This window comes from Anopheles merus, chromosome 2R, assembly GCF_017562075.2.
Source record: "Anopheles merus strain MAF chromosome 2R, AmerM5.1, whole genome shotgun sequence".
Taxonomy (NCBI): domain Eukaryota; kingdom Metazoa; phylum Arthropoda; class Insecta; order Diptera; family Culicidae; genus Anopheles; species Anopheles merus.
The window spans coordinates 49,766,319-49,870,011 of NC_054082.1; the positions used below are offsets into that span (position 1 = coordinate 49,766,319).

General features: G+C 45.3%; 14 protein-coding genes and 1 long non-coding RNA gene across 29 annotated transcripts; 9 read left to right on the forward strand and 6 right to left on the reverse strand.

Moving 5' to 3' along the window:
• The first annotated feature begins 7,493 nt into the window (after nt 1-7,493).
• On the forward strand, nt 7,494-10,209 carry LOC121588896 (synaptic vesicle glycoprotein 2B-like). 2 transcript variants are annotated; one of them, XR_006004242.1, is made up of 6 exons: nt 7,494-7,888; nt 7,955-8,239; nt 8,319-8,733; nt 8,809-9,225; nt 9,304-9,571; nt 9,668-10,209. XR_006004242.1 is itself a non-coding variant. In XM_041907331.1 (5 exons), the coding sequence occupies exons 1-5, from the start codon at nt 7,606-7,608 to the stop codon at nt 9,467-9,469; spliced, it is 1,566 nt and encodes a 521-aa protein (XP_041763265.1). In that variant the 5' UTR covers nt 7,494-7,605; the 3' UTR covers nt 9,470-9,603. The 2 variants fall into 2 exon arrangements, 1 of the variants encoding a protein (XP_041763265.1); XM_041907331.1 differs by lacking the exon at nt 9,668-10,209 and having other exon boundaries at nt 9,304-9,603.
• Nucleotides 10,210-11,081: 872 nt separating this feature from the next.
• LOC121588857 (synaptic vesicle glycoprotein 2B-like) lies at nt 11,082-12,425 on the forward strand. The gene is made up of 3 exons (XM_041907287.1): nt 11,082-11,581; nt 11,652-11,936; nt 12,007-12,425. The coding sequence occupies exons 1-3, from the start codon at nt 11,314-11,316 to the stop codon at nt 12,423-12,425; spliced, it is 972 nt and encodes a 323-aa protein (XP_041763221.1). The 5' UTR covers nt 11,082-11,313.
• A 1,269-nt stretch (nt 12,426-13,694) lies between these two features.
• On the forward strand, nt 13,695-14,690 carry LOC121588376 (uridine diphosphate glucose pyrophosphatase NUDT14-like). Of its 2 annotated transcripts, XM_041906230.1 has the most exons (3): nt 13,695-13,733; nt 13,812-14,079; nt 14,147-14,690. In XM_041906230.1, exons 1-3 carry the CDS (start codon nt 13,725-13,727, stop codon nt 14,587-14,589), a joined length of 720 nt encoding a protein of 239 aa, XP_041762164.1. In that variant the 5' UTR covers nt 13,695-13,724; the 3' UTR covers nt 14,590-14,690. The 2 variants fall into 2 exon arrangements, with proteins under 2 accessions (XP_041762164.1, XP_041762163.1); XM_041906229.1 differs by lacking the exon at nt 13,695-13,733 and having other exon boundaries at nt 13,762-14,079.
• LOC121588375 (NADP-dependent malic enzyme) lies at nt 14,680-19,900 on the reverse strand. Its single transcript, XM_041906228.1, has 4 exons — nt 19,497-19,900; nt 16,022-17,423; nt 15,651-15,945; nt 14,680-15,580 (listed from the first exon to the last, which is right to left on the reverse strand). The coding sequence occupies exons 1-4, from the start codon at nt 19,514-19,516 to the stop codon at nt 15,417-15,419; spliced, it is 1,881 nt and encodes a 626-aa protein (XP_041762162.1). The 5' UTR covers nt 19,517-19,900; the 3' UTR covers nt 14,680-15,416.
• Nucleotides 19,901-22,383: 2,483 nt separating this feature from the next.
• Nucleotides 22,384-43,531, reverse strand: LOC121588587 (suppressor of lurcher protein 1). Of its 7 annotated transcripts, none has more exons than XM_041906683.1 (8): nt 41,717-43,531; nt 27,153-27,301; nt 26,926-26,997; nt 24,820-24,985; nt 24,565-24,682; nt 24,134-24,223; nt 23,720-23,994; nt 22,384-22,908 (listed from the first exon to the last, which is right to left on the reverse strand). In XM_041906683.1, the coding sequence occupies exons 1-8, from the start codon at nt 41,946-41,948 to the stop codon at nt 22,796-22,798; spliced, it is 1,215 nt and encodes a 404-aa protein (XP_041762617.1). In that variant the 5' UTR covers nt 41,949-43,531; the 3' UTR covers nt 22,384-22,795. The 7 variants fall into 7 exon arrangements, with proteins under 7 accessions (XP_041762617.1, XP_041762616.1, XP_041762615.1 ...); XM_041906682.1 differs by lacking the exon at nt 22,384-22,908 and having other exon boundaries at nt 23,291-23,994; nt 41,717-42,351; nt 43,386-43,531; XM_041906681.1 differs by lacking the exon at nt 22,384-22,908 and having other exon boundaries at nt 23,291-23,994; nt 41,717-42,356; nt 43,386-43,531.
• LOC121588589 lies at nt 23,884-26,130 on the forward strand. Of its 3 annotated transcripts, none has more exons than XR_006004195.1 (3): nt 23,884-24,018; nt 25,454-25,545; nt 25,614-26,130. It is a non-coding gene; the product is annotated as an uncharacterized LOC121588589 (long non-coding RNA). The 3 variants fall into 3 exon arrangements; XR_006004194.1 differs by lacking the exon at nt 23,884-24,018 and adding an exon at nt 24,930-25,015; XR_006004193.1 differs by lacking the exon at nt 23,884-24,018 and having other exon boundaries at nt 25,272-25,545.
• Nucleotides 29,070-35,071, forward strand: LOC121588588. The gene is made up of 4 exons (XM_041906685.1): nt 29,070-29,179; nt 32,668-32,790; nt 32,880-33,061; nt 33,853-35,071. Exons 2-4 carry the CDS (start codon nt 32,700-32,702, stop codon nt 33,856-33,858), a joined length of 279 nt encoding a protein of 92 aa, XP_041762619.1. The 5' UTR covers nt 29,070-29,179; nt 32,668-32,699; the 3' UTR covers nt 33,859-35,071.
• Nucleotides 43,532-51,815: 8,284 nt separating the features above from the next.
• On the reverse strand, nt 51,816-53,735 carry LOC121590007 (myosin regulatory light chain 2, atrial isoform). Its single transcript, XM_041909326.1, has 3 exons — nt 53,542-53,735; nt 52,735-52,871; nt 51,816-52,254 (listed from the first exon to the last, which is right to left on the reverse strand). Exons 1-3 carry the CDS (start codon nt 53,710-53,712, stop codon nt 52,071-52,073), a joined length of 492 nt encoding a protein of 163 aa, XP_041765260.1. The 5' UTR covers nt 53,713-53,735; the 3' UTR covers nt 51,816-52,070.
• A 352-nt stretch (nt 53,736-54,087) lies between these two features.
• Nucleotides 54,088-54,836, reverse strand: LOC121590553. The gene has a single exon (XM_041910329.1). The coding sequence runs from the start codon at nt 54,789-54,791 to the stop codon at nt 54,099-54,101; it is 693 nt and encodes a 230-aa protein (XP_041766263.1). The 5' UTR covers nt 54,792-54,836; the 3' UTR covers nt 54,088-54,098.
• A 1,059-nt stretch (nt 54,837-55,895) lies between these two features.
• Nucleotides 55,896-63,068, reverse strand: LOC121588121 (glutathione S-transferase D7). 2 transcript variants are annotated; one of them, XM_041905748.1, is made up of 4 exons: nt 62,980-63,068; nt 58,235-58,444; nt 56,496-56,637; nt 55,896-56,400 (listed from the first exon to the last, which is right to left on the reverse strand). In XM_041905748.1, the coding sequence occupies exons 2-4, from the start codon at nt 58,432-58,434 to the stop codon at nt 56,086-56,088; spliced, it is 657 nt and encodes a 218-aa protein (XP_041761682.1). In that variant the 5' UTR covers nt 58,435-58,444; nt 62,980-63,068; the 3' UTR covers nt 55,896-56,085. The 2 variants fall into 2 exon arrangements, with proteins under 2 accessions (XP_041761682.1, XP_041761681.1); XM_041905747.1 differs by lacking the exon at nt 62,980-63,068 and adding an exon at nt 58,750-59,617.
• A 21-nt stretch (nt 63,069-63,089) lies between these two features.
• Nucleotides 63,090-67,285, forward strand: LOC121588119 (glutathione S-transferase 1). 3 transcript variants are annotated; one of them, XM_041905744.1, is made up of 3 exons: nt 63,090-63,204; nt 63,364-63,522; nt 64,359-65,207. In XM_041905744.1, exons 2-3 carry the CDS (start codon nt 63,388-63,390, stop codon nt 64,878-64,880), a joined length of 657 nt encoding a protein of 218 aa, XP_041761678.1. In that variant the 5' UTR covers nt 63,090-63,204; nt 63,364-63,387; the 3' UTR covers nt 64,881-65,207. The 3 variants fall into 3 exon arrangements, with proteins under 3 accessions (XP_041761678.1, XP_041761680.1, XP_041761679.1); XM_041905746.1 differs by lacking the exon at nt 64,359-65,207 and adding an exon at nt 65,323-65,935 and having other exon boundaries at nt 63,092-63,204; XM_041905745.1 differs by lacking the exon at nt 64,359-65,207 and adding an exon at nt 66,688-67,285 and having other exon boundaries at nt 63,093-63,204.
• LOC121588122 (glutathione S-transferase 1) lies at nt 66,020-66,664 on the forward strand. The gene has a single exon (XM_041905749.1). The coding sequence runs from the start codon at nt 66,113-66,115 to the stop codon at nt 66,557-66,559; it is 447 nt and encodes a 148-aa protein (XP_041761683.1). The 5' UTR covers nt 66,020-66,112; the 3' UTR covers nt 66,560-66,664.
• A 2,279-nt stretch (nt 67,286-69,564) lies between the features above and the next one.
• On the forward strand, nt 69,565-70,285 carry LOC121589195 (glutathione S-transferase 2). The gene has a single exon (XM_041907913.1). It carries the CDS (start codon nt 69,625-69,627, stop codon nt 70,252-70,254), a length of 630 nt encoding a protein of 209 aa, XP_041763847.1. The 5' UTR covers nt 69,565-69,624; the 3' UTR covers nt 70,255-70,285.
• An 8-nt stretch (nt 70,286-70,293) lies between these two features.
• On the reverse strand, nt 70,294-101,811 carry LOC121589193 (cadherin-89D). 2 transcript variants are annotated; one of them, XM_041907911.1, is made up of 11 exons: nt 101,249-101,811; nt 77,596-77,912; nt 76,923-77,369; nt 76,591-76,844; nt 76,264-76,396; nt 72,421-76,197; nt 71,983-72,353; nt 71,835-71,903; nt 71,563-71,769; nt 70,698-71,000; nt 70,294-70,614 (listed from the first exon to the last, which is right to left on the reverse strand). In XM_041907911.1, exons 1-11 carry the CDS (start codon nt 101,316-101,318, stop codon nt 70,560-70,562), a joined length of 6,003 nt encoding a protein of 2,000 aa, XP_041763845.1. In that variant the 5' UTR covers nt 101,319-101,811; the 3' UTR covers nt 70,294-70,559. The 2 variants fall into 2 exon arrangements, with proteins under 2 accessions (XP_041763845.1, XP_041763844.1); XM_041907910.1 differs by having other exon boundaries at nt 76,923-77,372.
• LOC121589194 lies at nt 91,401-96,743 on the forward strand. Its single transcript, XM_041907912.1, has 2 exons — nt 91,401-91,626; nt 91,714-96,743. Exons 1-2 carry the CDS (start codon nt 91,576-91,578, stop codon nt 92,815-92,817), a joined length of 1,155 nt encoding a protein of 384 aa, XP_041763846.1. The 5' UTR covers nt 91,401-91,575; the 3' UTR covers nt 92,818-96,743.
• Nucleotides 101,812-103,693: the final 1,882 nt, after the last annotated feature.

Consider the following 103,693-nt stretch of genomic DNA (forward strand, 5'->3'; position numbering starts at 1 on the left):
AGGTGCGAGGGAGAGAGGGAGCGTAAGCGAACGGGCGGGTGTGTTTGACCAGGCAAGGTAAGAAGGAGCAGAAAAAAGCGTGAATCATTTAATAAGACATTTTACCTTTTATTGACCGATTGCCGTGCTTGGGCATCCCGGGAGCTTTTTCGTTTCGTTTCGATGGGTGCGCGGAGTGGCAGAGAGGTGTGCTGATGGGAGGCCCCGGACGGGCTGGCAAACGCGAAGGTGCGCTCTCGTTTAACACCGAATGATTGTGGTTTTGTGTGACCGCAGGCAACGCAACTCGAGCCTACGACGTACACGGCTTCCGCAGATTCGACCTGTTCCCTGCGTACCGCGTCACTACTTTTGCTTATGCTGTCCCGAACGACAGCATAAAAGGGACGCTGCGGGTTTGGTCCAGCTCGAGCTGCCCCAACCGTGCGTGGCTGGGAAGGGACGGATGTGAGAGTTCGTGCGAGTGCGCAAACAAATTGCCACTCGCGCAAATTCGGCCCTCCGGGGCCAATGATGGCAAGCTCGGGTTTTCGATGCACCCTTGCATCACAGCAGCATCGGCTGCCGGTGCAAGGGCGCGAGCGTATGGACGGAGTAAGCAATTTGCTGACCACAGTTGCGCCTGCACCAAGCCACGTCCTGTGCACGAGCTTAATCGATTATCATCTAAAGTCGATAGTTAACATGTAAATTCTGCTGCCCGGCGCAGGTCTACTAACACTGCACTATGGCTACCTGTCCTTTGATTGCTCCCGATGGCTCTAGCAAAAGGGTCGATCTGTCGATCGGACTGTCGATCGATGCACAGTGTGCCCGGGTGCCTGGGCGCCATGAGTTGGCAACTATTGAGGCAGCCGAAACAGACGCATTGAGCTGCTGGTGGTGGCGGTGCTGCAAATGTGACAGAATGATTCGGCAAATAGTGCACGACCGGTGCCAATTAATTTGAGCGAAGGTATGAACTAAAATGCTGTCACTTTGGCACCGTTTGCGCTTGATGTGGCCCTTCGCTAGTTAATGGCGAGTAGGAAGTAATTAACTTAAGAAGGTAAAGAACGTTTGGAAAGCTATTTGTTAATTTAGTAATTGAATTTGTAGGAAATTATTGTGAACGATGAGCAAAAGAAGATAAACTAATACGAAGCAAAATTAATATTTAGTTCCGAAAGGTTTAATTCCTAAAACGATCTGTAAAATCACAAGAACAAGAGAAAACAAAGTAGATTTTAAAACCGTTAAGAAGAAACAAGTTCTAGGAAGACTTTTGAGGACATGTTATTGAATTTCATCTTTGTTGCGTTCGGTTTCAACACCAGCTACAATGAATCGTTGTGCAAAATATTAGTAACATTGACTTAAAGGTTTATTTTCCTATTTATTCTTCTTTCTGGTGTAAACAACCTACACGCAGGTTCGTGGTGGAATCGTATTAAATACAGTATTTACAAAAACATGAGCCCGCTTATCAACAGGTTGTTGTATTTCAATTTGGAAAATATTACTTTTTATATGCAAATAGCTGACTAAAGAATTTTTCTGGAGATCAATGTGAGAACTAATGAGGCAATCTGCAGTATAACAGTAAGCAACTTATCATCAAAGCCCCAGAAAAAAAACTGTTTATCATTTTGTTCAAAAATGACTGGGAGTAATATAGCATCAATAGTATTCAAACTACATGAAGATAAATATATTGGAATTGTGCAATTGCGATAACAAGATTTTGTCATGTTCTTTTTATTCAAACTATTCAAAACCCTTCTACCAATTCTATTATAACTACAACTCTATCTGTGTCATTTATTAAAAAAACGATTTACTTGATTGGTGACGACCAATAATTTGACTGTAATTAAAATGAAACAAAATATTGTTTTCCATTACTCTTACTGTGTAGTTTATACATAAAGTAGCCTTTCAAAAATGTAACACCCTCGCTCTGATAGGATGAGATATGCATGAACGGAAAAGTGAATGGGCAGAAAATCGTGCACGTAAATCCAATCAGCGAGCAGTAATCGAAACAGTTTAAAATGATATCAACGTTAAAAAACGCATCCGCAAAGGTTAATCACATACAAAACCGGCTTAGAAACCAACCACCGTACGGGTACGGGTTTTCCTTCACCTTTTCCCTGGGAAAGGTAGCGTTATTCCCGCGCATCATGCATTCCCCCCCCCCCCGCCCTCGCGTGCTTTTCGATCGATAACATCTCGCCACCGCAGCGAGTGTAGAGATAGTGCGAGCACTTGCGCACAACTTCCACACCGGATGAGTTTGCAGTTCCAAAAACCGTCAATCGGCCTCGATCCTGTCACATGTACGTCACCATTTTGCCGTTCCGATCGACATCGCGCGGCCAGTTGAACCTGTGCAGTTGCATCCACTTGCAATGGGGGGGCATGGGGCGGAAAACGGTAACGTGGTAGAGGTCCGTTCCCTCCCAGCAAACCTCTTTCCGAAATGACAAGCACACAAGCTGGTAATGATAATAACGTATTGAGTGCGAGCACACATACATGAGTAAAAAGCTAGAATATGTTTAAAAAGCCCTCTTCTCCTGCCCTCCTTATCTCCTGGTCTCTACAAATACGCACACACACAAATGTAGAAATGCATCCCGAGCAAGTGAGTGCAGTTCCCGTTCGGAGGGAAAAGTGCATCATTTCGTGAAATGAATAAATGAATATTTGATTAAATATGCGTCTTCTTCGCTTCCAAGTTCAACGGCAGCGCCCGTTGGGCGAAGGGCACACGCAAAAGCAAAAGGTGGTTCGTTGTGCTGCCATTCGGCGGTGTTGGTGGCTGAGGTGCGTTTGGTCTTTTTGGCAAGGTTGAGGCTAAAGCACGAGGATGAGCAAACACGAAACCATCTTGCCCACCAGTTCATCCGCCGTTGTTTTGCACCCAGAACGTTTCAGAACGCATCAACAACAACAACAACAACGGACCTGCCCGAGTGCCTGAGAAGGGAAGATAATAAATACACACAGGCCGCTCAACCACTTGCAGACGACGCTTGATCCTGGCCATTTGACGAACGAGATCCATCAACCGTCCATTTGGTGTGTGAGTGTGTGAGAGTGTGTCTGTTTCAGTATCGTCAGTTGCCTCGGTGTGGCCCGAACAGGAGTCGATTGCCCAAATGTTTCTTTGCCGTTTGCGTCGGTTTGGCCAGGGCAATGAACTGGCCGCCACCGGGTGGTGCTGCTGCCACCGCTCGACCACCTTTACGCTGATGGGTTGTGCGAAATATACGAGAAGTGAGTTGTATCTTCGGTTTTGGGGTGATCCACATGATCGGACGATGAGAAATTGGCACGTCGTGTGCACCATCGAAAGGGCGGGAGAGTGTGAGGTAATGCCAGAGCATGATTATGCATGATGATTTCGATGGAGGGAAAGGGAACAAAATTAATGAACCTCACGAAAGGATCCATTCTGGCACTAAGCAAAATTGGATGCATTCGTTGCATGTGTGTTGGACTAGCACACTAACCAATACCAGCTCCAGCCCCGTCACAACACCTACCATTTGTGTAGAACGTTTGAGAATTAAAAATTGGTTTGTTAACTTACCGCTACTCTTAACTGTCCAACGCAACATCAACCTATGCTCCGACCCCAACTGTGGGCAAATGACTCGCATCGATTGTGCACACCAATCGCCTCGACGAGGAGAATCCTGGGAATGGATGGGAACGCGTCGGGCAATAGGGCAATAGGCACAGAGCGGTCCTATGTAGTTGTCGATTGCCTGCTGTCGTGTTTCTTATTTGTTACATTTAATTTTCATATCTCTTCCACCGGATGCCAGCAGGATCCGCGTTCGACGGCAGTTCTCAAGCGTTCTCAAGCCGGGGCACTCTCGCGAATGTTGCCCGGCCAGTTTGCAGGATTTAGATAAATTACCCACTATTTATGAAGTTTTCATTATTTTATTATTGCAAACAGCTTTCCCTTCCTGCCGCCCTCAAAGGCCCTCGGCAAGAGAAGAAAATGCGAACCGAGAACGTGCCGGGGACATATTCACAAACGACTCGTCCATGAAGACGAGACGAACGGACAACACGACGATTGCATTACAGCTCGCTTTGATTGGTTGTGAGTAAATATTTGCTTCCCAGCCCGCCCGGCCATCCCTCCCCAACGGCGCAGCTTCGCCATTCTTTTATGTTGTGGCTTTTCTTCTCAGTTCGTTCATTTTGCCCCGTTTCGCTTCACTTTTGTGTTCAATGTTTCGCGCATATGCATGTAATGCTGTGTGTGTTTGTGTGTTTGTGATCGAGTATCTGCAGCGATCTTCTGTTCTGTCTTCGCGCGGTGATGTGACGCAGCCGCCGCGGGGACGAGAGATCATCAGTAACATCGATTCTGTCATCGGCGAGGAACCCACTGGGACGCCCGGATGAGCCCGGATCCCGTGGGCTGTGGACAAAGTTGCATTCTGCAATCATTCGTTTTTCGATTCCTGGCCGCGGCACAATCATGGCCCCTTACGTGCCAGCGTTTCCGGCGTCGGATCGTATGGAATGGAATCGGCTTTAGACAGCTTTGGCTCGTAGACGACGAACTGTTACAAACGATTTGGTTTTCTCCGCGGCTGACCCGTTCTCTTCACGGCACCTCCGCGCGAGGTTATTAAATGCAACACGAGTGATAATCACGATTATGAACTGCTAACCGGCCTCGTTTACTCGATCGCTGCGAGCGGACGGATGGTCGTGGAAGCAATCCTCCGGCAAACCCTTTTTTAATCGCACAGAGCTTTTATGCACGTGCGGCCTATTTCGCTTATCACGCGATCGCTCGCTCTAGGGGCGGACTAGCGCGCCCCGGCTAAACAAATCGCTTTGGAGTGTAATTAAAACTACAAGCACCTCTCGTCTACGATGGGTTGTTGTAAGCGGAGCGGGATGTAGTGGGATGTAATTGCCGCGGCGTCTAATGATGGTCATTATCAAAGTTTTCTTCTACTGTGTGGGTGATTTTTGAGAAAATCCATGCTTCGTAATGGAAGAGATCAAATTGAAATCGAGACATAAATCAACTTCCATCCTTCGCAGTGACACTAAATCGGTCCCTTCAATTCCCCAGCGGCTAGTTAGAATTCTCACGATCCTCTCGGTTTGCCCAAAAGCCACTGTCCCCGACCCATTTGACCCAATTTCATCCTATACCCTATTCGCTCGCATTCATTCTTGCTGTATTCTTTGTCCAACATCTTCCGTCCGTTCATTCTTGACAGTCGTACGGCACGTTATTCGCACAATTCCCGCAGGATCCACTGCCTACTGCTGTCTTGGGTGTCCATTGTTTCCCTGCCATTTTTTGCCAGCATGGGTGCAACACACGACGAGCAAGTAAAAGGGTCCGGCAGGTGCCGTGCGAGATGTCCTTACCATATAAGTCGCGGCCGTAGCAACGTGTCGCCATCCGCGTCGCCAGCATATTAGCGAAACGGAGTTGGCCCGGACGGAGCATAAAACGGTACACCAAGGATGTGGCACAGAAAGACCGGAGAAAGGACATTGAAATGGCGAGGGATGGCTTAAGCAGTGGGACAACACAAGAGAGCCAACAAGGACACGGTGGAAGTGTGAAGCAGACAGAGCGATGGTAACTTCCCAATACCTAACGGGTTCGGATTGTTTGGGGCTCCCGGTTTATGGCCATTTTTGTGAATGAACGCCATAAAAGGACTGTGGGCATTGTTTTGGATTGGAGGCATCGAAAAACATCGCTCACTATTTACACACCGATCACACAGTGACGCTGTATGGTGACATCATAAATCATAACCTGTTCGTGGTGCATGAAATTTACTACGGGACATTCAAAACCTGGAGGACTTTTATGCTCCAGTGTAGAAACATCACTTGGCCTCCGTCGTATAAAACGAGTCGAGTGCGATAAGACAGATAACGAACTGAGTTGTAAAAGGGAACAGGGTAACATAACAGGCCGCGGTGAGTATGATCTGGGTCATCAACACATGGTCAAGTGTTCGCTAGTTAAGCGCCCTCGAGTGCGCGTCTGTCCTTCCGACCCCTTCACGTCAATGCACGCAATATGTTGCACATTAGGGTGCGGCCCTCGGAAACGCACTCGCATACATTTGCTTCCGAGTGTCACAGATTGTGGAACAATAATTCAATTATGATGCATCGCACTCATATCGCCCTCCGCCCTCCGGAAGTACGTTCATCATGGGCCGATTCTTTGGAAAGCTATTCCCCAAGGAAAATAAGCGCGGAAGCAGTTGGCCAGATGTAAAGTGGTGCATCTTTCAAAGGATTTACTCCGTCTGTTTGGTGTAGTCCGCTTTTCTCCGCCCACTTCGTAGGAAGATTTGTAAATTGGTCGCTTCTAACGATGCCGCAGACACCACCGACGACGACCACCACCACCACCAAACATGAGCTCGTTTTACAGGTCGTGGAATGGCATGACATTAATCGACTATCAGTTGAAACACAGACACATACACAGAGGGCGTTATGATCGTGAGCTGCCGGTGTGTGCCTGTTGCGCCCAGCATCCCGCGCAAAAAAGGGCACGTTCACGAGGGAAGCTACAGTTGCCCGCTTGTACTGCTTCTTGCTCATGCAACTCTACCACCGTCTTTGGCTTCTTGGGCCTCTTTGGGGTAGTACCTTCAGCCCCGGAGTATCCCTTCTAAATAGCAACCGATTTCTACCATTTCCCCAAACACGACACCAAAACTGTTTCGCAGTTGGGTGGGATGCATTCGGAATGCAATGCTCCATGGCATTGTGGCCAATAATCGAGCACCGAGCACGAAGTTTGCGCGCTTTTCGCACGGAGCAGCAAATTGTCTGGGAAATCTGAAACACTGGAAGGTGAGCATCTTGAACTGGCTTGCTACTAGGAAAGAGAGACAGAAGGGAAAGAATTGCATTTACAGCGCAATAGAAAAAAGGGAGGGCAGTTATGGAGTGTATGCAGTAGCATAGACAAGGGTGCGCGTACAATAGGAGTAAACGAAAGGGATGTTTGGACGGCAGGGCTTGCAAACGATGCGATTGAAATGCGAGGGTCCACGACACGCCTATTAGAGGGCGACACAAACTGCGTCCAGCAGTGGTTGTGCGCTGTGCAAAAGAACATTTGTTGTGAATTTCCTGATCTATCTCACACAGTGACGCCACACTTTCTGAAATCGCCGGCACCATGGCTTCCTGTAGTAAAAGTTGTACTATTCACCTACATTTGATCCGCTACATTGCGTCCCCGAAGCGCTCCTTCTTATCGCGGCTGCACGTTGATCGTCACCGTGTTTGCCGCGATTTTGTCCCGTCATTCATCTGCTCACGAGCCGGTACGCCTGAGGTGGCAAATCGTACGCGAACACCCTGTGTTGTGTGTTGGCTCGATCGCGCGCTCGCACTGATAAGCCCATCTTGGCAGTGCCAAAGTACTGCATGCGCCCGCTATTTACACTTACGACTTTAAATAATCGCACTCTCATCACGCAGCAGCAGGCCAGCGGGCGGATAGCTCACGCGTTTAGTTTCGCCCCAGAACCGCACCAAGACGGTCACCATCATTGAGCAGAAACCGCAGAACGTACGAAGCAGCAGATGGCCCCATCGGCAGTAAGCATGGTATTTACGGTGGAGAACGCCAAAACGATTGGTGCATTGGAAAAGGGACAGAAACCGCCGGGCGGGCATAGCTTCGACGAGGCGCTGGAGCTGGCCGGATTCGGGCGGGTACAGATCGTCCTCTCGATTCTGGCCGGACTCGGCATGATGGCATCGATCAACGAAGCGATGGGCATGAGCATCATTCTCCCCGCCTCCCAGTGCGATCTCGATCTGGACGCTGGCGAGAAGGGTATAGTTGGAGGTGCTGTGTTTTTGGGTGAGTTTCAGTTCTCGACAGAGTAGTAGAGTGTGTGTGTTTGATGTGACTCTTTGCAAAGTGTAGGTACAATGTGTTCGTCCTACTTCTGGGGCTATCTGGCTGATACGAGGGGCCGACAGCTGATCTTGAAGTACGCACTGTTTGCGACCTCGTTCTTCGGTGCGATCTCCTGTCTGGCGACTGGATTCACGTCGCTGCTGGTGCTCCGGTTTCTAACAGGTGTCTGTGTTGCTGCGCCTGCCTCTACGGTGTACGCTTATCTGGGCGAGTTCACCACTCCGAGCAGACGGAGTCAGATGCTGTCGTTTGCTTCCATTTGGGGAGGCGTCGGAATCGTTTACGTATCATGTAAGTGAATTTTGAAGGCCTGATATGTGTGAGCGTGAAGGTAATGGAGCAGAGATTTTGGTTGTTTATACTACTGCAGTGGTCGGTTGGTGGATACTCTCGTACGATTGGGTGTTGACTATCTCCGACTCGTTTGAGTTTAAGCCATGGCGTTTGCTGTTCATCATCAACACGATGCCCGGCTTCTTGAATGGCATCGCATTCTGCTTCTGTCCCGAAAGTCCCAAATTTCTTGTCTCACAAGGCCGAAATGAGGAAGCACTTGAGATACTGAAGAAGGTCTACAAGCTCAACAAGGGCACTGACAGTACCGATGGCTATGAAGTGACGTCACTGCGACTTGATCCGGAAGATGCCATCGCCCGAGAGCAGAGCGAAAACGGTTCTGGAGGACTGCTGAAATCGATGGTCCAGCAGACTCTGCCGATTGTGAAGCTGCCCTACCTGGTGTACTTCATCATCTGCTGCGTACACAACATTGGAGCGTTTGCAATGTAAGTGCATGAAGCATTTTCACCCTTCCTAGATCGCAACTGAAAAAAACATCAAAACCATCGTCGTCATTTCAGATACGGTGGACTAGGGCTGTGGTTCCCGGAGATTATGAACCAAGTATTCTCACAGGACGCCACACAGGTCGAACGAAAAGTTTGCGCCATACTCCAGCGTAACGAAACCCTACCCGTCACCTCGGACGTCGTGCTCTGCGACGATGAGGTGAAGATCGAAACATTCCTCTACACACTGCTGCTGGGCATTATTGGATGCATATACGCGCTCATCACCTCGGCTGTACTGGGCCGAATCGATCAGAAGGTCATGATGGTCTTCAACTGCATCGTGGCCGGTGTGTCCGGTATTGCGCTACAATTCATCACCAACGCGTATGCCGTGGCAATCCTATTCTGTCTCGAGATAGTGTTCGCCGGGTACTGTGTGCTGCTGGTGAACGCAAACGTGGTGGCCATCTTTCCCACGAACGTAAGGTAAGTCCGACGACAGGTAACCATGAGTTAACGGCAATGTATTTAAAAACCAAAAATACAAAATCTATTCTATTCTAGGGCGATGGCCGTTGCTCTAACGAATATGATTGGGCGATTGAGCTGCTTCGTAGCGAGTGCTGTGATAGGGCTACTGATCCTACAAAACTGTCCAGTCACGTTTTACATGCTGTCCGGGTTGCTGTTTCTATGTGCGGGTCTTACATTCCTGTTGCCAAAAAAGTGACACCGTACGCGCACGCACACATTAAACACGGAAGGGGGAGAATGCTAGCCAAGGCGGACTTGCTAGTTTAAGGTGCCATGTACTTAATCACATTATCATTATGTAAATAAATCTTCCACACATTCCAAAGTTCACCTTAAAGCGTGATGTTGCTTCGCCCACTTGAAAGCTGAATTGTTTTTTTTTTATGATTTCCAGCGTGAAGCCAATTGATGTGAGATAATGAGGTGTTGAATTTTATCTTTGCAAGCAGGTTGAGTTTGGAACAAATACTTTCCATCTCTAACGTCACGTGATGGAGGTTGCATTCAACAACCTGGTTATCTAATAGTTTATCTACAGATCTCCATGTTTTAGTCATTAATATCTACCACTTAAACTACATTTGGCATTGAACCATATCGATATAGTTTACAGTGCCAAGGATTTATTATATAGGTGACATTCCAGCTTTGATTATGTTTTTTTTGCCTCATTGAAAATGTGTATCATTTTAATCTCGTTACGCTTTATTGCACACATATACAATGTATCCTTGGTGAGAATTTTGTCTTCATCCGGGTTGAATGTATCCTGGTGCGTACTTAACTCGAACTGATTTTTTGACAACGATGTGCTAACCAAGAAAGTGTTATCCTTTTATGGCAACAAAAAACTAGTATCAAAGTAAAACATCATCATTATTCATTGTTCTTTAGACACAGCCTAATAAGTACTGCCGAAACGATTAAAAGCCGACATAATCAAAAGCAATCAAATAAATTAGTAAATAAATAAATCATGTGTTTTAAAATCATGTTCGATTGATTTACGAATTGTTTTATGACAAAACTGTAGTTTATTTGTTATATTTATCTTATATTTGGGAAATAATTAGATCAATATCACATACATCGCATCCCCAGACATACACTACAAACATGACATTTGTAATTACGCCATTCTTCATGTTATAGCTCTCATATGTTAAAACGAAATGCAATGAATTTTATATGCTTTGCTTAACAAGCTGCAAAAACAGTAATACATGCATTAAACAAATCAATTATATTGATATAAATCCATTCTAATCATCATCACACAATTATGATGGTAATAACTCCCGTCAATCGAACGACTCAACAACATGTCCGTCATGGGTTCAAGCCTAGAATGGACCGTCCCCCTGTAGCAAGGATTGATTGACTATCCGGCTGCGTGGTGATGAATTAAGTCTTGAAAGCTTGTAAAGGTCGGCATGTTCGCGTAGGACGTTTCGCCAAATAGAAGAAGAAGAAGAACTCCCATCAATCAATTACTTTAGCCGACACACTTCGAAATTATCAAATATGTGTGATTGTTATAACAATATTTTCCTTTTTGCAACCTTCTTTATATTTTGAATATTTCAACTACTCTACCCCAATCCAACCATTTTTATCGTTGAACGAACCCACGTGAACTGGCGCCGGCTCAAAGTTATATCACTCAATACCGCAATAAGAAATGTGCGCGCTTTTATCAAAGAAGTTAGGTTCTCGCTGCTACACTGGTTCAAATTGTTTATTAACACCGATAAGCCCGAACAAGATCGTTGAACATATGGCTAACTACTGGGTAATGGGATAGAATTCGTTTTAGTGTAGTTTAGACGTTTTTAGCTTGATTATGTGAAAAGATTGGCTCTGCGTAATTGAAGACAAACGCGTCCTCTATTACCTACTGATTGTTGAATCATGTATAGCATCATATTAGTGTTTTGTGCACTTCGTTGATAAGCAAACAAAGAACAACCATCCAAGCCCGTACACCTATTTGTAGCCTGTATAAAGTGAACTGACAAGTATACTCTCACAAAGGCAATTATGGAAAATGGTTTACCAACTCCACCTTCAGATTTACCCATTTCGGAAGCAACAGTACGTAAAGCCCAAAATGACCATACCTTGGACGAGGCACTCCAGTTGACGGGCTTTGGAAAGGTGCAGCTCATCCTGTCGGTACTTTCCGGTATCAGCATGATGACGGTAGTGAATGAGGCAGTCGGTATCAGCATCATTCTACCCGTAGCACAGTGCGATTTAGGCTTAAGTCCCTGGGAGAAGGGTGTCCTTGGCGGTTCCATGCTGTTGGGTGAGTGTGAAGCGCATAGAAGATTCGTTACCAGCACGTGGTTATATAGAATTCTATTTCCATTTAAAAGGAATAATGGTTTCGTCCTACTTCTGGGGCTATCTGGCTGATACGAGAGGACGCCAACGGATCTTGAAATACGCACTGTTCGGGACTTCGTTCTTTGGTGCAATGTCCTGTCTGTCGACTGGGTTCGTGTCGCTATTTTTCCTTCGTTTACTTACCGGTGTCTGTGTTGCTGCACCAGCCTCCACGGTGTACGCTTATCTGGGCGAGTTCACCACCCCAAGCAGACGGAGTCAAATGCTGTCGGTCGCTTCCATTTGGGGAGGTGTCGGAATCGTTTACGTATCATGTAAGATAAAAGAGAAGTGTGATGCTGGTGGTCACAAGGTTCGATTATGTTTATTGCTTATTGTCCTTAGCGATCGGTTGGTGGATACTCTCGTACGATTGGGTGTTGACTATCTCCGACTCGTTTGAGTTTAAGCCATGGCGGTTGCTGTTTATCATCAACACGATGCCCGGCTTCTTGAATGGCATCGCATTCTGCTTCTGTCCCGAAAGTCCCAAATTTCTTGTCTCACAAGGCCGAAATGAGGAAGCTCTTGAGATACTGAAGAAGGTCTACAAGCTCAACAAGGGCACTGACAGCACCGATGGCTATGAAGTGACGTCACTGCGACTTGATCCGGAAGATGCGATCGCCCGAGAGCAGAGCGAAAACGGTTCTGGAGGACTGCTGAAATCGATGGTCCAGCAGACTCTGCCGATTGTGAAGCTGCCCTACCTGGTGTACTTCATCATCTGCTGCGTACACAACATTGGAGCGTTTACAATGTAAGAACAAATATCCCATATGAACATGAAAAGGATTATATCCCCCAATCGGTTGCAGATATGGTGGGCTAGGACTGTGGTTTCCGGACATTATAAATCACATGTTTTCGGCCAATGCAACGGTAGAAGGAAATAAGGTCTGTAACATCCTGGAACAGAATGGAACTCAAGCCATTGGCATGGAGCTTTGTAATGATGAAAGTGAAACATTTTCCTACACCTTAATATCGGGCGTAATGAGCGTCATTCAAGGGATTGCCGTATCGCTGGTACTTGGAAAGATTGATGTAAAAATTATGACAATGTTTAATTTTACTGTAGCTGGAATTTGCGGTGTTACTCTACAATTCGTCACCAACCCGTACGCAGTAGCGATCCTGTTCTGTCTGATGATCGTCTTCGCCGGTCACTGTGTAGTGCTGGTGAATGCCAATGTGGTGGCCCTTTTCAACACAAAAGTAAGGTACGGTTTGCAGTTATTTGGTGTAGATGATTATGAAGCTGTATAAAAGAATGACTCAATTTCACATTTCAGAGCGATGACTATAGGATTGACAAATGTATTCGGAAGATTGAGTGGCTTTGTAGCAAGCTCGCTGCTTGGGAATATGATGCTTGTAAACTGTGAATTAACTCTTATTATGTTGTCGTTACTGATGTTCACATGTTCGATTTCGGCTATCCTTCTGCCAAGCAAACGATAGTCTAGAGATTGTGTTGTTTAGATATTTGTTATTTAGATACTGCCAATAAACGTATCAGGTTATGTCATTTATCATATATTACGTTATTTTTAATTTTTTGTCCCTCATACTGTCAACTCACGCGCCTTAACAACACGCCCGTCATGGGTTCAAGACCCGCATGGCCCATACCCCCATACGTAGGACTAACTATCCTGCAATAGATAATTAATAAGTAACAAAAAGCCAAGTCGCTAGCCACTAGTGGTGCAGACAAGCCTTGACTGGCAACGGTTGTGCCAACGGATGTTTCTTTTTAATTTTAGCTGAAAATTTGAACGTTGCCTAATTTTGAATCACCCACTGTGTCATAGATGAGCTACCACTGTGCAACGAAGCGTTTCTAGAGCTGTTTGACGTTTGAAGCGTTTCGAAAAAGGCGGTTGTTACCAAGATAAATATACCGTGAACTTATTTAATATTTATTGAAATGAATAACGGTGAGCTGCTGTTGTTTCATGAAATATTGGAGAAATGCATTTGGATTAATTTAACATAAACCATTCCAGTCCCTTTCGACCAACACTACGGTAATCTGGGAAATCACGAGGTGCAGCTGTATGTACCTTGTGCGTTGCTATTTGTTGTCCCGTTTTTTTGGCTCGGTTGTTATGTCAATAATATTTATTTTTCGTTATTTGTTCAAGGGCAACATAACATGTTACCGCAGTAGTGCTGTGCGACGAGGACTACATCTAAAAGCTTGCCAACCCCGACCAGCAATGAATAATATTACCGACATACACTACGGGCCACTGCCGGCGGATTCGCCCTACGTGAAGCCGTTCCGCTTCCACTACACGCAGAACGGGAAGCAAAAGTCGTGGGACTTGCTGAAGGTGCACGATTCGGTGTCGATCGTGATTTTTAACATTACCCGGAAGAAGCTGGTTTTTGTCAAACAGTTCCGACCTGGTAAGTATAGTCAGACACATTCCACTTTAGGCTGAACCCAACCAGACTCACTTTCACCCGTTTGCAGCCGTTTACCATGGTATCATCAGTGGCGATGGGGTGGAGCCGGGCAGCATCGACATGAAGAAGTACCCGCCGGAGCTTGCCGTCACGATGGAGCTGTGTGCGGGTATTATCGATAAACCGATCTCCACGATCGAAATCGCCCGCGAAGAAGTACTGGAAGAGTGCGGATACGACATCCCGGTGGAGCGCATCGAGGAAATCATTCGCTATCGTTCGGGCGTCGGAACTTCCGGTGCCGAGCAGACGCTGTTCTACGCGGAGGTCACGGACGAGGACAAGATCGCATCGGCCGGGGGCGGCGTGGACGACGAAATTATCGATGTCGTTGAGTACGATCTGGAGGAGGCTCGAAAGCTCACCGACAAGGGGACGGTAATAACCAGCCCGCCTTCCTTCTTGTTCGGATTGCTCTGGTTCCTGACGAACCGTGCTCCAAAGAACTAACCTACTGTGATAGAGAGAGAGAGAAAGCCGGAGCCATCCACAGGAGGCATTTTCCGTTTTTTTGCGAAAGGAAATAAAATAACACTCACGTTCTCCTTCCAGAGCATTTAACGGTGTCTGACAGAATGGTTCATTTTATTTCAAGTATCGAATACCGAATCGATTAGCTCGGTAAGTTTTTCTTGCTTTGCTTTTAGCCGTACTTTAGCCTTGACAACAAACGAGTGTGTGTGTGCGGATGTGTGTATGGGTGGCAGCGCTAGTCGGTTCAACTCCAGCAAAACTAGACGAATTCCATTCAACATAGTTAAACTATTAGCTAGCCGCACGTTCTCCCTGTGTGTAGTAATTTCGTTCCGTTCCTTTTTAAGCAATTTTATCTATAAATCGGACCGATGAACCTTGTTTGCCGAATCCGGGAGCACTGTGGTGAGACAATTTTCCAACCAATCACATAGGTTAACAGCTAATCGTAAACGGGAGTGGATCTTTTGGTTATTAGGTAAAAAAGGAACATAGTTACACATCTCCCACGTTCTCTCTCTCTCACTTTCTCTACGGTTGCAGTCAGCTTCCGGGATTTCCGGTCGTAGTGGCATCACCCGCACGCACACAAACGCCGGCAGGATTGCAGAATGGTAAGGTAATGGTGGTGGGACTGCTGCTGCCCGTCGTGCAACTGCCTTACGAACAGTGCGCAAAATGGTTTAAAATAAATAAATGACCTAATTGACGCGGACAACATAAATACTGGTGGAAACTGATGCAGATGGAAATTAATTAAACTCCCCACCAAAGGGCCATTGTTGTGCTGCCGCCGCAGCCTATTATGCCTGCAGTTTGGTCGGATTGATTTCCCGCGTTTTCGATGATTCGTGCTGCTTCGGCCATGGCCAGGTGACGGGCATGGCGCTCTGGTAGTTGTAGTTGTACAGGTGCGACTCAATGTACGACTTCTTGTCCTCCGGCTCGGGGTAGGTCGAGGCGAGACCTAAAAAACGAGACTCCGTAAGTTAGAATTTCTTCCAAATCTTCCACCATTAATCCACTCATTTACTTACCCTTCTGATATGCGTAGTTCGTCACGCCGACTGCGATATCCATCGAACACTCCTTAATGGCACTTAGCGGAGGGTAGAGCGAACCCTTCTCGAGGTCCGCCTCGGATACGTGGTCCGCGACGACCTGGGCAGCGATAAGGAACATGTCCTCCGGGATGTGGTGCGTGCCGGTAACGATGACACCCAAAGCGACGCCCGGGAAGATGTACGCATTGTTGCCCTGGCCGGTGATGAACGTCTTTCCGCCGTACTGCACCGGCGGGAACGGAGAACCCGACGCAAAAATGCACCGACCCTGCGGAGGAGAGGAATGGTCGGTTGTAAATTTGAAACAGCCATCGAGAATCATCCAAACGCCCACCCCAACGTACCTCGGTATTATCATATGCCGCCTGTGCCGTACACTCCGCCTTGGAGGTCGGGTTAGACAGGGCGAAAATGATCGGCCGCTCGTTGAACTGGCCCATCGCCTGCAGAATCTCCGGCGTAAACGCGCCACCCGCCGCGGACGCACCGATCAGCACCGACGGTTTCACTTCCTTCACCACGTCGGCAAAGTTCTTCATCACGCCGTGATCTTTGGCATAGTACGCTTTGTGCCCGCCGAGCCGACCCTCCGGGCGGCCCTTCGCCAGCAGACCGTCGATGTCGAACATCCAGATCTTGTCGCGCGCCTCCTGCAGGCCCGTGCCCTCCGCCTGCATCGCTTTCACCACCAGATCGGCAATGCCGACGGCCGCCTCGCCCGCACCCAGAAACAGGAACGTGTTGTCCGAGATGCGCTTGTTGGTGATGCGCTTCGCGGCCAGCATGCCCGCGACCGCGACCGAGGCCGTGCCCTGGATGTCGTCGTTGAACGTGCAGTAGGTGTTGCGGTACTTGTCCAGAAAGCGGAACGCGTTGTGGTTACCAAAGTCCTCGAACTGGATGAGCGTGTTCTGGCCGTACCGCTTCACGACCGCCTGCATGAACTCGTCGATGAACTCGTCATACTCCTTGCCCTGCACGCGCTGGTGCCGCAGCCCAATGTACAGCGGATCCTCCAGCAGGTCCTTGTTGTTCGTGCCGACGTCGATCACGATCGGCAGACACTGGTGCGGCGGGATGCCGGCGAGCGCGGTGTACAGCGCCAGCTTGCCGACCGGGATGCCCATGCCGCACGCGCCGAGATCGCCCAGGCCCAGGATGCGCTCGCCGTCCGTCACGACGATCGCGCGCACGTCCGGTTCCGGCCAGTTGCGCAGCACGTCGAACACGTGGCCCCGGTCGTTGATCGTCACGAACAGGCCGCGCGGTCGCCGATAGATCAGGCCGAACTTTTGGCAGGCCAGCCCGACGGTGGGCGTGTAGACGATCGGCATCATCTTTTCCACGTCCTCCGAGATCAGCCGGAAGAACAGCCGCTCGTTGCGGTCCTGCAGATCGACCAGGTACAGGTACTTGTTGAGGTCTTCCTGGTAGCGCGAGATCGAGATGCGGCACAGCTCCAGCTGCTCCTCCTGCGACTTGAAGCGGGCCGGCTGCAGCCCGTGGATGCCGAGGATCTGGCGCTCCTCCAGCGTGAACGCGAGCCCCTTGTTGAGGCGCGGATCGCGCAGATGGTCGATGCCCTGCACCATCGACGGTACGATGATGTCGCCCGTCACCTCATGGTAGTCGCGCGCCTGGAACGCCTGCACCGCCGCCGATGTGGCCGCCTTGGTGAGCGACTTCTTAGGCGAGGCGGTCCCGACCAGCGTCCGCAGCGCGTCTACCGTCTGTTTCGCGTTCAGGCTAAAATGGTAAGACCAAAATGGGGAAGGGTGTTAAATAACGAGCCAAACGTTTCGGAACACTGATGCACCCGCTCAAAGATCGGTTAAAAATAAAAACAAAAAATCCCGCCCCATGGTTGCCCTTGTTGGCGAATGCTCGCGAATAGAAATAGAGAGACAAGCGAAGGGCTCGACCCACACCAGCACTGGGAACCTTGGGGCAGGTTCCACTCGGATACACGGAGCAAATGATTTTCCGCCAGTGTCTCTTTGTTGCAGCCATCTTCATCTCATTCAGCTGATCATCTGAGTGTGAGCTTCTTTGCTAAGGTCGAGGTTTTCGTCTGAAACCACTCGGAGACATACACACCAAATCACGTCCCCCTTTGCTGCTGCTGTTTTGGTTTGTTCCCGCTTGTTCTATTTTTGGTCCAATGTTGTGTTGTGGACGAAAAAAGTACCAAACCGTGCGGCTAATCGAAGTAGGCCCCTGAAAATAGATTCCTTTGCCGATGGGACTAAGCGTCGTCACTGGTGTGCAAATGTTTCCAATGTTGCCGATTCTGCACATTCCGTTGTTTGCATAATTCTAGCGCAGGAGGATTGTGGGTTGAATCTCGCTAAATCCGGTCCACCCGGAGCCAGTCCAGTCGGTCGTGTGCATCGCAGTGCTGTGCTAATATCATCTATCAATCGATCGCACAATCAACTTATATCGCCCACTTGACACTCATCATCCGCGCGCGGGTAAGTGACCTTTCTCGCGCTTTACCCGTGCCAGCAGTATCGATCGATGCCGTGTGCCATTAGTGCCCGAAGGTGGTTTGTTTACCACGATTGGGCGCGCGGGGGCGAGTTTCACCTTTTGCTTGTACGCATGTGCGTGGCAGGAAACTCCGAAGCATCGAAGCAGCTGTGGGACCGGAGGCAGATAAAGTCGAACAGGTCGAACCGCTCGCTGTATGATGCGCCTCTTTCAAGGTCATGTGATGGTGTGACTGTTGTCCAGGGCAGGGGCATATCTCGCGCAAATAGATACCATCGTACCACAACACAAACACACATACACACCTGAACGGTTATCCGCGGAGGAAGATTAGCTGGCTCGTGGCAAAAGAAGGGGGTGGCTGCGATGCAATTGGAGGTGAGCAATTTTCCCATTTGCTGCGCCACTCCTGCGCCTCACTTCAGCATATCTTTATCAGTCCCTCGCCCTGATCCCCGCACCGCCAGCGGGACGGAACGGAAATGGCAAGGTGCTGCTTTGTTTCTGCTCCAATAGCAGCATCGCTCACATGACAAACACGTACTGCGGAGAGCGCGTTACTCATCCGTCATAGCTAGCGCGTGCTTCATTTTAGCGAGAAGTTTTATCTTTTGGTTTGCCATGCTCGTTTTATCGCACTGCCACCCGCTGTCGCTGTCGAAGGTATCACGTTGCAGTGTATCAATTAATTCAATTGTATACAAACATTTACGTCCGCCCACCGCACCACACCCGCTCTTGACAGTTGCTATCCAACACGCGCTCTCTGATAAAAATAAGTTCGACACAATCCACGCTTTCTTCTTGTCCGCTTCTTCCCTCCCCCTGGCAGTCAGGCAACGCATCTGGCCATCGTTTGCCATTTGTGCTGCACTTCCTAAAACGAATGCCAAAACGCGGGGATGGGTCGGAGGTGGAGGTTTTCGTTGCACGTTTAGGTCACTTGCGAAGAAAATTGGATACACTTCAAATCAGTTACGTCATCCTATTTTCTCGCACACCGCATACACATTTACACATACACACACATACACATGCGAGCGCTGCTGGGAAGGCCAATCGAGCAAACCGTTGCTTTGTACAATGTAGGTCTCTCCCCGTCCGTTCTTCTTCACACTTCCATCGATACGCAGTTTCACACGCGTGGTGATATTTCGCCTACCCTTTTGTCTCCTCGTTCTCGGGGACACTGACGTGGGGAAGAACGGATGATTTCCCTTCGAATGGGTAGCATCCTCTCGGTGGTCGTAACAATTGCACCGCTCAACTTTGCTACGATTACAAAACACACCGTCAACGTAATGGGCAAGTTGCTTCTATACTTACATAACGCTTCGAGCCTGCATTTTTCGTCCTTTTGCTGTACGCACGGCAAACGTGTGTGAACCGGTTGGTGAAAGAGCTGTGCGGTGCTGCTGCTGCTGCTGCTGCTGTTCCGTCAATTCCGTGAACACAGACGTGGGGGGAAACTAGAGCGGACGGTGCGAGCTTGGATTGCGTGGCAGCGTACTCCGGGCGAAGATCCTACCGGGCGTTATCCTGCGTGCCAGACCAAACCAGACCAGACGACCTACGACACACACCACAGAATGGCTTGAGACCACACTAGATTCCTTCGTTCAGACGAGACGCGTTTGCTTCTCTTGCGGCTGGCTGTTCGTTCTTTCCTGCTTCTCAGTGCCTGCTAGGGGTGCTCGCGGGACCGCGACAACGCGTTGTGTGCGAACGGCGCTCGCAAATATCGTACGGCGAAAGAGAAAATAGAGCGACGGTTGGGTCCGTCGGGAGCGAATAAATAATTCGCAAAGAGCGTAAATGCTCCATTCGGACGGATACTCTCGCATGCGGCACTGTGGGAAGATATGGAACGATGAGTGGAAAGATAGTGTGAGTATATTTTTATCGACGGAATATCGTTCTGCCCATGATATTTACCAATACCCATGAGTGTACCCATGCATGTGAAACAAAACGATTTGTTTCATGTTTCGTTTTAGTAGAAACATTTTAAGAAGCATTTGCAAACCAAAACGGATGCATGCTCTTCCCATAATTTTTATTTTATTTTTTTAGCCTTTTTGCCCATCACTAGTACCTATACTAAAATATTTTCCCTAAAAGCAGGTATTACCCGATATACGCCATACTCGATATACGTGATTTCGCTGTATGAGATTTTCTTTATTTGCCAGTTCTTTGAGCAAATTGTACTGATTTGACACATACAATTTGAAATGAAAAATAAATTTCCTTTTAGTCGAATTTTAAAAACCATTTAAAAGGTACAAAATTGTAATCTGCGGTTGAAATCAGTTCAATTAACTATTTAAGTGCCTAAAAATTACCACTTCAAGATAAATTATACGAAAACTTGCTATAACTTGACCAAACATCTCGAAATTCGACTTACGATAATATTTGCGATTACATTATTGCCTCCGATCCGCATCAATAGCGTTTATCGGAGAATACCTATATAAACGATAGTTAGTAGTACTAACTAACTTAGTACCAGAGATGGAAAATTATTTAAAAATAATTGAACTAGATTCTTCATTGAAAGGAACTCAACGAATAAACAAATTTTTTATAGAATATGTTTTCTTAGCTAAAGCTTTTTTTGTTTTAAGATGGTGCAACAATAATTAAACAAAAAAGATTACTAAAATTCTGTTTAATATCAAATAGGGGTTTTATTTATCTCGCATAATCACGGTACGTTTGTAATGATTTTTGAATTTGTGTTAATTGATTGATTTTGGCCGGTTTAGGTACACTCGCACGACTCATCATGCCCTTTATGGGTTCAAGCCCCAAATGGACCTTGTCCCCATACATAAGACTGACTATGCTGCTATTGGTAATCAATAAGACACTGAATGCCAAGCCTAGTGGAAAAGACAGGCCTTGACCTTGACCGACAACGGTTGTTGTTGCAAAGTAGAAGAATAATTGATTTTGTTGCGATGAAATTTACATTTTATTCACTAGAAGCACAAACATGGGTTCGAGTAAATATGCCTGTATTGCATGTAGCATGCCATCGGTACAATGTTTGTACAAAACAGTTTAATGTTATTCGAACCTAAGTTCGAGAGGATGGCACTAGCTTCCTAGATTCGGAGTTGTCATCATTAGTTAGTACTTGCGACAAAGGAACGATACAGAAAGGTGACAGATACATCTGAAGACTGTGTCTTGTAAACAACTCATATTACAATTTTTGCTCGTTATCTGGAGAAACAACTTTGTCAAAACGTTATGCTTTGTAGAGCATTGCTGTTTTTGTGTGCAGTAGGGAATACGTAACACTGACCTTCCGAAATACTGCTACGACTTAAATCGATCAGCAAACCTATGCGCAGTTAAAGAGGTGTTGGTGACAGGAAATCGTGGTGTTAGTTGAATTGTTTACCGAACTTCTTCACTTCGCCTCACCGTGAAGGACAAAAACCAGAGCAAAGCACAGTCAAGAGAGCGAAATAAGCTAGTCACGGTAATGCGTGCCGCTATTTTTCTCACCAAAGCCGCTTCTCACTGGTATATTCTTTATTATTATCGTGCGATACAGTCAGCTGGTGGGTCGTTGTGTTGATTCATTGTTGTTTTCCTGAAGTTTTTTTTACCATAGCTGATAAAACCGACGCAGGTACGCACGGCCCTTCTTAGACAAGCAACAGGCTTGTTGTGTATGGTATAACGGGCAGTGATAAAAATAAATTAATCTTCGACGTAATAGCGCACCGCTTCGTGGCGTAAAATATTGATAGTATTGATTGGTTATCTAATATATCAGCGACTGGCGCTTGTAAAGGACAGGTCGATCAGATTGTTTGGCCAGCATATGATTTATTATCACGTTCGTAAAGAGTGGATCTTTTATTGGTCGTTTTGCGTGGGAAATGGCATATTAATTTAAGAATAGCTGTGTTGGCCAGAGAGCCTTTTTCCATGATAACGTGAATACTGTCACGGAAACGGTGTGTTAGGAAGAAAAAAAAAATTGATAGTATCTTTGGATGTATAAAAAGATATTTACCGATTTGGAGCATCTGATTATTGATTGCTTTTGATTGCTGTTTATTAAAAATATGAATATTATCTTTCTTATATTACCTTTGGTCAAAATTATGTGTATTTATTTGTTATGATTTGTTTTGAAAGGGAAATGAACATAAATCATGTACACATTTGCCAGTAATCACATGTTTTATTCGAAATATGTACAATTTTTATGAAAACGGTTTGATTTTAGTAAAAGTTTTTCCTAGGTAACATAAATTATTCTACTAGCTTGTATTAATTTTAAAAAAGGATATGGATTTCTACAGTTAGAACTTTTGAACACAAAAAAAAAACAAAAATCAAGTTCTTGGTTTAAAAAAAAATCCATTGGTTTAAAATTCTTTCATTTGCACACGTGCGAGCCTTGATTTGCGTGGTTTCTAGTACTTTTAGGGATAGCTTTTCTGGGGCAGCTTCCTTTGGACGATGTATTGCATCCCACCGTGAGCCCTTCTTGCGTAAACTGATAACGGAAGCAATTTCAGTGCACGACCATTAAATCCGTCGTTCCGTGTGGGATGTTCTTTTTTCGCGGACGGTGTGCTGTTCCCACGTTGTCATCAGTCTAAACAGAATTTTATGAGCACAATACCAATGATGCTAATGATGCCGATTTCGTTCGTGATGGCGTGTGAGGAAGGGACCGTAATCAGTGCCATCAGTGACAGTGAGCCTAGGCAGTGTAGGTGAAAGAGACAAACGAAAACGAATCAGGTTATGTGGCTCACGTATTTGTTTCCGGCATGGACCGGGGAAGCAATGGGAGAAAGAATAAATATGTTTATTTGCTTGAAATTTGAATGCGTGAGCTCCTACTTGTCATAGTCTGGCAGTGTAATACAATGTACGTGTATAGGTTAACAGTTGAAAAGAAAATTATTTCTTGCAACGAGCAAAATGGTTGTGTTTTAAAAGATAAATTTAGAATACAATATTTATTTGACAGTATTTATATTTGATGATATTTTTTTATTTTTTCCACCAAAGTTTACAACAATTTCTTACATAAATTTTAGTATCAATCAACAGTTTTTATTTGAATAATCAAAAACAATGTTCGAGCTACGAGCAACGATAAATTTAAATCCATTTGTCTTTATACGCCTAAAGGTATGCAATCCATTATGATTATTTCAATGCGTATCACAAAGTCGCCTAAAGGTATGCAAAAGGCTCAACTCCGCTGGCCACAGTAACAGACAACTGTAGGCTACGGGCGTACAACGAGCAGAATTGTTTTATTCCAAATAGAAGAAAAGGATGTGTGAATGATTTTTAAAAGAAAATCCAAAAAGAATCATGCGTGTCGGGTGGCCAAAATAACATCATAAATTTAATAACACGCCAATGTACACAAGACAACTGTGCAAAGGAAATTCTAAATTCTGTGTGTAGTTTTGCTTCAGCAGACGCACTGGCATTGGGTATAAGAAGTTCACTCAATGTAAAGGGAAAGCATGATAATCTAAGTGAGATGTACACACCATGTACCCGGCTGGCGGCACTGGTCGTGGTGACCTTGCCCATCGACGCTACCTCGGTCCGCTCCGTCGTCTCCACCGGCACCGTTTCGAAGGTGTAGAGCGCCCGAAAGCCGGTCCCATCCAGACGATCGTTCGATACCATCGTAATGCGAAAGAAACGACCGTCCGAGCGTACCACTAGCTCGCGCCAGCTACCACAGTACATCGCGTACTTGCGATCGCGCGTGACAAAATTAGAAAACTCCACGTAATCGCTGGCTGTGTCCTCGTCGCAGCTGAAAGAGAAAGCGTATTGCAGGGTACGGAATCAGGTTGTTGAACGACTCATCTTCGCCCGCTCTTTTTCATTTCGTTTGCGGCGGTCTTGGGGGTGTGAGTGTGTGTTGACAATGAACTGTTGCAAAGCAAACTTACGGTCGTATTCCTTCGATATCGAAGTACGTGAAGCGCACGTGGACGAAATCGTTGGGCCCACCGTGAAATAGATAGTTACAGATGATGTTTCTGTTCATAGGAAAACCGACAAAGCGATCGGATAAAAGGAGATAGTTAGCCGTTGAATTAAAGCTCTTGCAATTAATATACTTATACTATTTTAACTACGCAATAGCGTGTTTGCTCGTTCCTCACCCGAATATAAGGTTAAACCAAAAATGGACCATGACGAGCATAATGAAGGAATTCGGCAAAGATGACAGCTGCCATTAACTCTGCCAGTACGCAGCACGCATAAATGACAGCGTATTTGCTGCGCTAGCTCGCATACTAGCGATCGTTTTGCCCAAAAATAGACGGTCCCTGCAAATCTGTATGGTACAAAGCCATAAACAACGCGCAGCACTAACCTTGGATAGGCTCCGGGAAAGTTGGGTGACTGGATCCATCCCTGGCTGGTGACGTTCCGGAAGTAGTGAAAGGTGCATTCGGACTGATTCGGTTGAAAGCCATTTGGAATCCCAAAATCTGTAGCCATCCTCGTCCCCAAAACAGTGACGGCCGCGTTGGATCGAGATATGCGGCGTGAAACAAATGGGTATAGATATTGAATTTTAGGTAAATCATTAATCATGCGGTCCCTGTGCGGTGGCGTAACTACGCACTTGTGAGAAAGAAAAAGTCCCCCGTAAATCCCTTGTTTTCCGTGTTGTTGTAACTACTGCGCAGCTCCAACAGTAGCCTCGATCCGTCGGACAGTATCGGCTTGGGAAGCGTGTCACCGCAAAGCGTCTCCACGAGCTCCTCGCGACCGTTAACGATGTAGTAAACCTGCAAAATAGATTGACATCGATTTATAAGGTGGGGAGAGCGGAACGTATACGTTTGGCAAGTACGGTGAGGTGAAGCTTGTTTGGGACGCAAAATTGATCCAATTTGTTACTGGGGCATATATTTGGTGTCGCTCGAAAGGAGTCCCGAATGGACCGTTTTCTGTAAAAAAAGGTTTTTGTAATTGGCCAATATGGATGAAATGCGAAAGCTTAATTAAAAATCCTATATGAATGCATTGCCATGACGCTTAAGTAGAAAGGGTGAAGCAGCGTGATGGTGATGAATTATTTTGTTTGATGTTGTTTTTAATAATAATTCTTAATCAACCCTTTAAAGCATCGCTCTAGCTATAGGTAGAATAAGCTAGCTAATAGGTAGGAAAATAAGATAAAAAATGGTCGTATCGTATGTACAATATATTTTAACAATCGAGTCGGCTTGTTTTCTTTGAACTATTCTTTCCAGGGGCGGAATAAGCACTACGCAAATTAAGCGTCCGCGTGGGGCCCCGAGGACTCGGGGGGTTCCGTAAAAAAGAACCAATCCCCCGCTGACAAGTAAGTTTTGCTTCTTAATCCTTCTCTAGTTTAGAATTACTTATACAACTTCTCCTTTGACCCTTCAGAAAGGCCTAAATTCGTGTGACCGCTTAGGGCCTTCACTCGTGTTAATCCGCCACTGATTCTACTGGGAATGCTAATTATAATATCTTTAAAGATAATTCTTAACATTCTATCAAATAAGGTTATTGTAAAAAAATCAAATCAATTTCATGTGTAGACTGTTTAAGAGGAAGACATATACCATTTTTCAAAATCGTAATAAGTTTAGTTTGGTAAATGGTAAGTTCTCATAGTAAACTCATAGTAAATAGCAAACAATACAGACAACTGTTTTTAGAGAAATTATGCTCGAATCGTACAACACGTACGGTTTTATAACATGCCCCTCATCGGTTCAAGCCTAGAATGGATCGACTTCCACATCCCGTAGCAAGGACTAACTGATTATCTGGCTGCATGGTACTAATAAGTCTCGAAAGCCTGTATAGGACGGGATGACTACGTAGGTCGTTACGCCAAATAGAAGAAAGTTCGGCATGATACAGTATACGATAAATAAAATTTATTTTCCTCTGTGAACTATTCCGTTTGTTTTGAAATATTTTCTGAAACATCCGAACGCTTTCCATGCATTCGGCACACCTCTAGCAGTCGTTTATTTAGGTAAAAGCTTCCGTTATTCTGTGCAACGTTTCCATTTTTTCATTACATTAGCATCAACAACAAACAACCGTTTAAATGAACAAAATATGCTCTCAACAACCATTGCAGTGTCAATTGCTGTAGTTTTTTTTCCCAAAGAAAGTGGGGACAAGAACATATAGCATCCCCTAAGTAAGCATTCCCATCAACATCAAGGTGCAGAACACAGGTAATACTACCGAAAAACCTACACAAAACTTCCAAAGCTACTGGCGGGGCAATGAATTATACAGTAAACTTTTCCCAGCATTACGCTGCGTTGCAAGCGTGCCGTAAATAATGAAGGTTAAAATCGCTCGTTTGCTTACCCCTTGCGCACGCCTACAGACGCGGCAGTCGGACCGTTTATCTTCAACCACCACGAGCACGACACGATTTGGAACGAAGGTGTATTGCACACCGACGGTGCGGAGGAAGTTTATCATCAAAACCCACAAAACCGTTCCTGTCCTTTCCTTGTCCCCGGGCCAGAAACGTCGTCCCAAAACACCGGCCTTACACATTCCCTTGTTGCTGGGCTGATGTGTCACGCCTTTTGAAATTAAATGAAATTGACTGAACCCACCGCCCAGCATCCCGGGAAACCGATTGGAGGGTGTGTTCGAGACAGTGTTCGTTCGAATGTGGGAAGCGCAATCCGGACGGAAGGATGTGTAAGTGAAAATTAATTACCATTAGGATATCCGTGTCACCGCATTCGGTCGGCCCGAGCGTCGACGGAAGACGAAACTCCGAAAAGATGATCTGTGGAAAGAAATGGCGATCCGGGGAAGGGATTAGATAGGCAATAAAGGATAGAAAAAAACGGACTAAACCAGCCAACTTCACCGAAGACAATGGCGCGATGGAGTCTAGCAGTGGTTGTGAAAGGATTGTCGCAAGGCTGTGTTGCGGCTTACCTGAACACGTTCCGCTCCATCGCCGACAAACTCGTACAGCTGGCACAGGCTCGATGGAAACAGGCCGGAATGTTTCGAATGGGACGGTGCGATGCTACCGTTCCGGATGCGGCTCGAGCTAAACACCACCCGATTACAGCCTCCAGTCCCTGGTGGAGAGAAATCATGCAGCAGATTAGAATTCAAGCATATAATGGACACAATCCTAGTGCGTTAGTGTCAGATTTTGCCTTCCGATGAGAAACGGCCACCCGGTTTGTGTGGAGAACCATTGTGCTGGCGTTCCGTGGCACGAGCTTGTGTGAAAATTGATTTGCTTAGAAGATATGAAGCGTCGGGCACCAGGCGCCTCCATGGCTGTAACACGAGGCCGTTTTAAAGTAGAAGAACGCTCTCGCAAACGATGCCGGAGTGGATATGTTGCTTTTAATTCGGTTAGCGAGGCCGCTCTAAATTGTTTGCCTGAAGGATTTCATCAATGGCAGTTGCTAGAGTTTCGGGGGCCGTACCAAAAAGAAGGACGCGTTGTGCGCTCTACAAGGTAACCTATTTTGTGTACCGACGATAATCGTCGGATTAAAATTGAACCCAACGATAAAGAGAATGTAGAACGTGCTCACAATGTTTCGGAATAGAATCAACTGAACCGAACCGAATCCAACCACATTGCCAACCGATCATGCAACCTCAGCAGGGAAGGGAAAGGAAACAGGATGCTAAAAATATAGGAGATCGTATTTAGTTTTTGGCATTTTTACACCACTTCTCCCACCCGCCATCGTCGACACCCGCCATATCCTGCTCCGTTTTGCACTGAGTCGAGCAACTAATCGGCCGTGTTGTTATCGTTGTTAGCAAAGAGCGAGATAAGCAAGATCGGTGATGGGGTGGGAATAGGGAATCGTGGAGCAGCTTGCGCGGGAGAGATGTTGATGACGGATGACAAAGAAATAAACAAAAGCCCTATTTTTAGCGGTCATGAACATCAAACCGCAGATAATAGTATGATCGTGTCTAGCGTGTGTATGTTGTTGGGCGTTTTGGTTTTCCCTTTTGTTGTTACACGTTTGGTGATCGTCTATTTGCGTCACGATCCATACCGTTCGTCCGTGAACCATAAATAGAAAAGCATTCACCCAATACGGTGGAAAGGATATGAAGCATCGATCCATGTGTCATATTGTGTTCATTTGCAGACCCTTTATTTGGCATTAGTTATGCAAGGTAAATGAAACCGTTTAGCGGCAGTTACATCAAGGGCAAGTCTAATTGGATTGCTCTAGCGGTGCTTTGAACTTCACATTGGATCATGGTCAATCGAACGGTCCAAACAAGCCCAAGAAGCCGGTGGCAACGAAAGGGGAAAGAAACAGTCTCGCTTTCCTAGAGGATCGTTGTTTGCCATCGATCGATTCGAGTGCCACGTGCGATATTTTTAAATGTGCATTCGATCCCCTTCGCTTTGTGGAGCGGGGTTTTCACATTCCATTTGGGGGTTTGCTACCGCCTCCTCCCTCCGATCACGGCCCAATCACGGCCAATGGATGTTGCGTCCTGTCCGTTCGATTCGACGGTGACGTTCGCGACCGAACCGCCACTGCGCCATCAGCCACGAAACACACGACGTAGCATAAACGCAACCAGCAGCAATAACAACATCGCCGAAAAGTAAGACTCGGTTCGGGTTCGGTTCTTTCTTCTCTTGGGGCTGGCGCGTTCGCCTCGCTCGGAACCGAGTGATCATTGTTTCGGTTTGCGCATTTGCCGCATTAGAGCGTTAGAGTGTGAGCGAGATCGCTTCACCACCGGGGCACAAAGAGTGTTGCCTTATGCGGTGCAGGATAGAGAAGGAAAGAAGTGTTGCCCGTCGCTCCCGGTGCCCTGCTTCCCGCTTGAAGATCGGGGACACTCTGGTCTGCTAGCTGCGCTGGTTATTAAACCCTCACCAGTATCAGTCCTATCAGTCTTGAGTTATCTCGCACCACGAACAGTTGGCTATCCCGCAGCAGCTGCCTACTGAGTATTCTGTAAGCTTGCTAATTCTGTTTTGCACTTCTGCTGATCATCGTGATACGTTTGCCGCTTGCATTTTGTTTCCACAACGCCAAAGCAGAGCAGGGCTGGCTGGGAGAGCGTACCAAAAGAGAAATTCATATTGATATTGCGTGAAAGTGATTGAAGGATTGTGATAACGGGGTAATCTACTTTGGTACCGAGTGCGATGCGGCACAGGTAGTGTTGAATAATTGCTGACAGTGATATGGTGGTGACGAATGGAGTTGAAAGGGACAATGGCACACATTGGGAGGCTCTCGAACTGGAGCGTCATTTTAGTGAATGTGTTGTGATCTCGCTTTAACGCCGAAACATGGGGAGACTTTGGTGCTTAATCCGATTCTGTTGGCCGTTTGTTGAATGGGCCTGACAGGGGTTGTGTTGACATTTAAAGTAGAGACGGAACGCAACAGCACACATGCAGAAGCTACAAAAACGTATTTTATTTTGCGAGTGTGATTATTTTGAATCGGTGTATCCAGCGCTCCATGGCACACGTTTCTTTTCCCAAAGGGCTTGTGGTGATTAAAGCTTCCAGAACGGCTCGATGCATGCTGGTTGAGCAGCGCATGGATTTCATTTGTGGAGTGCAGAATATTTCCACCTTTCGTTTAGTGTCTCACCGTGGCAAGATGGGTTGCCAATGGGGGAAGCAAGGCATAATTATGGTTGATTTATTAGCACTGCTTTGCTCATTATAGCGAGCAATAAACGAGAAAATGCACACACAAAAAAACAGCCACAGCGAAAGCGCAAACAATTAAGCTAATCGCTTATCGATATGTGCCGAGTGGCGGGAGAAAATGTGAACTCGCAGTCGTAGGCCACTGGGCGCCCTCACCAGGGCTGGTGCGGGCAGACGCAAACTCGAGCCATTCGGGAGGTGCTAAAAATAATTACCCACTTCGCACAGGGAGTGCGTTCGGGTGGCAATGTTTGCAACCCGCTCTTGCGTAAAAAGCTGCCCCTATTTGCCCCATTCTCTCGCCTGCCTTCCACCCGGAGAAGCCTTTTGCTTGCTTGCGCATCGCTCGCCGCCGGGCCAAATATTGTTCTCTTAGCTCGCGCAAGCCGCGCAAACTGCGAGCAAGATTATCCGCGCTCGATCTTGACTTACCGCTTCCCAGCTTTTGCGTGAGCCGGCTCTTGAGCACAGCATCTGCTGCCGACAGTCGGTGTGTACGATTTATGAGAACAGCTCTAAGCCGGGCCGCGGAAAAACCACTTGTTCCGCGTCTCGCACGGTTGCAACTGTTTATTTTTCACTCTGCGCACTGCGGTGCGGGAATAATGTGTCTTGCTCAGCACCTTTTTTGCTGGTCACTCGCAGAGTGACACTCTGCGACGTGTTGAGCTCGGAACAAGTGGACGAGGTCCTGTGGACACACATTTAAATCGTGGGGGGTAGAGCATAAAAATAATTCCTTCGCATCTTTTTCGACCCGCAATGAGCGTAGAACTTCGATTCGGCTGTCCCACGATGGGTGGTGGGGATGGAAGGTGTGGCAAGGTGTAGGGGAGGTATTGCAAGCCGCTGCGTTTGCGATGCCTCTTCCCGGCAGCGCGAACTACTCTGGGTTGGGTGGAAAATATGTTTATTTTTGCTCGCTACTCGTTATTTCCCCATCATGCACAGACGCTGTGGTGAGTGTGTGAGCAAAGGTAGGAAAAGCTAGGGCGGTAAATACACACAGACACTGCCACACACCTTCACCTCCATTAGCCTCGGTTTCCTTTCGAATTGTTGTGAACCGTTTACGTGATTTTTCCAATCTTTTCGCGGACCAGCTGGCGTGCGTCTGCGTCCTTCGCCAGTAGGCCAGCGGACCGCCGGAAAGGCAAGCACCAGAAAAATGCTTATTCGAAAATGTAATAACGGTCCCTGCTCAATTTGCACGCCATTCTGGTGGCTCTATCATTCCCCTTGTCGCACCATCGCACGGTGACACCGCAGTCAAACTGAAACTGCACCGGGAGCACATTTTCCGTGCTTTTCGTTTTGCTGTAGCTTTTTTTTATTGGTTTTTCTTATCACACGGAACGGTGGAAAGGAAGTTCGTCGCGCCGAAGCAAGGAAAGGGAGGGAGGTGAAATGGGATCTTCTGCAAGTGATTCATCAGTCGGTAGTAAAAACTGGCTCTCGGCGCTTACCGAGCGCTACGACTCGGTCAACCGGCGGACGGGTAGCATATTTTTAAAAATAGTTTCCCTTTCATCAAACTACACCCCATGCCCTCGTACCACACACGGTACGACAATAATTGGCCCACCAGACCTTCTGGCCTTTCGGGCGGGTCCACTTGGGGCCAAATTGTGCAATGCGAAAAATGTTTTCTGCAAGCCGTGCATCCCGCAGCCCGCGCCGCAGTTTGATGCAACGAATGCGTTGCTCTTCCTTGCGACTCGAGGAGCCGCCACGAGCGTTTGCGATGCGTGCACCAAAAGGTCCGCGACACCGATACATTCTTCAACTGTGTGGCGAGGGTAAGGTGAATGCTTTGCCCGCCCTGTGGCAACATTCTTCGAACGTCGGACCGTCGTACGAGCAGGGCAGGGGATCAACTACTCCCCAAAGGGTCTCGGTACTGTATGAGAAGCTAGATAAAAAAGGGCAGCAAGGACTGTCGGTAGAGGAGCAGCAACACTCTCGGTATTGTGGGTGAAATATTTCACCCAAACAGAAAATAAAAGCGCCAATTTATGGAAGTACCATTGGTGTTTGGTTGTAAATATTGCCGGAGCGGAAGATACGATTCCAACCGAGCATATGTTCATGTATCATCTTTTTTTTGTGCGCCTCTCTGCGCTCTTTCCCAGCATTCCACCGTGTTTGGGATTGTAAAAAGTTTTGCTCCAGCATGCCTTTGCCTTTTTCCGTTTGCTGTTTCAAATGGACAGCAACGCAAATGGGCAATGGTTCAACTGGATTGCACCCGCTCTAGTGTGTGGCGCATAATTATCACATTTTCCTTTTCGTAGAGTGTTGTAACGGAGCGAAGCTACAAAACATTCACCGACCATTTGGACGTAAATGGGGAGGCATTAAAAAGCTACAATTACAATCCCGCTACCGATGACCGAGAGATGCCGGTACGATTCTCTGGCCAGTGTTTGAGCTTTATAATTTATTTCCCAGAATTTACATCGGATGTTTTCCCCCCTTGCTTTCGAGCCGGTCGGAACTGTTTCGCCGGAAAGTGGGTAAATGGTTGAACGTATTTCTGTGGAACGTTTACCCTATTCGGTATGCCTTCCGTTTAAACGCACGGTTGGCACATAGATCATACATAAATTGTAGAATTATGGTCGGTGTTATGAACCAATTAGGACAACTCAGCCGCCCAAATGGTGTGGAAACAATGGGCAAATGAATCAAATGCTGTTTTTGGCAACGCTCGTTTTACTACAGCTACAACTACAACGCTTACTTATCGCTCGGAATTTCAATTAAAACTTTCAGACCAACCTCAACAAAAACCAAATCAACCGAAGATGTTCAAGTCGCACCTGGAAATGATCGGAAGCTACGAGCCCATCAGCAAGAAGGCTCGCTTCTTCAACACCTACCTTAAGTCGCTCAAGGGTAAGTAGCGGAGTTGTCAGCTCCCTCGCTGATCTGTCCTTTGAGCACCGTTTACTAACTGTCGCTGCGCGCGCATTGCTCTAACACAGGCTCCCAGGACATCATGGCCAAGGAGAAGCGCAGCTACAGCTCGTCCTTCGAATCGCAGAGCATCTACAGTGACTCGAAATTCGCCTGCGAAAGAGTCAAGTCGCCCGGCTACCACTACAACCCGGTCAGCAAGGACACCTATGGCGTTACGCCGAGAAAGATCAATGCACGCGACTTCACCGTAAGTATCGGTAGCGGGGGTGGCCTACTTGGGCAGCTCGTTATCATTTTGGGGGTCACATTCATAAGCGCGACAGCGAATTCATGCGGGAAGGTGTCCATCACACAAAAATAGCCGGGGATCTTGGCGGCTTTCGCTCGCGCAGTAAGCTAGAACTAGGGAGTTATCGTGCGGGATCGTCTGAAACCACCGCTACACACACGCTCGCGAAGGAATGCGTTCAAGGTGATAAAAATAAGTTCAACACATTTGAGTGGGATTTTATTTTTATCAGAAATACATGCACACACACTGAATCAGTTCTGACTGCTTGAGGTACTGTGCTCGTAGAATGTGAGGTGTCGGCAAAGGTTTGCAATACATGTTTTAAAATTGGTGCTCGATGACGAACGTACACCGGGGAAGAGGGAAAGAGGACGAGCTCAGTCGACTTGTCATTCAAAATTGTGAAAAATGATCTTTGCCAGAGTTTCATTACCAGAGCAAGATCAAGTTCTAGCACCATTGAGAGTTTGTTTTCTCGCTGGGTGGGTGATAGTTGGGAGAGTTTAAGGGAAGTTCATGTTCAATCGAAAGTTGTTGCTGGGTGATACGATCGCGTGGGAGCTATTAATCATGTATATACACACATTGTTAGACTTTTAGCCGCTGTCATGTTCATTCTGCAAACTTTCCCACAATAATATCATCAATTAATTTTCTGTTTTTCCTCTCTTGTTTTCGTTCTGTCTTTTCTGTTTCGATCTACATCTACGGCTTGACCTTGGTATCCGTTACGCGGGATGGAGCAGCGCTAAACATCGTGTAGCAATAATATCTTTTTGTCTTAATGTGTCCCTAAGTTCTTGAACACCACAGAAGAAGAGAAAAAACAACACTTACCCTACACATACACACACATACACATCTACCACTGTAATGATATAGATTTTAGCCTTCGAAATGACAGAGAAAAGACAACTCATAAGGCAGTAACACTACAGACATGCAACACCGGTACAGACATCGCCAAAAGGAAAAAGGAAAACGCGAAATCGCTAGATGATAATTAGTGAGCATGCAGGGTTTTGTAGGCAGCTCCTCTTGAGTCAACACAGCAGGCGGGCCAGCTCCTATTTCCTGCCGCGCCGGACATGACGCAAAACGTGACCCAGGCCCGTTAAAGTGCAGGCCACGGAAGGGAGAGCGTGATGGTCCACATAGGCACACAAACAAACACAACCTCTTCGGCGATAACAGTCGGTGCTGTGACGGTGGTGCGATTCTATTTATGTTTCTCGAGAAAGTTGCAGAATTACGACGGGAGAGAAAACAAAGAAACGGCTCACATACACATACACATACATGCACACAAACTCTAACGCACTTGGACGGACGAACGGCAAAACACACTTCTTACGAACGCGATCAACTCAAGTGTATATTGCAAGAACATTGGTTTAGAGATGAAATTTCGACGATGACAACTGCACGGACTAACTATTTGCTTGCGAAACAACAGCAACGCCAATGATAACCAGCCGAGAGCGACGGTTTCCTCTCGATCGAACACCACCGTCGATCCCGATCGATCATCTGAACATGCGATGCACCGAAACTCCACCGACAGCGACGAGCTTCGGGGCAATTTTCCGAGCCACTGAAAATGGATGCGCACCGTACGATCATGTGTGGAGTGTGGACGAGGCCGGCAGGAGATCAACCCGAAAACGTGGCCAGCTAAAGAGATAACTGACAGAGACAGAAACCAGTGCCGACGAACCAGAGCGGAGCGCTACTATCACCGAAACTGATTGATTCATTCGACCAGCGGACGGATGCTGGGTAATGTTTGCGCGAGACAACCCTCCCCGCTAGGCAACACCCCACAACAAGACACTATATTTTTCTTTTCATTTACCATTATGTGTAAAATATTTTTCTTTTATTCGTAAAGTCAAGGCTGTATAAGTTATGAGAGCGAAATGAATGAAACAAACCAAAAAAAAGTAATAAAATTCTCGAAACGAACCATTGCTTGACCTTTTATTTGCTCGATGCTCTGAACTGGAAAATGATCACGCTACTGTATCACGTTCTACATATGCTCATTTAGGTGTCATTTAGTGCGAACCATGGGTGCGATGATGAGCTTGTGCTTCGTGTTAGAGAATCATTAACATAATTTTTCTCCCGCCAAAGCACTAAAACCTGGGTATCATTAATGAAATGCCGCTTCTTAAGAAATAGGCTAAGTGTCACTACAACGGAAGCATTTTCGTTGCTCTTTCTATCGTTCACTGTTCGCCCTTTCCCATCACAACTGCTGCAAGCAGGGAAAATGTCTACTTTTCGCTGTTTACGTGTTCTTCATATGTCACACGCTGGGCGAAGAGAGCAATTATTTTCCAGTACGCTTTAACGATGCATGATGTTTGCCGGCAAGCAAACAGCTCCTGGATGCATTTCAATCACGGTGACCGAGCCTGGCGTACAGAGACTTCGCGAAGGTTAGAACAAGAAAAACATGGGAAAAGTATTCGATCGTTGAAGACCAAGCAAACCGGATTCCATCTACACGTTTGCATCCACAGCATGAGACCGACCAATCGAAATGTCTTGAAGTAATCACTTTTACAAAGCATATTGCATATACTCGTACCCATACTTCACTCAACGGAAAAACTTTAAAGCTAAGCCTGTTGCTGGTGTGTAGTACAGCGGGACGAAAAGCACTCTCCAGCATCAAATATTCATAATGTCAATGTTTGCCAGCGAGCCAGAAATGAAGGTGGAAAGAAACTTCGGGCGAGTTGATACTCATGATGGCTGTATGATTTTTTTTGCCTCTACTGCTACTTTCAGTTGATCGATTGCATGTCGAAACGTTTGCATGATGGTATTAAAGTGCTTTTTTCTATAATCCTTATACCTGTGAATAGCAGGTTTATAAAGGGAAAAACTAGAATATGGTTTTAAAATTGGTCAAACAGTCGTTTGCTAATGGACGTCAGTTTTAATTTCAAATTTTGTGTTTCCCTTTTACTTTTTGTGACTTTAAATTGTGCTAGAAAGTTCATACAAGATTGGGTAGAGCAAACTAGAATCTTTCCCAATTTCATATAGCCCATTTATTACATATACGTCATAGAAGACTTGAGTCTAGTAAATCTTTCAACTGTTGTATAAAGTATATCATTCAAGGAAAAAAAGCAAATATAATTCAATGTGCAAGATGAATGTAGACGTACAGTGTGGCAATTTCCTCTGCTGCAATTAACTATTGATGTTTTTTTTAGTGTAGTGTTCAGTGTCAAGAAAGAAAAAAATATTCGCAATTTGCTTATTATGTATTCCATATTGCAGTCAAAGTATAAGTATGTAAAAACATAATTAAATATATGATGTCTACTCTTGCATCATATGAAATCCATGAAAGATTGGAAAGTATATTTATTAAATTATTCATCTCCTTAAATATATGATTTTGATTTATAAAAATATTGCAAGTGAACAATTGAACGAACGTAAATATTGTGGTTTTTTCCGATCAGCTAAATAACCAAAATTGAATAAACAAATGTGCTGTGCAAATTTTATGAGTACTGGTGACCCTCGAGATACGGTCCTCTCGAGTTACGACGATTTGCAGATACGACCATTTTGATTTTGACAGTTAAAAGTAGCCATTTAGTAGAAGTGTGTATTTTGTTTTTTAGTCGTATCTCTGGGGTCACCTGTAGGTCAATTATAACAACATGTTTTTTTTATTTATTCTAAAAAGAATATTTATTTTACTTATCTTATCGTTAACTTGTTTTAGTGCATTTTAACCCCTATTGTTACGTTTGCGGTCACACTACCACTCCAGCTTATTTAAATTATTGTTTTGTGAATTGCAGCTTGGCGAAAATAATTGAAACAAATAAAGCTGATTTACACGGAAAGAAATTAAAAACCACCGTACCTCCACAATGCTTGGCAACATTAGCACCGGCGGCGAAAGTGGCACAAACCTCCGTAACAAAGCCATCAGCACGTGACTCATAATCTCAATGTTCATTTGTTTGCCGATCCATTGGGGTCACCTGAACCGATTAACCATTTTACACTCTCCAACTTCACTCTGTCACCGATTATCAGCGGAACCGGTGGGACACGACCTTCCACCGGGACCGAGCAATCGAGGTGTACGAATGCGGTCGAGCATCGTAAACGATTACGGCAATAAGGCGTCTCCCGACAGGATATTGTTCTGTTGGCGCGGTTGCTCCTGAGCGCTGGGAAATTGCTAAGGCGTGCAAAAGCTTTCCCCGTTTCCCGGCAAACGGCGCACAGGAAGCGGAAATTTGATAGCGCCCGCCGTGGGCGTGGTGGGTGATGAACGGAGTGGCGCTTGCAGAATTGTGTATGCGCCTCAGATGGGAAGGTTTTATTGAATTGCACTACTAACAGCATTACTATTGTCGGTAATAGGGTTCCTTCTCCCGATGGAGGGCAAGTTCATTCGATCGGGGCGCTGATAATGGCAGCCAGACGGGAAATGAGTGCAGCCACGAGCTGCTGGAAGTGGATGTAATTTATTGATGAAATATCAAACGCTGCATGAAAGCTGGCAAACATAATAATAGAAGCGACAGTTTTCATTTTAATGAGAGTGGTATTGGCATGGCAAATCAACAAAGAAATGAAAGAAATCATGTGTCATGTGGTATTTTTATTACAGGATCCTAGGAACTATCAGTTGGGTCTCGGTGTAATATTGTAGAAAAAATAACTTTATCCGGTATTAAATTACCGTTTCATTCGCAAAGTTTGCGGCTTGTGAGCGACATGTGCTCTAGTTGCAGCATAGTATCGGAGAGAGCAGCTTCACGGTAACTAAAATTGTAGAGCCATGTCATGTTCTTTGATATTTCGTGGAAGTACGTTGTTCAAAGAAGTTTCATTATGCTTGCCAAGGTCAGCAAATTGTAGCAGGATGGTACAATCTCAAGAATGAGCACTCATGAAAATGTATGGTGAGCAAATAATCCACAAACTGTTAAACCTACTTTAACTTGAACTCGAGAATTGATACTTTAATGTCAACATACCCCGGCAAAGCAAGAATACATCCTTAACATTCGTTCGTGATTGATGGACATCGAAAGCAGAAGCAAAACTATCCGATCGTAGGGGGCAGCTAATGAAACCGTAATTACTTTCCATTTTTGTGGCTCGCTCAGAACACGCTCTTCCGGTTCAGTCTTCTCGAGGGAATCTATGTTTCATGTCTCATGCGAACCTGCCGGCTAACGAAACCACCCAGCCAAACGTTCACGTCCATCCCAACGGGCATTGCCGGCGTGCAGAGCGAGGCCTAATCGAAGTTGGTGACAAACGATTGGATTGGTTTTTTGTACGTGTGTATATGTGCCAGTTCTGAAGATGCTGCACACTCTTCTAGACTGACCAGCTGATACGCACTGCTCCATCTGTGCGACCCATCAGTGCGTTCACGAAAGAACACCAAGAGCGCCACCAACAGCTACAGGGCAGGTCATTTCGATAAGTGATGCCAAAATGAGGGAAACGAAGCACCGACTCGTGCTTCGTGATGTCCTGTTTGTGTAAATCGATTATTTTCCAATAGCTTGCCTCGGTGATCGTTTGTGTGTGTGTGTGTGTGTGTGTGTGTGTGTGTGTGTGTGTGTGTGTGTGTGTGTGTGTGTGTGTGTGTGTGTGTGTGTGTGTGTGTGTGTGTGCGATTTTTTTGTTCGATACGTTTGCCCAGTTGGTTGGACCCATTTGCTCGTTTGACCGACCATTGATGGGATGTTTGGGTGGGATGAGGATGTTCATGATTAGATTCTATCGCCGAATATCAATTCGGTATCATTTGGAATGCTATCTGTTCGACATCTATTGGCTCTTTCCGTCGAAAATCAAAGCAAAAATGTGATCAGTGTATGGAATTGAGCTCTCAGTTTTAATAAAGTGATCAACCCGATAAGCTACCGCGAGTCTACCACAGCGTGAGGGTAATTATTGTCCTACAAAGCGTCCTATACAACGTCGATAACAAAATAACCGCAAAGTGGAGGAGACGTTGAAGTGGATTAGAAATACACTAAGATTGTTTGATGTATCGTTTAGGGTGGTTCTGTTGCGTCACTGCTATCATCCTCGAATGGCTAAGACAATGAGCTTCGAATCAATAGCAGTACGAATGTGCATTCCACATTCGCCTACCGGAGAGGATGGAGAACTTGTGCAAAAGCGTACTTCTAAGAAAACACTTCCGCAGTGCCAATTAATCTAGTTTGATAGTGAAAATTATGCAGTATTATCAATGCATTACTGGCGGCTTGCTTTGTGATGACTCCGTAAAGGTAATCTGCCATTGGCTATTGCCATTTAGCTGTGAGTAGCTTTGATTTGTGGTCTCCTTTGTTCGCAACGTCTTTGTACTTATTCTTCTTTTGGCTCAACAACCGTTGTCGGTCAAGGCCTGCCTGTACCACACTACTTGTGGGTTTGGCTTTCATTGACTTATTGATCCCCCCATAGCAGGATAGTCAGTCCTACGTATGGCGGCACGGTCCATTTGGGGCTTGAACCCATGACGGGCATGTTGTTAAGTCGTACGAGTTGACGACTGTACTACGAGACCTTTGTACTTATACTCGAGCAAATTAACAAAATGGTTTATTGGCCCCAATTGTTCAACACATAAACATCAACTCTCATCAGGCGAATAATAGAAGCGACACTTTAATTCAAGCACATGCGTAAGACATCGTTTAATGCAATACGACCAAAAACATTCGTTTTATTCCAAAGGCCCACAGCGCCATTCCGCCATGTAATGATGTAATCTTTTGTGACACCTGTTAGAAAAGACAAGTGTAATGAACTTTCGTCGGTGGAAAACTTTACAACGATGACCGCCCGGATGCGGAAACGACGAAAGTTTTCTCCCGCCTTTAGCTACCGGAAAGGTGGTGAAGCGCTGCCTGAACGAACTTCCCCAACAGTCCCCCAGTTTCCTGTGTGCAGCTCCCGCTCTCTACCATTTACCATTGCCATCTCTACCATTTACCAAGCAGGGTGTTCGCACGAGTTCTATGTATGGTACGGATGCGTACGTATGAAGCGTGTGTTAAAAGTCAACAAATTATAACATTCACTGTCAGTGGCGCGAGACAAAAGGGTATACGTGGCTGCGGTTCGAGAGGTTGGCAAACGGAGTTTGTTGGGAGGGATTGTAAAATCGGTCTCGGTGGAAGATAATTAAGTGTGATAAAATAAATGGAATGCTAGCGGCGGGTGTACATTTCATCCGTTGCCTTTCTTCTGAGTGAATACATTGCTACAGTGAAGCTGTGTGGGGATTTTGTCACCACAGATGTCTTTTTTTGTGCAACGAAACGGAAGGATGAATGCGTATTCATATTAAAAGGCGGAAAACGGTAGAGCATGCTATAAAAGGATGAAGGCATATATATTGAGATCCTATTTTACATATTCACAAAAACAAAACGAAGTACTATTACTGAAATCAGTCAATTGTGCAGCGTGGTTCAAAGAAATGCAACTTGTGGGTTTAAAAATCAGCAGTGTAATTTCAGAGCACGTAGTACAAGAAATAATGAAATACACCTTGCTCCCGAAACGCCATTATTAATGTGTAGAGCTAGCATTGAATACACTAAATCGCAAGAAAAATCAGGTTTTAGAACGATCTGTGGAATTTTACTGAATTTTGGTAACTACACGTGTAACTATAGCAGTTATAAAGATTCGAGGTATTTTCATATTTCTGAGATAAATATAATTAGAAACAAGTTAAAGATTGGATCAATTATAGTGCGGGAACGTTGAAACGTTTTAATCAATTTTCTCTTTTACATGAATTTGATTAGTATTTTCTGATAAAAATAATACTGATAAGAATCATTAGCTTTAACAACAATAGCATACAAAAGCGATTTTGATGCAATTTATGTAAGATATTTTCTACCTTCGTTTGTCAATTAAAACTGTTAACTAAAAACAATACACTGCAAATATGTGATAATGATTCACCCACCCCTTTTTCTGCTTATTGGCGTAATGACGTATGCGGTCCTTGCTACGGCGGGGCGGTCCATGTAAGGCATGAATCCACGACGGATGTTGTTAAGTCGAGCGAGTTGATGACTTTACCAAGGGACCGCCCTCTGGAAGCACCATAATTGGCTAAATAAAATGTTTCATTTCTAAACGATCCAAGCTTTAATATCACTGTTAATAACTGTACCATACTAAACTTTGAAAATCTTTGGCGATTAAAGCAAAAATCCTTCAAAAGCATTGAACAAAGCAGTAGTGTCTGGTAGCGTCGAAGTTCTTGAAAGACATTAAAATGTAGCGGAAGGCTTTCGAGCAAAAGTTTCTACCGCCCTCCCTACCCTACCCCTCCTCCTCCCTTCATAGCTGTGTCATAAGTATTCACATGCCGTGAAGGCATTCGAACAAGCAATAAAATACGGAAGTGCGAATAAACTGCCATTTTCTTAACCGAACACCGTTAGTGTCTCGCGAGATCTCCCCCTGTGCGGGTAGAAAGCCCCCACAGTGTGAGCACCAAGTTATAGCAGACTAATCCCTATCGCGGTCGTAAAAGCCAGGAAACTGCGCATATGAGCTTACCTTTTAAGTGTGACCTTTCGCGCCCGCTGCCTGTGATAGTCGCACCAGCCGTGATCGGGCCGGTATAGTCGCTGGAAGATTTCCCCACCAACCCTCCAATCGCACCGATATTGTTCGGCAGAGCATTTCCTCCCTCACTGTCGCTGGTCGAGGTTGTGTGCTGTAGTGGCAGCAGTAGAATCAAGTGTAGCATGAAATTCGTCACCTTTACTAATTGATGAGTGTGTTCCATTATCAGTGCCGGGCGCCGGGTGTCACAACCAGCCAAAGTGTTTGTCGGAACGCTTGATTAGACGGAGCACGGGAATGTCGTAGAACGAGTTTCAAAGGAAAGAGTCAAGAGCGATAGCTCTTCATTGGTCCGGGTTGGATAGCTTTATTCCTTGTCCCACTACTAATCAAGTCAGCTGTGGGGTTTGTCACTTGTTTAATGTTTAAGCGTCTGTGCTGTGCTGCCGCTTGTTCACTTTTGGTTTACACTACGAAACATTTCCGTACGAATCCACGCACCAAGCGGTTTGGTTGGATAATTCCATTCACTTTCAGATATTGCATCCTGTGCGGAGTGCAGTTCTTTCAACTTTATATCCTGCTTGATTGTGGTTGGAAATGCTTGTTCGTGCAGCGGCCAGCATCTTTTCTAGCGAAAAGGGTTTGCAATGCAATGGAAGATTGCTAATATTGATTCATAATTGCATCTGCGTAGAGGAAGGAAATGAGATTGTTCCTATCCAAAGAACAAAAGAGTGTAGCGTTTGGCATTTTGACAATAGAATGAAAATAAACAATCACATTGATTACCTTCGAAGATTACATTTTATCCCTTACCATTTCGATTTGGTTTATGGAATGTACATGCTGAGCTTCAAAAATTATAATAAAAATGACTTCAAGGGCAAATTGACAATTACAAGAGTAAAATGAATTTAGCGATGCAATTCACTAATACCGGTTGGAACCGTTCGGTATGAATATGTAATGCACTCGTCGGCTAATTGGATGTTGGCTTTGATGTTATGATTATGGTTTTTTTTTAACTTCCACACGGTGTTCAAGCCCACTCATACTTCTGTACATTGATGTGGTATTAGGAAAAACCTTTTACACTATGCTTGTTGGTATGGTTGTATGGCTTTGTTTGTGTATTTCCCCATCTTTGTTTGCACGGCTTCTTTGCCTACGGGAAGCGTACCTCGGTAACATAATCCATTAATTATGTTATGCTGTATGCTAATTAAACACATCCGTCACCACATCGATAGCGGCCATGATACAGATCCACTAACATGCTTTTGAATATTCACTTCATATAATTTTCACTTTTGCATGGTAAAAACGCCCACGGTATACTTTCAATGCGAACGGTTTATTACAAACTCCAAGCAGGTTGACTGCACTGCCATTTGGGCTAGTATCACGCGAGATTTAATTAGCATATTACACGAAAACTTTAGCCACGATGACGGCAGAGATATCACACACAATTGCTCACAGGTCATAATTGGCTCCTCCGATTGACCGATTGATCCAATTTGCATCTCATAAACAAACTACGATCGACGCGGGAAGTGGATGCCAGGGCATCCCTCCAACTTTACCCCATTCGCTTTTGCCTCGCATCGTCGAACACAAAAACGTGCATCTTTCTAGCAATATTGATTGTTCTAACCGTTCACCGGAAGCTTCCACACCAAGCGACCTGCCTCCAAAGCTGTACCACATCCGGTGGCGTGCCGCGTTTCACGCTGTCGTTGAACCTCGTACTGCGATAAACACCGCTGGCCAAAAATAGTACACTGTGACCGTTCGGTGTTGCTGGGTGGAAGTAAACTAAGAAGGCAGCAAAGTGCCAGCATCCAGCATGCACGGCACGCGCTCCAGCTGTGAGCCTTCGGAGCGAAAACTTCGGCCCTGGTTCGGGTGGAGTTCGGTTTCCCTCACACACGACCACAGGGGAGAAGAACAAACAGATTTGGTTCGGCTTGTGGCAGGATTCGGGAGCGGTGAGGCTTGGTGAATCTGCCCAAAAGCTCCAAACTCCCATTTCAGCGCCCCGAACTGAAATGCTGGCAGTGTGGATGCTGAGACTGCCGGCAGCATTCGCGCCCGCCTGGGTAGAGTTTTAATCTGTACCGTTTTGCACTCATGGCATGGTTATGGAATCTGGGGTGCAATTTTTCAAATTACTTGTGCGGCCACGATCTGTGCAGGGTTGCTGTTACCGTTTGCTTGCGCTTATGCGCGGAGAATTGTCTAATGCGGCTTAGAGGCTTACGCGTGACCCGATCGAATGGAACAATCAGCCTGCTGGAGCAGTGTGCAAGCGCGGTATCCGTTTATTCCTGAAGGAGATACCGACACGATTTCGATGGAAGCAAAACTATTGTTAGTTTGGATGTACAAAAGTTACTTCGGAGAACCAACCTCATGAACCAATGAATCCATCAAAAATACTTGAGTCATGTTGCAACGGGAGGGGTTTCCGAGTAGTCAAGCCTGTAATCCCGAAGCTCAGTACGTAGGAAGCTTCATAAATTAATTCTCATATTCGTATGATTATCCTGCGAAATCCTATGTAAACGATATGTTTTCATTCGAATTTAATTTTTGCAGAATACAGAATGGTTGGAAAATGTTTTTTTCTATAAATCCATTCTGTTTCCATTCACTGTCGTGCAGCGTATCAAGCCCGTAAGGACTTTTCAGGCCGTTCACAAGGACAGAGGGGGCGTGGTAGGCCCAAATTGCGGTGGCAAGATGGCGTGGAGGCGCTCACGGTATCAACGCCGGGCTAACGGATTGACATACGAAGGCGCAAGACCGTGAGCGGTTTCGGACAATCATCAGGCAGGCCAAGACCGCAAAAGTGATTGTAGCGTCAAATAAGTAGGTAAGTATATCTAAGTTCTGGATTGTTGTTAAGTTGTAAGATGATTCAATTTTACTTGCCAAACACAAAAGAAGTTCATACAAGTGTAATGGTCGTTGTTGGCTGCTATTTCGTTTTACATACTAACTACAAAAAGCATACAGGAACCGTATTATGATAGTAAAAAGTACCCAAACAATATGTTGGTTAGAACACTCTCGAAAAGATTTGCTCTGGGAATGAGGGACACAATACAGCCTATGTTTCGCTCCATGCAAATGATTCTGTTTGGCAAGAACAAATTAGTTGCTAATGATAGTTTGTGTTCGGTTAGAGCTTTTGCACTTGGAACATCCTTGACGGTATATGCATTTACCGGGAAAAAACTACAAAAGCGAATTGTAAATTCCCCTGGCTTTATTATCTTTTCATACGTGGTCTTTTCGTACTGCTGAAAATCTAAAAAAAGATACACGCACACCATGTTAAACTTCCTGAGCTACCCGGCAGGTGGATCTCACTGCCAGCATGAAACAGGTGAGTATAAATAAATAAAATATATCCTCCAATTCTGATAATGTAAAAAAAGGAGATTCTGAAATCTCCAACACTCACATTGAGAATGTGAGCAAACGGTTCAATTTTTCCGCGCTTTTCAATTGTGCTCGCATGAGCTGTAAAGTAAACTTTACGGCTTCGCTCAAGTTTCTAAGCGCATGGGTGGCGTTGTTTTTAAGTTTTCCAACCACTTTTACGCACGTCCCGGGGGTGGCTTTTTGTTTCGGCAAGGAAAGGAAAGTCAAGATACTACACATATGTTTCATCCGCACCTTACCATTTGAGGGTGTAGCACAGTAGATGGTGCACACGTGTGTGTGTACGATTATTGCTTTATGGTAGGTTTTCAATTGTACCTTTTTTCCGCGATGGGGCCGTTCCGTTGTGTTTACATTCAATTTTCTCAGTTGTTATTTTTCCACGCTAACCGGCTTGTAAAAGAGCAAACAGAACAAGTTCAATCTAAAGCTCTCGTAAGTACACTTTCAGCGCACTCTTTCGCTCCATTTTCTTCATTTCCGTTGGCCTACATTTGGGTCAGGCCCGCCCGTTCCGTAGACACGGCTTTCCGATTACTTTTTCTCATGCCGGAGGAAATTACAGCCTTTTTCCGGTGCACTTTTTGTTTGCGTGCTGCAAGTTGATCATCTCCGCTTTCTCCCAGCCACCGTTCAACGATTTCGGCGGTAAAGCTCCTGCCGAAAGCGTTTATCGGTCGGTTGGTAAATATAGAAGGGAGATTTTAAAATTTATTCACCCGTTACGCCGCATACTGCAGCGGTGCATCACTGCACATCTTGCGGGAGTGAGTGCGAAATGGTCAGCAAGTATTCCGTTGTAATTTGATGCCCACATTGGAAAAGCTTGAAGTTGGATCATACTCGTGTGCACTCGGCCATGATCCTGGCAGCAGCACCCACCAAATCAATGAACGAAAGCCTGTCATCCAGTGCCAATGGAATGGAACGCCTCTCTGGCATCCGATATCGATTCGCATCCCAAAAACTCCCGGACTAAAGTGCTCCAAACGGGAACGTGTCTTTTTCTGTGGCGAAAAGCAAGTTTCACATAACGTAGCGCCACGCTCCGGCTAGCGTCGCGTGAAATGAGTCGAAACGAATGCCAAACGACGCTCGGGCGACGACTCGCAAAGCATTTGGCCCGAAATGGCTTCCCAAAAATTGCTTGCCCGGCATCAACATCGGTGGGTTCGGTTCGATTCCACCCGTTAGCTTATCTCCCGCGTCCGCACCCGGGACTGTGCAGCCATGTGCGAATGTTACTTTTTCACGGCCGACGCCAACGGGCTTAGGATGGTGAGGTGGAAAACGGGATTTCCCGTGCCGGTTAAGCTAGGGCAGCGGGTGCGAGCGGTGAGCTGGAGCAGCACCCGATCTGGTAGCACTTTTTGTAGGCATTGTCACACGGTGTACCAGAAACGAGCGTCCCTGTCTGCTTGCTGTCGGAACTACGGGGAAAAAAAGAAAGAGACTCCCAAAAGACACTTTTGTCTGTGCCGTCCCGGAAGGACTTTCAAGATGCTTGTTTAGATTCAGTCGCCCGGTGTGGCTGTGTGTCTGTGCCTGTATGTGTGTGATTTGCCTACCGGGAAAAATCCGCCCGGCAAAGCTCTGTCAGCGAAATGGACACGTTGAGACAGGGCGACGGCAACTCGTTTCTTCAGATCGTATCAGACCCACCCCGGAAGGTGCAAAGCGTCTGCAATTCATATGTACCAGCACCATTCGTTTCGTTAGCTTTTGGACCCCGGTGCGTGTTTCCGTGTACAAACGAGCGCACCGAGTTCCGTACGTGCTCGACGTGCAGGCCGGATCTTGCCCGTGGTTACAGGATCTTTGTTCCATTCCTGCCATCCAAAGCATGTTTACCTACGCCGAAGGCAACGGCACTGTGAGGACGAGTTTGAATGTTTTTTAAATCTTTGTTCCTGCTGTTAGCCTTTTGCTTTGTGACTTCAATCGTTGGAGCCTTTGGATGAAAGGAGACAGCACGGGCCGTTAACTTCTGGCCACCTTCTAATGGGCAGTGCTGTGCTGTGTGTTTCTGATGGAGGAAAACATCATCAGCGCAGGCACGTGTTGCTGATTTGAGCTTCAACGCTAGGGCCTTCAGCCAAATGCGCTAGGAGGTTGGCAATGGCAGCACGTGACAGAACAAATCAAAGTCCTGGTAGCGGGCTACAAACTAATGGCTCGAATAGGAAATTACCTCCCACATGGTTCAAACAAACCATAATACCAGAAAGAGAGAAAGTGTGAGTGTCTAAGTGTGTGAAAGGTAGAAGGGGTTTGGTCTTAGCTATATTTGTACCAAGAATAATCGAATTCATCATTCAGCTATAATATATGTAGGATCATTAGGAACGGTAGTTTTAAAGCCCTGAGCCGAATCTCTCAAATGAAGGATAAAATTTCACAAGAATTGAAATACTTTCCATTGCTTTGAGTTGTAGCCAAGGGATGTGCCCTTTGTAAAAGAAAATGATCAAATTCCTTCTACCAGGTCTAGCGTGTGTTCATAAATCGACTTTCACATCGATGAATCTCTATAAAATCTTCATGAACGGAAAAGAAAATCCATTTCAATCCGATTGTATTCATGCTCAATCGGATGCCTATTCTTTGTACCATGTTAGTCCCAATCCTTTTGTACCGTCTAATCCCTAGCATTGGTTTTGGATAATGAATTATGAGACAACGCGTTGACATTTTGAGAACGAGATATAGCCTTCCAAAGCTTTTAACTGCCAGTTGGAATGACCACATAACATGTGATGGTTATGTGTTGTACACCAGCAAGCGCTGGAAAGCTCAATCTCTAGAGGGTGAAAAACTTTGCTAGAAACGTACACCGAGTACAGGTTAGTTTCTGAGCAATGTCCCAAGGCTAATGGGCAGACATAGATGGAGCTGCATTAGTTTTGTGTGTGATTTGTACACTACGCAAAGTTGAATGAAGGTATATTTCAGCAAACGCTGAAAGGATCGAAGGAGCACCTAAAAGCTGTGGTCGTTGTTGCTGTTGAAATATAATTCAATTCTCCACAATTAGAAAACATTGACCGAGTGTATGGGTTTGGAGCTTGTGTTACATGGTTGAAACAATGTTTGTGTACTCAGTTTGGACTAATTAAAAATGGAGTTTTTTTTAAAGTCAGTTGATGTTCTATCAGAGCTAATGAAGCCAGCTTTGAAGTTGGTTGGGCGAAAGTCCCGGATATTATGATGTCTGAAGATGGGCGATGTTTTTCATTGAAATAAAGTTAGAAATCGAGTTAAAATTAATTGAGCTTTTCGCTAGCCATGCACCATTCAAGCTGGTCGCATGTATAATCAACTACATAAATATTTAATTTCACGATAAACTCAGTTATAAAATAACTTCCATCTCGAGCTCGATTTAACTTTCACTTCCTGTGAATTCTTCCTCCGGCCAGCCTCTCCTGTCAGACCTAGCAGCATGCCAGGGCAAACATCTTAATGGATAATTTTGGTCGCTTAACAACAGTTTGCCAACGTCTTAAAATATTCGCCAGATATCTTACATCCCCAGTCGAAGCCGTATCTAGTGGTAGCCTGGACCTTTTATTTCTCTCCATTTTGCACCGGACGCCAAACAGCATCGTCCCGGAATGTCTGACAGAAGCGGTTGATTAATGAACTTTGCAGCATACTTTGTGTGTGTGCGTGTGTGTGTTGCAAGTAAAATTCAGCTCGTGCAAAATATGAATGGTGAGTTTACGGGTTAGGAAAAAGAAACAAAATGCTTTCCTTCACAAGCATATTACCATCCTGCTACAGTGATTTGCTCTCCGGGGTACTGACCAGTCTCCAACATAGGGGTCTACGTTTCAGTGGAGGGAGCAATTAAAGTTCATCCGCTGAAAGCATTTCACTGTTTTTCCTTAACAGGAGTGGCACTTGAAGAGTAAAGTTTTCCTTATGTCTTACTGTGCGACCTTGGGTGCATAGGATGACCCGACATGGCATTACTGTGCAGAAAGAAATGCATTTTATTTTGAGCGCAGTGTGTTTCCTTCGTTGTGATTTTATGATCACGCGTTTTCTTTTGTGCCGTTATTAAGATTGCTGTGTTTTAACATTATGAGCTCGTTGATGATGGCGCATTGTACAACGAAATTGTGTTGCACGAATCAACCAGTTAAATTGAAAACGTTCTTGTCAGCTCGCAGACAGAGTTAATGGTAATATAAAAAAAAACATACAGCCACAATACCGTACTCGTACTGGCACCATCAAAACATTCACATCGAAACTTTTTACTAAGGGTATTTGGGGTTTCCGGTTCTCGGTTATGCGTAATTTATTATCCACGCAACCACGACCAGCGCAACCATACCACCCAGTCTCACCATTCTCCCGTCAGGCTTAGGTTAGACGATCAATGAACGCTTTTAGATGATGATTAATTCACAGCGGTGAAACGTTGTTGTGAAAAGTTTGTTTAATAGAGTCAATATTTGATGTTGGTTACAGTGGCGAGATGGATGGAGGGAAATTAATTTGTTGTGATAGTGATAATGACGATAATCATGCAAGCATTTAAAAAAGAAAATTAAACTACTTTGGAATTGGGTGTCATTTATTAGTTCAATGCCTGTTTTTGTGTTAGCTCTGGCACAGATGTTTTCTGGTAAACTATTACTATTTAATTGGTTGTATCAAAGTTAGTCAGTGAATAGATGCATTTCTGGTTTTTACAATGAGTACAGTGACAGACAGACTAACAGGTTATAGAAAAAAGCAGAAACATTTGGAACAGAATTATTTAACTAATGCAGTACACATTAGCTATTCGCATAAGTGATTTTATACACGATTGGAAATGATGTTAAATTAAATATGAATGATGGTGAAATTTATTATTCTATTAATATATAGCTACTATTAACAACCATGCACGTCGAGTCATCACCAAAATCCTTTACATTTTCCAAAAGTTCTTGGTTAGACAGTATCACTGCTACAGAGTGGGTAATGATGATTTTGGCTAATGGGGTCCTTTCCGTTTTAAGTTGGTAGGCTGAAATTTCAGCCAGTCAGCTGTTTGCATTGTATAGCAGTTTTCGAGCAACTAGCTAAGGCTGCGCTCTGGCACCAATCGAACACGACATCCGACTCGAACAAACCCATATAATCATATGGAGGTGCACTGTCAGACACAAACAAGCAAACAAGACAAACATGTCAAATCCCATACATTTTTCATGTTCGATGTCGTGTTCGATTGGTGCTAGAGCGCCGGGTAAGTGGGTATAATATACAAGTGGGCTTATCCCAAGGTGTATGAATTTAGAAGGCTGATTTTTAACGCTTCTGTTTCTGAATGAAGATTTTAAGTGTGTTTTGAGTATTCGTCAAGTCTCAAGAAAGCTTGTTTGAGCAAAAGTTTTCACCCATTCTGTTAAAAAGTGATCTTAAAATTTGGTTTTAAAAAACATGTTATGAGACCACCTGGACTACATACACTTTGATTCTGGATTCCATCACCATTCATCCATCTCTTTAATGCACCTTGGGATAAATGTTAGCACCACCTTGTTTTGTCATTTTTCGAGCAGGTACTCGAATCTAATTCTAGCTTCGAGGCTAGAATAATCTAGACTGAAAATTGTAGAAAAAATTGTAGACTGAAAATTTTGCGTGGTTTTGTATGGAGTGTTTACATGTTTTCAGCCTCCAACTGTCAAACTCCATACAAAAAACTGACTAGAATCGTGAAGGGCCCCAATAATGGTTTTTAACTGCCTTAAGGTCTTTCGTAGTCTATCCCTTGGTATAGTTGTCAAATTGCATGACTTGACAAAATGCCCGTCTTGACGCCCCGAATGGGCCTTTATACGTCCATTATGAATCGCAGAATGAATTATCTTTACTCCAAAGATTAAGTGAGTTTTACCGCCAACCGTTTTAGAAACCAAAAGTAAGAGCACGGTTTAGCAATCACATGAAATGTATATTCAAGAGAGAAATTCATGCGTAGCTAAATGAACAGGAGTTAAAGAATTTATGAAATTAAAATGAAAAAAATGAAATAGTTACTAGTAGCGCGAATAATGTGTGCTAGTTGAACTGAATTGAATAAATCTATTTAAAAAATATTTTAGTTTGCACAACATGATAGACTCTTTAACTGTATGTCTGGGAAATGGCTGTCATCTGACTCATCATAAGGTATAGTTTTAAGTGTTTAATCATGAAAAGAGACAATACAACACTGGGGCAATCCCTTGGTAGAATGGACCGTCCTCCCTTAGTAAGGACTGCCTATCCATCTGCGTGGTACTGAATAACTCTCGAAAACCAGTACATGCGTCCGCTTAGGACATAACGGACGTAAAAAATATTAAACAAATATAAATGTTACAGGATTTAAACACCTGTACTTTCACTAACCGCCGTTTAAGGTTTCACTAAACCACTAGAGTTTTGGCGAGTTAGAGCCGGATGAAAGTATAGCAAATCTAAATATTCTCTGATATTTGTTTGCCCTACATTGTATGTAGTTGGTAGAATTTATTAATTTATAGAACAATCCTTCTGTTATGGCATAAAAAGCGTTCCCAGTTGATGATGATTTATTAAATGAAAGCACACGACAATACAAAGAGTTTATGTTTCAACATGTTTCTTTAATTAAATGTCCCAGAGTACATGGTTTAATGCATTATGGCGATTATGCTTGGCCCTTTACAGTACATCTTTGCTGTTAGTTGACATCGTCTAACCCATGCGCTGTTGTATGTTTGCTTGATTTTAAAGCATTTTCCCCTTTCTCCCTTTCTCCTATGTTTTGTGTGGAAGCATGGCATTCCTTTGTGTTAGTTGCATTTCAGATTCGTCCAGTGGCATACTTTTCGCATAACTACACTATGCATGGGGCGAGCTACTTATGATCCGTCTTCTGGAATCCGGATATGTTTTCTGCGAAATCCATATAGTCCAGCTTCTCGAGAAGTTGTCCCTCGTCGTTGAGCTGTGGTCCGCGTGTGATGACAGCGTCGGCCACTGCTTCGTTCGCCTCAGCCAGCGTGAATCGATCACCGTAAGTAGTTATGTCGTGAACGAAACTAGAAAAACGGAAACAGGGAAAAAAACCAACACTACAGCGGTCGAAAGCGGAAAGATCGTTTACCACAGGGAGAAACATTAAACAAAATCAACTACAAACACACATACACGAGCTCCATTTCCATCCATTCACATACCATCGAGTGAATGTTTGAGTTTTTCTACACTCCCCAAACTTTTTACCCTTTTCACTTTGCATTTCCGAGCGGAAGAATCGCAGTTTTGTTCTGTTTGCAAACAGCGAGCAGTGCTTTAGTCCGGACCCATTCGGTTAGCCTCTAAGCGGTAGCCTTTTTGGTGGAAAGCGCCGATCGCATCTCACCGAATCATTCCGGCCGGGTAAAGTTTTTTAATTAAACCCAGTCCACCCCGGTCTCCCATACCGTTTTTTGGCAAGCCGCTCGACCTAATTCATCGTATCGACCGGGGCCGGGGCCGTTCACTTCCCCAGTCCTCATCGCATCAGCACTCCTCCTTACCGTTCCTTGTCGATGAAGCCTGCGTTGGCCTTGTCCCACATTCGGAATGCACCGACCATAACGTCTTGCGGTGCTAGCCCGTTGGCACGCTGCAGCATCAGAAGCAAAAATACGTCCAAGTTGAGCGGCTGCACTACCTGTAAGGAGAGAGTGTAGTGTTTCACACTTAGAACTCGAGTTTTTGGACGATTCCTGGGACGGAGGTAAATTTACAGATTTTAATTGAGTTGGTGTAATGGGTACTTCCGATTCCGGCAGTGGACAAATACGAACAAATATATAGAAGCTAAGGTGCTACAATTTATCCTATCTTGCACGAAGTTCCTACCGGTTCCGTCCGGTACTAGTCGGCGTCGGGAGTTTATTTGAATTTCAAATGGGTTCATTTTCCTACTGGTTGAGGAAAAGAGAGTACTGCAACTACAGTTCCATGCGACCGTTAGCGAACGAGTTGTAAATGGCAGAACGGAAACTTCTTTCAGACTATGCTAATGATGGTAATTCTTGCTCATTTGCTTCTTTATCTTGCTTGGTAAGTGAAGGTGAGGCAATCAGCGGCCTTTCGAGAAGACGGCGAGGATAATGCTGTTGAACACTATGATCTAGCCGTTTAGATAGCATCTTTGTTAATATTTTCTTGGTGGCAAAATGTTCTTTGTTGGTTCCAAGTTTGGCGTTTGAATCGAAAATGGTATGCAAATCAGCGTTGGAGCTTGTATCAAACATTTTAGTGTCATTAGAGATATCCACTTGTTGGAGAGAATGTTTAGAATATGAAGTGACGCTCAGCAATTCAGTCCCACTTACCCCCTCGAACATTTTATCGATGTCGTACTCAGATTTGTCCACACCGAGCGTCAGGAAGGTGTTTTTTAGATCCTGCTCACTAATAACTCCATCACCGTCGAGATCAAACAGGCAAAACGCTTTCTTGAGCTCGTACACCTTTGGTTGGTTAAGATCCTTCAGGAAATCCATCACCAGCAGGAAGCAATGGACTCGTTACTCGCACACTCTCGTTTGACGACGAGCATGGCTAGGCGAAGATGTTTTATAGCGAATCCCGATGGAAGCAATTTTGATCACGATCACATGTCTGCACCTGTTCTGTCGGTGGTTGGGAAACTGTTCATATTTTTAAACACCTAATCTTTTCTTATCCAGATCCCCGAAATCAAAATGATGTCATCAATGTGCGCTGAATGCAATTAAGGCGTGTTTTTCGGAAAATTTAATTAGACAACATTCTGTACCACCACCAACGAAACGAAATGTTTATGAATGAAGAAAATATATTTATTGAGCCTATTGACATACATCCATGCTGACTTAGTAGGTAAGGGAAGTGGTGCGACTATTCTGGTTCAACTTCTAGCGGCCGCTTTCCGCTCGGTGGCCTCTTTTACGACGTTATTTAGCCGCTGGAAGCGATCGATCGCAGTGTACAGGAATTCGGCTGCACGCTTAACGCGCTCGGGTGTGATCTGTTCGCCGACGGTTTGTACGATGTCTTGGGCCGTCTCCTGAGTGCCGGTCAGAAATTTGGCATTGCGGAACGACAGCGTGCAGAATGGGGTGAAGAAACAGGTCAGCGAGGTGAGAATCGTGCCGAAGAACAGCACTCCGACCGAACCGACCAACACGGACACTAGGCGACCCACAAACGTAACCAACGATCGTGCACTGGGAAGCAACGTGCGCATTGAGGTGAGCAGTGACGGTGAATCTTTCTCCATCGGGGCCGGAATGAGAAACCCTTCGAATCCGCCGGTCGGAATGGCAGCGAATGCGGTGCCAGAATCGAACGGGGCACCACCGAAGTAGGGTGACGCCGGGTACGGGTGGCCGGTGTAGGAGTGAACGTACTGCTGAACAGCATCCTGTGGCAGGAACTTTTGGTATAGCGATGGATCGTACGCTGGATTTTCGAGCTGCAGAGGTTTTTCTACTGCGGTGATAGGTTTGATCACTGCTTGTTGTTGCTGCGACTGTTGGCCAGATTGTTCCGGCTGGGCCAACGTGGTCCCAGCTAGTAAAAGCAACAAAAGAACCGACATCTTGCTCACGGGTTCGAACGACTTTATAACACACGAACGTAACGGAGTGACTTCTGCACTGGAACACAGTTGGTGTGCAACTAAACTCTGAGCTCAGCGTGTCCTTGCGCTCTTATATGGCCGTCAGCATCACAGCATCCTTAGCGCTCACTCGCAAGGATCTAACCCAAACAATGAAGGCACAGCATTCCAGGAAGACGAAGTAAGATAAGATTTCCGAACCGAAATGATTTACATTGGTTTGCAATTAGCTCTAACGGGGAAGGAAATCGCTCACAAAACGTAAACCACTCAGGGTAAAGGTGCAAACGTAAGAATGGGTCAGGTCGAGGGACGGGGAAAAGAGAAAACAAAAACAACTGGTACATCGCTTTCCAGGCACATCCTGTCCCTTGCACTGATAATGTTGCTGTAATGGGCTTTCGAAAATCCTATCCGGTCATTTGCACTGCATGTCCTGCAGGTGCACACACCTTTTGCTGTTTGTTGTAACACAGCATAAGGGAATGTGCGATAACACCTCCACAGGTAGGATCGAAAGTAGGTTCTTTGAATGGCAGAGATTGTCACGGTATCCTTTTGCTATTCTCGACGGGTGTATGTGTGTTGTGCATCATTTTTCTAATTCAGTTTCCCAGTGTGTCCCGGTGCGTCAAGTGTCAAAGGCATTATCATCGGCGTGCAATTTTGAGCATGTTCAGCGTCAACATCCAAATAACCTACTCGCCCATCTGTGTGGAGTTCCACTTGTAAGCCTCGGGAAAAAGGGCTGAACAGTTTCGGTCATTCATTTGTCAATCGGGAGATCTGCTCTCTTACTACCTGTCTTGGTATCGGGCCATTCATTTGGTGTTTGTTTCATTTCGCTCGATGCTAATGCGAGTGAAGTGGATTAGCTTGTAGTTTCTAGTTTTAAAGATATTTTTGAAACCTTTTTTATCTTTTAGACTTTTTTTTAAATTTTCGTTTCGTCCAGATTGTTTGTTTTCTTACAGATACGATATACTTTCAAAGAGTTTCCACTGCATTCTTAAATTACTATTTAGTTATTGGTTTAAAAATAAGATTACAAAAAAAGTAAAATAAAAACGAATTGTATAAGGCGCTCCTTTGTCTGATATGGTTTATTTAAGAGATTTAAAAAAAGGTTTTGAGTAACAAACTGCGTATACACTAGCGTACAACGACAAATGAGAGCAAGTACATCCTTATGCTTTAGAAAAATGTAGCTAACAGTGGTATTTCTAACCTTTTCCGACTTCACCCGACCCAACTTCACGTAGACCCAACCTTACTACTGCTTCAACTTTGACCGGAACAATCCCGCTAACGTTTCTGCTCCAGTTTCGTTGATCTCTTTGTAGCCGTGTCCTTGTAGCTCATCTTTGCACTTTTGCAACCAGGCACGTACCCGCGGGTACGGATGGAGGTCGAACTGGAATGCTTCGATTTGTGAGACCGTGACGCACAGCGCAATGTCCGCTATCGTGAAGTGGTTGGCCGCCGACCATTGGTACTGTTTCAGCATTGCCTCGAACCAACCGAGCGCTTCGGCCAGCTTTGCCTTCTTCGTTTGGTCTAGGTGAGCGCCGAGCTGGATGGTTGGAAACTGGGTGGCGAGCGAGCAGTGCGGAGAAAGCAAAAAAGCGATAGAATGTACGTTAGCTTCAAATATCAAACGACAAAAACGAGGTGTTTGCTTACATAGTAATCGACGACACGCTGGTAAAGCGTACCAAGATCGAAATGCAGCCGCTGATCGACGATGGCGCGGGAGCGAAAATCTTTCGGATAGAGATTTTCATCCTTCCCGTAAGCTGATACCAGATACGCAAGAATCACTCGGCTGGAACGGGAAGATTATGCTTTAATTGAGGCACATTAAATAGAGCAGACTAACAAATTCTCAGAAAAGCGGTATGGAATAATCGTGTTTTGTTCATGTAAAACGTTAGTGTCGGAAATGTGCCATGCCGTTAAAATTTGACTGAGATCTTGTCCAAATTACATGCTTATCGTGAGTTTCTACAATGTCGAGTGCCTAATTGATGAAGCTAGGTGGAAGATGACTACTTTTTTAAACAATAATAGAATGTCGATTCCATACATTTCTGTTTTATGTAAATATCTTCAATATTGACAAGGTTTATATTTCATTTCGACAGTATGTCCATTAAATACGGAAAATACATGAATAAATTAATAATAAGTTATGAATAAATAAGTAAATAAATAAACAAATAAATTAATAAAGAAAGAAAGAAAGAAATAAATAAATAAATGAATAAATAAGGAAATAAAATAAAATAATAAGGTAAATAAATAAATAAATAAATAAATAACTAAATTAACAAATAAAATAAATATAGTAAATAAATAAATCAATGAATTAATAAATAAATAAATAACTAAATAAATAAATACTTTATCCATTACGTGACAAACGCTTTAAGCTATGAAGCAGCTTTTTGTTTTTCCTACAAAAACATTGAGCGAATAGGTCTATTCGCCTGTTTCAATCAGTAATTTTAATCGAATCTTAAAATCCAACATTCTTCTTTGCAAGCCATTTGCGGTTTACTTGCGGTTTTATTGAGGCGTTTTAGTTTGTTTTGTTTTTAGTTAGATTGCTCTTACTGAGCTTTTTTTCTATCTCCTCTATAACTTGTACCATGAGGAAGTATACTATTTAACAACTGCTTTGCAATAAAGTAGTACAACAACAGGCGATAAGAAGGTGAGGTAATTGTTTTCAACACGGAGCCACTTCAGTCATGCAATCAAACGATCCATAACCTAGTAGCTCGTTTGACATTTTCAACTGTGTGAAAGTGTGTTAAAGCTATCCTTTGGCGCCTTGAAACTCGGCATTAGAATGTAAAAAAAAGACAGCCCACAGGCACGTAAACACAAACATCAACTAATACTCGACGCTTCGTCTTCATTGAGCCCGCCCGCTTGCCACGAATGGGCTATTCCATTAATAATCATTTACCGCCGCGGCCATCGTTCAATACGAAGCCACGAAACACGAACGGTAACCATTTCGCCGAATTGTGTCATTGATTTTCACCGGTGTGTCGCTTTCCCACGCTTACAACATTCACACTCATGCTGGCCGCTTGCTATCACGTGCCCAGCACCCAGAAATAGATCTACGGAACTCATCCCCCCACCCGTGCGCTCATGTGAGGTAAAGTGAAAATCCAATAAACACACACGCACTGGGAAATTGGGGAAAATCCGAAAGAAAAAAAAAATGCGTTCCTTCAACATAACCATTGGGAACACTGCGGCTTGCAATTGAGAATGATAAGAAAAACACATCACGTTCGTCGCTTTTGATGGGGCCAAGGATTAAGTTTATGTTGGTGCTTTTAAAAAAAACAGGTACATGGGGTTGTGTTAGGAAAATCGATACGTTCCACCGCGGTGTTTCTTACCTCTCCCACAGCACCAGCCCGTGATCGTCCAGTGTCGGTATGCAGTGCTGTGGGTTGAGCTCGACAAAGTCCGGTTTCAGTTGCTCCCCCTCCATCACGTTCAGCGCTTTCAGCTCCAGCTCGACGCCGATCATCTTGGCCAGCAGCAGCACCGATCGGCACGGTGGCGATGGCGGCAGATAGTACAGCACTGGCGTCATTGGGCCGCGCCTGCAACACAAAACAAAAAACGCAACGAAACGATCAAAATGCAGCACATCACACACGAGTTCGCGTATCGTTCTAATTATGCTTCACGCTCGGGCAAAAATGGAAACAGCCAAGCCGCCGGGATAAAGCATAACACAAATGACACTAAGAGCGGTACCAGCTACGAAAAGGATTAAATTAATGACCACAATAATAGTACCGCCTGAAAGCATAACGCGATGGGCGGGTGCCTGTTCGCTTCGGCTAGCACGCACCCGGCTAATCACCCAATTAACATTTCCGATTACCGCTTCCGGCACACTTACTTGACAAATTTGGATTGGATCACGGCAACACTCTCGATACAGTTACCCAGCTTGACGGTGATGATGATGTGGTGGCGGTGGTGGTGGTGTTATCCTTTCAACGGTTCCAACCAGCTGTGGATGGTTCAGAGCGGACGTACCAAAGGATCGTGTAGACCTGCGGTAGACTATGGCACAACAAGCAGAACAGAGCTCTCGGTATCGGCATCCAACGTGATGCCACGTCAGTTCCAGTACACTATGGTCGGTGAATCAGCACCGTGAAGCCGAACAAATACTCGAGCTTTCTTGTAGTTGGCACCGGGGGTGGCCTTGCCTGCGGGAGGGGGTTCCGGGAAATCTACCAAACCCAACCCGGCCTGGCCACGAGAATTTCCTTTGCCAAACTCGTTTGCTAAAATGTAGAGATATTGCGTTGGGACAATGATGTCGCCGGTGGTTTGCGTTGCAACGGTTTTCTTGCAAACATCAAATTTGCGAGTGTGCCTTTCAAGATTTCCGGGTGAATCATGCACGACTGGACCCGGTTTGGATGTGTCACTAGCAAACCGTACCGCAGAGACCTTGGACCCTATAGAAAACTCTCGCAATTAGTTGTCGGTATCTAACATGCAACGGCCTGGAACAACGCGCGCGCGTACACACACACGCCCCACGGACGGATAGATCGGAACTGAACACGAGTGGATGGAACGTAGCTGGACATACAAGCGACTTCAGCGCATCTCCATCGTCCATCGACGCGACTGCAACCAAACACACAGCCACGGCCTCCGGGTTGTTGAAACCGTAGTAAAAGGAACGGCCGTGCACGTGCAACCAATGTATGTAGGACCGTCCCGGCCTGTCGGACTGTATACTGGCAACGAGCCCTTCGGAAATCAGTGCGCCCACGGTTGGAGCACATGGCTCATAGGATTGGACAGGGAGGGGAGGAGACCTGTTACTATGGTACGGTGTTTTGTTATGGTACCTCAAGGTTCGATTCGGTTGCCTAGGCGAAGGCGCGCGAGCGACCGACGTTTTTGCAAAGTTGTTCGTCATCGTGCGAACTTCTGGCACGGGTGGGAGCGTATGATTTCCGCGTGTCGTCACTACTTTTGAGTGGGACAACAACGGGACGTACAATGAGGGTTTAGAGAATTAGGACATATTTTCGAAAACATGTTCCACTGAAGCGACGGTAACGGAGTTTCGCATGGGACGTAACTTAGCGTGTTTTGTGTAAATTAATTGCAGGTTGGTATAATCATGTTATTATAATAGCATTGTTATGATGAAATTCATTTTCAATGAGGAGTAAATGTATCGCTTCATATCAAAATTCGATTTAATTTTTAATACTCTGAATAGCAATCAAATTGTCGTGTTTGAAACTCATACCACACTCATACACTCGACCAAGCACGCTGTTCTTTATTACGTCACCAACATTCTTCTCCACTTACATCGCATTCCAACTAGCAGCACAAACACACTGTCCAACACGTCAGAGCGTGAGTGAGAAATTACAATAATTATAGCGTCCATAGTTCTACAATCTCGGCAGCCTGTTCGTCCGCTTGCCCGTCCGAAGCACATCGTGCCAGATGGTTGACAAACGGTTTTGTTTCGGAAATTAAGGCTTATCAACAGTAGCCGACCCATAATCACGCGCGATGCAGGAATGCTGCATTCATGTTCTATGCACGTGCGCTTCACGTACAGCACACAGTGTGAATGCTGCAAAAGGCTCGTTATGGCATAATGGAATGATTTAAACAATTTAGTGGCAGATAATTTTTGATACTAATTTTCTTGCCGTACAATTCAGAAAATGCTTCGTCACCGGCAATGATGGAGAACTAAAACGGGTGGTGTTTGAAATTTGTTTGATCGTATCGATCGAACTGGTTTATTAAAGCTATTGATGGTTTAGCATACGAATTTTCAAGAGAATGGGTAATGACTGCACATGTTTTTCAGAACCCATATTGTACAAGACTTAATACACTCCGTGGCATGTCGAAGGCCTCACACTGTGTTGTGCTGTGGTGCTTTCGGTTTAGTAATCGTTTAAGATGGTGTGCTCAAGCGGTTATTATGTGTTGCTGGTCTTCATGGAAACTGATATGTGTGCAGTATATTTTTTTCCAGTTTTATTGAAATACTTTATCAACTTAATTAATTACATGTTACTCGATGCAAAATGCAAGCAGTTTATTTACAATTTGATTAATATTAAATATTTCATTAAAAAAAACGTGTACAGATAGTCATACCATGTCATCTTCTATTGGTTAATGCCTTTACGAAAATACTTTACAAGCACTCTTCGTCACTCACATTAAAATAATAGGAACTCTGCTTGAACTGTTGCGTGACTTTTGTACCGCACCGTAAACCAACATTGAAGTGGTGCAATTAGTTTAGCGTATTTCTGTTTGTTTCGTGCTCTGTTCAACGCCGCTAGAAACTTTCCATTTTACTTCGCTTTGATTGGCTACATGAGGTCAGGGGCGTAATTTCCCTCCAATCAGCTGGTAGGTCAAGATGCTAACTTGTATGGTCCTTGTATCTTTTTCAGCTCATAAACTCTTTACTTGTGAACTGAATCAGCTGCCAGCGTGATTGTGCTTATCACGCACCTTGATTCACTCGAGCAGGTGTTGCGATCGTTTTACAGCACGCAATAATATTGATTTTTTTTGTCATTTTTCAAACACGATTTATTATGTGTTACATAATATAAAAAACTGAAAAATTAATTGAAGAATGAATATTAGCCTATACTTATTGTTGTAAAATACTGATGCAACGATTTCAGTTAACCCTTGTGATTCGAATATTCTTAAAGATTCAGTGGCGTCATCTGTTAGGGACTAGCATAACAACAATTTCAAAACGCGTTTGGTATTGGTGTATGCGTACGAAGTATATTTCCAAAGACTAAAAAATCAAATAAAATATATACGGAATTCTAAAAGTGCATCTTATAGTAAAAAATATAAAGAAAAAAACGTATAAATTATTAAATACCCAGAAATATAATATAAATAGTAAAACTGCAACAGGTTGTGGACTAATTATTAAGATCTGAAATCGTGTAGGCATCATAGCACGGTGTTATTTTTTATCTTTTATCTCTTGTAATGCAGGGTGGCATCACCAACACCATGATCGCTCGGCAAATATTCAGCATCCGTCGGCAAAACCGATGAGCTAACACGCCGCGGCAATGACTTTCAATTTTTCGGCTGCGCTGCCCATGTCGAGGCCACTTGCAGTTGTATTACCATTACCGTGATAGTTTTGCCTCAACCGAAAACTTCCAGTTGCCCCACGTCACCGAGGCCGTTGTAGAGTAGTAACGCCGTTTGAATCGCTCGCCCGAAACGACACACAAAGTCATCGTCCCCCACCGCAGTGGATTTTCGTGTGAGCAACGGTAACGGCAATGGAGGATGGATGAATAGGCACAAGTGGATGCGGATGTGTGTAGCAAGCAAGGCATGCCAAACTCTTCTGGACGTTTCGTGTGTCGAATCTACGCGGCCCCAAACACACGCACACAGTTGCCAAAAACGAAGGGGACGCTTGTTTGAGAAAATTTTCGGCGACCCTACAGGGCAGGCTAGCGGAGGTAATTTTATGTCCCACGAACGAAGGGGGACGTATTTGCGGGCAGATGCACTTGCACAGTTCACTGCATCGCACCCTCAAGTTGGTGTGTTTTACCTCTCTGCGATTGTGTGATATTTTTATGCAACGAAGCACTCATTTGCTATGGGTCAATATTTGAAAGCCATCTTGACTGGTACAGGGCCAGTTGCAGCTGGGAATACGGGAAGAGACAACCGCTACCCACGTCCCCGGTAGGGGAAAAAAACCGGCCGGCATACGTTTCAATGTGTTGGCGTATCGCGATGCGATGCTGCTTTTGTGTGTCGCTGCCCCACAGATACGTCCAAACATGGGGAGCAGATGCTGCACTATGGGATCAATTTAATTTCAAATGGCATAGGATATATATTTTGCATGTTTTCAACACTTGACACAGTTTAAAAACAAACAAAAAATTTACCAATAAATATGTAATTTCTTCCACTTTATAGTAAGTAATCGTTAAAGAAATCTTAACATAATTAAAATGGCACAGCAAATGTTAAAACAACTTAATACCACCCTTCCTTTGTTTAAGGGTGTCTAAGCCTCAAATAACAAATTTTAAAAATATCTAATAATTCCTACCTTTTATTTCTGTCCACCGTGAATACATCGCTCGAATCCGTTGTGTTAGTTCTCGATGTTTGCGTGCCAACACACAGCAAGCGTCGGCCGTTTATATGCGGCCCGGCAAGCCATCGGATCGCGTATTACTGTCGAAGTCTTCGCTGGTTGAGGATCATCGTCACAGCAATCGTGTTGTCTCCCGCATCGTCTGTCAGTGTATCTCATTAACTGTGTTTGTGTTTGGTGAGTTTTTTATTGTTTCAAAGAGATTTTTTTATCTCTAGGTGCGTGCGTGTGTGTGTGTGTGTGTGTGTGTTGAAGAAACCAGTGTTAATTGCTACGTTAAGACACATCGTACTAAGTTTCTCGTTTCTATCCATTTCGATTCGTTACCGTCCCCAGAATCTCCAACCTCCACTAATCATCATGGATTTCTATTACCTACCCGGATCTGCCCCGTGCCGTGCCGTCCAGATGACGGCGGCCGCCGTTGGCGTTGAGCTGAACCTGAAGCTCACCGACCTGATGAAGGGCGAGCACATGAAGCCGGAGTTCCTGAAGGTAGGTGAACCAATTTTGGGATCCATTTTTCATTGTACCCAGTTTGTGTTTTCCGTTTGGAAAACCGTTCCATCCGCATGTGTACTCAACAGTGTGCTTGTCTTAATTGTGTTTTTTTGAACGTGTGTGTCTGTGTGTACGTTAATGTGTAGTTTGGTTCTAACGCCAAAAGTGCGCCTTCGCAGAAGGAAAAATCAATTTTCTCATTTCCATCTCATTGATTTTTCTCGAGCTTCAATTGCGTGTTCAAGCGACAGGGCGGTTAGGAAGAAGTTGCACAAGTAAGGGAAGAAATCACCCGGGATCGTAAAAGAGAATGGCCGTTTGTGACGCCGGCAAGCTATGCTTCCCCATTGCTGTGTGTGTGTATAGCTGTTGCCATGGTAGCTGGGGGCGGTGAACCGCCGTATCGCCATTTTGGATTGATGAATAAGTTTCTCCAGCACAATCAATCGTACGCGGGTCGCCATTGTCCTTGTATGGGCTGGCGAGTTTAATTTGGAACTTCCATTTGGAAAAAAAGAAAAATATGCAAATGCATGCGTCAGCGAGAAGAGAACTGCATATCATACCACACCTTTTCATTGCATTGATGTCCGTTGGTGGGGGTTTCATTTATTCGCGTCGCTGTGGTTGCTGTGTTAATAAAGATTTGCATTTGTGGGGAGTTTTTCACATGTCTTTGTGCGTCTCGTCCAGATGCAATCAGCGGCCATTAAAACTCACTCATGAGCGCATGCATATGCGGCGAGGAAATTCATGTTGTTTCGCATGCCGCTTTTTTCTGAATGCGTTTTAACGAGCCTGTACACTCCTATGATCTCAAACACTAAAAGCTAAACCCACAACACTGCATTCCGACGCTGGTCGATGAGGACGGGTTCGTGCTGTGGGAGTCGCGTGCAATCCAGATCTATCTCGTCGAGAAGTACTGCGCCCACGATCCAGCCCTCGCAGAACGGCTGTATCCGGGTGATCCGCGCCGCCGTGCTGTCGTTCACCAGCGACTGTTCTTTGATGTGGCCATACTGTATCAACGTTTTGCCGAGTACTACTATCCGCAGATCTTTGGCAAGAAGGTCGCCGGCGATCCGGATCGGCTGCGTTCGATGGAGCAGGCGCTCGAGTTTCTCAACACCTTTCTTGAGGGCGAGCGGTTCGTCGCGGGCGGAGATGATCCAACAATTGCGGATTTCAGCATTTTGGCCTCGATTGCAACGTTCGAAGCTGCCGGGTACGATCTGCGGCGATACGAAAACATCCACCGATGGTACGAGCAGACCGGCAAGATAGTACCGGCTGCTGATAAGAACTTGGCGGGAGCAAAAATTTTTGGGCTCTACTTCAAACAAAAATAATTGGCCTGATTGGGTCGCACGGCTTGTTAGCTGGTTTGCTGTGCTCTGTACACAGCCTGTTTTCCTATCTCTTGTCTCTTGTTTCATTACACATCAGTTTCCATTTCTTATCATGCTGTTGCTTTCACTGGTCTTGTAGTTACTGTCGGACCAACACAATACAGCTTCCTATCTCGAACTTCCGTTTGATCTCGTGTGTGTTAATATTGCTCGAATTTGGATTTTCTTTGGCGTACAATGAAGTTGATTAATCAATTGTTTGTGTTATGTCTCTACGATAATACAAATTGAGTGCAATTCAGAATAGATGATTAAAATTATTCCTTATCAATTGGCTTGTTTTTCTTTATTTACGCTCTGGTTAACGTGTGACGCATCCTGGATGCTGTAAACTCCTCCTGCCCACTACCAACCCCACGTCACTCCCAAATTCCTAACCTAGATTAACCCACAACACTGCATTCCAACGCTGGTCGACAATGGATTCGCCCTGTGGGAGTCCCGCGCTATCTGTACTTATCTGGCGGAGAAGTACGGCAAGGACGACAAGCTGTACCCGAAGGATCCGCAGAAGCGTGCCGTCGTAAACCAGCGAATGTACTTCGACATGGGCACTCTGTACCAGCGCTTCGCTGACTACTACTATCCTCAAATCTTCGCTAAGCAGCCGGCCAATCCAGAAAATGAACAGAAAATGAAGGATGCGGTCGGCTTTCTGAACACCTTCCTGGACGGGCACAAGTACGTGGCAGGTGATAGTCTCACGATTGCCGACCTGTCCATCTTGGCCACAATCTCGACGTACGACGTAGCCGGGTTCGATTTGGCCAAGTACCAACACGTCGCTGCGTGGTACGAAAACATTCGCAAGGAAGCGCCCGGTGCCGCGATTAACCAGGCTGGCATTGAGGAGTTCAAGAAGTACTTTGAGAAGTAAACCGGTTCAACACTTGTAAAGTTGGTACATCTACGGGTTGGAGCGCTGTTGTTTTAACATGTATTTACAATAAAAATGAAAAGTCTGTCTGTTGATTTTTCATCTTGTTTAACACCAATGGTTTGTTTACTTTTGCATGGTTTTTTTTATCCTGTGCCAAATCCAATGCTCTCGAGGACCCTTCTTTATATCTTGTTTCCCTCCATTATGTGATCTACGTTTGTAGCTGAATCCGCAGCACTGTGTGCCGACGCTCGTGGACAGTGGATTTGCTCTATGGGAGTCTCGGGCGATCATGTGCTATCTGGTGGAGCAGTACGGGAAACCGTGCAACAACGACTCTCTGTATCCGACCGATCCACAAAAACGAGCCATCGTCAACCAGCGCTTGTATTTCGACATGGGAACGCTGTATCAGCGCTTCGGCGACTACTATTATCCACAAATCTTCGAGGGAGCACCAGCTAATGAGGCAAACTTTGCAAAAATTGGGGAAGCTTTAGCGTTTCTCGATACTTTTCTCGAGGGTGAACGGTTTGTGGCGGGAGGAAATGGTTATTCGTTAGCTGATATTAGCCTGTACGCAACACTTACTACGTTCGAGGTGGCAGGGTATGACTTCAGTGCGTATGTAAATGTTTTGCGATGGTATAAGAGCATGCCCGAATTGATTCCCGCTGCGGAAACAAATCGAAACTGGGCGGAAGCAGCTAGGCCATTTTTCGATAAAGTGAAACATTGAACGGTTGTGCTCGTAAAAAATTGCACACTAGACAATAAAGAACACGTGTGCACACATTAATATAAACACCTGTTGGGTGCATTCCTTATATAGTTGTAAATTTCTAACGGCACGGATTTATTTTCTAGCTCAATCCTCAACACTGCATTCCAACGCTGGTCGACAATGGATTCGCCCTGTGGGAGTCGCGTGCCATCCAGATCTATCTGGCGGAGAAGTACGGCAAGGACGACAAGCTGTACCCCAAGGACCCGCAGAAGCGTGCCGTCGTAAACCAGCGACTGTACTTCGACATGGGCACTCTGTACCAACGCTTCGCTGACTACCACTATCCTCAAATCTTCGCCAAGCAGCCGGCCAACCCGGAAAATGAGAAGAAGATGAAGGATGCGGTCGGTTTCCTGAACACCTTCCTGGAGGGGCAGGAGTATGCCGCTGGCAACGATCTCACAATTGCCGATCTGAGTCTGGCTGCGACGATCGCCACCTACGAGGTGGCCGGCTTCGACTTTGCCCCCTACCCGAACGTGGCTGCGTGGTTAGCTCGCTGCAAAGCAAACGCCCCCGGATACGCTCTGAACCAGGCCGGTGCCGACGAATTCAAGGCAAAATTCTTGTCCTAAACTGTAAGCTGTCCTAAACCACCTTTCACCGGTGGGTGCTGCTTACAAGCAGGGCGGCCGCAATACATTATAGAAATACATCACCTAATGCCTTACAGATACACATACACAAAAGGTTATTTTCTTTTCCTCGGTTACTAATCTGCGCGAGTTGAGAAGGAGAGAGAAAATGCGGTGATCTAAAAGGTAAGACGTAGGGTTAAAAAATATGCGGAGATTGGAATGCGGTTGCGGCACGCTAAGGGCAAACGTTAATCCATTCCATGCGCCGCTCGAACGTCCGACTACCATGCGGTTCGAACTAATTGAAGCAACAACGCGCATTGGACTGAACAACGCGCAATTCCGGTTTTGCTCTCGTTTTCTTTTCCTTGTGCGCTACATAGCTTCAAGGCGTTTTTTTTTTACATTTTTGCTTATAGAGGATATGAAATACCTCTTAGATGACGATTTTCTTATGCTTCACGGATTATTGCAGCCATGAGACAGCAAATATACAGTGAATCATTGACGAAGAGGTGGCAAACATGATGCCCATTACGTAAGTGCGAGAAACGTATAAAAACACGATTGCTTCAGCTTGCATTCAAGTAATTGTAGTTTTTAGCTACAAACTGTGAATCTATAGAACGGCATCCGAAAAATAGATACACTCCATCAAACGATAGTTCCATGTGGTGTATTACTCGAGTATCATTTAACATATGTCTGCATTGTAACGCAATAAATGGAATTGATGTGACAGCAGTGAGAATAGTTAGTTTATAAAAAAATCGCATTTCAGTAAATATTTTGTTTTCATTAGTTGGACAAGATTATAGTAAAAAATTTCTTCTTCTTCTTTTGGCTCAACAACCGTTGCCGGTCAAGGCGGCCTGCCTGTACCACACTACTTGTGGGTTTGGCTTTCATTGACTTATTGATTTTCCCTCCATAGCAGGATAGTCAGTCCTACGTATGGCGGCACGGTCTATTTGGGGCTTGAACCCATGACGGGCATGTTGTTAAGTCGTAAGAGTTGACGACTGTACCATGAGACCGGCTTCGAATATTACTACGGTAGTAATAAGACATCAACAGTAGATATATTTATATTCAGCAATACCTGTAACTTTTAACTATAAGTAAAGAGACGACAAAGTTTAATCGATCTTAGTTTTGAGAAACATTATTTTAAGTTAAAATGTAGGCATAAGCATTCTGTAATTCATAATTGTATGAGCAACGTTCATTTCATATTGAATGAATTTAACGAAAAATTTCATATTCGTGCTTTAACACAATTATGTTGCATTCAAGACTCGACGATAACATTTGGCGGTGGGTAGATTTTAAATTCTTAACTGAAAAGCTAACTGACTTGCTTCAGAGCCTCGTGGTTTCTTTTTATTTGACTCTACTATGGCTATTCCTCAATATTGTCAATATGTCCTTGTATAATTTTTGTAGATTGTTTGCCTCATTACTGAAATAACACCATTTGACGTATATAGTTCGCTTGGTTATCGTTATCCGTGTGACGCCCGAATACTGCAGACATGCTGAACTAGCACGGATAAACGAGCCACGACTCTCTTCAGACGTCTTTCCTAACGAGTTTGAAATATTTCAAACGCTATTTCAAATGAAATGTTTCATTTCAAACACTGTTTTAAAGCTTTACAATATTTCATTGAAGTACTCGTTATATCAGGGACTTTTTCAAAGTTTTAAGTGTACGATTTGCACACCCGTATATTTATAATTTGTATAGGACATGAAACATTTGAAAACTAAAATAGTTGTGGTTGTTGTTCTTTATTTATATGTTCATATTGTATTCGTAAACTTTTTCCTTTGTAGCATATTATGGAAAACAATAACAGTGCTGTTATAATAATGAATTTACCGAACTATGTACCGTCTGTGTCATGCTTCCTTTTTCTAAAATTTTCAACTCATTAAGAAGATCAAGACGCTTGTAAATATTTGTTCAAATAATTTATAACATATAATTTAGTTTTATCTGAACAAACATGTCTCCATGATTGCAGAAAAAAAAGATTAATTATATTTTGAAACAGGTAAAAGTAGTTAAGAATAATGGGAGTATATGTATTCTTGAAGATTTGGTCTGAAACTGGCCCAAGCATTCTGACAAGGATTAAAAAAAGGTATGAAAATAAAAACAGTTCATATAACACATAGCTTCCAATGTGCGCGCATTGTTTGGATTACGCTCAGTGCATCACATGCGCTTGATAAGACCAATCGCTGTTAACAATTAAAATAAAATAAATTTCACCTCACCGAAAATGACTAATTGTTTTACTTGTTTTGGAGCGCGCAAGGAAAGCGATATTGTAATCTACATTCTGGGCGCCTATAAAATGCCGCACGCGCAATCTTCTTGACGCTAGTCATCGTTGGTTTTCTGCTGTAACTCCTACTGCGATCGTGGCAATGTTGGATTTTTACTATCTTCCCGGGTCGGCACCGTGTCGGGCGGTACAAATGGTGGCAGAAGCAGTTCACGTGAAGCTAAACCTTAAGTATCTCGATCTCATGGCTGGTGCTCATCGATCACCGCAGTTTACCAAGCTTAACCCTCAGCGTACGATCCCCACGCTGGTCGACGGGTCACTGGTACTGTCCGAGTCGCGTGCAGCACTAATATATCTCTGCGATCAGTATGGCGACGAAGATAACGATTGGTATCCCAGAGACACTATACAGCGAGCCATCGTCAATCAACGGTTATTTTTCGATGCCTGCGTGCTATATCCAAGGTTTACTGATTTTTACCACCCGCAAGTGTTTGGCAACGCTGCTCCTGATGGCAGGAAGAGGCTAGCCTTTGAAAAAGCGGTAGAGTTACTCAACATCTTTCTTAGCGAGCAAGAGTTTGTGGCCGGATCGAAGATGACCATAGCTGATATAAGTTTGTTTGCCACGTTAGCTACAGCCTGTACGTTGGGATTCATTCTGCGACCGTATGTCCATGTCGATCGATGGTACGTCGCAATGGTGGCCTCGTGTCCGGGAGCACAGGCGAACGTTTTGGGTGCGAAGGAGTTTTTAACATATAAATAAATCGTTAAATTATCTGCAATAACTACGACAATAAAACACTATTTTAAAATGTAGCCGATGAAGCGTACGCTTACAGATTTATTTACACAGTCGGTTGCATCCCCTGCAATGGAAGCCGGTTCAATGACTCATCAATTGCGATGTTGCGGTTGTGGTACATAGTTCACTAGAGCCTAACTTAAAAACGAATCAACAATCATACAATTTGCCTATCGACTTCAGTCTGCACCGCTATACTCCTCTGGATCTCCCTTATGTCTAAACTGTACAGTGTAGTAGGTCCTCCCTGGAGGGTTCCCCGATTGTCATAGACTCGTGTTTGACGTCAGTGAGTCCTTCAGTGAGTCCTCGTAGCTATCGCTAAACAGTTCATAAGCAAAGAAAAGAATAGATTTATTGGGGAGTACTAAAAGCGATGTAAAGGATTTTACATCATGTCTTACCTATTATTTCCTTCGTTACTGTGCTCTGGGACCGCTTCTGTACTGATGTTGGTGACAAATTGTCGGTGGAAGTTGGGATGGAAGATCGAACTCTTCAGCTCGGACCGATTGATTACAGGCTGTATGTCGGCTCCGGTGATGGGTCGTGTACTGCCCGTGGTGTTGTTATTGCTGCCGAGCCCGAGCCGTGACACTGTGCCGCGCACACGGACGTCCTCGGCGGACGTATTGCTGCTACCTCCTCCTACTCCTGCTCCATCAGCTCCACCACCAGCTCCAACACCATTCGGCAGCGGTATTAGGCTGTTTGAGGGATGTGTGGATAGGTAGGATCGAGAGCGAACGGATTTTAAACGGAAAACGTGGAGGGGAATCATTAGTCTCAGACCGATGGCGATTATCGCGAGCAATTTGGAAAAAAGCATGGTAGTATTTACAAAACGAGAAAATAGGAATTTGATTGCACACCTTTCACGGGTGGGCAAGAGATAGTGTTATCATACGTGAGGGAGAATGTTCTGATGGACAACAACAATAACAAGAAATACAGCTTCGTTCGTGAGTGAATGAGTGAGAGAGGAACCAAACTAGCTTGTCTGCTTCTGCGGCACAGGTTAAGAGTTCTGACCATGATTACGAGGATGATTTGAGTAAGTATTCTTACAACGGTTAAATGTAATACCGAGGAGCGATGGCGATGATGGGAGAGTGTGATCACAATGCTTCAATGGCACTGTAAGTGATACATTTCAATAGCGTGTGTATCTGTTGATGAGAGGTGGTGTGCGACGTGTTGGAAATGAACGTGCAAAATGAGTGGTGCAATGAGATGACAACGTTAAAGGCGCATGGTGTTGATACCTACCGCCTGTAACGGGCGCACGCAATACAGAGAGCCGTGGCAGTTCCTCCGGCAAAAATCAGCCCTCCAATAACGACCGTGGCCAGCTCGATGCCTTTCATGCCGGCTGCATCGAAGGAGTGCGGTTCGATCGAATTTACCGCCAACTCGGTAAGCTCGATGATGGGCAGGTTCGGTTTTAAGTTTGACATGTCTAGCCGTGAAAGTGACCTGTAGAACGATATGGCAGGTACAGATAAATGTTTGATGCTGAAGAAGGGTTGGGATTGTATTACCTTTGCAGTTCGGTCATCTCTACTAGCCCGTTGGTTTTCCGATCGATCGCGTATAAGTATAGGTTTGTACTGCAAGTAAGCGTAATCAGAAGACGACGTGATTAGAATCTCCATGAAGATGTAGTTCATAGCCGAATGCCACACTCACGCATCATCCACTTTTGTGTTTGTTTCAAGTGCTCGTATTCGAATATCGTAACCGGTGGCGGTGCTCAAGCTGGACGATATCATGCCCAGCTGCTTCTCGATGTCTACCGGGAGCCCGGCCAGGATCAGACACACTTCCTGGTGTGCATGCAGCACGTAAACGAACACGTTGGCTATGGTGGACTTGCCATCGTCAGCGCCTTCTCGGTCCGTTGCCTTCACATCGAATCCAAACACCTTCTCCTTGAATGATGCCAGCGAGTTAAGCAGCCGTATCTGTCCTGTCAGCGAGTCTATCGCAAATAGACGCGCTGGTTCGTTGAGCAGCGAGTAACGCACCTCACCGTTGCTGCCGGCATCGTCATCCGTAGCCTATAATGACCAAGAAATTCATAATACTTGCAATCTCATTTACATGCTGCGTAGAACATCAACTCACCTCCACCTTCATGACCGCGTAACCGTAATTGGCTGTATCTGGCACGACAGAGATGATTGGTCCATAGTTATCGCGAAACACGGGCGCATTGTCATTCACATCCACCACCTTGATCATTATCTCCACTTCGTTGTCAAACAACCGGTGGCTTTTTCGCTTAACAGGATTCTCCAACGCGTATAGGACGCTGGGAATATTGCGTGTTTCTCGCTTGATCTTCTGCACCCGAATTCGAACGTCGTACGAGTCACGCTCCTCCCGATCCAGTGGTCGTAGCAGCCAAAGGGAACCGTTTCGTTCATCAATCCGAAACTGATCGTCGAACGTGTCGCCCACAATTTCCCACCGGAATGGATCGTTGGCGTACCGCTTGGAGAGCGTTACGTTGAGCACGATTCGCGGGGCGGGGTCGTTTTCACGCAGCTCGATCTCGTAGTACTTGTACGGAAATAGGGGTGGCCTTTCTTCCACCGGATGCTGTTGAAGTGTGTCGCCCTGTAGATTCACAATGAGTAACGCCATGCTTGAGCGCGGTGGAGTTCCAAAATCCGATGCCACAACAGTAACGTTCAAATGTTCGTAAGTTTTTCTCGTTCCTGCCTCGCTCGGTGTAAATTTGGAAGCCGTCGTAACAACACCATCCTTTGGATCGATGCTGAACTGCAGAACATCGCTCTGCCCGGTAAGCGAGTAGATCACCAGTCCGTTTCCATTCTCTCGGAAGTCACTGTCCCTTGCCATGACCTGTTTGACGAACGTTCCCACCTTAGCATTTACATCCAGATACGCCACATAGACGGGCAGTCGTTTGATATTGTTACGATCGCTTCTCAGATCATCATATGCCGTGAACTCCGGGTTATTATCATTGCGATCCATCACGATCACCTCCACGTCTACCATGGCCGAAAGCTTGAGATCGAAATTGTTATCGGATGCGAGTACTCGAAACCGATACGATGCGATCATTTCTCGATCGATCTCTCCGCTAACTCGAATCGTACCATCCAGTGGAGAAATCGAAAATGGTATCTTCTGATCACCATCGGTTATCAGCATGTACGTCACATTACCGTTCATTCCGGTATCCTCATCATTGGCCCGTACCTGGCCGATCTTTTTGCCCGTAATTGGATACGATCCTTCGTCGACGTTAAACGTGTACCACTGTTTCTCGAACACGGGTGCATTATCGTTGACGTCATACACCCGGAACTGTACCTGAAGCATGTCCGATAAGCCACCAACGTCCTTGGCTGTGATGTTTAGCTTAACATCAGTTTCCGGGGGCAAACGGTTCGCTACACGTAGCTCTCCATTGTTCCGATCGATCCTAAAGTAGCTAACTCGCTCACCACTGTTAAGGTCAGTCTGGCCAACGACCTCATAGAAGACCTTGGAGTTCTTCTCAAAATCATCATCGTTTGCCGTCAGCTTGAAGATCACCTTTCCCACGTCGACGTTTTCGGGCAGAGCAAACTTAAGCTGCGATTTCTTGGCAACGGCACGCGTATTGCGACCACGTTGACGAACCTTTTGCTTGTAGAGTTTTCGACGCATCGTGAGATGTTCGCGATCGGCGGTACGATTGACCATAACCGACTGGCTATCGTACAGCCGCGGCATTCCGACGTAAGGTGCCGATTGGACCATCTCGAACAAACTATCCACACCGTACGAAACACGGCTGTTCATCTCCATGAGCCCCGCGTCCAAGAACTCGGGCAACACCTCCGTCTCAATCTCGTCCAGATACATAAGCTCCAGGTCGCTTGTGTTTTCGATCATCTCGCAGCGGCTTTTGCGGAAGATAGCTATGCGCTCAAACACCGGTGCACAATCATTCACGTCCAGTATAAGTATTTTGAGCTCAACCTCTGACATTAGGTTATCCCGATCGGTAGCCATCATCTTCAGTGTTAGACTTTCAATCTCCTCCCGATCAAGTTTGTTCGGACCCATGAACAATATGTTATAGTGCGGGGTACTGGCATTCCCGGGCTCCAACTGCTTGTTTGGACGATAGTCTGGGCGCAGTCGAGATTCGCCCGGATCAATATTAGCTATCTGCAGATTGCGGAATATGTGCGCCACCGTTTTGTTATAGTTTGAAAGCGTCGAGTTGGAGAACTGAGCTACGAACGAGTTTGACTCTCCGGACAGCAGCAGCTCATATTCACTGTTTGGACCTGCCGCATCCATGTCCGAGATGATGATCGGATTGTTCAACACGATCTCAGTACCGATGGGGGAGTTTTCCGCTATCACACCCAAGAAAAAGGGCTGATTGAATGTGGGCGGATTGTCGTTCTCGTCTTCTACCACGATCACCACCTGATAGATACCGGCAAACGTGCGTTGTTTGTAAAAGTACTCGGCAATAATAGTCACTCGTATGACATCCTGCTTCTCTCGGTCCAACCCTTTGATCGTCATAAGCTTGCCATCGTTTGTGAGCCGTACTGTATCTGCCACATCATAGCTATTGACAAGCGAGTACTGGACTCCGCTCGTTGGATTGCGAGAATTCCTCGCCTTTCGTGTACCGTTCCCAGTCGAGCTGAATACGGCATCAAATGCCACGAGCGGGTACAGCCGGATGAAGTTGGACTGTCTAGAAACGTCACGCGAAAATCTTCGTGCATAGCGTGTTCGGTTCTTTCCTCCATTCAGCTGAAACACCTGCCTATCGGCACGGTTCTTGTCGCCTCGAACCGATATCAGCGGTGGCAGTCCCTTTTCGTCTGCATCACATTGCTCCTGGAAGTCCTGGAATTTGAGCTGTCCGATCATTGTGTTCGGTTTATTTTCCTTCACGCGGAACTCGATCGGCGTTGCGTTGGTGCCCCGAAGCAACATAAAGTTGTGCTTTATAACGTGTATCGTAACGTTCGTGACGATGATTTTCTCCAGACTGTTGTAAGCTTCGGGCGTAAGCTGTTCCACATTTTTGCCGGCAGAATCGGGCAAGTACGATACCACGGTTTCAAACTCATAACATCGTCGATCGAACTTCTCCATCGACTCAATCACGGTCACTATGCCAGACCGCTCTTCGATCGCGAACGGTACCCCTCCAGGGTATGAGTGGAGCAGATCGAAGAATATCTCCTCGTCCGACACCATGTCGAAGGTGGTCCGAATCTGTCCGACGGAAGAGCCGATGGCAGCATCGGCACCGACCCAAAACTCGTATGGTGCGCCAATAAATTCGATGTCTTCAATAGATTGACAAACGATATCGATCGTAACGAGTGCCACGTTGAACCGCGACTCTGAGGGATTCTGTGGTTGATCGCGAGCCTCTACGAAGAAAGCTATCTTGCCGTACGTTAGTGCTTCCGACACGCGTATGTCACCCGTATCCGGATCGAGCTGAAACGGAATGACAAGGTTCGGGCGTACGTTCTTGATGCTGTATTGTATTTTGCCGTTGCCGAGATCGTCCGGATCGAGCGCTCGTATTTGCCCCACTTTCGAGCCAATCGAGGCATTGCAATGCGTCTTAAACTCGTACAGCGTACCCTGCTCGAACTCCGGTGTATTGTCGTTCGTGTCTAGCAGTGTGATCTCCACCTGCACCTTACCATAGTTGCGACTGCGATCGTACTGCTCAACCCGCTCGACGGCATGCACGTTCATCTTGAGCGAACTGCGCTGCTCCTTGTCCAGGAAGGTTTCGTCACGAACCACAATCCAGCCAGAACCGTGATCGATCATGAAGGCCCCTTTCGGTTCCTCGTCCATGAGGTAGTAGTAAAACTCCGCATTCTCTCCCTAAAAAGTCAGATCTTATCACTTTCCAAATCCAACGAGAGAACACACTTTCTGACAACGACATACCTGATCTCGATCAATAGCATTCACCTGCAGAATGCTGAACCCTTTCGGAAGGTTCTCGATGATGGAGATGTTGTACAGATCTACCTCGAACTCAGGAACATTGTCGTTCAAGTCGATTACTTCTATGTCCACCCTGGAAACAAGTGTATAAAAATTGAGCATGGAATCAGACATCTCCTTGCAGTTATGTACGACGCATGAGAGTCACAAACATGACACACACAAACATGCTAAAGAGTCTATTGTCCATTATAATCTAGTCGCGGCGGGTGAAAGTGGAATTAAATTGTATCATATTCAACCTCCGCTGTCCCCGTCCCTGCTTACCTAGCAAAAGCGCTCTTGGTCGGATCATTGATCTGCTGTGCCTCGATCTGCAGCGTAAACGTGTTTTCTGGCAGGCTCTCGCTATCCAGGTCGATCTCCTTCTGCAGAAATAGTACACCCGTTTCTGGTGATATCCAGAACAGTTGGCGCTCGTTGCCCGCAACTATCCCATAGACGAGCGTTTCGTTTAGTGAGTCCTGATCGAACGCCATGATCGGTGGCTCGATATACAGTGGGATGTGAATCGGTTTACCCTATCAAATGGCGGTTGCGTAAAAAATAACACTCTACAATATTGGGTGCATTTGGCTCGAACGAGACAAGCAGCTTACCGTCAGCGGAAAAGATTCTTTGATGCGCGTCCGGTATTGTGCTCGGGTGAAGATTGGCGGCAGGTCGTCAACGTCTCGTAGGTTCACCCGGATGGTGGCGTTGGCGGTGCGGGGTGGATTGCCCCGATCGCTCGCCACGATCTGGACGCTCATCGAGCGCCAGCCGGCATCGTAGTCGAGGGCCCGCTGCAGTACGAGCGACGGCCGCTGGGAACCTTCCAGGCGAAACGGAAAGTCGCCGCTCTTCATGTGCTTCGCGGCCAGCGCATACTCGAGGTCGGAATTCGGCGTGTTTGGCTTATCACGATCAATTGCCTTAATTCTATTAAACACCACCGTCTCAATTGGCGTTGATTCGTCGAGCGTTACCACGTACGGTAGATTGATAAATTCGGGATCATTATCGTTAATATCTTCAATGTAAACAGTAATTGTAAAAAATGACGACTGCTGGGCGCGAGAGGGTTGAGTGGTGCGGTGCGGTACGGGCCGTTTGTGTACCGTTCCGGTCGCGAGTTCCAGGTTTTCGTGCCGCGCGGTACCATTTGTCCGTTGTTCGGGGCGTGACAGCACACATTACATAAATAGAAGATAAAACAAAAACGGTAATGCAACATAAGTCAACGGAACTCATCACGTGATTCCCTGTCATGGGAAACCGAACGATCCTTACGTTGTCCTGTTTGGCGCTGGTGGCTGATGTTCCACTGCAGAACACGCTGAACTTGAGGATGCTCTGCGGATCGTCGGAATCGACCAGCCCGTCCAGGCTGCGATTGAGAATGACGCTCACGACGGTGCTGTTGATCTCTTTCAGCTTGAAGTACTCGTAATCGCTCGAGTTCTCGGTGCGCGGGATCAGGATCGAGTTGCGCGGATACGCGTAAAGTGAAACGATCTCACCGCCGACGGGGAAGTCTTCCTTCAGCCGCAGAAACTGAACGCCGTCGGATTTGGTGCGCAGATTACTTTTTGAGTACAGTTTGCAGGCTGGAACGGGATGGAGGAAATAATTTATTACACTCAAATTAGTCTCGTTGCGGGTTGATTTCTTTGCGCGTCAAACAATGCGCGTCTAACAAACTACACCACTGGCTGGCGGTACTGGGGTAACCGGTTCTAGCTGGTGGGACCTATCGGAACCGGTCAACATCGTCATCAACACGAAAAGGGCCCTCCCCATTCAACGGGGTGAAATATGTTAATTTAATTGGTGAACTAGTCGTTGTGGCTCTCACCTAAAATGTCTTGACAGTTGAAAGCCGGTCAAATCCTGTCCTGTTTGGGTAGTTCGGTTATTTCGCTTCTCCTAATCAAGCGCTGTACCACTACTGTTCGGTATGGGGCTTTTATAGCACTTGCTCATTCCCTCGGAGCACAGTACGGAAAATCGAGCAAACGGCCAATCGATGTCTCAATTCGATCGGAATGTTTCTCGATCTGGTTTGTTCGCACGTTGGCTACAGTGTGGCATAAATTAATATTAATTAAGCCGAAACCCATTCATCAACCTTCACCAGCACCAAACCAACAGATTAGTGGGCAAGAATGGAGAGCGATAAAATGGGCAACAAACACTGAAAGGGTCCAATATTCTAATCACCTGTTGGTCATTAAAGTTATCTGACAGTTTCTCAAAAACGAAATTCCCCCCTGTGTGTCTCGGTGTTTGCATTTCTGTCCCGGTGTTCTAGATAATAGATCCAACCCGTAGTGGTACAATGATGGAACATTGTCATGATCACGACCTAACGAGCTAGGTTAGATTTGTCTCTCACATTTCACAACCTCACAATTCCCTCGACGCTCAACGCAAAACAAAAGTGAAACAATGTACAGCGTTAGGGAGGCGCATAAAACCGTTGCACCACCTTCTAAGTATCGTCACTTTCTAAGTCAAACAATTGTTGCTCACAAAACGGCTGACTAAACACACACACACACACACACACACACACACACACACACACACACACACACACACACACACACACACACACACACACACACAAACACATACACACTCATAGTCACCTGTTCCACCCTTTCGTTGGCCACTTTATTAGGTGGGAACATAATGACTGTAGAAAATGAAAAGCAAAACTGTGAACCACAAAACAATAAGCACGGGGCAGGGAAATGGGGCGTGCGTTGCCCTCACCCTCGCGAATGCTTTTCAAATTCAACTCGAAGATAAATTAATCCCGGACCAGGGCGCGCGTGATGCTGCGGCCGGTGCTCGAGACGCTTGTCATTTGGTGCAGGCTTGTCCCGTCGCCATTACGATTAGCAAGTTGATTAGAGACAAAAGCACGGGTGGTAACTGTGCCCGGCAGTCGTTCACTTTCTACAGCGCTTTGCTGACGAGAGCTGAGATCGGGATGCTGGTTTAGTGGCGCTCTTGGGCGCTTGCGAGCTTCATCTCTTCAGAATGATCCATTAATCTGATTATCTTGCCGACAGAACTCATTCGTCGGCGACTCAACTTTATGTTTTGCTAGAGAACTTTTGGTCGGGGATTTTCATAGAACCAGCAGAAAGGATCAATTCTCGCCACCCCGTCAAAACCCGGTTTATCTGAGCAGCCGGCGTCTTACCAATTCCTCGAGTCAACTCATCACGGACCTATTAATTCGTTATCTGCCCCTGCAGCCGGGACCTGCCTTCCAATAGCTCTAACACTAAACAAGTTTTTCCACCCAAATCCGGATCCCGCTTTGATGCTTTCATCCCGCAAGCAACAACAACCAAAAACCTCGAAAGCGAGTAGATTATGGAATCCTGTAAATCTCGGCGCTTTATCCCAATCTTCAGCGCCCGCGTACGGAAAATAAAACACACCGCACCAGCGAGGCTAAAATATTATGCAAATTAGCTCACCGAAAGTGAGGCTCCGCGGTTCGTTTGCTCGCTTCGATCCAAATTAGCACATGAAAGTGAAGCTCCCAACGCTTCTGCTTTTCCAGCATTAGCAAACAATGATCAATTGGATGTGCATGGGTGGAAAAACTGGGACTTTGCGCGCGTCACTGCGCGACTGATGAGCCCGACCGCTGGCCGACCTGGGCCGGGGAAACATGTGGCAGGGCAAAGACAAAACATTCGTCAACCTCGGTCGAGAGTGCGCGTTTGGCCTGCCGTCGTCATTACTGTTGCTGATGATGAAATCACATCGCCAGTGCAGTGCCAGGTTGTTCCAAGAAGGTCCAAAACCCCATTACTTGACTGTACGATGAGTGGCTGCCCTGCCTCGACGCATGCCAGCCGCATTTTCCAGCCCATCGAGCATGAAAACGGGGTACAAACGAGAGTGAGGAAAACAGCATATCGCTACATATGTACGCTCGCTTCACAGTAGTCGTTCTCACGGGACACACGGATGGGACGATGAGTCGAGGTGTACTTCACACGCACGGAAGGCAGGTGCAGGTGATTTCCATCGCTGCAAGCAATTCATTAGCGTCTGGATGGTTGGTTAGGCGCAGCCCAGAAAAAAGTCCACGTAAAGCACAGGTGAGCTGCTGCACTTTTCTGTGTTCCGCTTGTGCCATTTCATGTGGGGAATGGTGTGTACGCAAAGGCCGCGCGTACTTCGCTCAACAGAATGCAGATCGCTTCACTCGTGGAAAGTGAAAAACTGACTGTATGCGTCATGCAGGAAAAACGGCGGGTACGATTGGGTTTAAGGGAAAACTTCCGTCCAATGTCGAAAGTGGAAGGATGGTGAGGCGCGGAGCGGGAAACTGACTTTTATTGTTCTCTGCCGGCTCGCTGGCGTTATCTTCATGTGGCCCAAAAGTGGGAAGGGAAAGGATAGGAAATTAGAGGGTGATGATCGGTGGGAAGCTTTTTCGCCCGATTCCGTACACCAAAGGCCAGAGGCTTGGTTTGGTGATATTTTGCGTCACTCCCCATGGGAGACACACAAATACAGACAAACTCACACACATTTACTCCCGTTGGCGCGAAATGAAAGGAAAATCTTCTCGATGGAAAATTATGAATATTTATGAATTATTGTGTGAAGCTGTCGGTGGTAGGTGGTTTGCTTGAGTCCTACTCTTTGAGCGTGCCGAACGGGGAGCGGCGGTGGTGAAGCTGAATGGCAAAGAGTTGGTGGCCGCCGGTTGTGGGCTCCCACTGCTGTCGGCGATAATGAGGCGAAGCTGACGCGTTGCGGGTTAAAACGCTGACGAAGCTTTTCCGCGACGTCAAACTAAATCACAAACAGAAACGCGCCTGCCTGGGAGGAAGAATCGCTCCGGTGGGGGTGAAGTTTTCTCTTTTTAACGCACTTTTTCCTGGTCTCGGTGGGCTTTGGGTGCACAATACAGATGTACGAGAAAGGGAAAGGCCTTTTGTCGGCTGGAGTGCCAAGGGTACCTGTTGGCTATAGGTTAACTTGGCTACCCGGGAGGCAACAGAAGTTGTGCTCGGTTACTAGCAGTGACAGTGAGAGTAATATTTGCCAACATCGTGAAGAGCAACCAAACGCACGGGGGAATATAATAGGAGAAATGAGGTCCTTGGCTTTATTGGCTTTTCATGCCAATTGTTCTTCTTAGGGCGAAAAATACGTTCTAAGAGAAATTAGCCGATGCACATGTAGGACAGGATTTACATTATTCATTACAGATTTACAAGGGGACGGTCCCGTGGTACAGTAGTCAATTCGCACGACTTAACAACATGCCCGTCATGGGTTCAGGCCTAGAATGGATTATCCCTCCGTAGCCAAGACTGACTTTCCAACTGGGTGGTACTGAATAAGTCTCGAAAGCAACCTTTAATCAGGCTGAATTGTGTCAAAAAGTTATAAAATGTCATTTAAGTTGTTTTGACAGTTCCAATTTTTTTTGTAGTACAAATTTAATGGAACATGAATTTTGCTTTATACGCAGAACAAAAGTGAGAATTCGTAATGAGTTCTCGTATCGTCTTTCCTCCTCATCTTGTCTTTCCTCATTACAGGGTTTTCCAGGGGTTCTCATTGTGGTGGGACACTTCCTTGACTCCTTCCTATTGCAAGTGAACTTCATATGATGGAAATTGGACTCTATGGCACCCTTTTTGGACAGGCTACGTGGAAATTCCTATTAGAATTGTCCAACAAAGGTGCTATAGAGTCCAATTCCCATTACATTAAGTTCATTTCAATTAAGAAATAGTCAGTAACGCGCCCCATAGCTATGAGAACTCCTGGAAAACCCTGTGTTTCTAATATGGATATGAGCTGGTCGATTTTAACCTTTAATTTACCTCTCAGGCATTTGGAGCAGTTTCAGTGCTTGTACGGATTTTGGAAACGCAAACGGGAAGAGCTCGGGGAAAATCAAATTATTTAATCGCAAACGCCGTTACCCTGTATGCTGTAGATTGGGCGTAGAGCTACAAGATCACCATAAACAACGGTGAAACATGGACCTTGGAACAACATTATGACTGCTGATTCATATATCGGCATTTTATGTGGAGTTCGGGAGGTATTTTGTTAATAATGGTCTTGAAGATTTTGAAGACGGATGACAATGTCCAGAAATAACTTCGTCAAATTGAATGCTCAGATCAAGTAATTTGAGCATGGAAAGCAGTGATATTTATATATATTTCACATATATGTAGAATTGTATGTAGAGTTGCAAGTTAGTATTGCCTGATGCAATCGGAATGAATTTATAAAGAAGAGAACTTCGACTGAGCGAGCAGTCGTTGATCAGATCGCAATGGTCCACCTCCTCTACCCCCTCGGGCGGTTTTCGGTCGTCGTGATACGGTTGTGTCTAGCATTGTTCTCCAGTGGTCAAGTATTCGTCGCCCTCCAACCTCTCTTTCTTACTTTCTTCTTCTCTCTCTTATATATGACATATTTTTCTCAGTAGATTTGCCTTTATTTGGCATGAAAAAGAATACTCTAGAGATAATGGACCAATAAATGCGTCATCAAGTAAAGTGTCAAAGAAGCGTCATGTAGATAGCTGATAGCCGCTTTTTTTAAGTTGGCTTGATATATAACAACAAAACAGATTAGCTATCCATAGACTCATGAAGGATAGCTAATTTACCCATTATACTGTGTATATTTCACCTCAAGTCATATCAAACTGGTGACAAACTAATCATTTCATGCGAAGCAAATATGTGTCCTCATATGTATAAATATGAGTTGCATCAACGCCTTTTTCTTCATCGTACAGATTATTAAGCGCGGATTGCTTAAAGGCACTGATTAGAGAACGTGTTGTACGACAGTGAAAAACTTCGATGAACCTGCTAGGGCCACCCAAACGTATACGGACCTTCCCCGTTTTCCACTGCCAACTAATCTAGATTGTTGACCTGCATCCTCACATCCAATGGGCACCGCACAACAGGTGGCAATTAATGGTAACCCATTAGTCCGTTCACACTTCCTTCCGTTCCTGCTCCAACATATTGAGCATCTTTCCTCAGCACCGCAGCACTCTGGATGCGCGGCTGCATGCTCGACGATCGATCAAAGACTTTAATAGTCCGACTCCGTCACCGCACAGCCCTTGCGCCCCACTTATTACGCTACGGCTAGGTAATCAATCAAAATTCTTCATCCCGAGAAGAGAGTTAAAAAAGCACACACACATTACTACAGACGATAATGTAACAGAAGCGTTTAACGTACGGTCTTGCAGTGCCGTGTTCCTGTTTATTGTTTAATTTCTCTCCCGCCCGGAATCCCCGAAACGTCCGAAATGGGGAGCATTTTCCGCTGGGAAGAGTTTCCACTTTTTGGGCAATTTTCGATGTAAAGCAAAAAAAAAATAAGACGAAAACAGAGCACTGCCCAGGGCGCGCAGTACACAGTTTGTGTTTGTGTGTGTTTGTGCGTATATGTACGGCACTGGTGTGACCCAGTTGTGGAAGGCACGTTGCACGGTGTAAAACAAAGCGCGCCCGGGTGCCGTACGCGCGTAAGGTTGGAAATAATCAAATTTAATCGTGGCAAGGAACCGCGTGCTCGTACTTGCCAAGCATCAAGCAACATGTGCTCGATTTGAGTCCGGAGTAGGTTTGGCGCTTTCACAAACAGAAAAAGGTTGCCGCCAACGGGGGGAGGGCATTCGTTGTGTCCAACAGCACTGAAGGAAATAATTTTCGAACGCATATTTGTGGGTAGCTTTCTTCCCCAAAAGCTAACCTTGATGAAGCTGGTAATTGCAATTTGCGATAACGATTGAATATTTTTTCCACTGATAGTGGTAAACGTCCTTACATGTGTACTGGTTAAGTAAGCACTAAATAAAGCGAACGAAAGAAATAAAGATAGGGAGGAAGAAATAGAGAGAGCAAGAGAGAAACAGCAATGCAAAAACAAAACTTTCGGTTATATAAATCCCTCTTCATCTCCCGAACAATGCGTGCACAATGGTTCTGCACCTACGCGTAAAGGATGGTCTTTCTTCGTGAGCAAATATGCAAATTTGTCGACTGTTACGGAGTGCCTTTATAAAAAGGCAAAACATTGCTTCAAGCGCAGAAAAGGCAACTCTTGGCGATTGAAAGATTGCACGGTAGCCGTATCGTAGAAAGAAAAACACTTTTCTTCCCACTTTCCTCCAATGTTTCTCGGCCGCTCGAAGCGATTGTGCGTACGTTTCATATTAAGATTAAATGCCGATAAACCTTCAACCGCGAGTGTAGAAGGAAGGAAGTTAAATAACATAGCGCATACACACGCGCGCTGGAATGTGCTCAAAGCCGAAAGAAACGGTCTTTGGTAGAGGGTGGCCAAATTTGAGAAGATCAAGACGAAGACGGAAACATTGCCCTCAGTGCTTACCACGCTCTATTAATAAACCTACGGGTTCTTTGCTAAACTAAACGGCGGATTAGGGTAACAGAGTCGCAGCATGAACAAAACGATCCCCTGCAGACTCTTCTCCAGTTGGTCGACACAAAAAACACAAACACACACACTCCACCACCACCACCAGCAGTCTCCATTACCAATGGCGATGGTTAAGAAACCCTTCGAGAGAAACCCATCGAGAGGAGCGAAAGAACAATATTTGCCCAACCCGTAAATGGGCAGCGAAGAGCGTCATGAAAAAAGTGAAATGAAGAATGGCATGCAGTCGTGGAAAACCGACGGGGCGGGAAAAAACAATACACCAAAAACTTACCCACATGCACCCTGCGCACAGCTGACTAAACTTTACGTAGACAAATAACTCAAAAACGCAACCCATCTTGGCGGTTGCGCGCGCTCTACGCCACGGAACGCCACGAACGAGCCTGGCCAAAAAGGGACACTTTTCAAGTTTCCCGAGGGCACGAAAAGTGAAAAGAGGGAGTTTTTCCTTTACAGCGTAGCAGGGGAAGGGGGTGATTTGGGAGAAGTTCATTGTTTGTTGTCGGTGTGGAAAGAAAGAAACGAAAACACCGTTGCTGCGGTGCTCCATGCGCATAATTGAAGTTGCGTGCGTGGGTTAACACTAAGACGGTGTGGGGCTGTGAACCAGTTTGTGTGTGTGTGTGTGTGTGTGTGTGTGTGTGTGTGTGTGTGTGTGTGTGTGTGTGTGGTGTGTGTGTGTGTGTGTGTGTGTGTGTGTGTGTGTGTGTGTGTGTGTGTGTGTGCGTGTCAAAATATTGTTGATTAGGCTTCTCATTTCACAACGCCCGGTGATGTGTCCGCTGTTCCCTTAGCTTCCCTTTTTCCAGCTGTTACGGTGTCAATTGTGTGGTTTACACTCCACTCGTTGTTAATTTTAATCGTGTAGGGTGCTAATGAAGTATGCGAAGGGAGAATGGGTTTGTGAACCATTTCGGGTGAGTCGGTCTTTTCTTTTTTGCCTTAGTCCCTATTAGAAGTTGGCCTTGGGGAAGATGGGTTGGTTATTTTTAGCAAATCCAACAGAGATTTCATTGGCTTGAAAAGGAACCTGTAATGCTATTAGATGTAGTTTAAGGCATCTAATGTGAAAAGTTCATGTTTGATTTTTGCAATTTTAGATGTTTACACTTAGAAGTTTTTGCAGAACTAGCACATCAATGGGCTTAAATGTAATCAAATAGTAAATAAATTAACAAAACGAGGTTAAATCGTGTATAATCCCTGAAAAGCATGTATAATGCATAGTGCATAATGCCAATCGTTATAAAAGGAGTTTTAACTACATTTTTTACACTAAAGATTATTGATCATAGCGTTCTTAACTTTCTTCGCAACATTGCATAATGATTGTTTAAATGGACAAATATCACTGATGGTGGCTAAAACTATCCCTCCAGTATCATTTTGCCACTAAGCGAGTTCATGGCAATCATACTGGATGTCATGGCAAGTATAAATTATCCACAGACCGAGAGATGAATTAATTGCTACTGCTTCTTCTCGTTTCTCTCTCCCTCCATATCCAATCATTTATTGTAACATTTATTATCTCATCATTCGTTATCGATGATCGATCAAGTGCAAACCCATTTAAATCAATATAGAAGATAAATGGGCAAACAACGATTCTGGCTAGTGGTTTCAAATTGGCAATCGGACCACAAGCAACGACCGAACCGAAATTGGGGTTATTATACACATCTTGTCCCGAAACTGTCGCTCAAGCACGAATTGACTTCTCATGAAACGTCACAAGCATGTTCAATTAAAGGACGTTCCCCGGAGGAATAGATGGATGCGGCGAAGTGGTTGGGGATGGTTCGGAATCAAACCGAGAAGGTTATTAAAACGCTACCTCAAACCTTCCTCAACGAAGCTCCCTCCCTCACTTCGATGCTGCAACACAAGCGCACTTTGTCTCGTGTCCCAGCCGGACATGATTTACGATTCGGCTGCTGAAGTGGCCACGAATTAAAGGTGGCCAGCTCGGTTTGTTTTGATGGGCAAACATTAGCGCTTAAGTGGCTCGCCGGGTCACCCGGGAACACGGGTTCTTTTTAGGTGGTGGTGTTTGCTCTAGTTCTTTTTTTTTCAGTTCACAATTTGTAGTATAAAACACTCGGCTTCGGCTTTGAAAATGCTGCTGCCCCCATCCTCCTGTCCGGAATGAGCTGAATGAGAGAATGCAAACAGCGAGTCCAACGACGCCCGGGGGAATAACAAATACGCTTTTCTCCACCGTTTCCTTGCTTCTTTTTTCGCCGCACAGCACAGAGAGAATTGGAGTGTTCAGGTTGAAAATTGTTAAGTGCTCGCTTGTCAGCGGCCGCAGTGTATGACAATATCTGGACGTGTTTCGGTGACATGTTTAATGTTTTTTTTTATGTGCGACAAAGGGTTGTGAATGAATATGAATAGCAAGGGAAACAAAAAAGAAGAAAGATGACAGAGAGGTTTCACCACCGCGCGAGGGCCTTGGAATGTTGACCTTTGAATGCATTGGGGACCAGGACATGGATGGGCCGCACTTCACGCTTCGCTGACAAGTAAACATTAATCGAGCGATTAAACAAGCGATGAGCTTAATCGGCCGTACCGAGGATGACGTGGCAATGGCATTGTTTTGCTTGCCGAGAGGGTTGCCATGGCATAACGAGAGCTCCGTACAGATGGGAGAGTAGGATGAGTTCCGTTAGATTGTGATTTTTTTGACGCGATATGTATGGGAAATAATCCGTTCAGGATACACAATGATTCGTGACGAACGATTGAAAATCTATCACCATGAATCTGAATGAATCGAACTGCAGCATGAAACGGGAGATCAACCTCAGTTAATAATCACTTCTAGCTCGCATCATGGCGCCCTGAAAATGAAGTAGTGGAATTACCTCATCTAACTCCATCGGACTGCCATCCGGTACCGCGATACCGTTCGTTTTCGTTGCGCCTTCGATATCGATCGGACTTGATCAACAATGTCTGAAAAGCATTATGCTTCTTTTCCCTTCCATCCGATTGATCTGGAATTGTTAGTTGAGCATTTCATTTATATACACACGAATGTGTGAGAGCATTTCCCTCCTATTTTTAATCTGTTTAATTGGGTGAAGTGGTCGAGCGGTGGAAGTGTTTGCTGATTAACTTGGTTCTTTTGAACGCATGATCTGAACGGGGCAGTTTGCTCATATCGCAGGCTTAAGCATTAAGAATGGTGTTAAGCGGACGTTTCTGGTTTCAACGTAAAAGCGTAGCGTGATGAGCTCCTCTTAGTTCGGGTGTTGTGCGGCAGGCACGTGTTGTTGTAGCGGTACATTATAATGAAACGGGTGAATGTATATGAATTTGGATATTAGGTAGGATTTTAAAATCAAAACAATGCACGGTCCCAATACTATCATAATAATCAGTAGAACAACCTAACCTTAGAAGCGATACATGTAACATTTGTCTGGAATTTCAAGTTCATAAATGAATTTATAAATGGGTTTATAAATAAATTATAAATTTATTTTTTGCACGAATATGTTCAACAAATATTGTGTTCAATAATTTTATCACAAGACGAGTTATTGTTATAAGTAATAGTTACACACACATACACAAAATATAAATGATAATAAGGCTGGGGAAAGATGTTGGGAAAATGATAAAATGGTGAGTTTAGGTAAAGGAAAAACTCAATTTGTAGAAATGAAACTATTTTTTAGTTTAAAATCATGAGTCATTATTTGAAGCATATAATGTTTGAAATAGTTTTTAAATAAAAAAGAACAGTGCAAAAAAATTGTCACACAATTGAAAGTAATTTTCTTAAAATTATATTTATATGAGCATCTGAAAGTTAATGAACACTTTAAACAATTACTTGTAAAAAAATCTTTATTATCCATCCCCGTTGGTGTGGAGTTTTCTCTGCCTTAATCATTGCACTCGCACCGCGCACTAAGGAATGCGACTGCATAACGGAAGCAGCACTATATAAAACTTCACCTACAATAATCATCTTTTCTTTTCTTGCCTTTCCTCTCGTCAAAAGTAAATGCGATGCTTACTGCGTCGAATCGAAACCGCGAAAGGGAAGCAACCATTACTTAATTTTTCAACACATGACTGGGCCACACACGGATGACGTAAATGGATCGAACGTTCAAATAATCGTCACGATCATCCCAAAACTCACGTTAAACAATAATCCATCCTGCACTAACAACCACATAAGCTCCATGCCTCCAACACTCCAGCCAAAACGGTCGATTGGTCGAACGTTTCAGTTTCGTTCGATCTTGGGTGCGCTACGTTTGCTTTTCCTTCGGTTCGATCCTGATCGTGCAACCGTTGCGATGGCATAACAATAACAATCGGCCAAATATAATGGGAAAGACAACAACAAAAAATGTTATATTTATTCGATCGATGGGCCTCCCAAAGCTCAGCCCCCGCTATCCACCGCATTCGTTGGGCCGGTTGGCGGGGGGAAGGCCGGTGTCCTACGGTTCGGTGGGTGGAAAAACAAACTGCCGCGGCACGTACTTGGCCAAGTGTGAAATCATAATTTCGTGTTTGTTTGCCGTTCCTTCCGCCAGGGGGTCGTCCCTAGCCAGACCCAGAAAGGGCGTCGGCGTGGAGGTCTACTGCGGCACTCATTTTTTTTTTTAGTGTGACGTGATAGGTTTTGCTTTGGTTTCGATTAGTTTCGTTTTGTTTTCGTCCATTTTCTTATGTCTACAAAGACTCGTTGGAGATTTCGGGATCGCTCTTTTTTGGGGTTTGTTTGTTTTTCTTCACATTTTCCATAACTACATCCTCCGAGAGGCCTGTGCTCGGCGGCTTTTGGCAGAAAATCGCATTAAACATTCGACCGGCTTTGCCCTTTAATGTGCACCTTTCACTCGCCGCGCCGCGAAAGGAGGTAAATATTTATCCATTTTCCACTAATATGCACCAACATCGCATCTTTGGCTGCACATTCAACCAGTGGGTTAAGTCAATAATCGAAAAGTGTTGCACAATATACAACGTACGTTTTATTTTTCATTATTTTGCTTTGGCACAGTCACACAGTCGGCGCTATTTGAAATCGATTACCGGATCTATCAACAGAGGAAAAATGGGGTAAATGGCGATTAATGTGGCGACCATGTGTCGAGGATAGCAAGGTATCACCCCACGGCTTTGCACACGGGCATAGTCCGATGCACGTGCCGTTTGATTGCATCAGAGGATCCGGTATTTGGGAGCTTTCGTTTTCGTAGAAACATATCGATTATCCGATTCCGAGAGCTGGATTGGCGATGGAAAGCAGATGCAAACATAGCTGTTAATATGCGGGAAATCCGCGAAATTCACGGCATGGTTAAAATCGATACCAATCACACTGGCTGGTCGATGTGTTGAGGCGTTGGAAGGGAAACCTTTCCGATCTTTGTTGATCTATCAACTTTTATATCGCACACATTCCGATCGATGATAATCGAACATTACACCAGCGTGGCTGATATGAGCAGCTGATATTATATTTTTTACTACTAAAACCACCAATTGCAAAAAGAAGCAATCTTCAATGTATCATTTGCCGATTTTTTACCCTTTCATATTGTTGGGGAAGTAAAACGATAGATGTATCTTTGAATAATATTAAACGTTTTCATAAGTACGGGCACCGGAAAGGTCATTTATTTCTACCAAATTTCACTTATAGTCCAGAATTCCCATCGGGGTAAAATTCGTTCCACCGCTCCATTAGACAAACGTTTGCTGAAAACGGAGGGAAAACTTTATCATTCAACAGAATCAAAAAGAGTGAAATGAGAACTAACATGACTGTCCATCACGCAAAATCGCATGGTTGTCTGAATTGTGATTGCTTCTTCAAGCCGGCTCCGAACGATCTGTTCTGCTCGTACATCCCTTAAACGCCTTCGAGACGGAAATGAAGCCGGAAGGGGCAACTGCTAGCCCTCGTAAATTGTTGGACCCCATTAGTCCGCCGCTCTGCTCAATTGTCAGAGGAAATCAATGTAAATCGTTCCGTTAGCCTCGGACACTCAGTGTCTGCTTCCGTCACCTCGAAGTGTACTTTTGTTACCGCTTTGAATCGTATTCCTTCTACCTATATGAGAGTTTTTATGACTTTGCTTGAACTATGTAGTGTTTTTCCGGGGGGCATCCTGGGATGAGAGGATTCTGTAGATAAGATAAGCTCTGAATGCTTCTGTATGATTTACAAAGATGATGCAGCCTGGAAATATTAGCTCAAAGGCATCAAGCGTAATGCTTATCCATTTGACTGTGTCTACCATGAGTTACTCAGAAGGTTCGGTATGTGGATGGGTTAATGTTCGGTCGTTGAGCGTACAAGCAAACCATCCCACAGTTTCCCCCCAATTTGTTTACACACTCGGCCCGAAACACGCCGTCACATCATCGGTAGCCATGGTTTCGGCACAGAGTGTAGGAAGAAAGTAAAAATAAACACCACGACTCTTCTACCCACTGCCTGTCTGCTCTCTGCCAAGAATCCAAACCCTGCTTGATTATTTGCAAACAAATGCAGTCAGAGAACGGGTTTGCTGACATGCGCCTAGGCGACTTTACACAGTGAGGTGAGAATTACGTGAGCTTGCTCTCGGACGCTTGTCAGTTGAACTTGACATTGGCGACGCATTTACAGCGATCGCGTTGTTGTGATAGTTTGTACGCTAACGAAAAGGTTAGCTTTTCCTGAAAATAAGAAGTGGAAAACTCAACAAGCGAGTGTTTGTGTGTGCCAGTTCAATCAACACGATGTGCGCCACATACGAAAGTGACCTCCATTTCGATGATCTTCCTTTCGAGGTGAGGCCCCAGTCTGAGGATGGTGTAATGACAGTTCTTTGTTGTTGTGTGCCTCTCACTGCGTTTTTTCCGCCTTCTCCCTCCTAGTTGGTTTGCGAAATATTTGACTATCTGCCCCTGCGGGATGTCAAAACGGCCTCGTCCGTGTGCCAGCGCTGGAATGCCATCATCTTCTCGGAGGTGTACATTCACCGGTTTCACCTGCAGCTAAATCTCGACTACTCCCTCCCCGTGCTGAAGCAGATGGCCCAGCTGCTCGAGGCTAGTGACCGCGAGTACTACAGCGTAGTGCTGCGGGCCAACCTTGGCAGCCCGCTGACGGACGCACGGTTGCGAATAGTGAAGCTGATGATACGTCTGTTGGCGTCTCGCTCCGAGTCGCTGTACTTTAACATGGCTGACTTTAGAATAGAGTCGTGCGTTTCCGAACGGTTGTTGAGGGGCCGCAAGCTACAGGTCATCGACACCCGGGCCAAGTACATACCGCTCGGGATGGGCTTGAAGGAGTCGATGCTGGCCGCAATCTGCGAGTATGCGGTCGAGCTGGTGGATCTGGTCATTGCCGAGATGAACATCAACAACCCGAAGGCGCTCGTACCGCTGTCCTCGCTCAAGCATCTGAAGCTGCTGCTGATCAGTGACTACTACCCGTACGTGAAACCGCCGGAACCGCCAATCAATCTGCCGGGCCTCGAGAACCTGTCATTGATCAAGGTGACAGATGAATCGTGCCATTACTTTCGGGTGGACAACCTGAAGCGCTTCTTCATCCACTCTACCGGCACGGATGCACCGCGCACGATGGACTTTATCACGCAGAACATAACGCAAGTGAGCCGGCTGTGTTTGCACTTTACCGCACGCTCCATCCAGGCCGAGGTGATCTTTGGGTGGCTAGATCGATTCCCGAACCTACTGGCATTGGAGCTCGCGGGCGTGGCACTACCCGGAGACGTTCTGAAGGAGCTCAGCCCGGCTAATCGTTTACAGAAGCTTATATTTGTGTCCTGTCATTTGGAAACGCTGCAGCTGGACGGTTTACTCGAGAAGCTGGCCAAGCTGCGATTGCTGTGCTTCGATGGATGCTCCCTGTTCCACAAGCAGTCGGGTTTCCATCCCGTCCACTACGACGACATTGAGGGACTCCGGCAGCGACTGCCACACTGTCGGATCATGCTGGACTACGATTGATGCAAGGCGGTACAGGGGTTCTCATGAATGCTACTCTAACTCCTTCCCATCCACCGTTTGTCCGATGCTTTCGAGTAGAATAAACACATCATCCGTCAAAAGTTCCTTCGGAATGTCCCGAGTTCTTGAAGCTCTTGGCGTCAGCAGCATGATGAGCGTTGAATGCTGTAAGAATCCCATCACAAGCGTTAGAAAAGACGCACGATAAAACCGGTGCAGCAGCAGCAACAGCATTCTTGCACACACATAAAGGGAGTAATCTCTTGGAACAGTTCTTTGTTGCAGGGGGTACGATACAGTGCACGGATCTCGCCGTAATCGTGTTACGGAATTTATAATGCAAGGTTCTCGCAGCCCGTTGCAGCCGCCTGCACCGACACACTGTTGCCACTGCGAATCTAAACCACATTCATCCGACCGAGGAAACTCTAAAGTGGACCACAAAGAGATGTCACCTTCGTGTCGTGTATCGCTCGGGCTTTTTTCTCGTTCTGTTTTCGCACTTGACGGCAGCATAAAAGCTATACCATCCTCGGGTTGATGGTCTCGGGTCTTTATGGATCGTTCCTTTCCCTTGCCATTCTACGTTTGAGATGTACTTTTTCTGTGATCCTTGTATTTCCACACTCTTCGCCCTCTCTCTTTCCTTTGACGCACTGTATTAAGCTCGGGATGAATCTTTGCATGCGTTTCGAGCGCCACTGGCAGACATGGAACACACGGAACACAGCGAACATAACACTTTCCATGGCAATCGGTGTGGTGATAAGAGCGTCGCTAAGAGGGGAGGTTTCCCGCTCTGGACGAAGGTATGCTCTTGTTGCCGTGCCGCGTGGTGCAAGGTTGATTGTGCCGTTTGCTTTCTTCGTTTGGTACCGAGATGATGCATCTCTTCGAAATTTCCGTCTGCTGCAGCTGCTGTTGGGTTTTATCTTGCCGCTCAATTTGCACCCACCAGACGACAATGATGTCGAATGACGGAGGGTGTCAATTTTTAGGCGAAATCGTTTCTTTGTATGGCAAATGTATCTCTTTTAGTGTGCGAGTAAAAGGCATGAAATAGAGATGAACATAAGATAAAATGTTTAGCAAAACATTCATTCTTCTGTTTCGGTTTCGTTTTGATCGTTGCAAAAGAAAGGAAATACTTTCACTCCTCGGTAGTGTTTTCTTTCGAATGATGAAGTTTAAACAAGGCAAAGTATGGAATCTAAAAGAAACATTATTTTACACTCATGATGATAAAAATGTTCCTACAGACTTTTGTACTATTTTGTAGGTTTCGTTTTTCATTTGATAAATTTAAGATAAAGTTGACCTTGTTCGTTATAATATATTGAGTTCTTTTTCATTTCTAAAGCATTTTGCGTAAATGTTCTACGACCATACACAACCGTACTAGAATAATTACAATGCCATTAACGGGCGGAAGCGATGTTGAAAAAAGGATTTGTTTTGTGCGCCAGCTGGTGATGCCCTTTGGCAAGTGAACATTCACAGCGTCAATCTTCAGCGTCATTCCGGTGAGAAATTATATCCCCTTTTTCTATTCCACTTTGCTTTCCGACGTTTTTCGCACTTTAATTACAATGGTTGTTTTTTCCATCGCATCTGCTCTGGAAGCAGGACGAACGACCGTCAAGGACGAGAGCAGGGCAATACGTAACGTAAATGAGCGTAACTTTGCATCCTTGATGATGACGGTACGTAGAGAGAAAAAAACCATTCCACCCAGAGCAACGTTAGAAGAGTGATAACGAGAACCTAGGCCAGGTAAAAGGAAGCACAACACCTTCACCGGTACATTTCAAAGAGGCGGATTCGAATTGAAGGGCCGCCGACGATCAGTCAGCGATGAGTTTCATTTGCACGTCCCAATATATAGGTCACCAGGGAATGAGGAAATGAATGGGCAAGGAATAGAGAAACGATACAAAAACAAGAAAGGGAAAAAATAGTTCCAGGCCTACGCTAACGGTCCTGGGCGTTGGGAGGGCAAGGGCTCATCGCATCCGTCTCGTTCACTCGTGTGAAAACCCTTCACGACGGGCTGATGGAGAAGCAAAACCGGTCAGAATCCCGGTATGGGGCGATGCGGATGAGGTCGAGGTGGGCCTGAAAGTGGGCAGAAACTCGGAACTTGGATCGGATTTACACCAAACGAGGCCTGTTGCGCGTAGTAGCAGCGTTACGGGCAAAAGACGGGTAGCTGATGAGTTGCCAACGCCAACTAAGTTGCGTATCCGAGATCCTTTCCAGCCTCCGTAACCTATCCGGCTAATTCGTTCCGATGATGGAAAGAAATCGTTACCAAACACACAGAACAAGAATACGTTACGTGTATGAATGTTTTTTCCTACTCCATCACCCCAAGGAGTGCTTGCTTTATGAAAAATGTTTCTCGTGAGTGCGCGGCTGGTGCGCTGGAAGAAATCATTCATTCATCACGGCCGTACATCATGGATAATCGTTCTGATGATGCTTACCGTTTCGGCGGAAATTCGCCGAACTAATGGCAAGCAGCCGGAAGAAACTTGCGAAACTCGTGGCAACGGCTCAACACACTCACTACAACATGGTTTGCACGATTGAATGGGCCCAGCATGCCGCCATTGGCGGAGGGTGTGAACGCAAGTCAAACACTACTGCCGTATCGAGGCAACGGTTCACTTAAAGGTCTCTATTGACGGTTCGGGTATTTATGGATTCTTGCGTATGGTTTGCGTTTCGGTTTCAGTTTCAGACTCTACATTCCGTTTATCTTTACTCTTCATTAGACGGAAAGTTATTCTGTTTCTTTTTATTACTATCTTCCACCCCTCCCGAAGTCCGTTCGGTCAGTGCTGTGAATTTGGAGAGTTTATTACAAATTTCGTTATGTACATAAATTTAACCTAGTTCTTGGTCCGGGCACCGGCAAACGTTTTCCTACCCCGTCCACTGTCCGAACGTGGAAGTGTTTTTCTTCTCACTATATTTTCCCAAACCACTACGCAGCCCTTGTTGGTTGATTGCGTACAACGAAAGTAATGAATTTCCAACACAACCTCAGCTCGAGAAGAAATGACCGAATGGTCAACCTGGCTATATTCAGTGTCGGGCTTTTCCTTTCGCCTATGAACGCACCGGCCTCAGCGACCTTTTGTGCTTGCATTTTTCAACACGGAGTGGAAAATCACTTGAAAAGACACCGACAGAGTGGTCCAAGAGCCGAGTGACTTCTGGAAACGGTTCACGCGCGTAAATTACTCACACGCGAACCTATCTTGGCTTGGGTAGTCAGTAGCACTGGGCTGCAGAGTAACGTACCTTAGAGCGTGCCCATTTAGTACCCCCAGCGTAACGGGTCCAAAATTTGCCTGCATACATTTTTTTGCTGATTTGTGTTTGAATTTGTCTTCTTGTCTTCTGTCCACTGTCGGCTTAGGAAGGTTTGTGTGGTTGAGAAGTTGAAGCACCAGCTGGGACCGAGCATAATTAGAGTCATGTCAAGTGAAAAAGGAGAGTACATAAAGGGGAGAAATTATGTACCGGGATGACAACAGAAGCGACCTGATAGGCCATGTTGCAAATTCACTTTACTTTCTTTTTAAATGGCAAACTGCCACAAAAACATTCAAATAGAATAATTTAGCAATTTTGTTTTAACTTCAAAGTAAAATGTCTAAGAAATCTACTCTTATAACTTTTGTGAAATGAGTGACTTTGCGGCTACTTCAATCCATACATTTTAATACGAAATTTAAGTAATTAAAAAAAAATCTTTAAAGCTTCTTAAGATAAATTTACTGCAAAGAGTACTTTTGATAAGTTATCAGATGTAAAGGAAACAATAAAACGTTTCCCTCCAGCAAACACCGATCGAATAAAAAGGTGCGACTCGTTGTTGTTTATAACTGGCTTATTAATGAAACTCCTCTTAAAACGACTTTATTGTCTAGCTCCGTTTGAAATAAACAACATCCAACCACACACTCCCACCCACCACCGCCCTGCGCAAACAATTTCTCATCACACTTTATCATCGTTGTCTGCCCATCTCCACCCACCATTTTCTTTGGCCAACTATCGACCTCGGCTCTCACCCGCACGCGATCATTAACCCACCGAAAGTGATCTTACTTTCCTTCGCTAATTAGCAGCGTACCTTTTGGGACAGTTTGGTTTGTCTCAGCGTTTTCGTGGTCGCTTTGTTTACTACATCCAAAACATACGCACACACACACATACACACTCACACAAAACCGTGCCGCTGGTGGTGCTGGTGGTGCACTTTGCAAATTTCGTTAGCTGTGAGATCAAATTTTTGGACAATAGCAACAAAAACGAGAGTGTGGAGAAGGGAGAAACGCACACACAGAAAATGGAAAGTATCTTAATGTCGCCTAATGCCACAGGTTTTTTTTTGTTAGATGAGTGGAGTGGGTGGAACGATGTCCCCCCCCTCCTTTTGTGGCACCTCGTTAGTAACAATCTTTGTGGTTTGTAGATAAGGTTGCCCGTCTCGCCAACTTTTGTGCGAAAAAGACGAAGATCGGCGGATCCCTAATGGGCGTGAGCGTAGGAGATAATGGGAGCGGCGCACAATCGTTTGGCGCTGGATGTCAAGAGAAAAGGGGTAAAAGATGAGGTTTTCATTAACCCAGCCCGTGTTTCTGTGCACATGTGTGTGAATATGTGTATGTGTGTATTACGACAAATTTCCTTGAGCTTTTCTTGTGAAGTGTGTACAAAGCGTCAGCATATGTCATGCGAGCCGTATGTGGTGCGGAGAAATTTCGCTCTATTTTGCCACAAATTCCCAAACGGAGAAGCGGCAGAGTCGTTTCAGGGTCGAAAGTTGCACTTGCGAACGAAGGGAAAAGGTTGGCACTGTTGTTCGTTAACTCCCTCGAGCAGGGAAGATAGAACCAACGCAAAGTTCAGCGGGCGTAAAAGACAAAGGAGAAACCCCATAGCGAGCATCTTGTGAGAATGGAAAGCCCGCAAAGAGGCAACATAATGGAGCCGAATGGGAATGGCTGGGAGTAGGAACACAATACAGTTCATATCTGTAATTATGAACACCTGTCTGTGCCTCCATTCGCACCTTCATTTGATTGCATTCGCTCGCAATTCCATCCCTCACAGCATAACTGCCAATATCCACTGTTTTGCCCTGTTCCTGCCCGATCGCACAGGAATGGGCCCCAGCCGACACCCGCCAGACTTGCTTCTGCTGGAATGCTGGAATCAATCATCGCAATCCTAACTTTCTCTGGCGTATCGCCCCCACCCAACGAAGTTTATCAGGATCGCACCGCACCGTCCGGATGCTTGGCGGATGCTTATTTTTAACAAATTTTCATCGTTCGTTTCATCGCTTGCGCTTGGGAGGTGTAGAACATGGACTCGCCGCAAACATGCGTACTCGTGTGATTTTTGTGCTAGCATTGTGTTTATGGTCTGGCACCGAGAATCTGACAGAGGAGCGCAGGAACTGGTGGCATGCTGATGTCCATCATAGTGCAGCAGCAAATGGTTGTTGTGTATTCTTAATAGCAGCACATCGTTCTAGTGTAGCGGCGAGAAACGTGTTGATCGTTTTATGAGCTTGCGAACAAGCACATATGGCACATACGCACATGTACGTGTAGATGGAGCAGCAAGTTATGGCCTCCCGAGTGCGTCAGCTGACGTCGTATGAAGGTTTTAAACTGCTTCCTACTTTGGCATTCTGTTTGGCGAAAGGATTTCCCTAGTGTATGTTGCGAATTGAAACAAAAACAGGAGCCATGACCCCATAAAACTATGCAATAAACTATAATCCATGACCCACTTTTTTGACAAAATTATTTTTATTAACTATGAAAGATCATTTTAAAATTAATATCTTAACATATATTAATATAATATGTTGTATTGAGAAAACTGTATGAAATGTATTTCGTTGCATTGCTCGAAAATGAATTACACTAAACAAGAAGATTACAATTACACAATTCAAATTATATCTCTCAGGTGAATTAACGATTTATTACATAAATAAGTGTCCCAGCAATTCTATGAAAGATATCAAATGACAAATAAACAGTAAACAATAAACAATATTTAAAAAAATGAAAAAAAAAAAATTATCTTATCATTAATCAAACCTCTCAAGGAAAACAGAGCAAAAACGATTTAAAATAGCTAAAAAGTGCTGTTGCGCAATGCGCATAGGACGAAAAACAAATCTCGCGGGTATTACGTATCGCTCTGATCGAAAGTAAACTTCTTGATTAGATGTAATTGAATTCGAAGATGAACATTGTAATTCATTTCGTACCCAACATCGTTCATGTTCTGGTACCGTCCACCTTGCTGATCTTCTAACATTGAAGGCAGGAACAAAACATGAGAAACATAAGACTTCACGAGTTATCAAATCGTCCCAGCAGCTCGTAGAAAGATTCCGTTACCATACTGGCCAAGCAGCCAAAGATGGCAGATGGAAAGTGTAGACCAGCCATCACACAACACACACACACACACACACACACACACACACACACACACACACACACACACACACACACACACACACACACACACACACACACACACACACACACACACACACACACACACACACACACACACACACACACACACACACACACACACACACACACACACACACACTCACACAACCAGCCACACCTTGCGAGCGAAAGTAATTACTTTATCGTTGGATTCTGCTGCCAGCCGGCCGATTAAAAGTAGAACTGCTTCAAGTGCGGCCGGCTAGCACCAACCATTTGCACGTGTAATCGGCACCTTTAATATGACCGCGTAGTCGAATCAATCGATCCATTGCCCATACCATATGATCCCATTTCAGTAATTGAACGCGCACAGGATAAGACTTGTGCAAACAAACAGTGATACTGGATCGCGAAAGGAGCGTTTTAGTGCAAAGTTTGAGTAATGAAGCTGATGATGCTGATGATGATGATGATGATGAAGACGATTGTAGCTCAAGAATGAATGAGCGCAACACAGAACAGTGGCATGCCGGTTCGAAACGGTGCACACACGCAGTCGGGAGATGGTTTGGGAGATGGTTCGTTGAACTTTATCTCTTCTTTTCCTCCACATTTCCAACGCCACACACGGAGCTGTTTTCCACCAACGATGATAATAGCTATAGCATCTACTGGTTTTCATCCTACCCTCTCGACAGCTGTGGAAAAAAGGGGAACGAAATGCTATTCCACTTCCGAAAACTAATCCACGCGGCATGCGGCACTTACTGCTGGAGACACCCACTATTGACCTTCTCCAGTGAACCTCACCATCAGTACAGAGGGCAATCCACCACTAATAATAAAAAAGCGGAAAGGACAACACGTTCCGCATTTTATTTTGATTACATTTCGTGTTTCGGAAGACAAACTTTTAGCGCCATTGCGCGCCACCCCTCTCACGGGGAGGATGTGCACCACGTGGCGTAGAATGTCTTCATTGAAGCGGGTGGGGTGCTCGGGGGGAGAAACAAAATCGGGTTCTGGAGGGTACGCTGTTTTGTTTCTGTTTTTTGTGCCGGTACGCAAGTAAATGGTACAAGAAAAAGGTGGAGCCTTCGGGATACGAAATTACGCGCTCGATGTTAAATGTCAACGTTTGGAGGATCATTTGCACCAAAGCAAAAGGGGACCAGTGCAGAGTACCAGAGTACGCTGAAGTATATTAGAGGGCGTTGAAAGAGAGAATACAAATGAAAACACTACGAGTTGTCGTCGTTCGTTCTGCGACGACCGTATTTCCGTGATGCGCGTTCGTGCACGCGCAATTAATTACGCACAATTTATTGTGCGTTCTTTTGCAACGCCAGCAGCAACCGTCACCGGGCAGGACACTAGCGTACGCTGCAAGTATCATTACGAATCGGCACAGTCCAAAATGGGTCGCCGTGTCAGACTGGCAGAGAGTCCATCCCACCCCGAAGGCCGGGCCGGAAAGGAAAACGAAAGATAAAAACAACTTAAGAGAAAACATAACAGTACCGGAATGGGGCAACAGACTTGCGTCTTGATTCCGGCCCGAAGGGAAACAGGAAACGCACAACCCGCAAGCAAGGGTGGCTCCTAGGTTAGGCCTAGACCGGCTCCGTGCGCGTGCTGTCGATGGTGGGCTTTGGATGAAAGGAAAAATGTGACACACTTACGACTGCTGTGCGACCGGTCACGACGATGGCTGGTCCTGCGGGATCTTGTTCCTTCTCTCTCTCTCTCTCTCTCTCTCTCTCTCTCTCTCTCTCTCTCTCTCTCTCTCTCTCTCTCTCTCTCTCTCTCTCTCTCTGTCTCTGGATCTCAAGAACAGGTTTGTCTTTTTGCGAGGAAGTTCGCGTCTACCTTTGCGTGCGAACTGGCGCTGGCAAGCGCTGTGTCCCCGATACCCCGATACTAACCTTGATTTGGTTTGGTTACGCCCGCTAGGAGCAGCAGCAGAAAGGCGGTAATCCTGTTGATGAACTTCATGTTGTGACGGGTTGTGTTCGGGTTTTTGGTAGCTTTCTAACGTTAGACTCAGCTCATGCGGTGTTTTTTTGGAATATTTTTCGTATCACAATTCCCTTCGTTCCCTTCTTTGTATTGTTTGCTGTTCAAGTGAACAAGTTGTAACTAAAACAACCTCTAAACACTCACATACATACACTTTTTCCCTACTGCACCTACTTAGGTGGGACACTAATATTGCACTTGTTAACGGTTGCGGTTAAGGCAGGCTTTCGATCGGTAATTTCTCCATTTCACTCGCGGTTCACTTCCCGGTTTTGGCAATAGCTTGCGAGTTGTTGCACCTTCGGTAATACCATGCTCACGCACACATGGCTACCCTTTTGCACAAACAACACTAATTTTTGCACTTATCTCATCATTGCGTTCGAGCACGGGGATCAAGCTGATCCTCCCGCCACTCGAGGGAGCACGCCGGACTCAATTGCAAACCGGCGCCTCTCGGCAACTATGTTTTCTTTGGTACCAACACTGCTCGTTTTTCACTTGCCAAGGGAAGCTAAAAACACACACTTTATGCACAAAAGAAACAGTAAAACACTGGCACTGGAATATGCTGCCTAAGTGAGGCTGTAAAGCGATCGCGTAATCTGCGCACCACTTCTGGATTGCTCAATCGGACGGTAGAAATGGTGCCGAGCACAAACAAAGTGGCCCCTACTGCGGAGGGCTACGCGTTGCTACTCCGAACGAACGGAAGATGAAAACTCCGGCCCAGGTAAATCACGCCACCCCACCTGGCACTGGCTTTGGAAAGGAAGTTGTCGGCGCGTCCGATCGGTCCGATCGTCTAACCGCGAATGCACTGCTCGCACAGCCAGCAGAGCCACCTTTGCCAACTGATCGGGCTTCCGCGCGGTCGTTGGATTCGTGATGCTGGGAGAGTCTGCACGCGGAAGAAAGCCTCCACATGGAAGAGGCTCCACGCGCGAAAGTTGTTACAAGCAATGTGGAACGAGAGAGAGTGTGAGAGAAGGTGAGAGACAAAGCGTGCGCTGGTAGGAGAAATGGCGCATTGGAATGTGTTGCTGCTCTCTGTTTAGAGCTTTCGCATGACTATGGATGTGAAGCAGGTGCAGCAATTTGTGGAAAACCCGGCTGGCAGTGAAACATCGATCGTGTGGAACTAGCTTTTCCTGCTGATGGAGAGTTGCGTTGGAGAGTTGAAGCTTTCTAGTGCGTGGAAAGCTTTTCTGCAGTTTTCCAACGTTTGGTTCGTAAGAAGCTTTGTACAAGATAATTGAAAGCATTGTCGGTACGGTAAGAGCCACCGAACCAATCAAAAAGTAATCTCAAAACTTGTTTGCTTCAAACTACATTTTCAATTGATTGACTGGACTTGTTGAAAAATTTACAAAATTATATGCACAGTTTTTATCAACGGGAATCAATTTTGGGATACTTTCAAATACTACTCCCAAATTAATGTTAATAGGCTATAAGTTCATGCTTAAAAGTATACGCTTAAATCGTCAATCAACGTATATGCTCTTAATGATCCTGGTCTCGACGGATCCGTAGTACAGTCGTCAACTCGAACGACTCAATAACATGCCCATCATGGATTCAAGTCTAGAATGGACCGCCCCCCCCCCCCCCCTTAGCAAGTATTGACTGACTATCCGGCTACGTGATGATGAATTAAGTCTAGAAAGCCTGTATAAGCCAGCATGTACGCGTGGGAAATGTACGCCAAATAGTAGTAGTACCTCTTAATAATGGTTCTGTACAAACACCGTACGGCGTGGAAATGACAAGATGGAACATACGTAAAAAAGACTGACAATAATTTCGAACTACATATCAATCAAAACTATTATTGGCGTAATGACCTACGCGGTCATACCGTCCTGTAAATACTTTCGAGTCTTATTAAGAACCATGCAGCTGGATATTATTATTATTATTATTATTATTATTTATTTCATATTGTCAGCCGCCTAGGGTTTCACAATAATATGTCTTACAAACTAAGGAAGAAGGAAGTGTTAAGGATGGGAGGTTGATGATAGAGACAAGGACTCAGAAAGACTAGAGCGAAAACTGGACAAGGGGACGTGGTAGTCGAACAAATCATGAGCTTCATTAAATGCTGCGCAAGCTCTCAAAAATGGATCTCTCTGACCAAAAACGGGAGGGGATAAAAATGGGAGGTCTGTCGCGGAGACGACGAGAAGGGACGTAAATAGGAATGGAGCTGAGGAGCGAAGGAGCATCGATATTGGAAGTCAGGAGGCTGGCAATGAAGTAAGACTGCGCGTGTGAATGCCGGGATTTGATTTCCATCAAGCCCAACATACGACAGCGGAGAGAATAAGAGGGCACAGGTGCATTAT

What these genes read in the sequence shown, in the direction of transcription:
- LOC121588896 (XM_041907331.1), top strand. Translation starts at nt 7,606, where the DNA reads ATGGCCCCATCGGCAGTAAGCATGGTATTTACGGTGGAGAACGCCAAA. An exon ending in TGGAGGTGCTGTGTTTTTGG is followed by an intron (nt 7,889 to 7,954) that starts GTGAGTTTCAGT and finishes TGCAAAGTGTAG; the next exon opens with GTACAATGTGTTCGTCCTAC. An exon ending in CGGAATCGTTTACGTATCAT is followed by an intron (nt 8,240 to 8,318) that starts GTAAGTGAATTT and finishes ATACTACTGCAG; the next exon opens with TGGTCGGTTGGTGGATACTC.
- LOC121588857 (XM_041907287.1), top strand. Translation starts at nt 11,314, where the DNA reads ATGGAAAATGGTTTACCAACTCCACCTTCAGATTTACCCATTTCGGAA. An exon ending in TGGCGGTTCCATGCTGTTGG is followed by an intron (nt 11,582 to 11,651) that starts GTGAGTGTGAAG and finishes TCCATTTAAAAG; the next exon opens with GAATAATGGTTTCGTCCTAC. An exon ending in CGGAATCGTTTACGTATCAT is followed by an intron (nt 11,937 to 12,006) that starts GTAAGATAAAAG and finishes TATTGTCCTTAG; the next exon opens with CGATCGGTTGGTGGATACTC.
- LOC121588376 (XM_041906229.1), top strand. Translation starts at nt 13,776, where the DNA reads ATGTCAATAATATTTATTTTTCGTTATTTGTTCAAGGGCAACATAACA. An exon ending in TGTCAAACAGTTCCGACCTG is followed by an intron (nt 14,080 to 14,146) that starts GTAAGTATAGTC and finishes ACCCGTTTGCAG; the next exon opens with CCGTTTACCATGGTATCATC.
- LOC121588375 (XM_041906228.1), bottom strand. Translation starts at nt 19,516, where the DNA reads ATGCAGGCTCGAAGCGTTAT. An exon ending in ATGCAGGCTCGAAGCGTTAT is followed by an intron (nt 17,424 to 19,496) that starts GTAAGTATAGAA and finishes TTACCATTTTAG; the next exon opens with CCTGAACGCGAAACAGACGG. An exon ending in CGGCATATGATAATACCGAG is followed by an intron (nt 15,946 to 16,021) that starts GTACGTTGGGGT and finishes TCTCCTCCGCAG; the next exon opens with GGTCGGTGCATTTTTGCGTC.
- LOC121588588 (XM_041906685.1), top strand. Translation starts at nt 32,700, where the DNA reads ATGTTCAAGTCGCACCTGGAAATGATCGGAAGCTACGAGCCCATCAGC. An exon ending in CTACCTTAAGTCGCTCAAGG is followed by an intron (nt 32,791 to 32,879) that starts GTAAGTAGCGGA and finishes GCTCTAACACAG; the next exon opens with GCTCCCAGGACATCATGGCC.
- LOC121588587 (XM_041906682.1), bottom strand. Translation starts at nt 41,948, where the DNA reads ATGGAACACACTCATCAATTAGTAAAGGTGACGAATTTCATGCTACAC. An exon ending in ATGGAGCGGAACGTGTTCAG is followed by an intron (nt 26,998 to 27,152) that starts GTAAGCCGCAAC and finishes TTCTTTCCACAG; the next exon opens with ATCATCTTTTCGGAGTTTCG. An exon ending in TTTCCCGGAGCCTATCCAAG is followed by an intron (nt 24,224 to 24,564) that starts GTTAGTGCTGCG and finishes TCCTATGAACAG; the next exon opens with AAACATCATCTGTAACTATC.
- LOC121590007 (XM_041909326.1), bottom strand. Translation starts at nt 53,712, where the DNA reads ATGGATTTCCTGAAGGATCTTAACCAACCAAAGGTGTACGAGCTCAAG. An exon ending in TCGATAAAATGTTCGAGGGG is followed by an intron (nt 52,872 to 53,541) that starts GTAAGTGGGACT and finishes CTCTCCTTACAG; the next exon opens with GTAGTGCAGCCGCTCAACTT. An exon ending in GGCTTCATCGACAAGGAACG is followed by an intron (nt 52,255 to 52,734) that starts GTAAGGAGGAGT and finishes CCGTTTTTCTAG; the next exon opens with TTTCGTTCACGACATAACTA.
- LOC121590553 (XM_041910329.1), bottom strand. Translation starts at nt 54,791, where the DNA reads ATGTCGGTTCTTTTGTTGCTTTTACTAGCTGGGACCACGTTGGCCCAG.
- LOC121588121 (XM_041905748.1), bottom strand. Translation starts at nt 58,434, where the DNA reads ATGACGCCAGTGCTGTACTATCTGCCGCCATCGCCACCGTGCCGATCG. An exon ending in GGGCTGGTGCTGTGGGAGAG is followed by an intron (nt 56,638 to 58,234) that starts GTAAGAAACACC and finishes TTCCCGTTCCAG; the next exon opens with CCGAGTGATTCTTGCGTATC. An exon ending in AGCGTGTCGTCGATTACTAT is followed by an intron (nt 56,401 to 56,495) that starts GTAAGCAAACAC and finishes CTCGCCACCCAG; the next exon opens with TTTCCAACCATCCAGCTCGG.
- LOC121588119 (XM_041905744.1), top strand. Translation starts at nt 63,388, where the DNA reads ATGGATTTCTATTACCTACCCGGATCTGCCCCGTGCCGTGCCGTCCAG. An exon ending in TGAAGCCGGAGTTCCTGAAG is followed by an intron (nt 63,523 to 64,358) that starts GTAGGTGAACCA and finishes AAACACTAAAAG; the next exon opens with CTAAACCCACAACACTGCAT.
- LOC121588122 (XM_041905749.1), top strand. Translation starts at nt 66,113, where the DNA reads ATGTGCTATCTGGTGGAGCAGTACGGGAAACCGTGCAACAACGACTCT.
- LOC121589195 (XM_041907913.1), top strand. Translation starts at nt 69,625, where the DNA reads ATGTTGGATTTTTACTATCTTCCCGGGTCGGCACCGTGTCGGGCGGTA.
- LOC121589194 (XM_041907912.1), top strand. Translation starts at nt 91,576, where the DNA reads ATGTGCGCCACATACGAAAGTGACCTCCATTTCGATGATCTTCCTTTC. An exon ending in TCGATGATCTTCCTTTCGAG is followed by an intron (nt 91,627 to 91,713) that starts GTGAGGCCCCAG and finishes TCTCCCTCCTAG; the next exon opens with TTGGTTTGCGAAATATTTGA.
- LOC121589193 (XM_041907910.1), bottom strand. Translation starts at nt 101,318, where the DNA reads ATGAAGTTCATCAACAGGATTACCGCCTTTCTGCTGCTGCTCCTAGCG. An exon ending in AAGAATCTTTTCCGCTGACG is followed by an intron (nt 76,845 to 76,922) that starts GTAAGCTGCTTG and finishes GCCATTTGATAG; the next exon opens with GGTAAACCGATTCACATCCC. An exon ending in GAGATGACCGAACTGCAAAG is followed by an intron (nt 71,770 to 71,834) that starts GTAATACAATCC and finishes ATCGTTCTACAG; the next exon opens with GTCACTTTCACGGCTAGACA.